This window comes from Ictidomys tridecemlineatus, chromosome 3 (genome assembly GCF_052094955.1).
Source record: "Ictidomys tridecemlineatus isolate mIctTri1 chromosome 3, mIctTri1.hap1, whole genome shotgun sequence".
NCBI classification, from domain to species: domain Eukaryota; kingdom Metazoa; phylum Chordata; class Mammalia; order Rodentia; family Sciuridae; genus Ictidomys; species Ictidomys tridecemlineatus.
In genome coordinates this window covers 25,720,808-25,842,703 of record NC_135479.1, presented here as the reverse complement: position 1 = coordinate 25,842,703, position 121,896 = coordinate 25,720,808, and the positions used below count along the sequence as shown (strand labels likewise).

The window sequence follows — 121,896 nt, the reverse complement described above, 5'->3', positions numbered from 1 at the left end:
TTCTAGGACTTTTGCTTTTTCTTAGATTCTGTATTTTTTGAGCTCATGATGTTGATCCTACAGACCTAAGTTAATGTTTTTCTAATCAGCCCAATTTTTTATTCAACTGTGGAGTTTTTAAACATTGTAATAGAGATTTCACCTGCGAAAAGCTATAAGGCCTTTACTATTGTGTTATGTGTGCACACTTGTGTTATATGTTGTATGTGCATATGTCCATATATCATGTACATGATATGAAAATTGGCCGATATATAAGGAGCACTCATAAAATTAAAAATGGGTTCAAATACCTTTAATTCACATGATTTAAAAGAGTTCAACTTAAATTGGATAAACAGATGAAAATAAATATGACTTTTTTTTTAAAGAGAGAGTGAGAGAGAGAGAGAATTTTTTTAATATTTATTTTTTAGTATTTGGCAGACACAACATCTTTGTATGTTGTGCTGAGGATCGAACCCAGGCCGCATGCATGCCAGGCGAGCACACTACCGCTTGAGCCACATCCCCAGCCTGATAAATGTGTCTTTAAAATAAAACTTAACTCACAAGTTTCTTTAGGTGGTCAAAAAATTAATAAAATGTTGATGTCTATAAAATGTCTAATATCCCTTGGTTCTAGAAATTTTCTTCAATAAGGAAGAAATGGCTGATGCTGTTCAATATACTTGTCTGGTATTTTGGTAAAGTAAGTTAAGTAGATTTGACATGGGATTACTCATATTTATCAATAATTTTGTTTGTTAGACATCTGATTAATTCACAAGGTTAAAATGCTAACTGTTAAATATACCATCAAGTACTCTTAATTCCTTAAATTCCATTGGGTAACATTATTGATGTTTTTATAAATTTGTAAATGAAAAAAAAAGAGGGGGAGTTTAAAGTTGCTTTGTCATCACTAAAAAAGGTTTTACTAAAAATTTAAAGCCCCCAAAGGCATAATTCTATATACTTAAACATTGTGTTTTCATGAAATGGTAAGCAGATGTAATTCTGTATACAAAGGATAATTGAAGATTTCTATATGCAAAGGTCCAAAAGTTTCAACTGTTCCAATTAAAAGTAATGTAAACAACATGAAGTATTTCTTTTTATTAAAATGAAATAATTTGTCTAAATTCAAAAATTTACAAGGATTGTTTCATATTGTGAGCAAAACGAGGGATGACAGAAAAGAGAGATTAAAAGTTCTATATGAGTTGGTTTTATATATATATGTAAAACAATCAGTCAAGGCTATTTAATGTTTATCCTTAAGGTCAAATGTTAATATACTGATATAAACCAAAGTTTAATCTATATGTTAAAAAGACAAGGATTTCTTAAAACATTGAATTACCCATAACATTGTGTTTATTAAGTCTTATTTTTTTGAGCAAGTAATCTTAAATGAGTTAAGGATTATACAATTATGATTAAACAACAACTGTTACTTTAAAATATTATAATGTTATTTCCTCAAGAGCTAAACTTAATATAAAAATATCAATGTAATTATGGTGCTATTACTATTATTTGTGTACTAAATATGTTCATATCTTCCAGGTATACAAATCTTTAAGGTAGAAGCTTTAAAATAACATTATATCAAGCTGGTGTTCTCCAAACTAAAGTTGTATAGTAATTTTGGGCTTATAAGTATAATAAACTTTTTTGGAGATTTATTTATACCATTTAATGTTCTATAACTGGACCTGTTATCAATAAGATATAAAGTTTTTATGTTACTTTTTACACTGGGGTAAAATTTAAATGTATTTTTAATTTAATGAGAGCCTAATCTATGTAAAGGTTAATATTATAAAACCCAAACATTTTGCAACTTTTCCATAAAAGTTTAAAAGCTGCCAGCCTTTCTGTAATTCATGTTTTAAATGTAATATCATATTGTGTTAGCTAATATTCATATTACCTTGAAAAATATATATGTAAACTTTATAAATGATATTTGAGAAACAAAAATCAGCTTCAGAACTAGAACACCTTACTTAAGATTTATAAAGAGCCCTGCCTTACCGGAGATAAGTCTCTATGCCTCCCATCTTACTACATGTCAGAATGACTCCACAGCAAGCCAGACTTCAGTTCATTTAAAGTTGTATTCAGAAGATTAATTTTTGTTGTTAAGATTACTAGGATCAGGGGCTGGGGATGTGGCTCAAGCGTTAGTGCGCTGGTCTGGCATGCGTGCGGCCCGGGTTCGATCCTCAGCACCACATACCAACAAAGATGTTGTGTCCGCCGAGAACTAAAAAAAAAAAAAAAAAAGATTACTAGGATCTCAAACAGGGGTTTTGTCAGAGTCCAGCTCCAACAGGGGGTCTCAGGAGATGGTGGGGAGTCAGCGAAAGGGGGGTAGAGAAACAACACAGACACCAAAGTGAAGGTGCTGATCCCAATCTTTACTTGTGAAGTTGATCATATATACTTTTCATTTTGGCAGGCTCACAGTACTTTGTGGTTACAAAACAGGAATCATTATTCAAAGAAACAAAATATTACATAGCTACAATTAGAATAGAAGAATGTATCTTGGCTTATGCATAAGCAAGCATTTGTACTTTCAGTTCAAGTTTTGCTTTGAGCTGTTTCTGTTTAGTTAACTTTTAATAATAGTTAGAAATGTCCCAACTATTGGCCTATACCTTGACTATTCTTTCTTGACTTACTGACTGGAACCGGTGCCATGGTTATGGCAAGTGGTTAACTTGTTATTAATTTTAATCAAACAAGAGTAAGAGCACAAACCATTGTGCACAGGAACAAGAACAAGTTGCCCAGTACTGAGCACTAATCTGTCTTCTTAACATTAATTCTTCTTCTCTAGATTTTAATTTAATTTCTCAAAAACTTCCTTGACACGAATACAGGGAGTTTTTCATTAGACATTAACAATTTACGCTCCACAGCTGAATCATTGCATTTAGAGCAAACAGATCTATTCTTAGAAGTAGTTGCATTAATTGGGAAAGTCATGTTTTTTTCTTCATACTTAATGGTCATATGAGAAGTCGCAACTATACTTATTAAAGGAATACAAAAACAAACCAGCCCATTCCCAGAAACATACTGCGCTCCTCCAGAGGATGGACGCCTTGCGCCATCCACCTCAGTAGGGCCTTGCCATTGCCTGAGTCAGGGGAGGGGCGCAGCAGGGTTTAATATAACTCAATCAAAGTTCAAGGTAGTTGGTACATAAAATAAATATGTTTTTACTCTTGTTAATTTTATTTTGTATTTTCCTTATAAACAGTCTAAATGTTGCCTGTTAATGTTTTACAGAGGTATTGATTCAAGAACACACAACCTGGGTTACTTTAAGATAATAAGCCATCACTTAAAGGACAGATAGGATAGTATAGACTCCAATTAATAAAAAGGGATAAATGACTGTAAGGTTATAGACATTAAAATTAAAGCCCAGTATTCTTAATTTAAGACTGGTGAGATTGACTTGCTAGATATTTAAGATCAAGACAAAATTAAAGTTAAATTAAAAGGGGCCAAGAACCAATATTTGGCTCTTGCCTTCTGAGTCAGTCTAAAACCCAGGGAACAGGGAACTTCTCTAAAGAGCTTTGCAACTCTAGGCCACATAACCTCCCAATAAGGGAGATTCATGAGACCACTGGAGAACAGAAAGCCAATGGAGGTACTTACCATGAAGAGGAGGGTTATTGAAGAAGGGAGACATCCCTGGTGCTTCCAAGGGAAGCCACATGGTCAGCAAGACCTGGACCCATCCTAGCGTAAATGGCACTAGCAGAACTAAAAAACTGCTCTCAAGTTCCCCCAAGAGAGACTCTCATGGAAACTTAGCTGACTCTTAATAATAGATAGAAACAAAAGTCAGTTTGACTTGCTTCATCTTAAACACCTAAGGAAAAAAAACCAGTTTAAACCAAAACATAGCCACTCCTGGCATTTAAAGATAAATAATAATAGTTAAATATAACTTAAGATATAAACTTATGTTATTCCCCCAAATAAGTTAAGACTGGAGGCTTCAAAGAAAGATTCTTATGAATGCCTGATAACTTTCAAAAGAAACTATCAAGAGGAACTGCCAGAGTCAGAAGTTTTTAGTTAATTTAAGGCCTACAGATATTCCTAACCTACACAGGTAGGCTTGGTGTTTGCTAGTATGATTATCCAGCCCTAAGTAACAGAAATAAAGGGTTCTCTACTAGACACAGAGGTCATACCAGCAAAAATTTTACAAGATCAGATGACATTGAGTAGCTTAACTACATCTCATGGGGATGGACATGTGCAACATTAAAAGTTAAATGTTGTGTTTACATTCCTGATAACTTTAAAGATGTTAAAGATTTACATTCCTATATAAAGACCATGTCCACTCTGGCCTTATTATGAGGACAGCTTCTCAGTCTTCACACCTCCTGGTGAGAAATTATTAACTTCTGTTGTCTTCATGATATTCATTGACATGTTCCAGAGGTGGAAATATTTGTTCAGTACTCATGTTTTTTGTTTCTCTTTCATAGAAGCACTCATCTGCATAAGACTTACAACCTGTTCTTCCCCATCCAGACTTCAATCTGACCGGAACTCCAAAGCTGTTTGCCCCACCCCACATTGCCCCCCTCGGCTCTGAAGAAGCCAGAATAATCATTGCCCCTTTTTCTTACAACAATGAAGCCAGAAATAGATAGATGGTCAATATAGATAGGTAAATAGAGTCAGGTCAGTTCAGGGAGGCCAGTTTGGGGTGAGTCCAGGAAGTTGGAGACTGTTATCTGAGGGATTAAAATTCCTTCAGATCTCTTCCTCTACCCTATCAAAGTTTTGAAAGGGACACATAAGATAAGGGGAGAATGATGAACCCAGCCTAATTCTATCTTAAGATTGGGAGCCATCTCATCACAAAGTCATGAAAAGTTAATTCGTTTTACTATAGATTACTGTGATTTCTAAAGTTGCCTACAATGCCTGCCTGTGCCTTGAACTCATCCGTGCCTGGTTTTACCTGACCCTCACTGAAACCTCAGCAGCACCTCATAAATTCTGGTTTTGGGATCTAAATTTACTCCCTAACTTGAAATGTCGAACCATTTAGATCATTAACCTACTACCTGCCTTTGTATTATGCTTGTCAAAATCCTGTTATCTGTGAGTTCTCAATACACACCCCCCCCTTTGCAACTTTTTGTGCTATAAAACTGTGCTCCTAGAGAGCTGGGGTACTGTTCTCTAACCCAAGGATTTCAGGAAAGACAGTCCTGGCTAGAATTATAAGCTTGTTTTAATTTGATTTAAAATTGGAATCAATGGTCTTTTCTTTGCATCTTTTCTTTGCATTTGTGGTTTAACACAAACTGAAGTTTGGAGTGGGAAAAGCATCTCATTCATTCATTCAACAGACACCTGAACGAGTAATTCCCATGCATAGGTGGCTCAGACTCCAGGGATACAAAGATGATTAAGACAGTCTCTGCCCTCACAGCCCACTATGGACAAACACAAAGTGTACTAAAGTATATGGAGAATTATAGCTAATATTCATTGGTATTTTTGAAGAAACAATTGTCATGAGCTTTACTCATTCAATCCTCCTCAAAGGCTCTCAGCTAGATACTTTTTTTTTCATAGAAATCACATAATTTATTCTATTGTATAAAAAAAAGTCATCCTTATGTAACAAAATGTCTTCTTAGAAGAAGGAATATATTATTTCTGGTCATAAATAACCAGCAAATACCTGTTGGCAACTCAATAAACCAAAACTTGTGTTTTCCACCAGTGAGAACAGACCTGCTCAGATCTATTTACAAGATAGTACAGTACTGAACACAAAAATTGAGGTATTTGGTTCTTCTAGGATTAGACGCTGACATCTGTGAAGGCAGACCGCCTATGGGAAAATAAATAAGGTATATTCTCTTACATATATGTCATCGGGAATGGTAATACTGGTAGGTATGTCAAGCATCAAATTTCTAGAAAAAACGAAGGCAAGCAAAAAGAAAGCAGCTCACATATGGGTCCTTTATCTTCTGCCCCGTTTTGTCAGAGGGACTTGATGTACCATTGTATATTGGTCCGCAAAGCGCTGAATTCACCATGGCAACTGCTCAGAACCCAGGAGAACTTGGGTGAAATTAAATAAATAAGGACCAGCACCCACAAGCCCATCTCTGGAGTTACTGCCTCTCTTCTGGAGGAAGAGCCTGCAGTCCTGGTGGGCTGGAAGCTCCTCACCTCCAGGGCCTTTCAGCAGCTGAGGGAGGTGGTGATGGGGCTCTGAAGGTAGCTGAGGGCACTGTTCGTGGAGTGGACGGGGATGGAGACAGGGAAGTTGAAGATGGTGGTGGTGGAGGTGCCTCGTCCAGCACAGCCATGGCAGGGATCCCGGCCTCTGCCGAGCAGTGCAGGGCCAGCACCTGGGACTCGAACTGCAGCAGTTGGCTCATGAAGCTGAAATTGGGGGAAATGATGCTTCGCCTCTGCTTCACACTCAAAGGCCTCATCCAGCTTCACCCGGTTAGTCCTCATGAGGTAAGCGAGGCAGATGGTGGCTGACCGGGAAATGCAGGCCTGGCAGTGGACAAACACCCTTCCCTCTGCATTCTTGATGGAATCTATGAAGTCAATGGCTTCATTGAACCAGGATCTGATTCCGCCTTGTGATTGTCCTCCACAGGAATGCTGTTGTACTGGTAGTGGCCCTCAAAGTAGTTGGGGCAATTGGCCGAAACGTTGATCAGGGCAGTGATGCCCAAGGCATGTCCTTGCGGAAGCATGGTAGGCACTGCCCAGGTACAAGAAGGGCAGGATCTCCACTAGGCCACCTGGGTCGTAAAGTGGGGTGCTGCAGGAACTGCATCCAGATTCTGCCCTGTCAGGGACACTAGTACTCAGGGGAAGGCTGAGCCCCATGGGGGTCGACTGTTTGCTACAGAGCTCCGGACAGGAAGCTGGAAAACCTTCATACCCTCCTTTGAAGAAGAAAACTTGCACAGCCCACGCCTCGCTACAGAGCGCTCCAGCGGCCAGGGCCAGAGCCAGGGTGCTGTCGCGCATGGCGCCGTCCAGGGCGACGCTGCGTTCGTCCAGCAGAACCACCGCGTGGTAGGCGCCGGCCAGCAGGCGGCCGTGAAGCTCGGTGTTGGGCACGATGTGCTCCAGGCCCATGGCGCCCTTGGCACGGCTGTACGATGGTGCTAAAGCAGACGTTGACAGAGCCGGCGAAGTGGCCCGCATTGAACGCGAGGAAGGAGCTGCAGTCCAGCAGCAGCAGTCCCGTAGCAGCGCCCGCAGGTCTCCGGCATCCAGCGTGCCCACCTCCATGACCATGGCCGGCCCCAGCGCCCCCAGCGTGCCTGGTCCTCGCTGCTCTTTGTCCTCGGAAGTCAAGGGCAGGGCGGCGGCTTTCGAGGAAAAGCACGACCCTGGGTCTCTGCTCTCGGACCCAGCAAGGGGTGCTAGCGGGACTCCGGACCTCTCTTGCTCACTGCCACCCCGTCTGACCTGGGCCGCCCGCATGGCTCACATTTCCCATAGATTCACAGATAAGACAGAGTACAACCATTATATAAGGTTTCATAAATAGCAGGTGGCAGAGCCAGGATTCATACTCAGTTGGTTTAGTGCCAGAGGTTCCACTTAGACGTATTGTTGTGGGACAAATGAGGCAAGGCACCAAAGATAGCAGGAAACAGTTTTATTTGGCTGCAGCCAGGTTCAGAGGGTACAGCCTTTGCTGTAACCAATCAATCCCCTGAACCCCGAGTTCAGGGAGTTTTAGAGTTTTATATCTAGCATGTAAGGAGAGGGGCTCAGAAGTTCACAGTCTGCAGAAGTTCACATAAAAGCAGCTTTTTCTCTCACTGTTCTGGGCAAGTTAACTCTTCAAGGACAACACCTGAGAAGGGGAGAGCCTCTTCTCCCCTTTCTTTCTTCCCCCTGCCAGCTGTTACCATGGAGCCCATTTGTAACTTATCTTAAAAATGTAGACATCTCTGTGAAGCCCAGCTCAAGGCTAGAGGCCTTGTTTGCTCATTTCTTCAAAGTATATACTGGATACGTTTGTGAAAACTAGTAAGAGGGTGTCTAGCACCTGGAGTGCTGGTATTTTTTCAACAAGTGGCCAAGTAAACAGGGTGACATGAAAATAGGAAATTTAACTACAATGGACTCTTGCTGACTGTCCTAAAATCAGCCATGGTGAAGAGGGCTTTTCTGTGGAGAAAGGGGGTGCCATTTCAATATGAAGCTTTAATAGTACTCTGATAATAAGGTTGCACACCTTTGGCAGTACCAGAGCCCTAAGGAGGGACAGTGGTCAGGGGAGGTTTCCTGAAGGACTAAGAGTTAGCTATTGCTGGAGAAGGAAAAGCCTGGAAGCCACTTAGGAGGAAATGTGCCCAGCATCCAGTCCAGGCAGGGATAGGAGTTTGCAGGGCAGGCCCGATCCAGCTTAGAAACGACAGTGGTTCATATCCCAGAGGCAGCTGGAGGTCTGGAGTGTTTTAAGCAAAGAAGAGACTTGGTCAGATTTCCATAAAAACCATCCCAGGAGCTGGGTGAGGGTGGATGGAAGCTACAGAGACAAGGGCAGAGGCAGTGGGGGGCGAGGGGGAGGAAGAAAAATCCAGGAAGTCCATGGTTATTTGGGGTTAAGAAAACAGTGAGCAATTTTGGAGAACACCCAGTTTCTGCTCCTAATCCAGCGGGTGGGGGTGCTCTGATGAGGTCAGTTTGGGTTGCGAACCCAGGTCTTGCTACTTCCAGGAGCATGGCCTTCCTACTTCCAGGAGCATGGCCTTTCGCTGCCTGTCCGCAGGCCATCAGGGAACCGGACTGCCACGTCTGGCTACCGAAATGCTCTGGCTGAGGCGGCGCCGTGCACGGTCCTGGGCACCAGGGGGCGCGCCCGTACTCGCTCGGGCCGCTCTGGCCCAACTCTTCTCAGTGGCCGCGGAAGGTGACGTGGACACGGAAGTGGTCGTCGTCGCAGCTGCACCGGTGGGAGCTGGGCGCGGGGATCGTAGTGCGTCCGGCCAGCGGACGGGCGGCGGTGGTCTCGCAGCGGCGGAGGGCGCAGTCGTGGTCCGTTGGGTGCGCCTCTGCTGAACAACGAGCGACCTTTCAGCCTCTCTCCTGCCCGTCGAAGCCCCGCAGTCGGGGCCAGCTCAGCCGGCGTCATCATGACCAAGGCCGGTAGCAAGGGCGGGAACCTTCGCGACAAGCTGGACGGCAACGAACTGGACCTAAGCCTCAGCGATCTGAATGAGGTCCCGGTGAAGGAGCTGGTCAGTATAGCCCCACAAGGCCCTGGAGCCCACTATGCTTGGCGCTGGCCTCTGCGTGGGCCGCCTTCTTTCTCAAGCCTCAGTTTCCCATCTTTAAAACGAAGTGGTGGGGGAATGCTAAGTGCTCGGTGGGTTGCTGCGTCCTGCCCCAGCGTTTCTGGGATGTACACGTGTCACTTTGGCGCTGTTCCAGAAGATAGGGAGGATTTGCCTGTCCGACCCTGGGCATTTTCAGGGCCAAGAGTGAATCTGTCTCCCTTTTGGGGACTTTCACAGCGCCCAGTTACGTGCAGGACCCCCGGTAGGAGCGGCCACGGGGTTGCTGGATGTATTTCAGAATGAATGAATGAATGAGTCGGTCCGGGAAAGCAGGCCTCCTGATAGACCTGGGTGTGGCCCAGAACCCAGCTTTTCTAGGAAGCTGGCCATCCCAGCTGGCTACTCCAGCCTCGAGGCAGCCTTCCTTGAAGAAGGTGAAGTCTCCTTGCTTGACTCTCAAGGTTTCATCCCACCTGCGTTGAACCTGACAGGAATCCCTGCCGACTACCCACCCCACCCTAAGCTAAGGCCTGGGGCCCCAAGGAACACATCTAGTTGCCATTGTAGAGCTGGGTCCCATGTCCTCTGCTTTTCTAAACCACCAGATCCCTATCCCCACCACTACCCCTCTGGCCTGCCTCACTTGGGATGGCCTACACTCTCCTTCCTTTCTTCCTTTACAAATTACATTTGCCCTTGACCTTTGGCCCAGTCTTCCCTTTACTGTGGCTTTTGGTGTGATGACTAGAATGGGATTCTCAGTTCATAACCCAGCTCCATTGCCTAATAGCTGAGTGCCCTTGGCAAGTTGGTTAACCTTTATGTCTAAATTTCCTCATTTATAAAATGGTACTAATAGTTTCCATCTCATATACTTTTTATGAGGATTAAATTGTAATGTAAAATGCATGGAAGGTAGCATGTGCTGATAGATGGAACTGTTATTGAGGTGTTTTTCTCCCTGTAGTATCCAAAACTTTTTTGGGTGGTCATACTTCATTTTGAGGACTTTTGACAGAAAAGTCAAGGTTGGCCCAAGGTCTTTAATTAAATGTTCACTTCGTTTCCCACCCCAAGATGATGGTCAACATTGTTTTAGTCTGGCCTTAGGCTGAAACGACTTAGTCCAATGGTCACTGCACATTATCTCCAGGGGGGAAAAATCTGGACACTGGAAAAATTGAGGTGGACTGTGAGGGCCTCCTTTCACTCTGCCTTCACTCTGGCATACCTGTTCCTTCAGCCACAAGTTGGCCATCACATATGGGATATTCAGTGCCTTCTTTGAGGAAGGCCCTGAATTGGGGAATATGTAAATTGCAGAGATTTATAAGACATAGTCCCTCCCCCAAAACCTAGTAAGGGGAGTGATAGAGAAGAATTTTAAAGTGTTATGGAGAATTTCTAAGAATTGAAGTTTTCCTTTCTTGGAAGTTCCACAGCTAAATCCCTCCTCTTTGTATTCTTCCCTAGATCTTGGTTGACTGGCTCATTTTTTTCTTTTATCCCCAGGAACATGATACTTTAGTAATTTTTTTTTTTTAAGGCCTTTCTTAATCGTGGGAACTTTCTTTGGAAAATGAACAGATGTCACTGAGTCGTTCCAGGTGTTGGTTTGACATGTTTTTCTTTATCTCTTCTAGGCTGCACTTCCAAAGGCCACCATACTGGATCTGTCCTGCAATAAACTGAGTAGTCTACCGGTAAGATTGGCAAGCAACCATGACTTCTGGAGCCTGGATGCATTGCCTTCCTGTTGCTGGGGGTGGGAGGGTCATAAGATATAATTTCAGGATTGGCCTACAGGCAGGCTCCAGCTAATCTGGGTATGTTGGGGAGGAGATGGATGGAGTGGCTTGTCTCAGAGGGAAGGGAATTGAGGTACAGGCCTTATTCTAGCAGTGGGGAAGTCAGGCCACAGAAAACAACATCGACAGGATGCTGGCTGGTCACTTACAGGGCTCATCTTCTTTCTTGCTTTATTCCTTTGAAAAGTAATTTACCTCCCTATTGCACAGAGGAGGCTAGAGACCATTTTGTTAGTTGCTCTGCATTGCAGAGAGAAAGTACTAATAGTTTACCAGTCCCTCCATGCATCTTGATGAGACACAAAGCAGAATGTGATTTTATAAGACTACCTTATCATTATCCTCCTAAAGACTTGAATTACTTCATATTTGCTTTTTTTATTGTTGTTGTTGTTGGGCACATCCATTTTGTGTCAAAACCTTTTGATTTTGCTTGCATCACTTTTCCCAGTTCTCCCTTTGCTCCCTTGCACCTGGGCAGGTGCTAGATTCCTTCAGCCCCTTCAGCCTCTGCTGGGTAATGACTCCCTCCTCCATAGCACTGCTCCTGCAGTCAGGCCTGTGTTTGCTATCACTGCTGCCTCTTCCACCCTTCTCTCTGGCCATGCCACTCCTTGTTTTATCCCAGGGTAGATTCCCACTGGGTTTGGCTTAGGGATCAAATTCAGAAGTTGGCAGTTTCTTCTTTGGATCATTAGTCCAGTTCTCTCTTGGCATTCTCCTGAGCCTCTTACTGTCTATAGCATCTTTTCACAGCTCATCAAAACTGTTTCTAACAGTTCAGGAAGCATCTGAGGTCCCACTTCTTCCAGGAAGTATTGTTTCTAATTAAAGAAGGGTAGCAATTCCTTGCAGCTTCACACCTGCTGTACACATTGCCAGAATCATTCGGCGCCCCCAAGTGCACTCTTCAGTCTGACTGTTTTGTTGTCTGTCCCAACAATTTCCATTTTGCTTGGCAGTGCAGATCCCCTGGCATTTACAAGTCCCCAGAGAGCATGAGTAGTGCCTCATTAGCCAGCTAGTGCCATCACTTTCAGATGGGTTCTGGGCAAAGGTTGAATGTGGGGATGTTTTGGCATTTGCTGAAGAAGAGCTGGGTTATAGGCTGGGTGGGCCCTAGCCAGTCAGCCAGCTATTCCAGGAACACTCATTGAGCACCTGTGCAAAGTTCTAGGTGCTGCAAGTAACAAGACTGAGATTGAGTACTCAAGGTTTAAACACTGTGTTTTGAGAGATCCTATGAAAGGTGAAGATAGGGTGCTGTGGGAGGACAGAAAGGTTCCTTATCACTGTAGTAGCAGTGTGGAAGATGAGCAGGAAGGAGAACAGAGGAGGAAGGGATGTACACATTTTTTTGCTAGATGGTACTACGCTGTCTTACGCTCGTGCTTCAGTCACGACCACTAGCAATGGCAGGTTTTCTCTCCATGTTCATGCTAGGAGGAAATAGCTGGTAAGAGGTAGAGCTGGGATTTATGCCTAGGTGCTTCTAACTTCGGGACTCCCTGGTGTGAGCCCCAGGCTTAAGTGGTCTCTCTCTGGTCCTAGTCGGATTTCTGTGGCCTCACACACCTGGTGAAGTTGGACCTCAGTAAGAACAAGCTGCAGCAGCTGCCAGCTGATTTTGGCCGTCTGGTCAACCTCCAGCACCTGGATCTCCTCAACAACAGGCTGGTCACCCTGCCTGTCAGCTTTGCTCAGCTCAAGGTAAGAATCCACACACCATGGTTTCACAGCCAGGCATGGCCAGGCCCAGGGACTGATTGTACATGACCCTGAGAAAGGTAGTCAAAAATATTACCTTGCTGGCCTGAGATGGCATCCCTGGGGGTGGAACACAGAGGAGCTTCCTTCTTGCCCACTCTTCTACCTAGAGGGACAGTGTGTGAACTCAGGCTTAGCCTGCCTCTTTACCTATCTCTTTAGAACCTGAAGTGGCTGGACCTGAAGGACAACCCCTTGGACCCTGTCCTGGCCAAAGTGGCCGGTGACTGCTTGGATGAGAAGCAGTGTAAGCAGTGTGCAAACAAGGTGAGCACGGGGCTCCTGGGTGTCTCCTTCCCATGTTCCCGTAGGACCTTCCTCGCCCTCTTGTTTTTTTTTTCTTCCAGGGCACTGATAGCTGTTGACTAAAGTGCTAAGGTCTCAGTGGAATTAGTCTGTTAAACCCTGGGGAGATTTGTTTCTATGTTTACCTTACAAGTACTAGAATACCACCATCTTCTACTTTATGCAGTACTTCCTTTTCTAAGAAACCAGGGCCTGGGCTGGGGATGCAGCTCAGTGGTAGAGTGCTTGCTTAGCATGTGCAAGGCCCTGGGGGTCATCCCAGCAAAAAACAAATTAAAAACCCAGTAAATCAAATGAGTAAATGAGGAAAACAAACCAAAAATCTGCATTAGAACACTATGTTGACATTAGTTTTAATGGGAAAATAGGGATAGGGGCTATATAACCCTTTTGAGGCACAGTTATTGTGTGAGTTTTAATAAAGGTATTCAGATTTATAAATTTAGGGCTGTGGATACAACTGAGTGGTAGAGTGCTTGCCTAGCATGCTCAAGGACCTTTTAATGCTCAGCAGTTGGGGAGGGGAATTATAAATCTATACCTATAAACAGAAAAGTCCAGTGCAGACATGGCATTTGATTATAATTGGGGTCATCTGATAGAGGAGTGAAGACCCACAGGCTTCTCACTAGGCAAACTTTGCCCTTGGCCAGTAACTATGACAATGTGCTGCCCTCCCTGCTCATTAAGAACAGTATTTTGTGGAGCACAATCACATACCTGTAACCCCAACAACTCCGGAGGCTCAGGCAGGAGGACTGCAAGATCGAGGCCAGCCTCAGCAATTTAACAATACCCTGTCTCAAAAAATAAAAGAACTGGTGATGTAGCTCAGTGGTAAAGTGCCTATGGGTTCAGTCCCTAGTACTATAAAGAAATAAAGAGAACAAGGTGCTTTAGAAGTGATGTAAATTCTAAAAACTGACAGCAGCTACCACTGATTCTTCCTTGGTCCTAGATGCTTTGTGTATGTCATTTCATAGTCTTCCTAACTCTAGGAAGTAGATATTGCTTCCATTTCTGTGCATACACTGTCATTTAGCTCTTCATTCAGCAGATATGTTGGATCATATTAAATTGCTATTTCACAGTTTGTGGCTTACAAAAGTAGTTTTTATTGAGTGCAAAGGTCTTTTCTGCTCACACATCCCTTTCAGACATGACCAGGAAGCACCATGCATTGTGGATATGGTCACTGAAGCCACAGTTTCTGGCACTTTGGCTCCAGAGCTGCAGCACACCTGTAAGCATTGTAGAGGAGTGGGTTGGGCCAGTCAGAATGATGTTGCTGGTCTCTAGGACAAAATCTGTCCTCTGGGAGCTCATAATCTCCATCGGAGCAGTCTCTCCCATTTTTGAACTACCTGTGTTTTCAGATAATTAACTCCTGACAGCAGTACTTGTAAAAAGGTAAAAAGGGACGTCTCTTAGCCAGATCAACTGGGTAATCGTGCATTTGTTTAGTATTCAGATTTTGTATTCAGACAGAAGCTTTGATGCCCTTACCATCATGCTTGCCCTTCTCCAGACCTGCACCTCTTTGCTGAACAGCCATTTTTATCAACTCGGCTGTCTTGGGAGAGGTGTCAGGTATCAAATGCCTCCAGTTACCTACACTCTGTGCTAACCACATGGGATACCTATGGACAGTATAGTTGCAATCTTACGACTGAGACAGGTTGCAAGGAATTACAGGGAGAGGGTTCCTGAAGTAGGTAAAGACAGGGGAGGGTTAGGAAAGTATATTGGAGGGAATGCTGTTCCTGCTGGTCAGGGAGTTTCTGAGAGGATCATATGAAATCATGCACTTGAGAGTGATTGTAGATGGCAGAACTGTCTGTAGATAATAGTCAATATTTTGTTCCAAAATTTTTTCCTGGCAGCTTTAGTGAACTGGGTTTATATGATTCTTCTACTGAGGTTGGTGTAATGACTTAGGATGCAGAAATGGGATTAAGTCATCTAGTTCTGCATTGCTGCCAGGGCCCCTGTGATCTGGGATCCTGAAAAAAAAAACCAGTCTTTTTTGAAACTTCCTGAGGAGACATGCACTTTGAACGCTACTACTTGGAGTAGTTCAGAGCCCTCCTTTCCTCTGACAGGTGCTACAGCACATGAAGGCTGTGCAGGCGGATCAGGAGCGAGAGAGGCAGCGGCGGCTGGAAGTGGAACGAGGTAGGTGGCTGTCCCCCATCTGGTCATCTTCCAGTCCTTAACCCAGCCAGTTGAGTCTTATGCTTCAGGTGCTGTGCTAAAGAGCGAGTGCTGATGGACAGTGTGGTGGTAGATGGTGTCATCTTTATCTGATGACTCTCTCCAGTCCTGGCTTCTCCACTGAGCTCCATCCTTATTCTTAGAGGGTTAAAAGGCATCTCAGAAAAAATAATTTGAGAAAAGGTATCTCAGATATGGCTGAAGCAGACCCGTTTACTTTTAGCCCTTTCCCAGTCTTCCCCCTAAACAAGAAGTCACTACCTTTGTAGTTATTCAAACCTGAAATAGGAAAGATGGATCCCTTTCTTTTGTTATCAAATCTAGTTTGTCAGCAAGTCCTCTTGTGACACTTTCTCTACCTTCAGCACTACCTCTGAAAGAGGACGTGAATGTGCCATATCCGTTAAACTCACCCTCACATGGCAGCCTGGGATATCTTTTTATTTTTGTTCTTATTTGTTTAAACATTTTGTGTGGTGCTGGGGATTGAACCCAGGGCCTTGTGCATACTAGGCAGTGCTCTAACCTAGAGCTATACCTCCAGCTCTTGGGGGGATCTTTTTAAATAAGCAGTGCTAATGTACCCTCTAATGACATTCCATTGAATTTAGAATGAAGTCCAAATTCAGGTGTTGGGACCCACAGGCCACCTTGGCCTAATGTTGCCTGCCACGAAGTGCCATTAACTTAGCCACTGGGGCCTCTTCTGTTGCTTGGATGCACTAACTATGGCCTTGCCTTAGGGGCTTTGCTTGGTTCCTTTCCTTAAGCTGGCTCCTGGTTTGCTTCCTGTGATCCCTCATGTCTGATCCAGTGTTGCTGTAGGTCAGCCTCAAACCTTGCCAGAGCACCCAAACTCAAGTAGCCATCCTACTTGCCACCCCTCCCCCACCTCTTCTGTTGACCTGGTGGCACATCTCTGTTTTTACTGTGTTCACTTATGGATCGTGTGTCTCTGTCTGTGCAGGTGCTAGAATCTACCCTGCCTTCTCCACTGATGCACCTCAAGTACTCAGAACGGTGCCTGGCATGTAGTGTGTTCTGCTGACTGGCTGACTTTTGGTCCCCTTACCAAGGACTACATGGTTATACAGAAGAGGTGCCTGCAGTACTGATTACAGGCAGTCCCTGAACTCATAATGCCCAAGTAATAGTGTCCCTTCTCCATGCACAGCCACCATGGCAGACAAGCCCATGTTCACTCTGACCCCCTCTGGTTTGCTTCTCGATGGTGCATATTCTCTTGAAGCTAGCTGTAGTGGGTTCTTGGCATTCTTGGTGCTCAGCCAGAATGTGGAGCTGGTGTGGCTGTAGAGAAGCAGTGGAAAGCTCTCGTACTTACAGTACTGCTGTTCAGCTACATTATGATTCAGATAGGCTTTAAAGTCCTAAAAGGACATTTAACTACCATTTTGTGGCATTCGGGCTTTGGAAAAAATGTATTTTAGGCTTCCAAATAACTGATTTGGAAATGCAGTCTTATAACCCAGTAATTTGGAAGTTGAGTGCTACATGTAAGCATACTTGAGCTGTTAAGCAAATGGAACATAGATTCCCAAGTTGGTAGATAACTGATAAATCATTTGTCACTTTAGAAAAACATTGCTGTTAGCTGTAACTCTAAATGTGAGTGATCATGGTCTTCTTACTTGCCCTCCTCCCCATGCTACATTGATTTCTAAAGTGTGGGAAGATAGCAGTCCTATAGGAGCAACCCTTTCATTGTTCCTTCTCCTCATGGCTAAGTTCTAGGAGGTTGTTGATTGCTCTGCCATTTGCTTTTTTTTTGAGGCTGGGCTCAAGTGACCCTTCTGCCTCAGCCTCCTATGTGCTGAGATCACAGGGTGCACCACCAGGCCTGACTTGCTCTGCCTTCTGAAGTAGTACCTAATTCTAGAGGAATGCAGACCTGTCACCTGTGCTTGTCTTAGTTCCCTTTGTTATTTCACTCCAATCTCTCCTGCCTGTAGACAGGGTATCCCTTAATAATCCCTTCAGGAAGCCCTGAGAGAGATTTTTAGCAAGAGCTTACTTCCTAGAGAGTAGAATGATGGCTGGTTCCTTTTTCTATTTCTGGAGGGTTTTGTTTCATTGTTTTTGCTGCAGTGCGGTGACGGAGCCTAGAGCCTCACATGTGCTCATAAGCAAGTGCTTTATCACTGAGCTACATCCCCAGTCCTTCTTTTTCTATTTCTTATGTGACCCATGGCATAAAGCAAAAGGCAGCTGAATTCTCGCTTTTAATTACTGAGGAAAGCAGGCTGCTGGAGGGTTGGTGGGAGAGGAGTCATGTTTGGGTATATTTTGTTGTAGAGGCAGAGAAGAAGCGGGAGGCCAAACAGCGAGCTAAGGAAGCTCAGGAGCGGGAACTGCGGAAGCGCGAAAAGGCAGAAGAAAAGGAGCGTCGGCGAAAGGAGTATGATGCCCTCAAAGCTTCCAAGCGGGAGCAGGAGAAGAAGCCCAAAAAGGAAGCAAATCAAGCCCCCAGTAAGTTTGCTGTCTGGGCAAAGTGGTAGCCTAGGGCAGACATGTGCATGTTTTCAGGCATGAATGAGTGAGCAAGCTCACAGACCAGTTACATAAACTACAGTCATACCTGGGAGTAGTGTGGGTGTCTGAAGAGTGTGGCCACGGGGAATAGAGGAGACTCTGGGGGAGCTGGTGCTGGCTGGCTCGTTTCCCAATGCCACATATGGGTGTGTCAGTCAGTTGTGTCCTAGAGCACCTTGGAGCAGGGAGTCTCACTTTCTCTAGGGCTGACATCCTAAAGTCTATTTTTTATTTTTTCTAATTATAAATAATATGTGTTCATTGCAGAGATTTAGAAATGATATAATCTCAGAAAACAGCAGTCACCTATGATACATTCCCAGTAGTAATTGCTATTTACAAGTGATATATTGTTTTACTTTTTAGGTTTTTCATACGTGTATTATATAATGATGACATTCACAGTATTAGTAAATCTGGACTCTGTTCCCAAACGGGCAGTAGTCTATCCCTGCTGAACACCCTCTGATAAGCCCTTCCTGCTCCCAAGGGGCTTCGACCATCTTCATGTTACTAAGGAGAGTGTAGGAACCTGGGGACTGAGCTACAGGAGTCATGCAGAATGAGTTCCAGTTTCCAGGCTAGTCCCTTGAGATCCCAGGGATGAGACATTTATGTTATGGTCTCTGTGTAGCAGAGTCTTGAAGAGCTCTAATATCCATAAGACATCTTTCTCCTCAGGTCTCGAGGAGTGGCTGAGTGATCTATCTGCAGGGAGACTTGCATAGACTATAGACAGTGGGTCTCCTCAAACTAACAGAACTTCATTTTATCTCTTATGACTATCTCTCCAGAATCTAAATCTGGCTCCCGTCCCCGCAAGCCACCACCCCGGAAACACACTCGTTCCTGGGTTGTGCTGAAGCTGCTGCTGCCTCTGCTGCTGCTGTGTGTGGCTGGTGGGCTGGTTGCGTGTCGGGTGACAGCACTGCAGCAGCAACCCCTGTGCACCAGTGTGAACACCATCTACGACAATGCTGTGCAGGGTCTGCGCCGCCATGAGATCCTCCAGTGGGTCCTGCAGACCGACTCCCAGCAGTGAGCTTGTCCTCCGTACCTGCTGCCTCCCGGCCTTGGAGCTCGGATTCCTGTGGAATTGGCTTCTGCTGGACACAACCTTTTTAGCGTCAGACCTACCTGCCATCATCAAATGGCTGCCAGTTGGTACTTGAGACCTCCCCTTTGTAGGACTTCTTGTTGTTCCTTAGTCAGGATTCCCTGGTGGAATGAGAAGAAATGGGAGGTGGGGAGGGATAGTTACCTGCATGCCTAAAGGAATAGGCTTGGGGGTGGGGAGAGAGAAAACAGCCTTTTTTAGTTATTGTACTAAGCTGTGTAAAGGCAAGGCTTGTTTCTACTAAATGGTCAGCTGTCACTACATTTATACTTTTGTATGTCACAAACCCTTTCTTTCATTCCTCCCTGGGTAGCCCAGGCAGATCAGGAGGCAGTGTGTTATTGGGGACTAGGGGACCACCACATTCAGTAAATCCAGTCAAAACTGGGGAGGGGGTACCTATTTCCTAAAAAAAAAAAAAAAATTCTGAGACATTCAACATTTTAGTGACCATCAAAACCTCTGGCTATGAAAGGGACTTCACAACCCTCAGCCCCATGTAACGCTTGTAGGCAGAGGAACTGAGGCCTTCCATAACTTGCCCAGTCTCCCAGATAGTGTAAGGTAGAACTAGACTCCCACTCTGGTATTCTTTCTTTCCTTGACATCATTTGGCCTCCTTTGTAAAGTTCAGAGAGAACAGAACTCACACCAGAATTCTGTCTCAGGCAAGGTGTAGACACTTCACAGTAGACAGAGTCATGACTCTATTCATGCCATCAGGGTCTTGGGCAGCTCCCGTGGAGTCCTGCCCTAACTTAAATAGCTTCCAGAAAATGGCAGCAGGCCCGCTCCTTGCCTCAGGTTCAGAGCATTAACTCCCTGAGTGCCAGGAAATGAGGAGGTGGATCTCTGCAAGGCTGCATTGTCTGTGACAGCTCCATTAGCACTAGGTGTGATTAAATACCTCAGAGGCAACCTGAACACTCAGCTTCATAGACACTGAGGCTCAGAATTGTCTGATTCTAGACCTATAACAGAAGGGAAGGAATGAATGTAAACTGTAGGAAATGAAGGGAAACAAGTAGCAACAACGGAGCTGAAAAGTGGTGCATAAAACTAAAGACTAGCACAAACTAGGGCAGTACCGTCCATTCTCTTGGCTGCTAAATTAAGCATTTTCTTGCCTATGCTTCATCTTTTCACAACAGCTGGATGAAGGGATCAGAAGGACCATGTCTTGGTGCTTATTCACTGAAAACCTAATTGCAAGCTCCTTGCCTCTTCCCATAGGGAGTAAGAACCTGCTATAGTTTAGAGACAGGGCAGAGTCCAGCTTTTTAGCCCTAGTGGCCCTTCCAGGGTAGTTCTATCACTCATGATTGTCTTGGAACTGGAAGAAAGGACTTTGCTCTCTCCTCCCCCAAGGTAGCTGTGCCACGCAGGTCCACACCTTACTCAGAATCACTACACATTCCTTAGTCTTCCTCCAAGCTCCAGAGCCATTGGTATAAAATGCTTTATTGAAACTTAACACATAATACATAACAATGAGATTATGAAAATACAGAAGTCAGCCTAGTTATCATAGTTCCTTTGGCTGGTTGAGGCAGCTCAGTGGCTGAGCCAACCTGCAGGCAAGCGTTCACTCCGACTTTGAGATTTGATGCTGATTCTTTTGGATTTCTACAATTATTAAATCCATGTCTGAGTGGTCTGTCTTTGTTCTTTTGTGTTTTGAGGGCTGGTTGGGGCAGGGGTAACAGCTGTTTTTGCTGGGAGAAGAGCAGAACCAAATGTCTTGGCCTTCTGCCCTGAGTTCACAGGGAATACGACAAGTAAGGAGAGACTGGGCCACCCCCTGGCTAGGCCTCAGAAGGTGCTTCCAGTTAGGTTCTAAGGTTGAGGAGGTAGAAATCAGCATTTTATCCTTGTCCCTGTGGACTAGCATCAGTCAGCACTATCTAAAGTGAGATCTGGCTGCAAACTGGTCATCTGAAGGTAGACACGCCTAGACACCTCTGGCCCAATACGGCGGGAGGTGGATGTCACTCCTTCCCCGCGGCGCACCTGTATGTTTGCCAGCAAATTCTGGCGTTCTTGCTCCGAAAAACACCGCCGATAAGCCTGAAAGCAGTAAATGATCTCTTAATGCTGTACCATCCCCAGCTGTCCTCCATCCATGAGCAAAAGGGTGGCAGGCTTGGTCTGGGGAATGATAACCCAGGGTCCCTCTGGGTCAGCATGAACTGAGCCAACCCACACTGCTGACAAACAGCATCTTTGGGTGTCCTCAACAGGGCTGTTCATGGAAGTCATCTCGGGGGCCCTCTGAGGCCAAAGCAGGTTAGGTGACCCTAGAGCAGCATACCTCTACCAGGAGCCTTGGGGAGGGATAGGCATCCACAATAGCACTGGCCATTTCCAGGCTGACTCGGTTCAGCTGCTGAATCTGTCTTCTCCAGACTAGTGCCAGTCCCCTGCCAGTGCGGTCTACCTTCACCCCTCCAGCCCAGTCGCTCTCCAGGCAGAAGGAGAAGCTGTTTTCATCTCGGAGTGTCCTGCAGATAACACAGCTGGGAAGCTGAGCTGCTCATTAGTCCTACACTTGTCCCTTCAAATAAGGCCTGAAAAGCACTCTGTCCAGTGACCTGGAGGTGGATACAGTGTCATATCTGGCCAGTTTGAGCCTTCGATGATTTGAGCAATTACTTCATTTCCAAGCACAGTGTTAGTTAAAAAACTATAACTAGTCCCTTTCATTACTATAGAAGGTACCAGATTCTTCTGCTTGTAAGCTAAAGGAGAATATTTTATTTATTGGTCCTGGGGACTGAACCCAGGGGCACTTTATCACTGAGCCACATTCCCAGCCCTATTTTTTTATTTTTGATGGTGCTGGGAATTGAACCCAGAGCCTTGTGCATGTGAGGCAAGCACTCTACCAACTGAGCTATATCCCTAGCCCCTCTCTTTATTTTTTGAGATAGGGTCTTGCTAAGTTGCTGAGGCTGCCTCAAACTTGTAATCTTCCTGCCTCAGGCTTCTGAGTTTTTGCTAGGGAAAACTAGCATGGCTGCAAGAATTATCCTCAAAGGCAAGTTCCTACATGGAGGCAGCAGGCTTTTCTGGGGACACTCACTTGAAGGGTGCCTCAGCCACGGCCTTTGTGAATGTGCAGGCGAAGTCAGCCAGTTCTTTCCAGCTCTGCACAATCCGAACCTGGGCTTCGGTATGTAGCTGCAGATCCACCAACGCCTAGAAACCCCAAGAAAATGATGGACTGGAAGGGCAGAGAGAGACTAGTTGGAAGTGGTTCTCCCACTGTTCACAGAGACTGCACCCCAGCCTCTTAGCTCCTTATTTGATCCCTTCTCTCCTACTCAGGCCAGTGTAGAAAGCAGTGTCTAGTGGGTAGTTTATTCTCTAGCAAACTGGATTACATGACTAGTGAACACCCCCATGAACAGGAAGTTCTTACCTCTTCCACTTCTACCCTGGACACCACAGGCCCTGTGCTGGGCTCTTGTCTCTGCTGCTTCTCCTTGGCCTGTTTACTTGACGCTCCCTGTTTCCTTCTCCTTGGAGGGTTCTGAGCCCTGGAGCAGGGGAGCAAAGTAAAGGACAGCACCTCCAGACTGCACGCAGGCAGAGGGGTGTAAGAAGAGTAGACCAGGACATCCCACAGGGCTTCCAGGGACATCATCTTGCAGTGATTTATAGATGGAGTGAAGAAACTCACCCTTGTTGGCCCAAGAGCTGCCTCATTTAACACTAAGTCTCCAGGGAAAATCCAAACCTGAAGCATTTCTCCTGATCCACAATCACCAACGATACAGCTTTCCCTGCTGTCCTTGCTGTGACGTCAGTTACAAAACCTTGAAGTGTGTCCTTCCCTTTTCCGGCACTGCCTGAACTTTCCTGTGTGAAGGGGCATAAGGTACATTAACATTCCCACCTGGTAAGAGGGCTGCTCTGTTCCATGCCTCAGTCCCACTCCTCTGGCCCTACCCACCTGCTTAAAGTTGCAGATCATGGACATAAAAGCTTCTGCCAGGAGTAACACAAGGACTGTCTGCTCCTCCACCCAGTCCTCTTCATCCTGCCAAAGGGCCCAGAACACAAGACAGAGAGGGAGGTCAGCAGGTGTGGGGCCCCATGAGAGACCCAGGTCTTCCAGGTGAATGAATTCCCTGCCCCTTGTGCTGTTTCCTTCTCCCCTCACTCCCCCCTTTTTTGTGGTTCTTGGGATTGAACCCATGTTAGGAAAGCGCTCTACCACTGAGCTACATTCCCAGTTCTTTTATTATTTTATTTTGAGACAAGGTCTCACTTAGTTACCCAGGGTGAACTAGAACTTGTGATACTCCTGCCTTAGCCTCTCAACCTCCCAAGCAGCTGAGATTATAAGTATGTGCCACTGTGCCCAGCTTCCTTTTCAACCCCCCCCACAACCGAGTACTGAGGATTAAATTCAGAAGGCTTTATTATGAGCCACATCCCCAGCCCTCTATTAATTTATTTTAGTTTTGGTTTTGGGTACTGGGGATTAAACCCTAGGCATGCCCCCACCTTTTTTTCAGTACTGGGTATCAAACTCAGGGCTTTAGACATGCTAGCAAGTGCTCTGCCACTGAGTTATATCCTTCACAGGGTCGCTTTACTGCTGAGCCACATTCCCATCCTCTTTATTTTTTACTTTGAGGATAGAGTCTGACTAAGTTGCTTAGGGCCTTGCTAAGTTGCTGAAGCCATCCTCCTACCTTAGCCTCTCATATTGCTGAGATTACAGGTATGAACACTCCACACCCAGCTTATTTTTTATTTTGAGGCAGGGTTTTGCTAAGTTGTCAAGGCAGGAGGATCACACTTGCAATCCTCCTGCCTCACCCTCTAAGTAGCTGGTATTACAACCATGTGCTACCACACCCAAACTTTTTCTTCTTGACTGAAGTCAAGGTGGCAAGGAACAATACTAGTGATCCTGTTCCTCCCTAGCCCTCAATTCTTTAACCTTGGTGCACTGCACTTCTGAAACACTGAATAAGAAAGGAAGCACTGGGGTGCAGCTCAGTGGATCATAACCTGCCCTACAAAAAGAAAAAAGAAAGCAAATTCCAAAAAAGAAGTAGAAGAGGAGGAGGAGGAGGAGGAGGAGGGGAAGGAGGAGGAGAAGGAGGAGGAGGAGGAAGAAGCGGGGAAATTGGCACATTTAAAGGGGCTGAGAAGCAACTGCCAATTTTTTGTGTGCATTCTGAATGGGGGAACAGAGGAAACAAATAAACTACTGCACTTTGAAGGTAGAGGCTAAGAGTTGAATGGCCCTTATAAACACAGGTTGTGGGTGAAAAAAAATCACAAGAGGAACCTCTGTGAGAATAACTCTTCTTCATAATAGCAAGGACGTAGTCAAAGCCGAGGCTGCTTCAGGGCCAACAATCCAACAGCAAAACAGTATAACGGAGAGACTGCGAGACTGCAGAGCAGGAATTTTGCAGAAAGGTTTCTGATTGGGTCCCTAAAAGCAAAAGCAAGACCCCTCAGATGGCAAAATGTAGATGGCAGTAACTCTGGGTTCTAGTTCTGGCTGTGGTTCTGAACTAGGCTTTTAAATTCTCTGAGCCTGTTTCCCAACCTGGGGTGTGCAGAAAATTCCTACTTTATAGGATAACTGAGACTGAAACAAAAAGAGAGGATACGGGAGTGCCTAGAAAGGATAAAGTGCTAGACAAATACAAGGGTTTGCTAATACCTTCAAATAAAAAGCATGGGTTATTGTTCTCAATTACTGAGAAAGTTACGAGATCCAGAAAGAGAAGGGGAAAAAAAATCTTGTTTTGTCTCTAAACTCTTGAAAATGATGGGTGGAGGACTGGGATGCACATACTCAGACATGAGGCATGACAGGTAAAGTATAGTAACCTAGGGATCCTCAGTGGGGAGGGACATACACTGAAGTCTACAAAATGCTGGTGCTGGGTAATCCGAATTCCCACAACAGGAGGACTAAAGTGATGTAACAGTGTCCTCATTTTACACATGAGGTCATTGAGGCACAAAAATATGTGTAATCCAAATAACTTACCCAGAGTAGCAGCAATAAAACCAGGAAGTTGGGATTCAAAGACAGGCCCCTTTCCCAAAGCCCAGTTAGAGAATTAAGAATCCTATGTGGATTATCTTCCCTTGCCCCACTCTGCCTAAGGAGGTGATCTCTACAGACACCACAAGGTCCTCGTGTTCACAGGCTCCCAGGAGGGAACCCAAATAGGGGACTGGAAAGGAAGAAGAGTGTGAAATCAGGGTATTTCTTTCCCTGGTTCCCTCCCAGTGGAGTCCTTTGGCATTTGCTACACTTCTTCACGAGAGGACATAAGTTTCTCTGAAGGTGGCCTTCTCTCTATTTCTCTTGAGGGTTTTCTTGGGATAAGTATTGGGGATTGAACTTAGGGGCACTTTACGACTGAGCTACATCTCCAGTCACTTTCCCCCCCCCCCCAATAGAGTCTAAGTTGCATAAGCCCTTGCTAAGTTGCTGAGGCTGGCCTTGAACTTGAGATCCGCTTGTCTCAGCCTCCCTAGTTGCTGGGATAATAGGCATGCACCACCTCACCTGGCTTTATGTCTTCAAAATTCTGCTAACCACTTTCTCCTCTCAACCCTCAGGCTCAGGGATTGTAACTGCTATGCCAGTGCCTCTAAACCAGAGCGATTTTTCCCACAAAGGACATTTTCTAATTGTTACAACTGGGAGGGGTGTTATTGGCATCTAGTGGGTGGAGGCCAAGGATGCTGCTAAAAATTCTTCAGTGTACAGCCCCCACCCTACAGAGAATTATCAGATCTAAAATGTCAACCTTACTGAGGTGGAGAAGCCAGGAATTATGCTAGCAAGACCCTGAGCTGCTGTGCTGTCCCTTGTAGTTTCCTTGTTCCCTGCCCACGCCTTGGGAAGCGATCTCTTTATTAAATCCTCCTTAAATTATCCCAAACTGAGTATGCCATCTGCTTTCCTGCAGCAGCCCTAAATGATATATACCCTTTAAAATAAAAGCATTATTTACCCTGTAATCCTAAAAGGTAGAAGGGGAGAAGAGCCATTAGCCAGAAGACCCCTACCTCAGCCAGTCCTGCCCGTCTCCTCCAAGTGATACTGCAAGGCACAGCCTGTGCTTCAATTGCACAGCAGCACTCCATGGACTGCAGAGCTCCCAGGAGCTGGCCCCCACCTTCCATCTGTAAAAGCACTGCAACAGATGGGAAAGAGCCTATCAGTGGGTGGTCCTGAAAGCAGACAATTCAGCTCAGGGTAAAGACAGATGCTAGGAGAACCTGGATCCAGCACCACAACCATGTGCTTTAAGCATTCCTCTGGCCTCTGGGCTTTCAGCCTGTTGACCAGCGTTGCCTTCTTCTTTCTTTCCTGTTGTCTTGGGATGCTTTCCTTCTGGCCTGCTTTTTCCTGCAGCTGGCATCTCTGCAAGTCTCTTCTTGGAACATTCTTCCTGTGCTTGGTTCTCTTCTGGGGCGGGGGGACATCAGAATTTGTTTTGGTTACTTCCAGGCTATTGTTCTGAACAAGGTGGGTAAACTGGTAGGCTGGAAGCTGAATGCGTGGATTGTCTAAGACAGGGTCCTGGTTATCTAGTACACTCCTCTCTAAGGTAACATGGAGGGGAACATCAGGGATCTTTGAAAAGGGCTGTTTTTTCCAGTCACTTGATGCTTCTTCATTATTTTGATGATTTAAAACACTTTTAACTAGGGAGCTGGAGTCCTCAGAGTTCAACTGCTTGTAGGTCAAAAACTTACACTTAAGCCTCTCAGCTAGGGGAACAAATTCCTCTTCGCCCTCACTTCCACTACTTAGTACTCCGACTGGTTTTATTTGTGTGAGAGTTTCATCAGTGTCTGAGACAGGTGGTGGATCTTTCAATCCTGGTGACAAAGGACAGGAGGCCTCAGAATCTGAGGAGTCAATCACTACAATCTTCTCTGCCCTTTGAGGCTGCCTCCTCTCTGTTGAAGATGGTTCCTTCTTCAGAAAGGAAAACGTTGGCAACTCCTCGGAATCACTCTCACTGGATTCTAATGACTTCATTACAGCCGCCACCAATATGTGCTTTCAAATTAATTGCCTAAAAGGAAAAGACATAAATGGTAGTGTCAATTCAGTTCACTAGACATGTTCTTATCACCAAGCTTCATGAAAATAAATGAGCCAGGTATGGAGGCTGAGGCAGGAGGATTGCAAGTTGGAGGACAGTCATGGCAATTTAGCAAGACCCTGTCTCAAAAGAAAAAAAAGGTTGAGCTTGTAGGTCAGTGGTAGAGTCCACCCTGAATTCAATTCCAAGAGGGAGGGAGGGAGGGAGGGAGGGAGGGAGGGAGGGAGGGAGGAAGGAAGGAAGGAAGGAAGGAAGGAAGGAAGGAAGGAAGGAAGGAAGGGAAAAGAAAAAATTTCAGTTTAGGGGGAGTAGCTCAGTCGTAGGGTGCTTGCTTAGTATGCACAAGGCCCTGGTTTTCATGCCCAGCATTGCAAAAATAAATAAAATGCACACTTTAGTGGTTTTCATACATTCAATGTTATGTAACCATCACCACTATCTAATTCCAGAATATTTTTATCACCGCAAAAAGAAATTTTACAGCCATTAAGAAGCCATCACCTTAGCCAAGTGTGGTGTGAATACCTATATCTCCAGCAACTTTGGGAGGATGAAACTAGAGGATCCCAAGTTGAGGCAGGCATGAGCAGAGAGACCTCACCTCAAAATTAAATAAAAAAGCTGGGTACAGCACTAGTCTACATGTGCATACCCCTGGTTCAATCTCTAGTAAAGCAAAAAAAGTCACTGCCTTGACAACCAAAAATGCTTCTATAAATTTGCCTATTCTGGATATTTCCTACAAATGGAATCATACAATATGTGGCCTTTTATGATTTCTTCTTTCACTTAGCTTCATGTAATATTCCACTGTATGACTATGCCACCTTTTGTTTATCCATTCATCCCTCGATTTAATTCCTTTCCTTTTATTTACTATCATGAATAATGTTATTGTGAACATTCACATACAAAGTTTGTGTGGGTTTATTTTCACAATTCTCTTGTGTATATACTTAGGACTGGAACTGCTGGGTCATATGCAAGAATCATTCTTAGAACAAATACTGTAATACTGTAATCTTCCTGGGTCTCAATTTTCTTTTTCAGTATAATATGGCTTGAAAGAATTAAATGAAATAATGCATTTACCACGCTTAGCATCATCTAGCATTTTTTTGTTTTTACTATGTAAATTTAATATTACTAGGGAGGGGTCCTGGGTCTCAATTCTCCTGCCAAATGACGGAGTGGGACAGGCGGACCCCTGTGGGTCACGCTCCTCACTGCGGCGGCCGGCGGACCGCTGCAGAACTCCCCGCACGCCCCGGCCACCAACCCCTCTGTAGTCGTGCCCAAGCCCGCAGCCTTCACCGCGGAAAGTCCGCGGCCCGCAGAGCTCACCTGCAACTTCCCCCGCCACTCTTTCAACTGGCACGTATAACCCGGAAATAAACCTCCCGGTAGCGGAAGCAGATTTCCAAGACCGGAAGCGAGTGTGAGGCAATCATGGCGTCGGCGCTTCTGGCGCTGAGGACGCGGGCAACTAGTAAGTGGGGTGCCGTAGTCTTTTCGGGGCGAACCGGGAGGGAGGCCGGGAGTTGGAAACTGCCCCCGCGGGTGGCCTTGGATGCATTGGGGGCGTGCGAGGGTTGAGGGGGGGGGTGCTGCCACTGATCACGTGACAGGTCTTGGGCGCTCCTGTGCGGGGAGGGGCGGGGAAGCACGTGTCCTTCCTCTATCTGGAACCCAGAGAGAGGACTTCCTTGGCGGTTACTGACGCAGGCACACCGCTTCCCCTCTCTTGGTTTGTGTGGATCCTTTTTTCCATGGAAAGGACTGAGTCCAAACAAAGTTAATCCATTTGTTCAACAGATTTAGGTCGTTTTCTGTGCCAGACACATATTTTCAGAAGAAAACCTGAAGACATGGCCTCTAGCCGCTGGGCAGTTCTTGCTAGTAGATGGATCAGTAAGCATATATCAGTAAAATAGTTGATTTTTACAAGTGCCATGAAGAAAGAGAGTATGTGCATCCTCTTTTAGATTGAATTCTCAGGAAAGTGCTCTAAGGAAACCTCTGAGGTTTAGACCTAAAGAACAAAAGGAGGCGGGGCAAGGTTGCACAGGCCTGTAATCCTAGGGAGGCTGAGGCTGACCAGTCCTTTCCAGGCCAGCCTTAGCAACTTACTAAGACCCTATCTACAAATAAAAAGGGATGGCCCTTACTATCTCATTTCTCCTTACCAACTCCTTACCAAATCAAACTTAGGATTCTCCTGCCTCAGGCCCTTCAGTTGCTGGGATCACAGGCCTGCACAACTCTCCCTGGCTTTTCTGTTAATTCTTATCCGTGCTCCTTTGTTCCAGCTAGTTTCTGTTCTCATGAAAACTTCAGAAAGCTAGGCTTCCAAAATGCTTAATAAAGAGGCTGCAGACACTCAAAAAACTTCCTTACAGATGTTTGCATAGTACTCAAACCATGACTGAGTCTGGAGATCTAAAAGCTAGGACTGCTGTTCCTAGGTTTGTTGTACAGCAAGAGGCTTCCATGGTTAGTATGAGTTTGAATTCATTGTCCTTTTTAAAATAAATGCCCTACCTTCTTGGCCTTGCATTTGTTCTTATTTAAAATAAATGCCTTTGAGCACTTTAGGATGAGGTCAGATTAACTTCTTACATTGTATTGATCTTGGTTGGACTTCTGTTTGATGTACTTTGGAAAGAAAGGGAACAACTTGCTAAAGTGTCCAGAAGCCTGTGGAAGCCACGCTCCACCAATTGCGCTTTTTGTATGCAAGTATCTGGTTGCAGTGGGTGAATGGATAGCTTCAAAAGGGTGGGGAAGCTGCAGCTGAGGCCGCTCTGGGTGTCCTGTTGTTGGCCTGTCTGGGTTGGCTGTGCTTCTCCATGGGGTGTGAGGGTGAGTGAGGCTCTGAAACAGGCAGTGCTGTGGTGTCCTCTTGCCGGCTTTTTTGGTTTCTTCAATAGGACTGAATGTGCCAGGATCCAGAGCATGTGATTTTTTTTTTCCCATTTATATTTTCCTATTCTCCCCACATCTGTACACCCCTCTTCCTAGCAAGTACATGCACACACATACACTCCTATGCCCCTACCTCAGGCAGCACTTAATCTCCAGACAGTATAAGAAATGAATGGTCCCCTGCTATGGGAGAAGGCCAAAGGACTTCCAGAAATTCCTTGAAATCTAACACTTAGCATTTCTGTTCCCCTCACACATCTTTCTTATTTCCCCTGTCACCTCTTAGCTTAGCAAATGGGCCATGGAGGCAGAGAAAGATCTAACAGTGTTTCTGTTTTCTCTGTAGTTACAGCCCTGTTGAGCCCTCCTTCAGCTATAACTCTTGCTGTCAGAAATGCATCCAAGAAGACGGGTGGTAGCTCCAAAAACCTTGGTGGAAAGTCACGAGGCAAACATTATGGCATCAAGAAAATGGAAGGTGAGAATATGTTTTAGCTTCCATACTTCAGTTTAGGGCTGAAGTATCTTGAAGACGAGTAAGTGTGAACTTTAGCTATGAAACTAGAGTGAAGAGGATGCTGGGTAGGGGATTGGGCACTGCTTGGACCATTTGGCAGTTGTTTCTGTTGAGGGACATGCTTAGAGGTTGGTGTGCAGCACTTGGGCCAGCCAACATGTTTTCCTAGAGGTTTGCTGTGCTGTCATATCACTGGGGCTGAGAGCACACTTGTGGACTTCTCTTCTAGGTCACTATGTTCATGCTGGCAACATCCTTGGGACTCAGCGCCAATTTCGCTGGCACCCAGGTGCCCACGTGAGTTGCTTGGGGGCCCTCCCCTTTTTTCTGGGACCACCTTTCTGTCCCTAAATACAGTAATGATAACAGTTACATTTATTGGATGCTTACCATATGCTAAGCATTGTGCTTATTCCTGACCTTACTATCTCATTTCTCCTTACCAAATCCCTGTCAAGTGGGATCCATCCTCATTTCACAGGTGAAATGCCAGAAACTTAAGAGAGTGGCAGGGCCCAAGTAACAGTGTTGTCTAACATTAGATGATTGCACATCCTATGTTTCATTTTCTTTTCAGTGGGAAATAGGAGTGGGTTATATAATTTGATACGTGGGGCAACTGCAGCTACCTGAGCACTGAGAAGCAATAAGCTTAAGCTATAGTAATGCAAAGATTGAAGTTTTAAATGTTTTTAAAAGTTACATGTTTTTAAAAGTTCTTAATAATGTACAATTCTAAGCCAGGCATCATGGTACACATCTATAATCTCAGCTACTCAGGAGGCTCAGCAGGGAGGTCACAAGTATGAGGGTAGCTGGGGCAACTTAGGGGAGACCTGTCTCAAAATTAGAAAAAGGGCTAGAGATTTAGCTCAGTGATGAATACTCCTGGGTTCAATCTCCAGTACCAAAAATAATCTTTTTTAATAATATTGCACATATTAAGAAAGTAGACATTTCCCTTTTTATGACTGAAAGGAGCTTTTAGAATTAAATTCAGATTTAAAATCAAATTCAGTAAATTATTTTTCTTCTATTAAAAAGTAATGATGGTGGCTGGGATTGTGGCTCAGTGGTAGAGTGCTAGCCTAGCATGAACGAGGCACCAGGTTCGAGCCTCAGCACCACATAAGTGTAAAATAAAGATGTCTACACTTAAGAATAAATATTTAAAAAAAAAATTTGAATAAGAGCTGGGGTTGTGGATCAGTGGCAGAGCGCTTGCCTAGCATCTGTGAGGCACCGGATTGGATTCTCAGCACCATCTATAAATAGATAAAATAAAGGTCTGTTGACAACCAAAAAAATATTAAAAGAAAAAAACTTGAATAAAACAACAACAAGCAGTGTAGTGAATAGGGAGTCTGCCTACCCGTGTTTGCCTTGATGTTACGTTAGCCTAACATTTTGGTTCTCCTTTCCAGTCCTCAGTTCTTAGAGGGTAATAGCCTTGTAAGTTCAGATATTTTCTTTGATTTTTTTTTTGAGTCTTAGTAAATTAAGTTCAATTTATTCATTTTTCATGATTTCTAAGATTTTTCTTTGCATAAACCTGCTATGTGGTTGAAAGGTAGCTTGAATTTAGTAAAAACAATTTACTGTGTGTGTCAGAAATTAGATCCATATCAGGCAGGGATTCCAATTTCAGCAGGTTGGGCTTAGTTCATGAGATAGAAGAGTTCTTTGTTAAGACAGAACTATACTGTACCCTTCACATTATTTTAAGTGATAATTTAGTCCCCCCTCCCCCCGCCTTTTTTTTAAATCATCTACCCTTCCTCAGTTTAGTTTCCTTTGTAATTAAGCTTCCCACCTCTTTGTTGTGGGTAGGAGGTTTTTGTTGGTTTGTTTTCTAGTACTGGGGAGCAGTGATAGCCAAATGTTCCACATTCAGCCATACCCCCAGCTCATTTATTGCTAACTTTAATAGACACAGAAAGGCTGATAGTAATCTGTAATTATTTCAGAGATGCTTATTTGAATGTGAATTGATTTCAAATGCTGTAGCTTTATTTTTTAGAATTTAAAAGACATTGGATATGTGGCTAGAGAACTCTTGGAACTTGCTAAAATAACAGTGGTAAGAGCTAACAAGTTTTCGAGTTCATAGCATTCTAAGCTCTCTGTGACCATGAACTCATTTAGTCCTTAAGATGACTTATAAAGTAGTTAGTATTATACTGAGACACAGTAAAATAAATTGCCAAGGATCTTAGTGCTTAGTAGTTGTCATATGAAAAATGGGACTGAGAATAGTACGTAATTCACAAGGTCAAGATTAAATGAGTTGATATAGATGTATACATATCTGTGTGTATGTGTATGTATACATATATTTGTGTATGTCATTAAACACCAGTTTGATGTACATTTTCATTTATATAAAGTTCAGGCTCTATCATAAATATAGATTGCCAGGCATGGTGCTACACATCTGTAATCCCAGCGGCTTGGGAGGCTGAGGCAGGATTGTGAGTTCAAAGCCAGCCTCAGCAAAAGTGAGGTGCTGAGCAACTCAATGAGACCCTGTCTCTAAATAAAATATGAAATAGGGCTGGGGATATGCTCAGTGGTGGAGTACCCCTCAGTTCAATCCCTGGTACCAAAAATAAAATAAGGGCTGGGGATGTGGCTCAAGTGGTAGTATTTTAAAGTCTAAATAAAGTATTTTTTAAAAGTATTTTAAAGTCTAAATAAAGCACGTTTGTAGGGACAATGATTTGAGGCATTTTCCCGGGTCTAGTTTTGGGACCATTCAGTGTGGCTTCCAACCATCGTTCTGACACAGCAGCCAACAGATTTGGCTGTTATAATTTTCTTTTTCCTCTCTGTTATGGAGCAGAAGGCAAAAAAGTACTAAGCAGTGGGAAGGGAAATATGGAGTTCTCTAAACCTCACCATTCAGCCCCAGGACCTGAATCTTGGGGGGAGGTCTATGTGGAGGCTCTAGGATGTACCACCTGGCTCTTGATCCAACTAACCAGGTCTGTGTGTTGCAGGTGGGGCTGGGGAAGAGGAAGTACCTGTATGCCCTGGAGGAGGGGATAGTCCACTACACTAAAGAAGTCTACGTACCCAATCCCAATAACTTGGAGGCAGTAGATTTGGTCACCAGACTGCCCAAAGGTGCTGTGCTCTACAAGACTTTTGTCCACGTTGTTCCTGCAAAGCCTGAGGGCACCTTCAAACTTGTAGACATGCTTTGAAGTCCTGGTTGAGGCCTTGGAACAGAGACTGGAGCCCAGGTGACAGGAGAAGGTGATATCAGAAGTCAAGTATTAGGGTCACAACAGGGCCTCTAAGGAAGAGGTCTGTTGGAAGTTGACTGTAGGAGACTCGGATGACTGTCGGGATACCTTTTGGAAGACCTTTCCTGGGCCTAAATAAAGCCTGCTGGAATCACGAATCTGTGCTGTTTGGGGACAAACTTAGATGAAGCTGCTTACTGCTTTGTTGGTTCTTACCCGTGTTCTCTTGTGCACACTAAAGGGAGAAAGCAGGAAGGAATCCTGTCAGAGTGAGGAAATGAAAAGGGGGGTTTTGTTTTGAGGAGAGGGTTACACTGGCACCATTTCCCAGAGGAAAAGAAAGAGGAGAGCTTGGTATCCCAGCTGCTTTCCCTGTGTATTCCCTAAAAGTCCAGGTGCTGGGTGCTGGGAGGGAGAGAGGTCAATAGAGGAAGCAACACAGTTGTATTCTCTCTTAAAGCCACATGCAAAGGAGCAGGCTTTAGCCCCAGAGATGGCTACACAGTAGGCCCCTGCCTCTCTGAGGCCAGAGCAGAGTCCAACCAGGGATGGCAGGAGATTCAGTCAGGCCCCATCTGACCTGGAATATCAATGTCCTTCCAGTGATGAGGCAGGTAGGTGACGAGTGACTTCTTCCTGCTTACCACAATAGCTAGACATAGTAAACCCACATTCTTCTCTGGTTCTTAATTTATCTCAAACCATATAGCAGCAAACAATCTGGCTTTGGGAATACTTACTGAGGACCCAGAGCAGGCTGGGGGCAGGCATTCACTGTCAACCCAACCAAACACTTAAAAGGCCTGGCAGGGCGATTACAGCCAGGGAGGGTAGCCATTCCTGGCTGTTGGCGGTAGGTGGGGTTGGCTGCAGTCCCAGAAAGGAGTGGCTTCTTTCTGAGGACTCTCCTTTGCATATAGGCATGGGCTCCAATTATTTGGGGGCAGAGAATTCTTCCTTTTCTGAAGTTTCACCTTGAACTTGTTACCTTGTTCTCTCAGGACATAACCCTGGATTCCCCACTTCCTGTAGATCCTAGGCAAATGTGACCTGGGGTTTGTGGGGGTCCACTTTGGCATTTTTCCATATGAAGTACCAGAAAGGCCCAGTAGAGCTAGTTCTTAGGCAAAGGAGATTGGTGGGGACTGTCTCTGCAGGCACAATGCTATGTCTTCAAGGTCCCTGAAGAAATAGGAAGGGGCAAGATGGGGTCACTCCCTTCTACAGTGATGTTTCCCTGAGCAAGGCAGGTGGCTGCGTCTTGGGATGGGTGAGCAGAACCACAGTTGGGTAGTAGTGCAGATAGTGGCAGAGCCTCATAACTTGGTGGCAGTTGAGTGATGGAAGAGTGGCTGTATACTTACCCTTTTTTTGGACTGCTGCTTTTGCGTTCTCTCCCCCACAACAGGTCCCTCCTGGAAATAAGTTGGATCCTAGAGCTGTTGGCTCTTTTGAAAACCTCTTTGCAGGGATCTGGTAGGCCTGCCTTGGCTAAGGTTTGTCATCTTTCCCTATATACAAAGGGAAGTGGAGCCTCCAATCAAATTCTAGCTCCTTCACTAGTGGCCCTTTCTTTGTTCCAACCCAAGGGTCTCTAACGAGGCATTGTGTATGAAAGAGTCTCTAACGAGGCATTGTGTATGAAAGAGTGATACTGGAAAATCGGTTCTCGCGGCACTAGGCTAGGAGGACTGAATGTCCACCTCTGCAGGCTCAGAGCCCAAAGTGTGCTGTCAGCTGGTGAGTCTGCTGCTGCCAGTCCTGTTGAACATTCTACTTGGGCAAGTGAACCAGCTGCCACAGGGTCCACAGTGGCTCCTGGGGAACCTCACACAGCATACCTCATCTCCTTGGGGATAACACTGTGACCAAGAAAAAGCAACGGAGCCAGAAAGACATGTCACCCTTATCCAGCTTCTGCCTGGATCCCCCTAAGACTAGGAGTCCCACATTCCCTCCTCCCCAAGAAACCTCTAGGCTTCATCTCATTCTTTCCTTCCCTTGCATTCTTCATAGTCTCCTTAAAAAACCAGGCTCCTTGCTGGCTTCAAGAACCAGCATACCCATCTTCCACCACTCCCAGATGGTAGCCCCAAAGTTCCTCCCTCCCCTGCATACCTCAGGACTCCTGTTCCTTCACAGGGGCATGCCATGGTGCTGAGGTAGAGATGGAGACAGTAAAGCTTGAGTCACGAAGGACAACTCGAGGTGAAAAATCAAGATTTAGGATCATTGTGCAAGAGAGTAGAGTCCAAATGCACTGTCTTGCCCCGGTTCCCTTCCCCCCCCCCCCCATCCTTTAGACCTCTCTGCCAAGTCCCAGGCCACAACTCAGACTCTCAGCATTTCTGAGATGCATAAAGAGATTCCATTTCTTTTGGGCCACTGGTTTATTCTCACAACCTGACAGCTACCTCTGGTGAGCTTTGGAGGGAGACCTCATCCTCCTGTCCCCAGCTCTTCATCCTGGATCTGATGCAGAGGTGGGGGCTGAAGCTCAAGATTGCCTTTGCTTTCTATATAGATGCCATATGGTTCCCTTGTCCCTGACTGCTGATGTTGCCACTTGCCCCTTGGGCCCCTGGGCTTTCCCTGGAAACTGGGGAGCTGAGTGAAGACACTGAGGTTTCCCTGCAGAGTTTAACAATGGCCAGTATGTTATTAACTCTTTCCATACTATTGCCCTGACCTAGAACCTAGGCTGGAGGAGGATGCATTCAGAGAAGAGAGCCCAAAGGCCCCTCCCTACTGAATAACTGCTTCCCCTGAGCAGGAGCCCTCTTGCCAGAATTGGGGAGGCAAGGGCTTGCTGGGGAAGAGTGCTTACATATTGGCTGGGATAATAAAAGAAGAGAAAGGAGCAGAGGACCTGGCAGCACTGGGGGTGGCACTGGTACAATAGCAGGATGGCAGGAGGAATACCAAGGACAAAACTACCCTCCCCAGAGGCTCAATCAGGGACAGCCTGGGACTGACTGTGGCCCATTTCCTCCCTGGGTTAGAATCCCACTCCAGAAGCTGGTGTGGGAATGACCTGCTTAACACACAGGGCAGACTGGGGTGCAGGCAGCTTCCTTTCTGCTGCTGCATCAACTCTCTGGGCAGGAGAGCACAATGGCTTTGTCCTATGTCTCCCTTCAGCCCAGGGAAGCAGTGCCATGTGTAAGGGAGACTTTTCAGAGGGACACATTTAGGGAGGAGGAACAGATAACCTTAGAAACAGTGGGTCTGAGGAGGCAGGAGAGAACCCAAGAGCCTGAACTCAACCTGTGGTACTCAGCCCTCTCCTATCAGACTGTGGCACTGTAGAACTTGACACTGATGGAAAGAGACAGTGACTCATAGTGTCTCCATACAGCATTCTTCCCAGGTGGTTTTGGGAGGAAATTACAGGGAATCTATTGATGGGGCTGGGCTTCTGGTCTATAGTTAGGGGCTCAGAGTACATCTGCTCCAACCCTATGACTTGGAATGGCAGTAGGTACTGATCATGGCCTTGACTATGGCTAGGAAGCTGTTGTCCATGGTGTGGACACAGAAGCAGTGGCATGGAGTGCCAGGAAAGGGCATCAGCCCTGAGGGTGGCCACCAGGACCACTGGTCCTCCCCCGAATCAGAGGGTCAAGAGGATCAAGCCCTTCAGAGCCCTGGTACCTGTGAGCACCTCTCCAGGTTTTCCACCCCTCTGCCTTCTTTTAGGAATACTAGGCCATGACCTGGTGTCCTGTAGATGGCATTCCCTCTGTATGCCTTGAAGCCATGAGTGCATCTCTATCACTTCAGGAGAAGGGGTTGGTGGGAAAGGACTCGGCTTCTGCTGAACCTGACAGCCAGGCAGGGGAGCTCCAGTTTGCCAAGGTTCTGCTCTCAGATGTCCTTTCAGTCTGACTCTGCCTATCTCTACTTCTTATTGGCCTACATAACTGGGTTCTGGATGCCAATTGGCTGTCTTCTGGTCTGGGCTCCCACCTCTAATGGAACTGTGGATTCCATGGTTACCTTGGAAACTGGGCTTGTACCACAGTACACAAAGGCCTCTCTGCTGGGGTTCTTCCTCTTTCCAGAGCAAATATTGTGAGCTCTGGGGACTTGGCCTGACTGAGCTTCCAAGGCTGAGCTAACTCTCCCTACTAAAAGACTAGGGATTCTGGCATAGAAGCTGCTCTCAAACTTGCCTCAGTGATGTGAACAAAGGAAGGGAGGCTAAGAGGGCCTCCACTTTCAAGCCTACCTTCTAAGCCTGTTGGGAAGAGTCCTAGACTCTGGTCCTGGGTCCTACAGAGCTTCTACTTCACTAAAGCCAAGACAAGGCAGCCAGAGCAACGGGGCTGGGACTAGACTTTCCTCGTTCTTCTGCCTGCCTGCAAATGAGCATCACTGGCGAGCAGTGACAACCATTGTTGGACTGTCAGACCAGTTAAACCAGGTTCATGATCTATTGGGCTAAACAAGAATGCAAATACAGAATGTTTGCAGCAGATGAGAGCAATGTGGAACTAAGACCTGGTGTGACATGGTGGGAGTGGCAGGGGCTGACACACAGTGCATGAGCCACCCAAACTAAGACAACAATGGTTTGAGAACTGTTGTGCTAGGCAGCCCTGGTTAACTGTGGGCTGCCTAGCACAACAGTGGGCCAGCAGTTCAACTGTTTTGGTTTGGCCTGTGTTTAATATGCTGAACCCAGATAGTAATTTTTCTGTTTAATGGCCTAAGAGTTGGGTTGGAGATATAGCTGAGAAATAGAACACTTGCCTCGAATGCACAAGGTCCTGGGTACCAACCCCAGAGCCAAAAAACCCTTCAGAGTGATCTTGAGGACTAGAGTACAGCTTCAGATATTCACTAAAACCCAGTGATCTTGAGGACTAGAGTACAGCTTCAGATATTCACTAAAATAGGAGTAAAACACAATTATATTCACCTCTGTACCTGAACATCATGAACTGTATGCTCTTGCTGTTCGCCCCTTCTGGTTATCTGTCTAGTCAAGCCTTCAAGAGAGAGCATAGTTATTTCAGTGGCTAAAGCTTTCTACCTCCTTCTGAAGTCTGCTGCCACCACTGGATGACAAGCTTTGGGCTTGTCATTTCACAGTTCTGAATCTGTTTCCTGATAGGCCCCAGGAAGGTAATAAAAGTGCCTGACTTTAGGGGTTGGGAGGATTAAATGAGAACTGCATGCAGTCAGCCCAGTGGCTGAACAACCCACTCTGGTGCTGTTTTTAGTGGTCAGGAGCGCCCTCTCCTGGCAACTAGGAAAATGACATGGGGCAGCCTGGACGGAATTGAACCCTTTAACATACCAAGCTGAGCTGAGACCAGTGTGATCAGCAGTGGTGATTTTGGGTCTAGAAACTTCACTCTTGCTCCTCACATTACAGGTGTGAAGGACACTGAGCCCTTGCTAATGACAGGAGGGGAGTCAGAGGTGGGGAAGGGGCTTAAGAAAGGGAAAGGAATAGACAAACCTTTTTTTTGAGGTGGGGTACAGGGGCTTGAACTCAGGGGCACTAGACCACTGAGCCACATCCCCAGCCCTATTTTGTATTTAATTTAAAGACATAGTTTCACTGAGTTGCTTAGCACCTCGCTGTTGCCAAGGCTGGCTTTGAACTTGCAGTCCTCCTGCCTCAGCCTTCCACCGCATACAGCTAGACAAACCTTTCTAGGATCCTTTCAGGTCCCAGGTCAGAGGCCAGGAAACCCAAGTCTTACTCCCAGCTTTAAGGGACAAACTCCAGCATGACCATTAAGCCAAGGCTGGGATTGCGTCTGTTCTTGAGGGTGCCCCACGAAACAGAACAATGAGGGCTTCCAGGATGGGCCCAGGTGACACTGAAGGCCGAAAAGCCAACATCTGCTGCAGCCTGATGAGGTGGAAGTGCTGGATCAGGGCTCTCAAGAAGGAAGCTCCCCTCATGCTGGCCTGCTGAGTGGCAATGAGGAAGTCTCTGAGCCTCCCAGGGCCATTGACCTCTCAGAAAAAGAAAGGGTTGCACTGGAGGAGTTTTTGCATCCTTCTGGCTGGGATGGATTTGAAGCTGTTCCTGCTCTGGGGGGCCGAGATTTCTGCCTTCTCAGGGCCATTAAAATAGCAGCTAAGACTCCTAAAAGAGGGTGGCCCTGGGAATAGCGATGGATCCCCGACATGCAGGAGGAAAAACACGAGGCTGCTTAGAGAGATAGAGATATATTTCTTCTGTTGCATATTTCAGACTTCACACCGAGCTTCAGGCACAATGCGACTCTGGGTTCTTCTGAGCCCCTGACAGGCTTCCCACACTGCTAATGAGGCTCACTGCCCCAGGGCACACCCGGGAGTACCTGGGAAACTGTAATGGTCTCAGTAGGCCCTGATGCCCTGCCTTTCCCATCAAGGGGCAGGGTGTGCTAGAAAGTCCTAGAGCCAGACTCCCTCACTGCTCTAGGGTCCCCTGGCTACCAGGGGAGAGGCTGTCCCTCTAGAGCCCAGCTCCACGGTGGCTCCTGAACTCCTGTTCTCTGGGCCTCAGAGCTGGCAGGGTACCTATACCCTTGCAGGGCCTCAGCCATGAGCACCACAGCCCAGGCTGGGGGACCCAGCCCTGGAGAGCGAAGCAGACACAGCCTCTCCAGAGCAGTAGCAGATGGGCCCAAAAGGCCCCGCTCCCCCCAGCCATGGCCCACTTCCTGGGGCTGCTCTGAGCCCTATTGCACATCTTTTATTTCTAGTTCCTCCCCCATACACACCCATTTTAAATAAAAATAACAAACAAACTAGAGAGGAGGGGGAGGAAGAGTTGGGTTCGGAATGCTGCTGGAGCCCTTCTCCGTTCCTGTCAACCCTCTGGTCCCTAGCAGAGACATTAGCCCACCTTGGCTGCCGTCTGTGCAGGCTCTGGATGGCTGATGTGGTGTACCCCCGGGGGGCCTCTGGTTCCTGCCTGTGGGAGGGGATAGCCCTCCATTGTCTGTAAGGTGCAATTCCCGGGTTCTCCGGGTGTGCTGGCTGGGGCCCTGCTACCTGAGTCGCCCGTCTGATTTGACAGGCCCCAGCTCTGATTTGGGGTCTGGGGACAGAGAGCTCCAGCTGGTCAGTCTGCAGAGATCCAGGGAGGGGCACGCAGAGGGGCCCATGGCACACAGTCCTGCCACAGACCAGAAGCGGCTCAGTTCCCCATCTGTCCAGGCCTCCAGAGCAGGCCCTGTAAGCTCTGCGCGCCGCCGGGCGGCCTCCTCCACAGGCTCTGGCTGAGGCAGGTTCAGGATGCCGCTCAGGCCCTGGAAACTCTGCTCCAAGTATTCATTGTGGGGTGGTCCCGCGTGCAGCCAGAGGGCATCATCTGGAGGTGCAGGGCAGGCAATAAGTATGAGGTCAGTCCCAGGAGTCAGGTCTGAGTAGCCCAGTTCCCATCCCAGCCCTGCCATTGAATCTAAAATCTGGTGGAGTAACATTGAACCAATCCAAGGAACTTTCTGTGTCTATAAAATTGTAAGTTATATGAAACCAAGGATGTACTCCCTGAATTCTCAACTGTTTCATTAAGTCAAACAGAGGATTCAAGGCACTTTAGAAAATAAGGTAACAACCTGGTTTGTGTCACTCACATCCCTTCTTGATCATTGTCAGTGGCTCCTGGAGCCCTTGGAAACCCATTAGATCCTCCCTGTGGGCCCAGTTGCCTGGCCAGCTGGCCTTCCAATCTCCTACTTTCCCTGAACTCTCTGTCCCCTCATCAGATACCTGCCAGCTTTGTTCCTCCCACTTACATACAGCATGCTCTGCCTTTGTTCTGGAGACCCAGCCCCAGTCCCCACCAGCAGAGCTGCCTCTATTCCTTCTTCTATTTCCTTCACCAGACTGAGTTCCAGGAGGGCTGCAGATGTGGCTCACTTGCCCTAGATCTCCCCAACCCCCAGTGTCCCCCGCCACCCTCAACCTGGGTTAACCTTTCTTGTGAGAAGATGTGGAGAGGGAAGGAAATATCTAGCTTGAGCACCCAGTGCATACCCCCAGCTGTTACCCAGTACTCGTCCCTGGTATCTCCAGCTCCTTGCAGGAAGCTGCCCAGCCTCTGCTGCTGTTCATCTGCTTCCTTAGCCTCAGCCAAGTCAGGGGAGAGCCACGTGACTCTGCTCACTCAGTCACGCAGTAGACTGAGATGACCAGTCAGAATTGCGGTCCCAAGATCATGGAACTTGGGGACCCAGAGGCCCTGATCAGGCTCTGCTGCTCTGCAAGGCCATGTATGAAGAAGCTGATCTCAGAGAGACTAGGACAGGGGACAAGCTACCCCCAAAGGATAGAGGAAGCATCCTGTATTCTTCCAATGATTCCCCTTTTTAAACTTGAGTTTAATAATATGTGTCCCAGGTACCCAGGAGGTCTGATAGTTGCACTACCCTTCTTCACATGTGAACAGACTGAGGCTCAAGAAGGCCAAGTAATTTCTAAGGTCCAATGAAAGCAGCAGAGGCCTGTTCCCAACCTAAGTCTGATTGACCTTAAAGCTCCCCTTTCCCCTATACCACACCGTAGGGCCCTGCATGCTAAGGGATAGAAGATCAAGGTCCCAACCTCCTCCCTTCCCTTATCTTAAGGATGGGGTCAGCTCTGATGGTCACCTTCTTGAAGTCATCTCCCTGGAAAATCCTATTCTGTCTTTGGGTCATCATTTAGGCACTAGATCCTTACCTTTCCTGAGAGGTAGTTTGCGGTTGAAGGTCAAGGGCAGCACGAGGAAGTGGGTCTCACCCAGAGGTTCCCAGAACTGAAGCAGTCGAACGGTCCAGGCTCCTGGCCGCAGGGGCCGGCTCAGTGGAGGCTTGTACTGTGTGACCTCAGTCTCCGCATCTACCGTGATGTCATATGATGTGGCCACTACGTAGGTTGGGTCAATCCAGACCACAGTGGCTGTGAGATTGGGGCCCCGGGCCCAGCGCTGCATGGCCACAGGCTCATCCAGTGGTCCCAGCAACCCCCCAAAATTCCGGAAAAGACGCTCTTTGGGGTCCCATTCAGTGCCAACCTGTAGGGAGGGAGGAGGTGGGTAGGAGCCTGGAGGAAATGTCCTTCTCTCTTCTTTTTTTTTTTTTTTTTTTTTTTTTTAAATATTTACTTTTTTTTAGTTCTCGGCGGACACAACATCTTTGTTGGTATGTGATGCTGAGGATCGAACCCGGGCCACACGCATGCCAGGCGAGTGCGCTACCGCTTGAGCCACATCCCCAGCCCTCCTTCTCTCTTCTGCTGCTGCTCTTACTGTGTAACCTCAGGCCAGTCACTGTTTCTGGGCCTCAATTTCCCCGTATGAAAAATAAAAGGGTAGACTTGGAGATTTTTTTTTTTTTTTTTTTTTTTTTTTTTTTGTGGTGCTGGGATTGAACCCAGGGCCTTGTACATGCGAAGTAAGCATTCTACTAACTGAACTATATCCCCAGCCCTTAGGAGAATCTTAATCTCTTCAGCTCTGAGATTCATTCTAGGCTTTCATTCTGAACTGCTCTACAGTGGTGGGGCCATAGGCAGACCATCCCACAGAAGGTAACCAGGAAAGAGAATGAGGCGGCACCCAAAAGCTCAACGGGAATATCCTCATACCCCTAGAAGGATCCTTGAAGTGTAGAAGGACTGGGCTTGTGTTACGATGGAATGACAATCCCTCCCTACTCACTACATGTCCTATGTCCCCATCTGGGAGAGATCCTCAGAGTGTACATGCAGGGTGACATAGGCATGCCTGAGTGGGACATCACCAAGGCTGCCATTACTGGGAAAGAAGATTCCAGTGAACTCAGCTCATGAAGGCCCGATAGAGAATCTGTCCCTCTCTCCCCACTCCCTGTGTTTTGCTAGGGGTCAAAAGAAACCAAGGGGGAGGACATGTCCCACCTCCAAACTCTGGAGCCGGCTGGCCTGATCACTGCGCCCCAACAGCTTCAGCGACCCCTGGGGCATCAGCCACATCTCAAGCGTCTCTGCTGGCCCTTGGACTGAGGGCTGCACCGTCTGCGTCACCAGGTAGCCCTGGAAATGGTCGTCATAGAAATACAGGTGCACGCTGGACGGCAAACCCCTGGGCTCAAACCTAAGGTTCCAGCAGGGAGAAAGGGAGATGCCATCAGCACACCTGACTCAGTCTGGAGTCCCAAGGAGGGAGCACTGGGGAGTCCCATCCCCAGGCACTTCCTTTGCCCCAAATCTCACAACCCATAGCACCTATGTGCCTGGCTCTTGCCTTCTTTATCATTATTTTTTCTTGCATTTTCCCTTGCCTTAGACTGCGGACTTGCTGTGGGCAGGGAGTGTCTTTCCGATTTGCCTCCCAGAGGGCACCACACCCTGAGGTATGTCAGAAGGGGGTCTCACCTGCACAGTGAGGTGGCCTGTGGAGGTGCGGCAGTGGCAGCATGGCGCAGGCTGAGGCGGGTGAAGGCGGTGTAAGCAGTGAGCATGACATCGCTGAGCCCGCCAGGGCCATCAGCCACGTCATAGGTGTTCTCCCAGTAGGCTTTGAGGGCTGGCGTGCCAGCGGGGTAGCTGCCATACAGGTGGAAGTCCAAGATTTCCAGGACCTCCTGGTTCACAGTCGACTCAAACTTCCGGGCGAAGAAAGTGGGTCTGGAGACTTGCTGGAGAGGGAGAGGCAAGGAGAGTGAAGGGCTCTGGGACCCACAGTAGGGCAGAAGCCGGCCCCTCTCAGCACTACCTAGCAATCAGCCTCTCCAGGCTTTTTCTGCTACTGCTGTGGGCCCAGACCCCAGGGCTGCTCCCAGTGGAAGCCCATACTGCCTTTCTGACCTGGAAGGCTCCTGGGGAAAAGCTGGGTGAAGGCCTAGCAAGGCAGCCTCTCAGGCCATGGCAAGCACCTGCAGCCGTAGGAAGTCCTGTGGCTTGAAGTCGTTGGGGGAGCAGCCGCACCAGTCCACGATGTGCTTGTACTGGCACTTGCAGCCCAGCTTGCGGTTCCAGTTGGTGACCCGCAGGTTGTTGTCCACGAGGCTCTCACAGGCTGGGCTGTTCTCCAGCACCGTGTGGAAGAAGGACTGCAGGTGGTAGGGGTGTGGAAGATGAGCTATGGGTAGCCCAACCCACACCCTCTCTGGCCGGCCCAGGCACCCACCTCAGCTGGGAGCAGCGTGTATGTGTAGAACTGGCGTAGCTGGGCCACAAGTGGGTCATCCGTGTACACCACATACTCCACAAAGCTGCGTGTCAGCACAAACCAGTCGGAGCCACCATCCACCACGATGCCTGAAGGGATCTGCCGCTCACCCAGGCGCCACATGTGCGAGTCACACTCGTGGAAGAGCCGGTCCAGGCCCTGTTTCTTGATGAACCTGGGGGTAGCAAAAGGACCATGGCGAGGGATCCACAGAGTGGGGCCAGGCCTTCTCATCTACCCAGCAAACAGCACTCCTCCGTCTGTGATTGGTCTGGAGATTCTGGAACCCAAGGCTGGGATCACTAAGTCCCCCTGTGTGGGAAGGGTTGTGAGAAGACACTAGGGCCTCCTTCCACACCTCCCTCACCTGGAGTTGTCCCGGCCATGTGACTTGAGGAAATTCTTGCCCCGGTTCTTGGATAGGAATGCTACCAGCTCCTCATTGGTCCTGGTGAGAGAATGGGGTGTGAGCGGTGGTTGCTCAGCCACTGGCCCGAGCAGACTTCCTCCAGCACTTTCCCTTGGACCTTTCTCTCTTGCTGAGATCTCTCTGGCCATGAGCCTTATCCCTCCCTGGCTAATTCTCTATGGTGGTAGGCACGTGGGGTCCCAAGAAAGATCACATCATCCTCCCTCCCTTGCTAGATGTACCCAGGTACAGACTCTGGCTCCTCCTTTTCCCCTTCTCTTATCATTCCCAATCCTCAGATCACCTTTACCAGCTCCTCCTCTAATACATGGCTAGGACCAAGGGGCCAAGAGGGTCATGTATGGATCCCAGAATGAGGCTCAAGGGAGGAGGAGCCCATCAGGGCCCTCCAACCCTGACTGCCCAGCTGGGGCCCCCTCCCACCCAGAGGTTCAGAGCCCCATCCCCACACCTGGTTGGGTAGTCAGTGGCGCTGAGGTTGATGAAGAAGTCCCAGGCCCAACCAGGTACCTCTAGCAGGTCCCGCATGCTCCGCAGGTACATCCTCAGAAGGCTGGCCCCACCCCAGATGGTGACCATGCGCCAGGGTGTCACCCGTACATTTTCATACCGCTGGGCCAGCTCCACCACCTCCCGGTGCAGGTAGTTGGAACGCTGGGGAAGAGGGGGTACTCAGCTGGGGGCTACTCAGCTGGGCCCTAGGGTTACAATTCCCCAACTCCACCCCAGGGGAGAGCACAAATAACATGGAGTAGAGAAAGCAAAGGACAGGGCTCTAGTTCCTAAAGGGTTGTGCCACCTGCTGCTGGACACGTCCCCATTCTGAGCTTCAGTCTCCCTATCTCTTGGCAGCCAAGTCAGAGACCCTGTCTATTTGTGATCTTTGTAGTTTCTGCTCTGCTCACTCCAGACACCCTTGGTCTTTCCTGCCCCCAGTACCTTGTCCACATGGATATAAAAGAAGTGCTGTTCATGGTAGACGGCCTTGAGGAGACGCTTCAGCTGGCGGATGGCGCGGCCATGAACCACCAACATGTAGGCGATGCGTACTGGGGGGCCATCCACGGGCTGGGCCCGAATCTCTTCCCACTGGATGCCAGGACTCATCTTCCCTGAGAGTAGAAAACAGATGCATCTTTGAGGTCCACACAAGGTCACAGGGTACGGGTAAAATACCTTTCAATGGAAGAAGCCCACATTTGGAGCCCTGGGTCCCAGCTCCCTTTCTGCCACTTAATACATTTAACAAAAGCTTGGGCAAGGAGATTGGGCCCTCTGGGAAATAAGGGTGAAGATCTGAGCCAAGCTACGTCCCCATCCATGCCTAGGAAGGATCAGAGTGCCCTGTCCCTTACCAGCCAGCTGGCAATGCCGCGGCACAGCCTTGGGCATAAGGCTCCCGGCCTGGTGCAGGCACACCACGTTGGCGATCTCCTGCTGGCACTGCTTGGTGCTGGCCCGGGCCAGTGCCGACAGCGCATCCTTGCCCACGATCTCGCACTTAGGGGTAAAGCCATTGTCTGTGGGCTGGGGGGCACCCTCCACACTCCCTGTGTCTCCATGTGGTGGGAAGCCGGCAGCCCCTACCAGCGCCTCCCCAGCTGCTGCCCCACTCAGGTTCTGGCGTCCTGGGGCCTCTGGGGGTGGGGCAGGGGGGACCCGGCGACTGGCTCTGTGCCTGCTGGTTACTGCCCGTACCACCTTGGCCACGGGCAAGCCTGGGCTCTCAGCACGGCCCCGCCAGCGCCCATGCCTTCTGCCCGCGCTGCCCCGCCGCCCCGCTGAGCTGTCTGTATCCTTGGAGCCCTCGCCAGGGTCCAGTGGTCGTGGCTTCCTCTGCCTTCCTTTCTGTAAAAGATATGCAGAAAGAGGTCACTAGGACAGTCACTCGCCTACTCTGCCTCCTTGAGCTCTACCTTGGCAGGGGCACCCTCAGACTTAGGAGCTCCTGCTCACCCTTTCTCTAGAGAAGTCCTGCGCTCCCGAATTTGGCACAAGGTCTGCCTGTAGGTGGTAAGGCCCTGAGCCACCACCACACTTGGTCCCTGGCTGGAAAGGTGAGGCTGAGCTGGTTACTCCCACCGCTGACTCGCAGCAGGTTCTCCCGAAGGAAACAAGCCCTCCACGAGCCTGCCGCACCCCTGCTTCCTGGCTCTAAGTGCTTCCTCTAAGTGCCTGCTTCCTCGACTCCAACCCAGGCACTTCCCCCATGGCCTGGTCAGCTTGAACCAACCTCCTCTCCAGTCCCATCTCCCCTTCCCTGGCTGGCAGCCATCACACTTGCCCTAGAGCGGGATACACTGAGCTCTGAGGCCCTGGATGTCCCTGTAGCAGACCGTGGACCCCTTGAGGGGAGCCAAGGCAGCCCCATTTCCCGAGTCCAGTGGAGTAGCTGACACACAGAGGCATCTGGCTGGTGTCTTGAGACATGGAAGTGACAGAGGAAAGAGAGGTCCCGAGTCCCCAGAGCTCTGAGCTCAGCTCTGCCCTCTCACCAACAGCCGCTCAGTCTCCCTGAGCACCTGCCCTCAGCCATGAGTGAGGGCAAGAGAGAGAAAGCATGGAGAAGGCAGCTTGAGAGGGTGTCTCTACCACTGTCCCATTCCCCTCCTGCACCCCGTGGGAGCCCTCTCTCACGGCCCCTCTCCTCCAGCCCTGCAAGAGCTCAGTCCTTTTCTCACGTGGCCTGTGGGCAGCACACCTCAGTGGGGCAAGCTCTTCCCTTGGCTTCCAGGAGACCCTCCTGGGCCTTCCCACACCTCAACAGTCTCTCAGCTCCCAAAGGGAACCCTGGGGCCTGTCCCCAGCCTAGCGCCTTCATTTCTCAGTGATCTCACTCAGTCTCAGTGTCTAAACTTCATCCACACTCCCAGAATTCTTTCTCTCTGAGGCATTTAAATAGCAGCTTCTCTGTCATCTCTCTTGGGAGCATAAAGACCCCTGACCCACCGGTCCGAGGGGGAGCCCCTGTTCTTCCTCCCAACCTGCCCCTCCTTCAGCCTTCCTCTCCACCTCAGTTAATGACAACCCCATCCTTAAGTGGCTGAGGCCAAACACACTGGAGTCAACTTTGATTCCTCTCTCCCTCACACCCAATCTATCAGCAAGTCCTGTTGGAGCTGTCTTGAAGATACATGCAGAATCTGACTCTTTCTTAGGACTTTCTCCGTCGCCCTCTGCCTGGATTCCCGGTCTCCTGGACCTGCTCTTGTTCTGCCTCAAGTCTCTAGGGCTCCGGCTAGAACTTCAGTTCCATCTCACCATCCTGCTGCTGGAAACAGCCAGTGGCCTCCCCTGGTGGGGTCTGGCAGCCCTGCCCTCTGACCTCTTCTCCTATGACCCCTTCTGCTTCACTCTCATCCTGTCACAAGGGCCTCCTCACATCCCTTCATTCCACCTTCCCACTCACTGCACCCAGGACCTCAGCCCCTCCCACAGCTTGCTCCTCACCTCCTTCAACTGTGCATGAGTGGCCTCCTCTCCAGGAGCCCCCCACCATTGTATGCAAAATACTGGCCCTCCCATCCTCTGCTTTATTTTCTCCACAGCACTTGATACCCTTCATCATCCTGCCATTTATTTATATTGTGTGTTTTAGGGCTATTTGCTAGTTTGTTCCTAGAGCCCAAGAGTGTCTGGTGATCACAGGCATTCAGTAAGCACCAGCCGAATGAATAGATGTTAATGGTCTTGGTTTTAGTCTTGGCTTAGGTGCATTTATAAATGTGCCGTTATTTTCATTTTAGTTATTGGAAGGGGAGAAGAAAACAGTTAAATGTGAAGTCAAGAGAGGCCCAAGACCCTCAGACATCTTAGACAGCAGTTGGCTGGCCTCTCCCTGCCCCCCACTTCCCTAGGATCTTCATTCTCTCCCCTATCTGAGCACAGCAAGAACCTAACAGCCACCTTCAGGCCAGAGCCCCTCTCCTATACCCTGGCACCCAGGCCCTCTGTGCCTAGCACTGAGCCAGCCCTCTGATGACTTAAGAGGTTCCCAATGAGAGCTGGGGAGGCTCCCCATCTAAGAGAAACCAGAGTGGAGGCAGCTGATCCTGTTCAGTACCCCCATCGGGAAGGGCACCCTGGGCTGGGCAGCCTTCTAGAAAGGTGAGCCTGGCTACACAGCAGGCAGAGAAAGACATTCCCAAGCTTCGGTGGGTAGATATGGCAGAGAGGTGTGGGTTCCCCGGGTGGAAGCCAGTATCAGCGAGTCAGGAAGCTGGTCAGGAGGGCAGGGCACAGGGCACAGGGCCAGGCTGGCTGCGGTGGGAGACAGGATATGAGAGGAGGCAGGCATGTTGGTGCCCTGCACTGCAGCAGGGAGCTGGCTGACCCTGAGAAGGACAATCCCAGAGGAGGCTAGGGGACCAGGAGGCAGCGGTGAAGAATGAGAGAAGCCTTAGTCGATAGCCCCTGCCCTGTCCTCTCCCAGGTAAGTCCATGTGAGCATCAGCAGAGCCTCAGGTTGTGAGGCCTTGCAAGGCCCCCCTCTGATTACTAAGGATGGGGATTGGTCCTCAAGCCTGGATGCATATTGGCTTCAAAGGCCCCCTGTTCCCCACTGAAGAGGCACTTAAAGTCCTTGGCCAGTTCCTGGCTCTGAGAATCCCCGGAATCCTTCTCTGAGCCATGGAGACAGTGAACATAGAAATGCTCACCCCACACCCCACCTCCCTGGACTTCTCAGACTGCATTTAAAGTAAGTGGTGATAAAACAAGTGGTGAGAATGTTTGTGAAGGCTTTGAAAACTATCAAGTGGCTCTTTGGAGTCTAGTGATCATCCCAGGTAGCCACTCCAGCCCTCCCACAGACAGCAGAGTGCACATCTTAAAAGCACATTGGATCCCGGGTGGCGCTCTCCTGCTGCACTTAGAACAAAACCCCAGGCCCTTCTGTGGCCCCTTCAGCCATGCAGTACAGATTCATTTTCAGCGAAAGTGCCACACCCTCCTGTCCATTCCTCAAGAGCACCCAGCTCAGCCCACTCCCAGGGCCTTCTGCCCAAACTCTCCTGCCCACCTCTTCCTGCAGAAAGCCTTTCCAACCTCCCGATCTAAACCAGCCTCCTTGTTAGTCTGGTGACTAACCTTTTCACTGTCTGTCTTTCTCTGTAGACTCTGCCCATGAGGGCCAGGGCTCACCTAGTCTTTATTTCTATCTCTCCATATTAGCACAGTGCCTGGTGTGAATAGAACATAATAAATGTTTGTTGACTGAATGACTGAACTCCTGTCCCCTAGGTGCAGTGCTGAGATAATAAGTGTTACATTACTGACAGCTTATCATGTGCCAGGAACTCCTACAAATGCTCACAGGCATCATTTCACTTTGTCTGTATAAACCCAACAAGGGAGGTGCTACTATTACCCAGTCTTGAGGGGGTACTGAGGAGGATATGGAAAGAGGAGCGGTGATTCACTGGTGGTGTGCTCAGCAGCAGAGCTGGAACAGGATGGTGAAGAGGGCAGTCCCACTTCAGCAGCCGCCTTCCCGAGCACTGGGCTATGCTGCCTGGCAACCCCCAAGTCTGGTGAGGTAGCTGCTGAGGGGTTCAAGCATCAGTGGCTGCCTGATGCTCAACATTAGCTCACTGAGGATCTCTTTCCATTCAGCCCAGGATTCCTCTGTCAGTTTCCTCCAATTTCCAAGCTGGAAGAAGGGGTGAGGCTGGGGTATCCCAACCTCTCCACTGAGCCAATTCTCCATGCCAAGCTATAAACAGGGAAGCAAGGTCCTCAGATCATCCAGAGACTCACAAGCGAATGCAGCACGGGGCCATTTGCTTCTGAGAAGGCTTGGGTGCTTTGACATCTCTCTCCCCAGAGTGGTCACCAGTTTCTGCTCACATATTTCAGGGTCAGGGGCTCTCTACCTCTGTTGGTAGCTGGTCCATCTTAAAGTCTTATCTGTCCCAAAAGACTTCTTATACTAGGCCTGAAACTCTCTTCTCCTCTTCCTCCTACACCCTGGTCCACACAAAACAAGCTCATTCCCTCAGAAGTCACAGAGCTAGCCTCCCCAGTCCCCACCCTCAACTCTTTATGGAGTAATGGTCTCATGTAACTGTTCCTGCTCCCCTCCCCATTCCAGCTTCTGGTTCTCCCCCCAAAACAAGAGAGATCAGCTCTTCTCCAATCTCCACACCAGGCCTTCCAGACTGTCGAGGTGCAGGAAGTCAAAGTGGACACGGGGGTTCCCGTGGCCTTCAATTCCCAGGTAGAGAAGCCCAAGAGGGTAGGCAAGCACAGCCTCTGACCAGAGCCCTGGAGGGACCAGAAGTGGAGGCAGGGGCAGGGAACTCCTAACTTGTAGCCACAGCTTAAGAGTATGGCTCACCCTCTATGCCCTTTCAGTTCCAATTTTACTGGACCCTCTGAACCACCCTGGGGAGGATGCGACTTGGCCCTCAGCTGAAAACACATCAAACAAGAATGAGGAAGACTCTTAGATCAGGGAATCTGGGTGCTGCTGAACAAGCTGCTGTCATCCCTATCCCCTTAGAGCCACAGGGGGTCTCTCCCAGATTCCTTAATGTCCTGAAGCCAGCTCAACTTTTCCCTCCCAAACCCCTGGCTGAGAAGCCAAACTGGGGGACTCTCCAGCTTTTTCCCTCAGGGTCACTCCCTGTTCTCTTAGTTCGGGTACACACTTCGTCACACAGGCCGTAATTCCACTCCAAAGCTCCACTTTCCTATCTGTCGCTGCCTCTCAAGCGCAGCTGGGCAAAGATGCCTGGGGTCCCTCCGCCCCACTCCTCCACCCACGGCGTGCACACCCCCGCCCCCTCCCAACTTCAGAAAGTTTGGCCTGGGGCTCCCCACCTCGTAGCAGGCTCCAACCCAGCCCCGCCTCCCAGCCCTGCTCCCCGCGCCTGACCTTCACCGCTCCCGCGGCAGGAGACCACCCCACCATGACCCACTCCTCCGCCCCAGCCCCCAGTCCGCCCGCGGCCCGGGCCTCTGGGTCACCCACCACGCCGAAGCACAGCCCGTCAGGCCCGCCTGGGAAAGGGGAGTCAGGAGCCGGACGTCTGGCTCCTGGAGGCCTCCAGCTGCCCACACGCACGCTGCCGGAGCCCCACTTGCTGGCCGGGGCCGCCCGCAGCCCGCTAGGACCCCGCGCGCCCCCGCGCCCGGCCTGCCCGCCCGCCTGGCCGCTGGAGCACCTCGCTTGGCTCGTCCTCCTCCAGGCCGCTGAAGCTCCACACTACCAGGCCCTGCAGCAGCAGGATGGCCAGCGCGGTGGCGATCGCCAGCTTGTAGCGCCGCACCAGCTTCTGCACCCGCGCGCTCGCCACCATCTTCCTGCCCGGGACGCGGGGCGCGCGCCCAGCCCTGCAACCCCGCCGCGGGCGCGCGCAAGGACGCGGGGCCGAGCCCTCCTGCTGGCCTAGGGAGGTGGGCCGGGCGCGAGCCTGGGCGGGGCCAAGGGCGGGGCCCGGAGGGCCGCGCCTCGCAGGCTGGGGCGGGGCCTGGGCCGCAGAGCCTCCCTCCCGGACGGCTGCGGGCTTGGAGCTGCGAGCTGGCTGTCGCCCCGCCTCCCACGCCGAGTCTGCATCCAGCGTGCCTTCCTCGGTGTGTGCCCCAGCCAGTGGTCACCTCTCCCTGGACAGCAGACCTATTGTACGGAGGGTCTGCGGCCCGACCGCTCGCCTGCCTGGTGTTGCGGGGCGTGGGGGAGCTCGGCTCTGCCGGCGGTAAGCTCTCCACCCCAGGGTCCCAGTAAATGCTACAGCTCCCAGAAGAACCAGTTGGGAGTGGTGGTGTGAGTGCCACAAGGCCCCGCTTCAAACCTTCAGGCTGTAACCTAGGACAAAGTCTAACCCGTTGACTGGCTCCGGGCCCTTCAAGAAAACATCCTTTACTCTCTTCTCCCTTATCCTAAGCAGCTTCTGGCCTTTCTCCCCTACCTCATCCTAAGCACCCTGAACTGTTTTCCTCCTCTTTCATCCTAAGCATTTCGGATCTCTTCTGGAGTTCTGATTCTTAGATCTTAGCTTGCATCAGAGTCACCTGTAGGACTTGATAAAACAGATACTATCACTGGTCCTCACCCCCGGATTTTCTGCTTTGGTAAATCACGGATGGAGCCTGAGAATTAGAATTTTCAACAGGTTCCAGGCGATGCTGATGTGGCAGGTCTGGGACCACACTTGGAGAACCACTAGACCTTGGCATATGCTGTTCTCTCTGCCAAGTCCTACCAGCTGTTCCCCCGCCCCCGTCAATGGCATCTTTGCTTGTGCTCACTGTCCAGTGGAGCACTATCACATCTGGTCGCCTTTTCTCTGGGATCATTCCTTATTCATCTTCGAATCCTTACCACCACATAGGACACCCAGCAACGCTCAAGAAATGCTGGGATCCGGGAGTGATGAGATCCCAACTATTGAGGCAGGAGGATCAACAGTCTGCCTCAGTGAGAATTTAAATTACAAAAAGGGCTGGGATGTAGCTCAGTGGTACAGCACCCCCTGCGTTCAATTCTGTACTGAGAGGGAAAAAAAAGTTGGGGAAAAAAGCAGAGGAACCCTAGCTACCTAGCTGACCTCAACATTTCTCCGGAGTCTGTTCAAACATGGCATTGGCAGGGACTGAACATATACAGTCTCTCCTGAGCCTGGCAGGATGGCGGAGAGAGGGAAGAGGGGGAGAGGTAAAACAGTGTCCCCCAAAGTAAGGTGAATAGAGATGGCAAAACCAAGAAGGAAAATATAAAATGAAGCTTTAAGAACCACTACAGAGGGCTGGGGATGTGGCTCAGGCGGTAGCACTGCCTGGCATGCGTTCGGTGGGGTTCGATCCTCAGCACCACATACCAACAAAGATGTTGTGTCCGCCGAGAACTAGAAATAAATATTTTAAAAAATTTTTTTTCTCTCCTCTCACTCTCAAAAAAAAAAAAAAACACTCCAGAGAGGGGTGGAAAGAGGAAACAAAAAAAAAAAAAAAAGAAAGAAAGAAAGAAAAATTCAAGTCTAAAAAGTTTGAAGTTAATGGTAGCGCTGTTAGGAAGGTGCCAGGAGATACCTTGGAGAAAGAATTCTAAACTGGGATGAGCACAGGACAGGCAGTCATTTGAGGCACTTCAATAAGGCTTTCTCTAATCCTCTCCTGCTTTGACATTGGAATTCGGTCCATTCTTCAGCGTTAGTTAAATGGAAGAATTATAAACAATGTTTCAGATGACAGTTTGGCTACTTAAGAGAACCTCCACTTCAAGGATTTGGGAAAACATCAGTTGACATGCCAACAATTGATATGTTAATTAAATATCGATCTTCCTTGCTCATTAAATCAGGCCCCCTAAGGACTTCTACCTGCCAGTACTCCCCCCCCACCCATGGAAAAAGCTTTCTTTCCCTCTGATTTTATAAATACTATATACTCACATAACATTTAAACAAAAACAAAAATAAAAAAGGAAAAAAGTTAAAGTTACTTGAAGTCCACCCGCAAGATAATTATCATTAACATAATGGGGACTATCCTCTCTCCATTTTTTTATGTGTACATAATTTGGGTGGGGGTACCAGGAATTGAACTCCGGGGCACTTGACCTCTGAGCCACATCTGCAGCCCTGTTTTGTATTTTACCTTGTTTTTACGTTTGTTTTCTTTTCTTTTTTTTTTTTTTTTTTTTGGTATTGACGGGTTCTTACTGAGTTGCTTAGGGCCTTGCTTTTGCTGAGGCTAGCTTTGAACTTGCAATCCTTTTGCTGAGGCTGGCTTTGAACTTGCAATCCTCCTGTCTTAGCCTCCTGAGCTGCTGGGATTACAGGCCTGAGCCAGGACACCCGGCTTGTACATAATTTTGAATGGCTGGGATCTCATCATTCATGGTGTTTAGTTCAGAGCACTCTACCACTGAGCTACATTCCCAGCCCTTTTTATTGATTAATTAATTAATATTTATTTTGAGACAAGATCTTGGCTAAATTGCTGAAGCTGGCCTCAAATTTGCAATCCTTCTGTCTTAGCCTCCCTCCCGAGTAGCTGGGTTTATATGTGTAGGCCACCATGCCCAAGTGACTTGTGCCTGGTTAACTCATTCTTTTTAATGACTGCATAATATTCTATTCCTTCCTTGAATTGGCATTCACTAGGTTTCCAGGCTCTTGCCACAAAACTGCAATAAATATACTTCTAGGCTTAAGCCTATGACTGAGGCTTTTATTTCTATGGCAGAATTTCCCAGGAATACTGTTACTGGGGAAAAGGAAATTTTAAATTTTAACAGATATTGCCAAATTTGTTCCTGAAAAATTTGTTCCTGTGGAGAGTCACATTTCCAGCAACAATGAGGATATGAGGGTATTGTTTTCTTGCATCCTTCCAGCAGCAGGTGTTACTCTGTTTTTAATTTTTGCTAATCTGATAGGTGAGAAGTGACCTCATTTTTTTTTTTTTAATTTGCACTTCTCTGCTGGGCGCTGGCCATTAAATTGCTTTATGTACTGTTTGCATTTGCTGTTTTTCTAGTTATGCCTCTTCATGTTCTCCCCAAATTAAATTTATTGCTATTTATTGTTTGTCTTTTTCTTATGAATTTTTAGAGTTTTTGTCCACTTAACATGTAAAGTTACCCTCAATTTACCATTGCACTTTGGCTTTTTAAGGACAATTTAAAGCTTTTTTTTTTTTTTTTTTGTAATCAAATATATTTCTAGCTGGGCACAGCAAACACCAATTTTAGTATTTGAAAATACCAAAATCCCAGCTACTGAGGTAGGACGATTGCAAGTTCAAGGACAGCCTGGGCAACTTAGCTGAGATCCTGTCTCAAAGTAAAAAATAAAAAGGGCTGGGGATGTAGCTCGGTGGCAGAGCATCCCTGGATTCAAATTCTCAGTATTGGGGGTGGGGGGAAGGTTCTTCTTTTCTTTTAGGGCTTCTCATTTTCCACTTTGGTTTACTAGATCTCTTTAGTCTTTGATGATGCTTATGGTCTTATATGTTCTCCTACTATTTTTCTTTCTTTCTTTTAATTTTTTTTTTTTTTTGCATTTAAGTCTTTAATCTGGATTTTTAAAAAAATATGATACAAAATAGGTGTGCCAGGGACTTTTTTAGCATATGCACTTCAATAAAACATCAGTCTCTACTTAGGGTGGTTTTTTTGAGGTGGGGTACTGGGAAGTGAATCCAAGGGTGGTCTACCACTGAGCTACATCCTCAGTCCCTTTCATTTTTTATTTTGAGACAGGGTCTCTCTTGCTAAATTGCCCAGGTTAGCCTTAAACTTGGCCTCAATGGCTGGAATTCCAGGTGTGAGCCACGGCACCTGGTTATCTGTCTAGATTTTACTATTTGTAAAACAAATTTGTTATTGAGATATAGCCTTCATAGATTGATCTAGATTGGACTGTATAAAATGAAAGGTTGATTGTCCCCTCGGTCCCCTTTTCTCTTTAGTTCTCCCAATAAATTTCACTGTGCTTTATTCTTTTATGGTGGAAAGTCTTGAAAATACCAAAAGGTTTCTGGGAACAGCAGAATGGGAAGGCATCCTGGAGTCGTAAGCAGGTTGCTGGTGTGAGGTCCCCTTTCCCATGTGAGGGAGTTGTCCCTGCTGTCCTCGTTGGCAGAGCTATTTGAGGAGGTGTGGGTGCTGAATGTTTTCCACGGTCAGAATTTAAACTTGGCTCAGCACCAGGGGGCACAGGGGCCCCCTGCAGGAAAGGCTCCAGGCTCTGTCTTTCTGCTCATCTGTCCAGTTCCCTTGGGTTGACACATCACAAGGCTGTCCACAGCCCCGAGACTGGCTTCACCCTAGGATGAAGTTCACCTAGTTCCCTTTTGGTCACATTCTGCCAGCTCACCCAGAACCCATCTCTGGTTCTATGGATCCCTGCTTGTCAGAAAGTTCTGACATCTCTCGAAAGCATCATATGGGTTGTTCCAATGTGACCTCTTGAGAGGGTGAATTATTTAAAAAATATTTTCCACATATTAGAATGACTTTTGCATCTTTATAGTAAAATATGATTTACTCACAGTAGATTTTAAAATTTTATTTATTTATTTGGTTCTGGAATTGAACCCAGGGCCTAGTGCATGCTGAGTAGTGCCCTACCACTGAATTATACCCCACTCCTGATTCTTGTGATGGTATTGGATTTACTGGTATTTTACTTAGTTTTTTTTTTTTTAATTTCTTAATATTTATTTTTTAGTTCTCGGCGGACACAACATCTTTGTTGGCATGTGGTGCTGAGGATTGAACCCGGGCCGCATGCATGCCAGGCGAGCGCGCTACCGCTTGAGCCACATCCCCAGCCCCTTTACTTAGTTTTTTTACATCTATGTTTATAAAGGAGATATACCAGAGAATGCAGACTGGTGACTTGGGACTGATAATATTTGGCAGGGTTTGGGAGGATTTGATTCCGAGTTCCTGAGTAAGGGGTACATAGTCTCCGTTGTCTGCAGCTCCCGCCTCCTTGGCATTGCACACCCAATCACCTGTACCCATTTGTGTCACTCTGGTCCTTACAAACACTTGACTTTGCAACCCCTACTATATGGTTTTCTTTGCTCATTTAAAAAGAATCTGTGGTAGATTTGGGTACCCAAGCGGCACTCGTTCACCACACAAGTGGAAGAGCATTCCTTCTTTATTCTTTTTCTTTTTCCTTTTTTAGTGCTGAGCCCACGGCCTCGCGCATGCTAACTACACGTTCCCACGAAGCTGTGTGGCCAGCCCCTGTTTTTGAAACAGACACTGCTGTTCCTCAAGCATTTGAAAAGGCTTGTCAGCAAAAGCATCTACCCCAGGAGCTCCTTGGGGAGCTCATTCTCTTGTAATTTCTATTTCTTTTTTCCTCTCCTGGTTATTGGCCTATTCGGAATTTTGTGTTTCTGTTTTGGCTCAACAGTGTTAATTTATGAATGTTTTTCTGGAGAAAAAAATTTAAACGCTCCATCTCTCTTATTTTTCCTCTGCAGTTATTTCACTTGTAATGTGTGCCAACAGTATGAATTGTCCCCAGAAATGAAAGGGTCACATCTCTTTCATCTTTCCATTTAGGCCAGCTGAGAATCCACGTGTGTCAGCTTTCTTTTTGGTCCTCTGAGTCGCCTGTCTGCCTGCCTCTGTTTCTCCGAGTTGTCTAAACTGCCTGTGACAGGCACATATAAGGGGTGTAAACAGAAGAGCTCTGGGATGGAGTGTTCTCAGCAAGTCCCCTTCCTGTCTCATAGGGCCATGGCAGGAAGCTGGTCCTTAATTAGAAGCTACCAGGATGGGCTTTCACTGGTCTGGCCCACAGCTCTGAGCAGCCCACTAACCCCAGACAAGATGCCCATGACTTGGACTCCCAGGGGTGCCGTCTGTGCCTGGGTCCTCACTCCTAGACTCTGGCAGCTAGCATGTTCCCACTGTGAGAAGCAGACACTCCCTCACCCTGCGATTTAAACATTAATAAGAAGGAGGTCACACGTGTATGCTTTGACACACCCTCCAAATACCTAACAAATACCTAACAAATAGGCATTCATAGGACAAAGACAAGTTACAAATCTGGATAAACATCTCAGGGACAAGAGAGAGAACTGGTAAAGCAAAGTATGGAGAAGAGCCAAAGCCGAGGGCCTGTGGGGGAAGGGGGGCTGAAACATTTTCAGAGAATGGAGGACAGAACCAGACTCTGCCCAGCCAAGGACTGGAGCCAGGCCACCACACTTTTGAAAGGAGCCTGGGAAAAAAAGAACAAAAAGAAAAGCAGCTGAGCAGATCTCAGGGGCTGTGGCCAAAACAAAAGCATATGGGCCCAGGGAAGCTGGAGAGCAGGGTCAAGCCGTCCTCTAACTCTGTGACTGAATCTGCACGTCCTCCAGTGTGAGGGAAGAGCACCAATTCCAAGGCCCTCAGAAGACAAGTTCTGGACCAGGATACACTGGATGCAGCCTCCAAACTAAATCCCCCAGATGTAAAAGGGGAGAGAGAGAGAGAGAGAGAGAGAGAGAGAGAGAGAGAGAGAGAGAGAGAGAGAAAACCCACAAAGAAAAACAAAAACTCCCAGCCATAATGAGCCTATAAACCAAAATTCCAAAGCACTTCAAGAAACCAAATGCTAAAAATAGCCGCCAACCAATTCAACAACTGAAATATGAGCTCACTCTCGTCATTTTTGGATTCATAGGGTAAAAAACATACCCAGAGATAAATGAAGAAATCATTTTACAAAGAGGAAAATTTTCAAAATTTAATTTGATTTTTTTTTTTTGGTAGTACTGGAGATTGAATTCAGTGGTGCTCTACCACCGAGCTACATCCCCATTCCTTTCTAATTTTTTTTTCTTGAGACAGGTCTGATTAAGTTGCTGAGAATGGCCTTGAGCTTGTGATCTTCCTTCCTCAGTCTTCTGAGCCTGGGTGGCATTACAGACATGAGCCACTGCACCTGGCTAAGAGATTGTGAAACAAATGCAGATTAAAAATAAGATAAGAATATAGACATGAAAATAAAATCATGAATCTCAGAAATTAAATATAATCATTAAAAAGAAAAAAAAACCTAAAAGGCCAGGCAGGCATGGTGGTGCACCCCTGTAATCCCAGCAGTTTGGGAGTCTGAGGCAGAAGGATCAAGATTTCATAGCCAGCCTCAGCAAAAGCAAGGTGCTAAGCAACTCAGTGAACCCTAAATAAAATACCAAACAGGACTGGGGATGTGACTCAGTGGTCGAGTGTCCTTGAGTTCAATCCCTGGTACCCACCAAAAATAATTTTTTAAAAAAAATCTAAAAGATGGAATGAATTTTATACTGGAAATAGTTGAAGATAAAATTAGTGAACTGGAAAATAATTCTAAATAGATCTACATGGTATCTCTGCAGAGAGATAAAGAGAAGTAAGAGAACATTTTCAAGAGTAGGAGAATAAATTAAAATACTCCAATATATTTCATAATTTTTTCAGAAGAAGAAAATGGCAGGGAAATAATATTGAAGACATGATAGTGGAAAATATTCTAGAATTGAAGGGAAATATTAGTAACATACAATTGGTTTTTTTAAACCCAGTCTGATGCTCTGTATTTTATTAAGTGTGTTTAATTAATTTACTTTTATTGATTTCGAAGATGTATTCAAACTTTCTTTTTTAAAAAACTATAATTCTATATTTTCTCAAATGGGTCTGTGGGAGACAGGCTTTGAAATACCAAGAGGTAGAGTGCCCCCTGGCTTCTGCAGAAGGATGTGCATGGCTTATTTGAACTTCAGCAGGCTACAGGCTAGCAGGGAACTGAAACTGGTTCAGGAATAAGCAGGAACTGCACCTGTTTTCCTTAGTAAGGAGGTGGTTTGCTAGTGGACCTTTCCTGAGAGGGTAGATTGGGGAGGAGGATTTAGGGTTAGGCCCTCTGAGGCCCTCTGAGTTTCCCATAGGTCAAGGCAGCATTTCACATTGGACTTGAGTTTTAAGCCTCCCACACATTGTGCTGTTTTCTTTTTAGTGCTAAATAGACTGGTTTTTGCTATAATCTTCCTCAACATTTTAGAAGACAAATTGCCAGACACAGTGGCCCATATCTCTAATCCCAGCAATTAAGAGGATCACAAGTTTGAGGCCAGCCTCAACAATTTAGCAAGGCCCTAAGAAACTCAGTGAGACTCTGCCTCAAAATAAAAAATAAAAAAGGGCTGGAGATAAAGCTCAGTGTTAAAGTGTTCCTGGGTTTAATCCCCAACACCAAATAACAATACTAACAACGACAGTAATTTAGAAGGCAAGAATTAGAATTCTTTTTTCTAATTCTACAGTGTTTATCTTAAGGCTTTTCAGATATTTGTGATATGAAATTCAGTGATCACAGACCATATAGAACTATAATTTAATTTAATAGGTATAAACCTGCTGTGGAAAATTTTTCCCCATTCTCTCTCTCTCTCTCTCTCTCTCTCTCTCTCTCTCTCTCTCTCTCTCGTATCAGGGATTAAAAGGGGCCACTTTACTACTGAGTCACATCCCCAGTCCTTTTTTATTTTTTATTTTGACAGAGTCCCAATAAGTTGCTTAGGTCCTTGCTAAGTTGCTAAGGTTAGCCTTGAGCTTCTGATCATCCTGCCTCAGCCTCTCCTGCCACTGGGATTACAGTCATGCTCCACTGTACCTGGCTCATTCCTGCTTTTTCAAATTTCATTTGGGACTATAAACTTCATTGTTTTTCTTTATAACATAGCTAACCTCTTTTAAATGAACAGATACTATTTTGGATCATCAATTCTGAAACAATTTTAAGAATACAATTTTTTAGAGTGATACATGTATAGTAATGTATTTAATACCCTTTACCAAGTAAGTTTAAAAATTGGATTAAAAATTGTATATATAAGATCCGGGAGCGGTGGCACATGCCTGTCATCCCAGTGACTCTGGAGGCTGAGGAAGGAAGATCACGAGTTCAAAGCCAGCCTCAGCAAAAGCGAGGTGCTAAGCAACTCAGTGAGATCCTGTCTCTAAATAATTCTGATTCTCCCGCCCTCCATGTCCTAGCACACATCCTCAATGATGGATTTCCAAGAGTGAGGAAAAATAGGGCTGGGGATGTGGCTCAGTGGTCGAGTGCCTGAGTTCAATCCCCAGTACCAAAAAAAAAAAAAAAAAAAAAAAAAAAATTATATATATAGGGCAACAATTCAGTTCAAAATGTTTCAGAATAGCAAGTGATCTCCCCTAACTTTCCCTCTGCTCCTCCACTTAGAATAACCTGCCTTGACCGTTTACTTTGTTCCTTCCACATTTTTCTCTCTGCTCATGTAAATATGTAAATCCTTTAATAAGGCCCCTGCCTAGGTTTTAAAGGAACAGGATCATGTAGAAATTCTCCAGTTTATGGCTGGTTGTGCATGCTTGTAATCCCAGAGGCTCTGGAGGCCTAGGCAAGAGGATTATAGGTTCAAAGCCAATTTCAGCAACTTAGCGAGGTCCTAAGCAAGTCAGTGAGACCTTATCTCTAAATAAAATATAAAAGGGGGCTGGGGAGGGCTGAGGTTGCAGCTCAGTGATAGAGTGCTTGTCCAGCATGTGTGAGGCACTGGGTTCGATTCTCAGCACCACATATAAATGAATAAATAAAAAATAAAGGTCCATCATCAACTAAAAAAAATATTTAAAAAAAAAGGACTGGGGATGTGGCCCTATGTTCAATTCCTGGTACAAAAAAAAAAAAAAAAAAAAAAGAAAAGAAAAGAAAAGAAATTCTCCAGCTACGTACATTTTTTATCACCATTTTATCAGGGACGTCCCTCTAAGTTAATACATACATAGATGATATCCTAAAAATATAGCTAGATGATATTTATTACTTTAGTATGTAGCTACACTATGATTTATTAAAACATGAACCTGTTTATTGTACATTTATGTCATTGCTAGACTTTGTTAGTATTGCACATTTATATCACTGCACTTATTACTGTAAGAGGCATTGTAGTTTGTATAGCCTGAACTACTGGTGTCTTTTTTTTTTTTTTTTTTCTGGTATGATGGATTTCCAAGAGTGAGACAGGTATGTACATTTCAATTTTCAAAGATATTCCCAGAAGATTACAAAAAAGTGCTAGCAATTTACATTCTTTAGAGACTACATGAAGACTTTCCTGCTATTAAACCTCTAAGCAGGTACTTCAAGTTGGATTTTTTCTTGTTCTTGAGTTTCCGTGCCTGATTCTCCCGCCCCCCACGTCCTAGCACACATCCTCAAGTGATTTATTCAAGAAGAGTCCTCAGAGGGATTAATTTTTAAATAACTTTGATACCTGGAGTTTTCTGGTTGCCTCCATATGTGAATGACAATATGGTTTTTCCTTAGGTTTTTCTAGATTGGTGTATTTTATAGCCCACCCAATTTAATGGATTGTGACTGCATTTTAAAGACATCGAGTGGCATAGATAAGAATAGAAAATAAAGTACATTGGATACAGTAAGGATAATGACTATTTTATGAATGCCTAAAGCTCCAAGTTAGAGGGAGGTTTAATTTTCTTTTTATATCTTTTATTCCGTTTAAGAAAAAATATAAATATGTTACAAAGTAAAATGTATTTCTAATGATGAGATAAAAATAAATTGATTCTTCTTTGGATGTTGCAAAAATTCTGGGATCATTTTAATTTAGGATTTTTGTTATTTTTTTTTCCCATTAATCTGTGAGATCCTTATTTATTATTCCTCCCCCTGATTTAGACTGTTTTTAAAATGACGAAAGAAATATTTATAAATGATATTTTAAAAAGAGAGAGAGGAAAGCTGAGTGTGGTGGCACATGCCTGTAATCCCAGCATCTCGGGAGGCTGAGGCAGGAAGATTCAAAGCCAGTCTCAGCAATATAGCAAGGCCCTAAGCAAGTCAGTGAGACCCTCTTTCTAAATAAAATATAAAAATGTCGAGCTGGTGATGAGGCTCAGTGGTTGAGCTTCCTCGACTCAATACCTTATATCAAAACAAACACCCAAGCTGGGCATAGTGGCACACAAGTCAAAACCCCATGTACTAGGGAAGATGAAGGAGAAGCATTGTAAATTCAAGGTCAGCCTGGGCAATTCTGTTTCAAAAAATTTTAAAAGGCTGCTGGTATAGCTTGGTTGTAGAGCACTTGCCTGGCATGTGTAAAGCCCTGGGTTCGGTCCTCGGCACCACACACCCAAACACACACTCAAAGAACAAAAGATACAAAGAGGTAAAAAACTCTCTTTCTACCTCAATTTCCCCTTCCAAAGGGTTGTGTGTGTGTGTGTGTGCGTTTTCCAAATTTTTCTTAACTTTTTTTTTTTTTTTTGCAGTTCTAGGAATCAAGCCTAGGGCCTTCCACATGCCAGCAAACATTCTACTTACAACTGAGCTCCAACCCAGCCCTTTCTTAACTTTTTTTTTTTTTTTTTTGTACTAGGGATTGAACTCAGGGGCACTCAACCACTGAGCCACATCCCAGCCCTATTTTGTATTTTATTTAGAGACAGGGTCTCACTAAGTTGCTTAGTGCCTCGCTTTTTTCTGAGGCTGGCTTTGAACTCTCATCCTCCTGCCTCGGCCTCCTGAGCTGCTGGGATGACAGGCGTGCTCCACCGTGCCTGGCTCCTTTCTTAACTTTTTAACTTTGAGAATTCCATCCCAGCACGTCTAAGTGTGACCCACCCCACCTTTTTCATTAACCTTGCTTGGACGTCAGGACATATCTCAATTTCCCACTGAGTTCTTTCTTTATACCCCCAAAGTCTTCTCCTTCCATTTCTTTGATCACTGCTTTCCTCACCTCTGTTTTGCCCTCTCTGAAATTCCTATTGTTCCTGCCACACCTCCGGTGTCTGAGCGTCGGCCTCCCTTCTTTTCATCTTTTTCTCATTTTCCCCTTGCCCAGGTTAATCGTCCCTTCTCCGGTGTCTCCTCTGCTATTTCCAGCCTACATCCTGGTTTTGTAACCCGGCTATTGTGGTTGTGACTTCTTGCTCTATTTCCTGTTCTCAGATGTCTCCCTCCTTTTTGTGATCTTTTTTCATTTTTAGGTCTTTTCCAAAGCCCGCAGAATCTTGTTGATAACTTGAATAAAATATGAATACTTTAAAATATTTTTAAATACTTAAAAAAATTGTGATTCAGAAAAACTATATTTCCCCCCACTCCCCAGAGAGGCAGCTTCCTTAAAACCTTCAGGACGTTTACTTTTGGAGGCAGAGTCTGTCCCAGGTGTGAGCTTTGCTTGGCCTCCCCATCACAGGGAAGGCCTGAGCCTGCCAGAGAGCTACTGGGGTAGCATCCTTTCTCCCTGTGTGTGTGTGTTTGGGGGGGTGAGAATAGGTGTAGGGGTGTCAACTTAAGTCACAGAAACAGTCAAGGCCCACTCCGCAGAGGACTGCCTGATGTGATGGTGGACATGGCTCAGCCCCTTCTCAGGGTGTGTATTGGGCTGCTCTTTGCCTGCAATAGATGCCTTGGCTCTGCAGGAGGCGGTGTGTCAGGGCTGGTTTAAAGTCTGTCTAATTCGGGTGTGAACCACTGGGGAGCCCATTCCATTAAGGCGCAAAAGCCACACGCTCTGATTCCCTGCATCAGTGACAAACCTGACAGTGTGATCTCCAGCTGCCTAGTTCAGGTGACCTGTTTCTCACCTGACCCTGCCTCCAGGAGGGCCAGAGAAGATACCATTTGTTGCCTGTCTAACTTCAAGGCAAGAAGGAACTTAGCTAGTTCAGCAGGATGGTGGTCAGAGTACTTGCCCAAAGCTTTCTCAGATGCAGAGGGAAGGAATCACAGAAGACTGGCAGGAAGATTGGCAGCAAGCGTGAGCCTCTCAGATGGCACACAGCCTGGCAGGAGCGGGAGAAAGCCAGAGAAGAGCAGAGTAGCCACTGCTGGGAGTTTGAGAACCACCTCCACAGATGAATTTTTAGAAAAGGAAAAAAAAATGGAATCATTATTTTTAAATTCTCAAGAAAGCATTACAAGTGCCAGTGAGTTAATAAAAATTTAAGGGGACTTCCTGATAAGCTGGAGACATGACTTTCTGAGCCATCAGCCACTTCTTGGAGCTTCTTGGGATGGTCTGTAAACTTCAGTGATGCTGAGACGGGGGAAGGTCAGGGGTGCATCCTGCCCTCATCATCCCGTGGGCCAGACTGGCCTCCAGCCCCTGCCAGCAGAGTGAGTGAGAGGCCCCTACCTCGGTGATGGGCATCTTCTGCTGTGTTCTGAACACACAGCGCTGCCCCTTGGAGGTGGCTTGCCTTCTCCTCACGGTGCCTTCTGCTTGCTCCACAGGGACAGTCTGGCCATTCCTCGTTTTCTTGGTGTCTAGCTAGTTGCCAGGGTTGTTGTGTAAGTCTTCCTTTTTTTTTTTTAATTGTTTTTAGATGTCGATGAACCTTTATTGTATTCATTTATTTATATGCGGTACTGAGAATCGAACCCAGTGCCTCACACATGTAAGCCACAAGCCCAGCCCCTAAGTCTTCCCTTTTTAACTGGTGGCCATTTCAGGAGGGTTTTGTTGGAACAGAAAGTGGAGTCAGAGACGGAGAATAAGCCCAGTCTTTGCTACCCATGGACCAGGTATCCCCAGACACATGTTTTTCGCTTATTTGCCATTATTATGTCTACTTGAACTTCAGAAAGCAAGAAAACTCAACGATTTCCTATTCTTAATCCATGTTCCATGCTTTTGGATCCTTGTTCTCTGATTATTGTGACTCCTGCTGAGTTCAGGCCCTGAGGGCAGCAACTTCTTTAAGAAAACAGTGCTGTGTTAGAGCAGCTTACAAGACCTCCGAATAAGACCTCCGAATAAGACCTCTGAAGCTCCTGCTGCCTGTGGCCCTGGGTACACCGGCCCCATCTTCCAAATACAGCTCAAGGTCCCCTCCTCCTGGGCCCTGTCCTCCCTCAGGCTGAGCTGACCCTGTGTGCCCCCTACACTACCTGTGCTCTGCCTGTCTCCTTCAGAGGGTCCCCGTATTGAGCACGTGTTCCGCTCTTGGTGTGTTCTGATTTTAAAACTTTGATTTCTGGTCGTGAAACACAGTCTGCAACACTAAATCCCTTCCCAGTTCACCGAACTAGGTTTGTGTGCTGAAGAGACAGTGCCGGGGGCTGGACCCGTGTCTGGAGGAAGAGTTGTGGGGGGAAGGGGTTGGAGACCTGGAGGGCTAGAGCTGGACAAAGGGCCTTTGGAAAAGTGAGCAGAGTTGCGGTGCACTCTTGAATTCTCCTTTGTGCTCAGGGGATTCTTATTCTGAGCAAAACCCCAGGAGAAAGGGAGCCCCCCTCATCCTTCCTGGGGAAGACCCTTGAGTCACTGAGCAGCCTGTGTCCCCAGATGAAGTACATTGTCTGCTTCCAAACGTTGAGGAGGTCAAGTGTGTGCAGAACTGGATCTCGGTGTATAGGCTTTGTAGTTTTCCAAAGGGACTTTCATCGTCTCAATAGTGGGTGGCTGTGGCTATGACCACGTGTGTGTGTGTGTGTCTTTTGCTGGCACACTCACAGATCAATATGGCTGAGTAGGCACACCGGCCTGACCCTGTTTTCACTTTGACTAAAACGTAATCCTCCTAGGTTTGGAAGGGTTTAACTGAGTTCAGGGAATTCTGGCTGGGTAGACTGGGGCAAGGGCCACATCCCTATTGACCCTTGAATGTGCCAACAGTTCCACCAACAAGCATGCTGGGAGGATCTGGATCTCATCAGGAAACACCAGAGCCTGGGAGGAGGATCCAAAGCTGGGAGGAGGGTAAAACTCCTCTCTGGGTTTGGTAGTTGTTGGACCAGGGCTGGAATGTCCTCAGGTGGGGAGGATGTTCCACATGCAGCCAGTGGATTTCAACTGCGTACACACTGTGTGCCGGGTGCCATTGTGATATAGGATACAGCAGTGAAGAGTACAGAACTGAATGAAGAGCAAGAGAGGCCAGTGTGACTGGGATCACCAACAAAAATAACACGAGCCATTCCGATAGTGGCAGGTGCCATGAGGATAGAGGGGCAGGCTGAGGTGGCAGAGACGGGCTGCTGAGGTGGCAGACGGGCTCCGAGGCTCTTGTAGGTAGTGTGTCAGAGAAGGCCTCCTGGAGCAGCGCTGTGACAGGAAGGAGGAACCAGAGACGCCAGCAGAACAGAGGTCCTGGCAGGCAGTTGTCCCAGGACGAGCACAGGTCCTGCGGGGGAAGGCAGCAGGGCCAGAGGGGCTGTGGGTGGATGAGCAGGGGCCATGAGGAGGAGCTGCCCCCCATGTGTGCACACCCGGGGTCCGGGGTGTCGGCAGCCCTAAGGATGGGCCAGGGTTTGTGGAGAGTCAGTGGAAGCATCTGTCTTCCTCTTTCTTTCTCTCTCCTCAAACCTTCAGTCATCTCCAGAAGTTGGGACCTGGTCTACCGTCATGGTAAACTGCAGGAAGGGTCTGAGCCAGCGCCAAGGATAAGACAGTCACCTGCAGGAGGTGGAAAGGGGGTGACAGAGTGGGCAGCGGATGGACAGGGAGAGCCAAGCAGTGGTAGGAGCAGAAGGCTGGGTGAGGCAGTCAGGGGCACAAGACTGACATGAGGGGACATGACATCATCCCCTGAGTCTCAGGAGCACTTGGAAAGTTTGGACTTTCTGTGATTGAGTGGAACTCACACTAGAGCCGGGGTGTGGCTAGAGACAGTGTCCTCATGTAGCTGGGTCTCCCGGCTGAGCCCAGACGGTTGAACTGGAATGGGGACCTTGTGGGTTCTAGATCTGAAATGGTTCATCCAAGGCCTAGGGCTTTTGCAGTGAATAATAAGGCATGAAGGTTTCTTTTATCTAACTTTTTTTTAATATTTATTTTTTAGTTGTAGTTGGACAACAACCTTTATTTTGTTTGTTTTTATGTGGTGCTAGGCGAGTGCTCTACCGCTGAGCCCCAACCCTAGCTCCTTAACTTTTTTTTTAATCATGCTACAAAACTATTATGTGCTAGGCACTATGGTGGGCACACAGGATATAGTGGTGGGCTGGAATGTAGCCCAGTGGTAAAGCACTTGCTTACCGTGCCTAAGGCCTGGGTTTCATCCCCAGCACCTCAAAAAGAAAAAAAAAAGAAAAATCCCCTGACTTCATGGAGCCTACATTAGTGTGTGCATGTGTATGCATATGCGTGAGCCTGTGTGTGCACGCGCACACACACACACACACACACACACACACACCCCACACACACACTACCAAGAAGGAAATCCAGGAGAAGGATGTGAGGAGGAGAAGGGAGGGAAGGTCCTGGTGTCTCCCAGCCCAGCCTGGACACTAGATGTAGAACCTTCAGGGACATACGTGGTACCTGAAGTTGAAGGATACTGGAGACTCGGGACACTCCTGCCCCTCCCAGTCCAGGTGATGGGGTGGGGTAGAGCTGCGGAATGACACCTGTTCCTCTGCTCCTCCTCCTCCAGGTCTCCACAGCAGTATTCATGGCCTCCCTCAGGTGCCACCAACAGGGACAAGCTGACCCTTGCCATGGCATCAAGAAAAGACTTGGGCATGACCAGTTGCAGAATCGATAGCGGTGCTAGGCCTCTCCCTGAGGGGCAGGTGGGCAGGAGCTGCCTGGGAAGGAGGCTCAGGCAGGGAGGCCGGCCGTGGACACCGGGAGGCCTTGTACAGAGATGGGGGCGGGTGGCAAAGCGCTGAGGGGCTATGGGCTTTGTGGTTTGGGCACTGATGATGATACAGCTTGGTTTTGACCCACAAGCTGTTGAGACCGGGGCCAGTGTGACTGGGAGCTATGGGCGCCTCTTCCAACCAACCTTCTTTAAACCCTTATTAAGAGGAAATGGAGAGAAACAGATGTTCTGTTAATAAAAACTGTCTGTATATTAAAAATGAGGGATTTATTGCATGTATTTTTTACAGGCTCTTTTCTGAACCAGACAGCTTATTGGGAGGCATATCAAACTACTTAATTATTAGACAACAAAATAAATCTCTCCTTCTGGGAAAGGAGATTTCCCTTGTGTGCTTTGGTTTCCTAATTTCAGCTGACTGCAGCTGCCGACCTCAGGGAGCACGGAGGAGAGTCCCTGGCTGGGCTGAGGTTGGTGCTACACTTATAGCTGAGCTCTCTGATTGACATGTGAGCCGTGAAAACACCCAGCAGAGGTCCTGTGGGGTTGCTGAGGAGTATTTAAAAATTTCCAGCTGAGGGCCTCATGCATTCTGGCGTGAGTCGGGTAGTTTACGTAGTTAGGTTTGGAAGCACAGGTGGAGACTGCGGTTACCTGGCATCATCCTGTCATGAATCCCAGAGCTCCCCAGGCAGCGGTCATGTGGGTCTACCTCTCAGCTGGCTCTGGGTTCTACTCAGAAGCACCTAGAACTGGTCTCAGCTAGAGGTAAGTGTAAGCCTCACTTCTGAAAGAGTGGGAAGGTAAGGTAAGGTGTGACAAATACCTGAGATAAGCAACTTAAGAGGAGGCAAGATTCATTTTGGCTCACAGTTTCAGCCCTGTCACCTTGGGCACATGATGAGGCAGAACATCAGGTTGAGGAACACCGGGCAGGGCAGAGCTGTTGACCTCATGGCGACTGGGAAGCACAGAAAGAGACAGAAGAGGGCTGGGGTTGTGGCTCAGCGGTAGAGCGCTCGTCTAGCACATGCAAGGCCCTGGGTTCGATCCTCAGCACCACATTAAAAATAAATAAATAAAGGTATGGTGTTCAACTACAACTGAAAAGAGAGAGAGACAGAAGAAGGGGCAGGGGTCTCAATACCCCTTTCAAGGACATAATCCCCAATGATGTACTTCCTCCAATGAGGCTCTTCCTCCTAAAGTTTCTACCAACTTCTAATAGCACCCTAAATGGGAAGTAAGTCTTCAACACACAAGCCTTTGGGGAATGTTCCAGATCCAAGCTGAAACATGAAGTCTTATCACTAGACAAACAATCCTGTAGCTGGAGCTTTCAAAATGGTGGAGAAACCTTTACCCTTTTGTCCACTGAACCCAACTCAACGGGCATAAGAAATCCCTCCTTTCTGGCTCTTTGTTCTCTCCCCTCTCCTCTATATTCCTACCCTAGCCCAGCCCCCAGGCCATTTTACCCATTTGCTTTTCTGTTCCAGGGTCTTAGCCTAACGGTTCTGTTTTTTTCTGTCATTGGAAGTGGAGGTGATAGGTGTGTGACGGGAGGGTTTTAGTTCCCCCTGAGTGGAGCATTAGCCAGGCAAACCATTCTTTCTTTTATTAAAATGGATCGTTTCTCTTTTTTGTTGTTGTTGATGTTGTTTTATACTTTTATTTTGTTTATTCATTCTTATGTGGTGCTGAGGATCAAACCCAGGGCCTCACATGTGCGATGCAAGCTCTCTGCCCCTGAGCCCCAGCCCCAGCTGGGGATTATTTCTTGAAGCACAACTTCATCAGACTGCTCTGCTCACAAAGCCTCTGTCACTGATCTTCATCTTATCCACACACTTTCTTCTTGATCCCAGGTTGACTTGGAGCCCACGGGTCGGGGAGGGGCAGGAGCACTTCCTTGCAGGGTGGGAAGAAATCCTGCTTAGCGGAGCCTGGAGGACAATGCTTGCCTTGGAGGTAATGAGCATCCTCTTCTGCAAGTGTTCCGATGGAGGCTGGTTAGTTTGAGTTACTTTTTCGGTGAGAGACTAAACCAAATGATCTCTCAACTCCATCTAGCAATAAGGACCTAAGGACATTTTTCTTGGCTACTAGTCATTGAATTTGTTATTGTCCTGGACATCTGCGGTTTCCGTCTCCTGACACGCTTTATCCCATCTGTCAAAACTTTCTCTATTACTCTCTGGTCTGGGTGAGATTAGTTTCTCTCCAGCTCCTGGGTGGTCCTTCTTGATCACATTAACATGAGATTCCAAATTGACCCATCTGGGCCCACTCTTATGGGTCCAGCCACACATCTTGCCCCAGACTTTTCCCCCGCTAACTTTCTAAGGTGTCTCTAGGCTCCTGAATGAACAGCCAAGCCATCAACAACAACCCCCCTGTCCATGCACATTCCTCCCTCCGACCACTTTCTTCACATGAGGTGGATGGCCGCTGTGTCATGTGAAGCTGTGCCCATGGTGGATTTCTCCTCCCTGTTCTGCCAGAGCCATCCCGAGTGTAGCTTAGAGCAGCAGAAGCTCCCTGGTGGCTCTCATCCATGCACCCAGCCAACTCACCCAGGAGCCAAACTTATCCTAAGGCGGCTATAGATAGCTGTGACCTAAGTGGGAGGCATGATTTGACATTGGACACCAGCTTGCACAGCTCTTTATAACCTGCTGGCCCTGCTTGGTCCAGTCTTGGAGGTACAACTATACCTGGGTCCTGCCCTGCTGTTGGGCCTGCCTGGCATTATGGCTTCGTGCCTCTGACACAGCTAGCTCACAGGGGCAGCCCTGGCTACCTGGTCACTCAATGTCCCGTGGTCAGACGCTGAGATGGTTAATCTTATGTGGCAACTGGACTTGGCTAAGGGATGCCCAGAGAGCTGGTAAACGTGATTTTGGGGTATGTCTGTGAAGGTGTTTCTGGAAGGAGTAGATTGAAGCAGTAGACTGCGTAAAGAAGACCAGCCTCTCCAGGGTGGGTGGGCACCCTCCAGTTTGTTGAGAGCCCAAAGAAGGCAAAGGTGGAGGAAAGGAAAACGCTCTCTCTCTCTCTTCTTGAGTTTGGAAAAGACAGAGCCCTCAAGCCCCTCTGACTTCTGGGGATCTGCCTCCCCTGTGCCTCTCTTCCATTCATTTCCCATTCCAGTCCATCCCCAGTGTCTGAACGGCGGTCCCACTTCGGCATGTCATTGGCTATTGGTGTCCTGCCTTCTAGCTTCTGGCCCCAACTATCTAAGTCTGAGTCCTGAGAACAGATTCTGTGATGGAGACTTATATGCAGGATGTTTATATGCAGAAATAATATCCTTAAATGAGGGAACGAAGCAGGACTGAGCATGCAGACCCATGGACCTGCAATGCAGTCACACCAGGAGACTCACAAGATCCTGCAGGGAGATTTGGAGCGGAAGTCGCCCTTCAGAGTTATCTCAGATTCAGCCCATAGGACTAGGCCTTTGACTCCATAAACTGGCCAATCTTTGGGAGGCCACGTAACAGAGGATAGTATAAGGATGACAGTAATGAAACCAAACATTGATGAACATGAAAGGTGCTGGGAGGACTGTGCTGTGAGCCATCAACAGCCAGGTCTCCCCATAGCCGGGTGCTGTGGTCCCAAGAGAGAGAGGGAGTTGCACATATTAGTATCCACTGCCCTGAAGATGAGCTTGACTCAGCAGAAGGCAGAGCCGAAGGGCAGAAAGATATGGGGTCCTTGGTGAGATCCTTTCAACTGCTGGATGAATCCTCGCCTGCAGCCACATTTCAATTAGACTTTTAAGTATGCAGGTGAATTTTCCTCCTTGTTTAAGTCCTCTGTGTTGGACTTTATCATTTTCAACATAAAGACTATCCATGAATCTAAGTACACAGATTAATGGTTTTATTGCTTTTTGAAAAGAAGATTCAAATTGTAAATTGGAAAATGTATCGGTAAAAAGGTCTCTGTGCAAATTAATGATTGTTTTCTTGGTCTATGGCGCTACTAGAATATGGAGCAGGAATCACTCATGAAAATATTTACCAGCTTATACTGCAGGATAATTGGTGCTTGTTTGAGCACTTCATTAATATTTAATTTTATATCATTTCTTGAACTAATTTATTGGCATATTTTCAGCTTTCCGCTGAGAGCTGTAACATAAATCACATTAAAAATAAATAGCACAAGAGCTTTTTCTATTTCTTTTCTGACCTATCATTTAAAGATAATTTTCTGTGACATGGAGTTCTAAATGTAATATCGAAGATAAGACTTGCTTAATGCCTGCTTCAGCCACCGACAGGAAATATAATGTGATTTTAATTATATTTATGTCTTCGGCTTTTTGTTATTAACTCCTGTGAAGTGTACCAGTTCATAAAGTATTTTCAGCCATCCGTGGAAAAGCAGGCTTGCTCAGACAAGTACTTGAAGTCAAAATGAAACTACAGAATCAAGTCGATCAGATGAAGCAGGAGTTTCCTTGTGGGAATTGGGGCAGGTCCTGCCTGTCCAAGTGGCAAGGACCTCAGTTCTTCAATGGGTCAGTGTCCAGGGGGCCCCTGCAGGGCTAGGGAACACCTTGCTTTGCATTCTTTTGGACCAAAGGTGCCCACTCCCACTCCCACAATCCTGGGGGAGTGCTGTCAATCACAGGGCCCTCCCAGCTTCTGCTACAGGGAGGACTTGTGACTCAGGCTGAGCTGGATCCTAGCATCTGTTTTCCTGTTCCGACAGTTGCTGCCTCCCTCTCAATTACTTGAATTTGCGGAGTCACAGCTGCTCCCTGAAGCCAGGAAGAGCGGAACCCACAAATTCCCTGGTGGCTCAGCCCACTCTCAGCAGCGCGGCTTGGCAGGGCCATCTTCGGGGCCTTTCTGCCTTCCAGGGCTCACTGTGCTGGTTTCTAAATGTGCCCCCACCATCTGGTGGATGATTCACGCCCGGCTGGATACAAAGTCGGGGCTCAATTTGGGTCCTTTGGACTTGAATTCATTCCAAAATCAAAGGTGTCAGGCTTGGTGGCCTTAAAATTCTGGAATCATTTTAGGAAATGAGGACAATACTTGCCCTTGTACAATCTCTTGATCTGTCTCTCATTTTCATAAAAATGTGAAGAAGGCTCTGAGAGACCCCTGGTGTGATTCCTTCCCCATCTGGGATTGTGTCTCTCTGGACCAGAGACTGGGCACCTCTGGGCAGCTTCCACTCACATTCTTTCCCCCTCCTGGACAGGCTGGCCACAGATGGAGGACTTCCTTCCTCCCTGCTTTACTATTTTTTACCGGGGTTGGAGGTGTACCAGGGATTGAACTTAGAGACTCTTGACCACTGAGCCACATCCCCAGCCCTACTTTGTATTTTATTTAGAGACAGGGTCTCACCGAGTTGCTTAGTGCCTCATTTTTGCTGAGGCTGGCTTTGAACTCGAGATCCTCCTGCCTCAGTCTCCTGAGCCGCTGGGATTAAGGCTTGCACCACCTCCCCTGGCCCAGCTTTGCTTTTATACCCCTTGTTACCCACCCCCTGACACCAGCTCCCACACCTCCATCTCAGGGACACCCCCTCACCCCGCCACCCCCACTTCCTCCCCTGTGATCCCGTCTCTCCCATTCGCCGGGTGCTTCTGAAGCACAGGAAGCCACAGCAGCCAGGAGAGAGCTCTTTTTCCTTTCTAATCAGTCTTCGTGGCGGTTCTTGAGCAGGGGTGATGGGACTTCCCGCAGACAGTCTGGGGACATTTTTGGTTGTCATGACTAGTGGTGGTGTGGCAGGGGCTCCAGGCAGCTAGTGGATAGAGGCCAGGGAAGCCGCTCCGGTCAGTTTCCTCCAGCCTGGCCAAGCACAGCCGGTCCCATGAGGTTGTGAAACTCTCAGTCAACATAATATCACTTTGGACTTTAGACTTACTTAATCCTTAGTTGGCCTTTTATTTGTTCCAAGGGAGCGAGTGGGAGACCTCCCTGAGTCTTGCTCATTGTGAAAGGGGCTTTGTTAGCCCCAGCCCCAGACCTCTCCCTCCCTCCCCCTCATGGCAGGAGGTGTGAATTGTCTGAGCTTCCAGGGAGAAGCCAGGCGCACCCCGTCAGGCCCCTGTTCTTGGGAGCCAGATGCCCACAGGAAGCCCACATTCAGCTTCGCGCCTCTGGGCCCTGGGTCTGAAGTGGCAGGCTCCGCCCTGGCCGAGGAGAGCTGTTGTCCAGGGCTGCCTGTGGCTGGGGGTCTCTCAGCCTGGCTCTGGGGTACTGCGTTAGAAATAGGTCGTCACTGTTTGGCCAAGCCCTGTCGTCTTCCAGTGGAGGTGGCAAGAAAGCTCACGCTTAGACCCTCCCCTGCCTGACTTCTTTGCCAGCCTCTTATCTGGTTCAGAACTGGAGGAGACAGTCCTAAGTATAATTCATGGGGACCCTTGACCCCAGTGGTCACCTTCCTCTCTGCCTCAGGCCAATGCAGGCAAACACCCAATGGGGACCTGGATTAGGTGTAGGTGGTTAGTGTGAGGAGATTCTTCAAATTGATGAGAGAAAACTCCCCATGGTTGGGTTTGGGTGGAAAAAGCCATGTGTGGGCCCCTGCGTCTCAGCCTAGGTGGGGGTGAACACGGGCTCAGGGGACTGGCCTGGCTGACCTCGCTTTGCTGGCCATATTCTGAGGCAGGCTCTCCTCTTGGGGCAGCTCTGGATGGCAACCAGACTCTATTGACAGCTCAAGTGCCACAGAAAAGCAGGAGGCTTGCTCTGTGGATTCCAGCAGTACTCTGGTGCTCTGGCCTGGGACATGACTGTCTCCTGAACCAAAGCTGCTCAGAACCCAGAGCGTCTCCTCACTCACGGCCCCAACGCCCACGGAGAAGGGACACCACACCTCACTGTCTGCAGTAGCATGACTTGGCTAAGACAGACGAGCGTGTGTTTCTCTACTCCTCTGGGACTGTCCTAAATAAGCAAATGGTTTTCGCTGTTCATTATAGGAACTTCCAGAAAGTTCTGTCCCCTTTTCAAAGAAAAGTATTGACAGTCTGTGCCCTAGGATTCTCAAGTCCTAGTGTAAGGGTAAAATTTCTAAGCTGATTCTAAGCCGTAGAGCCTGAGTTAAAGTGTAAAAGACCGGGCATTGTAAAGTTTCTAAACTGCAAGGCCTGGGTTAAAAAGTAAAAGACTAGATATTGTTAAACTTCCTCTGCTAACCCCCAAACCTGTAATCCCTGTAGCTGTTAGGACAATACTGGAACTGCCCAGTAAATATTTCCACTGACTCCCTGGTTGTCTAATAACCTGGGACTCTGTGTAGTTTGGCACGTAGTTATTTAGGCCCTAAAACCAATCAGTTTGAATGTGTACCCCGCTTAGAAGTGACCAATCACCCCTGCCCAATCTGTTCCCACCAATGAATGTACTAATCATGTCTCAGAATTGTTGTTCAATTTTCCCACGCCTCATGATGATTTGTTCTGATGTATGCAAAGCCCCCTGCCCTCCCCAAAAAGTGTACTTAAGCACTGCTTGACCTCTGCTCGGGACTCTGGGCTGTTTTCCCTTCCTGAGTGAGCCTAGAACCTCAGCGCACTGAATTAAGATCCTCTTCAATAAAAATCCCTCCTGCTTATTGCATGAAGCTGGTCTCTTGTAGTCTCGCCGGACCCTTACACTAGGCTTATTCCTTCCACCAATCCTGGGCTGTTGTATTGTGACTCTCGCTCATTCTTTAGCAAACCAGCCCTTCCCCTCCCCCAAAAAACCTGCTTTAAAGCAAACTTTCAATTCTTCACCATCCTGACCTTATCCTACTCCTCTGAGACACTGCCAACCTGGGCAAGATGGGGACCCAGGGAAGCCACAGCCAAGCTTCCTCTTATCAGTAGATTTTATTGCTAATAAAGCCAGCTTTTGACACTGAGATGGCAGATTTGTCTCCCAGGGGGATAGGGCAGAAGTCAGTGATTTTCTGTCCTTCATCTTCTTCCTTGAGCTTTAGCCCTGGACAATAAGAATGCGGCTGGGTGTCAGGAACTGCTTCCTGGGAGCAGAGGCAGGGATGGAGTCGGTCTGAGGAGGTTTATTGGGGACAACACCCAAGTAAGGGACAGGCAGCAGCGGCGGGGGGTGGGGGGCGTGGGGCAGGGGCAAGGTGAGGTGTCAGGTCTCCCTTTGGGCTTTGTTAAAGGATTAACTTAGGCAAGTCAAAATGTCCATGAGTTTATGTGAGCATTCCAGGGTTCACAAACCAGGCCACATCAGACAGAAAGTGGCCCGGTGCCTCATGGAGCAGGCAGATGCAGGAAGTTTTTATAAAGTATTAGTGGAAGAAAGACAAAGAAAATATTTGATCCCTCAAAGTGGAAAGTCCCTAATTCAAAGTTAGTTGGTAGTTCCTGATTAGCTAAGTTTATATTTATGTTGAGTTGGGTTTGGGTTTGCTTCCATGGAAACCCAAGGCAGTAGAGCCATCTCATCCTCTCTCCCAATTAATTTTTATTTTTTTTTTAAGTACTGGAGATTGAACAAAAGGGCTGCTTAACCACTGAACCGCCCACCAGCCCTTTTTATTTTTATTCTGAGATAGGGTCTTACTAACTTGCCCAGGCTGGCCTCAAACTTGCGATCCTCCTTCCTAAGTACCCTGAGTCTCTGGGATCAGAGGCTTGGGCTACCACACCTGGTTCCAATTAATTATTTTAACAGCTGAAAAGGTCCCTCCTTCAAACCCCACACCTTATCAGTCCCTGGATGCAGCGGGATGGGGCATGAAGTGTCGGGTGAGCTCAGGGGTGAGGCAGCTCCCTGGGAGGGATGATAACAGCCTGCAGTTTGGACAAATCCTTGCTAGAAGGGTTTCAGATAGCACATCTAGTCCCACCACTGAGCAGAAAGCAAGTGTCTTTAACACAGAGTAATGTTTATTTATCTAGGAGATTCAACCCAGGGACACTCTACCACTGAGCTACGTTGTAGCCCTTTTCTTTTTTTTTTTTTTTTTTTTGAGACAGAGTCTCACTACTTTGGCCAGTCTGTCCTCAAACTTGCAATTCTTCTGCCTCAGCCTCCACATTGCTGGGATTATAGGCATGTGCCACCATGCTGCCACCATTTTTAGCAAAGGGACAAGACAAAGGAAAAAGCCTAGGAGGAGTCCCTAGGGATGGCAAAGTGTGGGAAGGCAAATATAGGGCGGGCGTGCGTGCGTGCATGCATGCATGTGTGTGTTTCCCGTCGTCCCCCTCCCCCTTTACTAGGGATTGAACTCAGGGGAGCTCTACCATTGAGCCACATGCCCAGCCTTTTTTATTGTTGTTGTTTTTTTATTTTGAGACAGGGACAGGGTCTCACTAAGGTGCTGAGGCTGGCCTTGAACTTGGGATCCTCCTGCTTCAGCCTCCTGAGTGGCTGGGGTTATAGGACTATGCCACTGTGGCTGGCAATAAATGGCAGGTAAAGGCTATTTAATGAAGCTTGCTGGGTGAGATTCCTCTGGTGTTGATAAAGGGTCTAAAGTTGTCTCTGGTCTTCAACTTCTGTCCTTCCTGGTAGAGAGGGGAGGAGGGTCCCTTAGTAAATAAATGTATGACCTACTTTTCAGTACGTGGGGGAAGGAAGACAGCTCTTCTTGTGCAAGCATACCTTTTTATTGTGCCTTGTAGCTATCATGGTTTTTACAAATTGAAGGTTGGTGGCTGTCTATGAACAAGAGTATGGGTGCCATTTTTCCAAAAGCATGTGCTTGCTTCATGTCTCTGTGTCACATTTTGGGATTCTCACAATGTTCAGGTTTTTTATTATTATTATTATTATTGCTATTTTTATTGCCATATTTGTCACGCAGATCTGTGATCAGTGACCTTTGATATGATCGTAATTACTTTGGACTGCCAAGACCTGTGCCCACATGGGGCAGCAGAGCTGTGGTGGACAGGTTGTTATGTTGTGACTGCTCCACCTCCGGGCTGCCCCACCTTCTCTCTCCCGCTGGGCTGGAGGCAGACACAACAGTCCTGAAATGAGGTCAGCAAATAACTTTACAGTGGCCTCTAAGAGCTCAAGTGAAAGGAAGGATTGAAGTCTCTCACTTTAGAGGGACGGCTAGAAGTGACTAAGCTGATAGAGAAAGGCAGGTGGAGAGTCAAGGCAGGTCCAACCGAGGCCTCTTGTGCCAGTTAGCCAAGTCGGGGAGGCAGAGAAGTGTTTTTATTATTTTTAATTTTTTTCTTTTGTAGTTGTGTATGGACAGAATGCCTTTATTTTATTTGTTTATTTTTATGCAGTACTGAACATGCAACCCAGTGCCTCACACATGCTAGGCAAGCGCTCTGCCACTGAGCTACAGCCCCAGCCCTGCGGAGAAATTTTGAAAGAAATTAAAAGGGCTACTCCAATAAATACAGAGGATAAACATGCGGAACAGTTTTGTTGCTGATATGGAGAAAGTTTTAATGGTCTGGATGGAAGATCAAACCAGCCACGCACGGCATTCCCTCAGCCTAATCCAGAGCAAGGCCCTAACTCGCTTCAGTTCTGTGAAGACTGAGGTGAGGAAGCAGCAGAGGAAAAGTTTGAAGCTGGCAGAGGTTGGTCATGAGGCTTAAGGAAAGGATTTGTCCCTGTGGAGAATGTACAGAGCAAAGAGGCAAATACTGATGGAGGAACTGCAGCAAGGTGCCCACAAAACCTAGCTCAGATCTGTGATGAAGGATGGATGCACTGAACAAGTTTCTCTCTCTCTCTCTCTCTCTCTCTCTCTCTCTCTCTCTCTCTCTCTTTCCTTTGGTATCAGGGATTGAATCCAGAGGCACTTATCCACTGAGCCACATCCCCAGCCCTTTAAAAAAATATTTTATTTAGAGACAGGGTCTCGCTGAGTTGCTTACGGCCTCGCTATGTTGCTAAGGCTGGCTTTGAACTCATGATCCTCCTGCCTCTGGATCCTCTGGGATTACAGGCATGTGCCACCATGCCCAATTCTTTTTTCATATTTTTATTGGTGCATTATAGTTGTGCATAATGATGGGATTCATCATTACATATCCATATATGAGCGCAATATAGCAATATAATCTGATCAAATCATTCCCTGGTATCGACAATGGATTTTCCACATAGACTAGACAGCCTTATACTGGAAGAAGCTGTCGTGTAGGACTTTCACAGCCAGAGAGAAGTCAGTTTCTGGCTTCAAAGCTTCAAAGGGCAGGCTCTTGATAGGGACTAATGCAGGTGGTGACTGAAAGATGAAGCCCATGTTCCTTGGCCATTCTGAAAATCCTAGGGCCCTTAAGAGTCACACTAAATTTCATGGCAGCAGCAGATCTAAAAATGACCATCTCCCAAGTCAACAAGTGAATTACAACTCTGGACAGAGAACACATGGGATGTAGCCTTTGAATCACCTCTTTAAAAACAGCATTTCCCCTGATGGGCAGAATCACAGCCTCTAGGACAGGAGTCTCTGTGTTTCTCCTTTGCTACCAAAGCAATAAAACAACTACTACTACTACTACTACTACTACTTCTTCTTCTTCTTCTTCTTCTTCTTCTTCTTCTTCTTCTTCTTCTTCTTCTTCTTCTTCCTCTCTCTCTCTCTCTCTCTCTCTCTCTCTCTCTCTATATATATATATATATATATATATATATATATATATATATATATAGACAGTGGCTTCTTGAAATGGAATCTATGACTGGTGAAGATACTGTGGACGCTGTTGAAACCACAAAAGGCTTAGAATATTCCAGAAACTCAGTGGAGAAAGCAGCAGCCGTTGGAGAAGATGGACTCTACTTTGTAAAGACACTTTGCTGTGGGTAAGATCCTATCCAACAGCATGGCTTGCTGCAGAGAAACCTTTGGTGAAAGGAAGAGCCAACAGATGAGATGAACTGCATAGCTGTCTCATTTTAAGAATCTGCAACAGCCACCCCAACCAACAACAGGATCCGTCAGCACCATGGACATCAAGGGAAGACTCTCTCCACCAGCAGAAAGATTTCAATTCACTAAAGGCTCAGATGATCATTAGCATTTTGTAAAGCAATAAAATATTTTAAAATTAGGTATATATATTGTTTTCTTAGACATTAATGCTACTACACACTTCATAGATGATAGTATAGCCATAAATATGAATGTTATATGCACCAGGAAATAAAAAAAAATCTTGTGGCTTAATTTATCACATATTTGCTTTGTTTCTAGAACCAAACCATAATATCTCCCAGGTTATGTCTGTATCAGCACTTTTTTTTCACCCCAGGAAGTCACACATGCTGGGCAAGTGTTCTACCACTGAGCTACATCCTCAGTCTGCTTCTTCTCAACTGTCTTCGGCTCAATTGCTCTCATGCCAAAGAAGCACATGGGGGAGGCATACTCTAGCCTCCTACATACACCCCCCTAAAAGAAGGATTGGCGTTTCCATTCTTTTTCAGAGTTAGACCTCTTCATGACTAACTTGTGACTTGAAGGGTTGGAGAAAGGATGAGTGGTCGGGGGGCTTACCTCGGTTTTCAGTTGTTGGGGGAAGAAGTGAGCTGGCAGGATGGAGGGGCAGTTAACTGTGTCTTCGTGGCAAAAGGCCCTTGGGTCAAAACCTCCCCTTGGTGACAACAAACTGTCCCCGCTTCAGCAGACCCTCCCCACAAGACAACTTCACCACCCCACTGTGCAACTTAAGAGAGAGTAGGTAAGGGAACCGTGCCTTGGATAGGACAAGGTATGAAAGGAGAGAGGGGAGGTGGAAACCTGGAGAGAGACGCAGCCCTCCTAGATTAAGGGGGAACCTTCAGACAATGAGGGATAAAAGGCATCGCCATCTCATCAAGATCAAGGAGCCCTTTGGAGACTGATGCTAAGCCAGCTCCGCCAGACACACCGCAAGAGGCCCAGACTCCACAAGAGGCGGCCTTGTGCAGGGCCAGTTCTGAGTCCTGTCCTCGTTATGCTATTTAAATCTCCTCTGCTGCTTAGGCTGGTTTGAATTGGGCTTTCTTGAAGCTGGCAGAGGTTGGTCATGAGGCTTCCCACCAAGAGCGACACCTATACGTGGATGAGCTGAATGCAACCCGTCCAGGACCCCTGAGCTGGGGCTGTGGGAGGTGACTTCTCAGCCAACATCTGGACAAACCTCTCTTCGATTCCCCAAGGGCCGGCCACCTCAAAGGGAGGAGCTGGGCATTTCCTGGCCTCCTTTTTTGAGGTCGTCAGTTTGGAACAATTTGACTGGCTTTCTAGAATGTGTATGTGCCTGGGGTGGACCTGTGGTAGGGGGGAGAGACTTCTATTTTATGAAAATAAAATAAATCTAAAAATCTTCCTTTTAAAAATCTATTAATAGGTGGAACACAGGAGATTTTTAGGGCAGTGAACTGTTCTATTACAGTGTCATGGTGGATACACGTCACTATACATTTGTCAAGACCCACAGGGTATACAAAGAGAAAACGAACCCTAATGTAAACTACTGGTGTTAGTTAATAATAATGCATCAATATTAACTCTATTATAACACATATACCATGCTAAGGTGGGCAGTTATTAGGGGAAACCCACATATGCGGCAGGTGAGGAGGCATGGGGGACTCATTGGACTTGCCACAATGTTTTTATAAATCTAAAATCCACTCTAAAAAACAAAGCCTATTAATTGATTAAACCAACCCAAAAAAATTAATGCAAGATTGTATTTCTAGGGCTGGGGCTGTGGCTCAGTGGTAGGGCACTTGCCTAGCATGTGTGAGGCACTGGGTTCGATCCTCAGCACCACATAAAAATGAATAAATAAAATAAAGGTATTGTGTCCATCTACAAATAAAAATATATTTTTAAAAATTGTATTTCTATTCTCTTTTAATTAAAAATTATAGTGCACAACTTACGAGTGTATTTTCTGCAAAGAAAACCACTCAACACACAGAAAAAAGAGACGCCGTCTGGTCATGCTTCAGATCAGCTGTAACTACACAAACTGTCACTGACCCAGATCCCCGGACTCACTAAGAATCTTGCAAAGTTTGCATTGTTCTCATTTTAACAGTTTCAACCATTCAATTATTCATCTTAGAAAAATACCAGAGCCTTGGATAAATAAGCTACATGGAGAGCTCTGAAAGACTAAGTCACCTTCAGGTTTCCCATCTCTGGGCACCCTCCTCCCCTGAGGACAGAATTCTTTGCCAAATAAGTCTTCATTCCAACTTGGAAGAGAGGTTTAGAAATACACAGGCACAGACACACACGGAGGCTTCCTGAAAATATACAGCTCATCACTTAATGAGCCTGAGATGCTCCCTACTGTCCCCAGGTCCCTTCCCTTATGCTACTTGTCTCCAGTCCATGTTCCAGGGCCCCTTCCTCCAGACAGACAGCAGGGTCCTCCTGCAAGTGGAGGTAGCCTCTCTTCCTTTTCCTTTTTTTTTTTTTTTTTTTTTTTTTAGGTGAATGTCTATGCCTCTTGCAGCCTGGATTGGCAACTTGCCCTGTGCCCTCCTTAGGGACAGCCTCTTGCTGCCAGCTGCCACACAGCCCTGTTTGCATGTAACATTTTGTTCTTAACAGCCATCATTTCGGTGTTTCCCCCACACCGTCCATATGTGGCTAGCCAGCTCCCTGCTAGTCATCCACGGCCCACACAGTTCTGCTGCTACTAGAAGAGTCTCTCCCAACCCTGCACCGGGGTAGAGGAGAGTGTGGCCTTTGGAACAGTGGCATCCCTGCCTCCCCACGAGGCTCTTCTTGTTTGGAGTCAAAGGCTCAACTGTCATGTGCTTCGTCCCCAGAGATGCCAGACATTGAGGTCCCGACCCTGCCTCCCATGTGCCCACTTCAGGCCCTCAGATCCCACACAGGACCACTGAGCATCAGGGGCTGCATCGTGGGCTGCAGAGGCAGGCCACCTGGGTACGATTCCTAGATCCTTGCAGTTATAGCCTAGTGATCTGGGCAATCTCTCTGGGCCTCCTGGTCTCCCTGGAAAGTGGGTATCAGAGTCACACCTGGAACCTCCGGCTGCATAGAAGGGAAACGCTTGCTCTGCACAAAGCCTGGCTCCTGCTTCAAGCTATAGTCTAGTCACTATACTCTGAATGGTCCCCAGGGGGCAGTGAGGGACTCCTCTCCCAAGTCCCCTGCTGAGCTAAGGACTGCCTTAGCAGGTCCCAGCTGTCCCTTCCCTGAGGTTAACGTGCTGCTGCCCCAGCAGCTGCAGTTCACAGCTATTTTGAGCAGCCCCTGCCCACAGCAGGATGGAGCAGCCAGCCTCCAGAGGGGTGGCCCGTGGACTTGGCCCGCTCCACCTGAAACAGCTGCTGTGTTGCTCTCAGGGTGTGCAGGCGTGCGGAGGGGCATGGTGGCCACGGTTTAGGGGCTGCCTGGCCCTGTCCTTGATGGCAACTGAGCCTCCTTTGGGGTCTCTTCACAGATATGTGCCTTCTGTCTAGACGCCCCTTCCATGTGCAGAGCCTAATAAAGCATCTTTCTAAGGGTTCTTTCAGAACCTGGAAAAAGGTAGGCTCTGCCAGTTTGTCCGTCACAAGTCCCGAGTGTTAATACTTTCTTGACCCACTGGAGCACCAGGGGGACCAGGGCGGGCCAAGAGCACCACGCCCTGCCTGCGTGCCCCGCGGCTCCCTGTGCCTGGCCCACCACCTACCTGGCGCCCCCCCCCCCCCCCCCCCCCCCCCCCCCCCCCGGTCAGTTGCCGGTTTCTGTTGAGGCATCCGCTTACTCTTCCTTCTCATCCAAATTCCGCAGACGGGGGCCCTTGCTCAGTCCCCTGCTCTTATAAAACCTCTGGAATTTTCCATGCATAAAGCCACAGAGAGACCCCAAAAGAAAGACTAAGTGACTTGAATATATCAAAATGGAAAACTTCTGAAAGTTAAAGATATAACAATGTTAAAGCCGAACCACAATCTAGAGGAAAGATTGGCTGTCAGTAAAAGAGAGCATCAGTGAAGAGTGGCAGGGCTACCTTTCTTGCGGGGCTGGGGAATGGAACCGAAAGTCGGTGTAGGATTTGATTAAGAAGTCTCGAGCTGGGCACAGTGGTGCACGCCTATAATCCCAGCGGCTCTGGAGTGGTCCAGAGCCGCTGGGATTATAGTGGAGGCTGAGGCAGGAGGATCGAGAGTTCAAAGCCAGCCTCAGCAACTTAGTGCGGCATTAAGCAACTCAGTGAGACCCTGTCTCTAAATAAAATACAAAATAGGGCTGGGGATGTGGCTCAGTGGTTGAGTGCCCCTGAGTTGAATTCCCAGTACCACCCCCCCCCAAAAAAAAAAGAAGTCTCGAATGTGCACAAGGCCACTCACAGGAGCATGTGGGAAGACTCCAGGCAGGGTCTGTGAGGAGCCAGGTGGCAGAGCTTGGTACATGGAAAGCCTGAGAGAATGCTTGGCATAGCTGGGCCACAGAGAGCAAGGGCACAAGGCCAGGAGGTGAGAGTGAGGACATCGGCAGCGGTCAGACCACTCCAGGCCTCCTAGGCCTTTTTGGTTTTATTTTTGGACTTCATTCTGAAAGCCACAGGAACCCATAGTTGGACTTTGTTTTCTTTCTTTTTAAATTTTTTTTTTCTTTTTGGCACCAGGGATCAAACCCAGAGATGCTTAACCACCGAGCCACATCCCCAGCCTTTTAAAAAGATTTTTATTTAGAGACAGGGTCTTGCTGAGTAATTTAAGGCTCCACTAAATTGCTAAGGCTGGCTCTGAACTTGCGATCCTCCTGCCTCAGCCTCTGGAGCCGCTGGGGTTATAGGCATGTGTCATGGCATCCTGTGTGGTTGGATTTTAAACAGGATTTGCCTTTTGGAAAGCTCTCTGGGCTGGTAAATAGAGAGTGGCTGAGTTGGGTAAGAACCAACGCAGAGAGTCTTGATCCTACATACCAATGGCCATCCTATGAGGTCAGCCGAGAGATGGCAATGATGCGGAGTAGGGGGTGGCACTGTCAAGTAGGAAGTAACTTATAAGAGACTTGGTGACCCTGGAGTCCAGGGCAAAGCTTGAGCAGGGCCAGGGGGACAGGTTTCCTATGGGGTGGGAATGGAATTCAGTTTTGCAGGTTGTAAGCTTGAGAAGCATATTGCTGGTTCTCGGTCTATGTTAAGTAAATGACTAAATCCCTCTATACACCATGTCTCTGCTGGTATTTGGAAAGAAACGATGACACGTGGGGGTGTTAGAAGCTGGAGCAGGCAAGAGAATCTACAGTATCAGCCATGTCACCAACTGGCAGCTGCCATAGAGGAATTATTATTGTGTGCCAGGCCCTGGAATAAGCTTCTCCTGACACCCTAACCAGAAAACCCCCAGCACTATGGCATTGTAGAGATATAATGTCCCAGAGAGGCCTTCAACACTCCAGCAGCTCTGAATCAGAATTTGACACACACAATAAACCTGCTCATTCCATTCTGTCAATAAGCATTTATTGAAGCATCTACTATGTGCTGGGCCCTGTACTCAGTGCTAGGCTTAAAGAAGTACCCAACCCAAGGATACACACATCCTACTTTGGTGCAACATTGAGTCTGGTGGATGAGAATGGCATAAACAAATGCTTATCTGAACAAGAACTCAATGCATTTGTGATTAAGGTTGCCAAAGGAAAAAATACAGGGTACTAGGGAAATAAACACCAAGGAGACCTATCCTAGGGTGCAGACAGGGAAGGTCTCCTGGGGGCTGACATGTTGGGCTGAGCCTAAAGGTAGATGGTAGGATGGAGGGAGGCAACCGAGGAAGAGGGGTAGAAGTCCTGAGGGTGCCGAGTGGCCCAAGGGGCTGCAGTTGAGAGGGTCTGAGGGATGGGCCATGAGCAGAGCCTGGAGGCCTCCTAGAGGACTTGGAGGAGGGGTCGGAATGTGCAGGCCTTGTAGGTCCTGTAAAGCTTTGGCCTCTTAGTCAAAATGAAGTGGGAGGACTCTGCTCAATTTGGTGAGGTGTGATTTGTGTGTCCCTGGGAGGAGTTAATACAGTGATTGTGTGATCATTGAACAATTGTTTGATCACTGATTCCTCTTTGAGTCCCATGTTCCTTTCAGAGCCATCTCCCATAGATGTAGCCACTAAGAGGGTGCCAGGGATGCTCGCCGCCCGGTCACCCTTAAGGAGTCCCCTCCCACCCCTCCCACATAGGACTGGTCTGTGAGCCCAGGGAGTACGGCGATAATGACTGCGTGTCACTATGGGAAGGTTAGAAAGGCTCTGGCCTCTCTCTGTCTTGAATCACTTGCACTGGGGGCAGCCAGCCTTGTCACGAGGACACTTGGGAAGCTTCTGGAAAAGAACGGAGGCCTCCAGCCAACAGCCAGGAGTGAGTTCAGAATGAGTTCTCAGACTTCCGAGACCACAGTCCATTCAAAGGCCTGATCATGCCATCCTGGGAGGCCCAGCCACCCACCTGAGCTGCTCCCTGGGGGGTGCCAACCCTCAGAAACTCTGTGAGGTAATACATATTGTGGGATTTTTTTTGGGGGGGAACGTTCTTTTTTTTTGTGGTTGAGGTCTTGCTATGTGACCCAGGCTGGTCTTGAACTCCTGAACTCAAAAGATCCTCCTGCCTCAGCCACCTGAGTAGCTGGCACCACAGGTTATGCCACTATGCTCAGCTAAAGCCATCTTCAGGTGCCCCCCTGGCAGAGCAGGCAGGCAGCATGTTAACAATGAGTCCTTCACATGATCCAACACACACACACACACACACACACACACACACACACACACGGATCACCTCGGTCATAGTGCCGAGACAGAGTCAGAAGGTTTGTGGGGGGAGGCTGAGATCCTGCGTTTCTAACAAGTTCCCAGGTGCCCCCAAGGAGGCTGCTGCGAGGACTACGCTAGGTCTGGAACACAGCACCAGACCTCAGTGCTCTGGGCCCAGATCCTGACTTTATCTTAGGATGTGGCTCAGTCTTGGAAGTTCTTCTGCAGGGCAGCTGGAGCTACTTCTGTAAAAGTCCCCTCCTGTGTTCCTGATCTTTTCCAGACACTGAAAGGCACCTGCAAAGCAGCTTTTCATGCTGCTCCACCTGCCTCTTCAAGACGGGGAACACTGACCTCTCCTGAGCTGGCCCTGGTCTCCCTGGCTGAGCCCTTGCTGTTGTCATTTCTCAGTCTGTGTCCCTGCAGTACCCCTTACCCCCAGGCAGTGGCAGCAGAGGACCAGGAGTCCCAGAGGATGGCCGACCACTTAGTGACAGGCACTTTTAAGTGTTTTTAACGCCCTTTAAATGGGCGGCAAGACAAGTTGTGCCAGTTGTTTGTTTAGGGTTTAGACTCCAGCTCCCCACCCAGACCAAGCATTATGCTATGTGGGGGAACTGGGGTTTGAAAATAGGTCAGAAACCATCAAAGACCTTACCTGGCACCTGAGCTCACCTTCTAGGGCTAAATTTGGAGTTGGAAGGCCATGAAGGTCAACGGAAGGCTGCTGGGCATTTGGGCCCAGGAGAGAGGCAGAGGCCATGGCCTGCACTGGTCTGAGATCACACTGTGACTGGGGACTGCAAGCTTATCTTTCACCCTGTGCTCACCACCTGTGTGGCAATAGGTTCAGTGAGGCTGGCTCAGTGGCCACTGTCCCTCAGCTTAAGTGGCAGAGCTCTGCCTCAAGGCCCGAAAGCTTTCTCTACACCTCTCTGCCACCCCTGGGTGACATGATCTCACTTTGAGCCCAGCTGCCCTGTTCTCATTTATAGAGAGGAGGGTTTGTTAGTTTGGTTTTGTGAGATGAACTCATCGGAGTGTATGTATTAAAGTGACCTGGGGTCACGGGTGGGTTTATGCTGAACCACATTAAAGGTTGAGGACAACGGAAAACTCGGCCATTCATGGAGACTGAGAGAAACTGGTCAGAGCCTGTTTGTCTTCTGAGAGTTTCCTCTACTCTAGAGGCACCTCGATCCCCCACTTGCACTTGTCTCCTGCTGTCCCTTTGCCTGGAAGGCACTTCCTCTGTCCTGAGGGATCCTTTCCTTACTGCCTTCAAGCATTTGCTCAAGAGACTTTTCAGAGGCCCTTGGCCTCCGGGTTTCCTTACATTCCCTGGGCTCTGGGGACCTCCCCTCTTTGCCCTGTTTTTTTTTTCCCCTAGTGCTCCCTGCCTTCTAACATACTATATGATTTGTTTATTATACTTATTGACTTATTGCTGTGCTTACTATACGGGTATTTTTTTAAATTTTATTTTTAGATACCAGGGATTGAACCCAGGAACACTTAACCATGGAGCTACATCCCCAACTCTTTTTTATTTTGAGACAGAGTCTCACTGAGTTGTTTAGGGCTTCGCTAAGTTGCTGAGGCTGGCTTTGAACTTGAGAGCCCTTGCCTCAGCCTCCCGAGTTGCTGGAATTACAGGTGTGTGCCACCACACCTGGCTGTACTGTTATTATTATGATGACATTTATTATCCTCAACATAGGCCCTGCAAAGACACCGGTTTTCATCTGTATGTTCACTGCAGTATCCACAGATCCTGCAACAATGACTGCCACACAGTAGGAATTCAACAATGAATGAATGAATTCGAGTCACCCTGATGGTTACATGTCAAACATATACTGGACCCACAAGGGAACTATCAGCCCACAGACAAGTGAAGTATATGGGAAATTCACATGGGACATGCCTCTAACATATGAAGGACACATGACCAACCATGGCAGGCACTGGACCAAAACATGGCAGAATGTCATGACAGGGTGACATGTGTCTACTCAAGCAACATACAAGTGGACACATGTAGATCAGATAGCAGGCAGTGGCAGAGCCACTATGGTAACACAAGAGCTGAGCATGCTTGCTGATGCTGGACAGACCCAGGCAGGGCAGGTGAGGAGCCTAAGACAGGGATACCTGTCACAGCTCTCAGGACACAGGACCTCCTGAGACGTTTCATTACAATGCAGAGGTATCTTTATATGATGTCCATAGCAAACAACTTCTGCTTTCCTTAGTCTAGCTAAAAGTCTGTGTTTTTTTTTTAACCACTGTTTCTTTGACTTTTTTTTTTTTTTTTTTGTGGTGCTGGGGACCGAACCCAGGGCCTTGTGCATGTGACGCAAACACTGCCAGCTGAGCTGTATCCGCAGCTCCTTTTTTGATCTTTTCTATTGTTTTTGTGTCTCCATTTCATTTAATTTTGCTTCAATCCTGACTATTTCCTTCCTTCTCTAACTTGTAGCCTTCATTTTTTTTTTCTTTTCCTAGCACCTTGATGTGTAAGGTCAAGCTGCTTATTTAAGAGCTTTCTTCTTTTGGGATGTAGGCATTTACTGCTGCATAAACTACAACTTATGTAGAAGTAAACTGCTTTTCCACACCCCAGCACTACAGGGAGTCAGCCTGTCCAGGCTAAGGAAATTCAGCTTCCAAACTCTTTTCCTCAAGGAGGTAAAACATTCCGCTCTTAGAGACGAAGAACTGTGGGTTTTCAGGAATGGGTTTGTCTAGAAGGAGGAAGAAAGAGCACCAGGCAGGGACTTCCCTGTCGGCTTGCTGCAGGGACCCAAAGCCAGCAAGCGGGGTCCTACCTTTGCAGCCAGAACTGGGAAGCCCCCCAGTGGAGTGTGAGCTGGAGCCGTCCCTGAGCCCTGGGCATCTAGCACAGGGGGCCCGCTGAAGCTGGAACTGAGAAAGAGCTAAACAAGAGGGAATGTGGTTAGGAATGGCTGTTGGCCATCCACACTGTGTCCAGGGGCTCAGCCACCTAGGAAGAGGCACTGGCTCAGGATGTCCTGGAGGAACTTGGCTGAGACAGATTACTATTACTGAGGAATTTCAAGGGACCACAAAGTGTTCTTAAAATTAAGCCCCTTGCTTCTTGTGGCTTATTCTTAGGCCTCTCCCGTCATTGAGACTTGCAGAAGCCCCTGTGCCGTCTTGGTGTTTCCCAGGTAAAGGAACCACTCCAATGGCAAATGGACCGGACGACATCTGTCCTGAACTTGCGAGGGTAATTCTGACCTCAAGGACTCTGTGTTTCTGTCAGGTCAGACGTCCGAGTTCAGACTACGGGAAACAGAGAAATCATAGTGTGGATCAGGTTCGTGTGGGAGGTGGAGGCACATCCCTTGCTATTTAAGAGGTTTTGCTGGGCTTTGTGAATTGCATTTGTTGACCCAGAATCAGGCAGAATTGCTCGGGGAGAGACGATCATCTGCTGGTTTGGGAAAAGCACCCCTGGTGAACACATTTGTTGGCCTCATCAGAACGGAAAGTCTCAGGTTTAAAGAGTTAAAATACTTTTCAGAGGGGGCTGCAAGCTGCAGTGTGGGGCCCTCCAGGACACACAGGATAAGAAGAGAAACCCAGCTGTAGGCAGGGCCCCCAGGGTCACCGATGGAGGCGGAACAGCCTGTTTTCTGAGATATAACACTCTGGGAATTCTGCTGGTGGGATTTCAGGCTGTCCCAGGGACCTCTGAAGGGCCACTGACTATGGAAGCCTCAGAGGACTATAGAAGACAAGGGGTTGGGAAATGCCAGTGATTGTGGCTTCTTGGGCCCCCTGGGTTCCTGGGATGGTGGTTAAAGGATTCTGTCTGTTTGGGGTGGAGATCTGGTAATCCTCAGGGATAATAGCTCAAAGGGGGCTCACTAAGTCCCATGTCCCTTGGCCACCTCTTTGAAATCCCCACAAGATCACTTCACGGGGCTGAAACTCTGCCTATCATAAGCCAGGTTGCCAAGGACCTGACTAAGGCACTGCGGTTCTGGAGAAGTTCTTGCCTGACTACAGATCCCATCTTGCTACACGCTTCCTGTCCAGGCTGTTAGGTCACCTACTTGGCAGGCCACTCTGTTATCCCCATATATTATCACATTATGCCTCAACTCCTGAAAACCTGTCAGGGCCCATCACCCCCCTCTGTTATCCAGAACCTTCGAGAAGGGTCAACAGTGCTGGATGGGGAGCTGGAGGAGGGCTGTGTCTAGTGTCAGGTGAGTGGGGGCTGCCAAGGAGCCGCACAGCCATGTAGCAAGGGCACCCGGCCTCTCCTGAAAGCCATCTTAATTTCTATTAAAAATCAGGGTGACCTCAGAGGCCTGGAAAACGTGGGCACCCACCAGCATCAGACACTTGACTGTGTCTCTGATCTCTTTTTTAGCCTTGGTGATGAGGATATTTATTGACTCAGTTTAATCTGAATCCTGCATAAGAGTTTTGCAGAAAGGCCCAGGCCTCCTTTGCTCCTGCCTTGCTGTGTGAGAGGTTGCCCACACGTGGAGCGCGGCGCCTGTTGGTTCTCACCTCTCACGGGCTGACTTTGTTCTTTCTATTCTCAGTTTCCTGCGCCAGCCCCCGAGATACCCAGGTCTCCAGTTCTGTTTCGGTGATGGTTTTCTATTTTCGTCTTTCTCTTTTGTTTTGTGGATAGGAGGAGGCCTGGTTGAATTTCCCTCCAACTGGGGACTTTGGAAATCTCCAGCAGGCTCTGCAAGTATCACATGGCACCCCGGGAAAAGCAGCTGAGCAGAAACAAGTGAGAGACCCCGCTGGGACACTTGCCATTGAAGTCACTGACCGTGGCCTTAAGGAGGTTCCGGCCTTCCTCAGAGTCTGTTTCCTCATCTGGAAAGTGAGGAGGGATGGTCTGGGAGGATACTCTGAGCTCCGTGGGTTACAAGTAACAATATAGCTTGAGTGAAATGGGGGCTGTATTAGCTTTTGGTTGCCAAAGAAGGGTGGAGGAGCCAGGCTACAGCAAGGCAGCTGAACCTCAGGAATAAGTCGAACCGGGCCGTGGTTAGGCCGTCAGGACTCTGTCCCCAGCCTCACTTTCCTGGGAATGTTGGCTGTGTTCCTTCTCACTCAGCCAGGTTTCCTTGTGTAGCCACTAACCTGGCTGCAGATGGCTGCAGGTGGCTCCAGAGTCTTCATTTGACTGCTCCACTCTCCGGGCAACCTGGAGATTGGACAGATTCCAAGGGCTGCAAAACTCAGAGGAGCTCATGGAAGGGCTCTGACGGGACCAGAGTAGATCAATGCTCCCCCCGACCTCTGAAGAGCAATCAACTGTGGCCAGGGAGGGATTTGAAAATGGGATTTTATAGTGAAATACTTTTTTTTTTTTCTTTTTGCAATGGACAACACAATTGCTCTCAGCCCCCACAGATTGAGGGTGGGGACAATCCCAAGACTAACCAAGAGCCCAGATTTCTGGCAACAATGTGTGCAGTGTGACAGGTTTGAATCCAATTGTCCAAAGTTCTGCCATGGCTGTGTCAGAACCCCACACTGTCGCCTTGACATGCCAAAGTTCTGCCATCCTTCATGATATAAAAAGGTTGACAGGAAAACTCAAGCAAATTTTGAGTCAAGTGTTGGTGAAATATCAATTGAATTCAATATGGTGCAGCTAGATGACCAAGAAACTAACGTCTCTTAGGCTGAAGTCCCTCTCCTCTTGTCTCGTCATCTCTGGTGTGACCAGGCGCTACACACTCAGCTATAGGAAGGCCGACCTCAGGTGAGGAGGAGGGAAAAGCCAGCCGTCTTCGTATTCGTCACTGTACTCAGTGGCTGCGAACTCCCTCCCTGCTCCCAAATTACTGTAGTTTAAATAAACTGCAACCCATAAAAAGCCATAAATTGGGCCTTTTATTGGGCACTAGGAGAATGACCTACATTTGATCTAATGACATTTGCCACTATAAAAAGCTCTTGAACCTAGAAGCAGGAAGCTGATTTTTCAAAAACTTTTAATTTTGAAGTCCATATAGAGCCACAGGAAGTTGCAAAGATGAAACAAAGAGGTCTCAAGTTTCTTTTGCCCTAGTTTCTCCCAAGGCCAATGGTTACATTTTATATCAAAATCAGGAAATTGGCCCGGGTGCAATGCATGTGTATAGTTCTGTTATTTTATGACATTCAGACAGTGGTGTAACTACCACAGCTACTGAGATGCAAAGCTACTCCATCACCATGAAGATCCCCCAGGGAGAGCCCTGAGTAGATCCGCCTGCTCCCCTCCCGTGTCCACTGCTACTGCGTCTCCATCTCCAACATTTTGAGGAGACTGAGTTCTAAATCCAACTTCTGACCCTCCCAGCTCTGTGACCTTGGACCAATGACTTCTTTTTGGTCCATCTGTAATGAGACAAGACTGAATGACATCAGCATTTCTCTTGAATTTCCATGAGATGATGTAATCTCAAAATTCCCCAGTGATTCTGAGAGGGAAAATGGGATTTTATAGTGAAATACTTTTTTTTTTTCAATGCTGGGGATCAAATCCAGGACTTTGTGCATGTTTGGTAAGGTTAGGTAAGCACTCTACCTCTGAGCCACAACCCCAGCTCATATGGTGAAATAAAATGGGAAATTGTTGCTTTAAATAATGAGAAGGTGGCTTTTTTTTTTTCTTCTATGAATTCTTAGCCCTTTAATAAATGCAGGTGAATTCTGACCTATGTGAGATATCTATTTTCCAAATATGTTTGAACATAGAATGTTATTCTGGCTCCCTTAAAAAAGAATCTTCTAGAACTAGCTTTTTAGGGAAAATATTTTTCAGATGATCTCTCAGGTCCCATAAGAATGTCTAGGGAAGCCGGGCACAGTGGCTTGGAAGGCTGAGACAGGAGGATTGTGAGTTCAAAGCCACCCTCAGCAAAAGCGACACACTAAGCAACTCAGTGAGACCCTGTCTCTAAATAAAATACGAAATAGGGCTGGGGATGTGGCTTAGTGTTTGAGTGCCTGAGTTCAATTCCCCGTACCACCTCCCCCCAAAAAAGAATCCTCTGTAGTGAATGTAATTGTGTTCCCCCCAAAAGATACGTCTGCCTGGAACCTCAAAACTCAGAAGGAGACCTTATTTGAAACAAAGTCTTTGTGGATGTGATTTACATAAGCATCTCAAGATGAGATCGTCTTGGATTAGGATGATCCCTAATCCAATGAAGAGTGTCCTTACTGGATGGGAAAGTAGAACACACCGACTGTGAATTTGTAGGCAGAGATGGGAGGGCACCCACAAGCCCAGGGACCAAGGATGGTCAGCAGCCATCAGAAGGACAGAGCATAGGATGGATTTCCTAGAGTCTCCAGAAGGAAGCAACTACCAACACCTTGATTTCAGACTTCTGGCCTCCAGGACTGTGAGAGAATAGATTTCTGTTGTTTTAAACCTCTCAGTTAGAGGTTGTCACAGCAGCTCTAGGAAATGAATTCTCTGTTAAGAATTTTGAGAATTTTGGCTGGGCACAGTGGCACATGCCTGTAATCCCTAGGACTCGGGAAGCCAAGGCAGAAGGACCACAGTTGGAAGCCAGCTTCAGCAATTTAGCAAGATCCTCTCTCAAAAATAAATAAATAAATAAATAAATATAGGGCTGGGGCTCGGTGGTTAAGCACCTCTGGGTTCAATTTCTTGTTAAAGAAAAAAAGAGAGAGAAAGAAAGAAAGGAAGGAAGGAGAGAGGGAGGGAAAGAGGGAATTGGGGTGATTCTGAAGCAAAGCAGGGTCTCAGATTCTCATGAGCATCAGGCTGCTTCTTTTTTTTTTTTTAATATTTTTTAGGTGTAGATGGACACAACACAATGCCTTTATTTTTATGTGGTACTGAGGATCGAACCCGGGTCCCACCCGTGCTAGGGGAGCGCTCTACCGCTGAGCCACAATCCCAGCCCCTCAAGCTGCTTCTTGCCTCAGGACCTCTGCACATGCCAGCCCCTCTGCTGAGTGTCCTTTTCGGCTTTCTTTGCATGTCAACCTACTTCTCACTCTTAAGGAATGAGCTCAATGTCTCTTCCTCCAAAACCATGCCTGACCCCCTTACCTAAAGCAGCACCCTGCCTGCCTGCAGTAGTTCTCTGTATCCCATGTGAATTTTCTTCCCAGCACTTAGCATAGGGTATAACCACAGACTCACTCGTTGGATTATTTGATCGGCATATGTTTTGCACAAGGGCAGGAACAGCATCTGTTTGCCGTGCCTCCTGCACCCAGGCCTTGGAATAGAGCCTGGCACATGGGAAGGGCTCACTAAGTATTTATTGGGATAAAAGAGAGGGAGGGGGGCTGGAAAAAAGAGAGAAAGAAAGAACATAGACAGTCCTCAGGCTTCCAAGGAGAGGTGTGGGGTAGTTTAGTATATCTCTCTAGAGTTCAAGGTGGAAATCTCGACTCAAGATAAAGACCCGGGATTCATCAGAGAATAGATGTGAATGAATGACCCTGAGGACAAGACCAAAGATAGAGCCCCTGGGTCCGTCTTCACTCAGAGATGGCAGAGGAGGAGGAGGAAAGGCTGAGAAGGAGCCGCCTTCGTGTAGGAGGAGGGTCAAGTGCAGCCAGAGAGGTCTGGAAAAGAAGGGTTTTCAAGAAGAGGGTAGTGGCCAAGTCTGTCAAATGCCAACGAGAGGTGAGGCCGGGGAACCCTTGGTCACTGATGATCTGGACGGGAGCCGTGTCAGGGCTGATGGGGGCAGCAGGAAAAGCACATGGGGAGGGAGGACGTGCAGTAAACAGATGGGGGAGGGGTGACCGACCACAGGGGTGGACCAGAGAATTCACTCTCATTCCCTAGGAAGTGGCCAGCCACCCACCCGGGCAGCCAGGCATCGGCTCACTGTTTCTCTCATTCAGTCCACACCCAGTGCCCATCGTGACCCTGCACAGGTTAGGCACGGGGGCCTCGTGTCTGGCAGTTGTCCAGGCATCACTGGGCACCCTGAGTCACAAAGGTGTCCTACATGCCACGTGTCTGAGCCCTTCTAACCTCTTCCTCCACATCAGGGCTGGGAATAGAGTATTTGCCATCTATCAAAGCTCACAAGGTAAGTCTTCACCAACCTCTAAGGCTGCCTCTAAGCAAAGCCCAGTAAACAAACCTCTTACATTTACAGAAGCAAAGGCTGGCTTATTGCAAAACAAAACGAAACAATGCTCAAGTACACAAAATCACAAGCTCCTCTTAAAATGGCCCACCTCCAACCCATTCCAACTTATTCCATGGTGTCAACAGCTGTTCAGTGTGATGCGTGGGTGGGTTCATGTCCTTCTAGAGCTTGTCAAAGAAAATAAAATGCACATTTATATAATTTTAAAGTATAATGATGGTGTATACGTATAAGGCTACTGTTATGTGACTTGCCTTTTCTCTGTAACGATGAATGATGGCCACTGTGTCAGCTCAGGGCTGTGGAGCCCCTCGGTAAAGGCCACGTGGTGCTCACGGTGAGGACGCACTTGGCTTATTTAACGTTGGTAACATTGACAATCTTTTCATCTCCACCTCCCTAGAGCCACAATGTGGTGACAGACATCTCTATGAGGATTTCTCATAATGAGCAGTTCTGAAGGCTGGTTTCTAGAAGTGAAATTGTTAGGTCACGTGCATTTCACCTGCTCCTGGGTGGCCAGGCCTAAGTGCCTCACACACAGTAGGGGCTTTGGATTTATCTGTGGCATGAGAGTGTCAGACAGCTGCCTGGAGAGGTCTCATTTCTTTCATTCCCACCAACAGTGACCAGGGGAGCCCGAGAGGCAGTCACCCTGGGTTTCAGGACAGACTGTCTTCTTCAGGGCACTTGGATGTCACTGAGAAGGAGAAATTAAAGGCCCTATGCCATCTTTGATGACAGGAGGGTGGCATCCAGGCTGAGGGTAACCGCCTTCAGGATTCCAAAGTCCATAGCTCAAACTCTTCCTCCAGGGGTGGGTGCTTACCAGTGAGAGCAAATGCCAGCTCTGAGACGTCTCTAGTTGGAGCTGGCCACACATGGACACACAGCACCCACATATGTGCTTCCTGCCCCTTCAGCTAGCCCCTGGGGTTGCAGGGAGACTCCACCTACTGTGAGCTCATTCCCCGCTGCCACGACTAGGCTGTCTTATCAGCAAATACTCTTCTCCCTTCGGGCCGTGTCCACCAGGTAATCCCACCTAGACACCCTATCCCTGACATCTTTGGGGATGCCTGTGCCATCTCCAAGCCCTGGTCCTGCCACCTGCCTGGGTCTGGATGCCATGTTGGGAGAACCCCTGTCGGCACACTAGAGCTAATTCTACCTCCATTTCTCCTAGGAGCTATGGCCAGTCTTGATGCTATGCTCTGCACCTGGAGAGGAGGGCAGGGTACAGGGCAAAGGTTGGGTGGAGGCGCCTGGCACCGAGATCTCCCTCACTTTGCACCACCTAGGCGCAGCTCCAAGCTCCAGGCTTTGCTGCAGACCCCATGGAACTAAGCCCAGGGAAGCTCCTCTACACTACAGGGGAGAATCTTCCTCTTAGGGCTCAGACTCTGAGGTGGGCTGAGCTTCAGTGCCCAGAGTTCACACAGGAATGGAAAAGCACAGCAGGATCTGCCAACTCCTCTCCAGAAGATTCCAGGATGGGCTCATCAAGGACTCCAGGGGCTCCTGTCCACCGATGACCAGCCCCACGCATTCGCCTCTGCTGGCCTCCTCAGCACCCCACCTTCTCCCAGTAGTCTGTTTCCAAGCTTCAGGCTTTCCCCGGGTTCTCACCAACACACAGCGAGGCAGTCCCACATTTCCCAGGGGAAGCAGAGCGAGGATGGGATGGGGAAGTCACACAGCGGTCACCCCAGCCCATTTCCAGCTCTTTAGCACCCAGAGACCTCAAGGAACTGGAGGTCTGAGCTTGTCCAGCATGGATGGATCGTCTTCCCAGGCTGACAGTCAATGAACTCATGGAGGGTCATCATCGGATCTGTCATTGGATTTTGGTGCTGCGTCCCTCTCCCCCCACCCCCTAGTTGTATCAGAGCCCACCCTCTGCCCACCTCCTCACACAGCCAGAGGCAGATTCTGGTCACAGTCAGCTAAAATTTAATGACCACATGTGTTTGGAGCATGTGTTGGGGGTGGGTACAATGCGGTCTTCTCCATTCAGGTGGAGTTCAAGGTGGCTCAGAGCTCACCCCGTGCAACCTCCCCGGGATACAGAAGTGTCTCCATGGTATCAGAGCTAGCTGTCCAGTCATGATCTGTGTGTCTCCAGTGACAGCTCTGCCTCTAGTCTGCAGAGCAGCCTAGTCCACTGCAGGGACCTCAGCTGTGGATATTTTCCTCCTGGCAGCCTCTAACTTGGAAGAGGGGATACTGTGGCTCCACCCAGCCCTTAGGATAAGAGGCAGATGGAGAGGAACGAGGGCAGAAAAAGCAATAAGTTAAATCCAAGAAGAACCAGAGATGTGGCAAGATGGATGGGGATGTTCCAGGAGTCCCCGAAGTCTCTGGCTTTCTCGAGAAGATGGAGGAGGGGCTCAGAAGGCTGGGTTGTCAATGCCCCTCCGCACCCCAGCATACTCTTCAGGGCTGAAGCTGTAGGGAGGGGGCGGCTCTGTGGGAGGCAGGACCAGGGCCGGCTTCAGAATAACCTACAGGGAAAAGAGGGCCCTGTGTCTTAGGACCTGGACCTGGCCATCACCACCCCCATGCGGGCGAAGGCCTATTCACTGGCCCAGGGGAGGGGGGTGCAATTATGATATCAGAACCCTCTCCAGGGTTGAAGGGCTGGGATAACTAGAGGCCCAATCCTGTCTCTGTAACAATCTGGACAATTGTGAGGGACAGCTAGCCCAGGAGCAAGTCAGGGGTTGAGATAGAGAGACCCACCTCGCTGTAGGGTGGTGGGGGCTCAGAGGTCGGTGCCATGGCCCTCTCTTGCGGGGAAATGGAGGGTGGGCCTGGGAGCCCTTGGTGATCCTCTGCAGGCTCCCTCTCCAGCTCCCTGCATTTGCTACAGAAGCGCTTAGCCAGGCCACAGATGCACACGAGGGGCAGCATGACGAGGAAGATGATGATGAAGATCCTAGGGTGGGGGACCGCCAACATCACCCTGAGTGCAGGTCACCCCACCACACTCCCCTCCCAGGCCCACCCAAGCCCCACAGCAGGATGTCCAGTACTGTCCTGGGTGGACCAGGTCCCTCCATGGATAGTACCAGAGATCCTGGGCTCACCTCAAGGGGCCGGAGAAGATTGTCATCTCCTGGCAGCAGTTGTAACCACAGCATCTGTGTCCTTGGGTGCAGGTGCTGCTCAGGGACAGAGAAATGATCAGTGGAGAGGCAGAAGGACCCGGGCCTCCCCAAACACCCATACACTGGAGGCTCAAGCCCCCTCGGTGGGGTAGGGGTCAGGCCCCACTCTGGGCTGAGTGGCAGGGCCTGGTTTCCAGGAGCCTCTCATGAAGGCCTTGTCGTCCTGCTCTGAATTACTCCTTGCTGGGCCTTACTTTTCCCCGCTCTAAAGTGGGGGAGTGAATACCCCGCAGCCTCCCCGGGCAGCTGCAGCATCTCTCACTGACCCAGGCGATGCAGACAGACAGGCAAAGCCCAGTGTCCCGGAGCTAACTCAAGAGGGAAGAGCAGACCCTCCATAGCACCCATGGGGTGTAAGGTAGGTGGGGAAAGAGGCTTCTGGAACATTCGATGCTGACTTGATGGAAACATTCTGCCCAGACACCCTAGCCCCAGCTCCTCCTCACTGTGCTCAGGCTCCTTGAGGTTTATATATTAGTGTCAGCAAAGACAGTTTGCCCACCACCCTCCAGGACTTGGGACTGCAGTGGGAGGGCTTGGGATTAAGCTGCTGACCTGCCCACAAGCACGGAGCTCCCCAGGGTTGGCTGGTGGAGGGAAGGAGGGAAGATCTCTCTCCCTCTCTGGAGAGGGAGGGAGATGGTTTCGGAGTAGAGTGGGAGGTGAGGATAATGGATGAGCTGTCTGCCTCCCCACCCAGGAAGGTCAGGCAGGGCATTATTTGGGTTGTCCCTCCCTTCCCTTCCCCAGATTAGAAGTTCTAACCAAAGGCCCAGACTTACAAGAAGATATTACATTTGGGTGCCTCCTGTGGAAGAAAAAAGAGGCAGAGGTCAGGACTCATACACTGAGGGACGAGGGTCTCCAATCAGATGTTGCTCAGGTGTGTCACAGCCAGCAAATCCCCAGTGGACTCAGCCCCATCTTCCCTCTACCATGTCCCCAGGTCATGACTTGGAGGTCAGCTGATCCCTGGCCAACAGACTGTCCTTCCCCTTCCCAGCAGCCCCCGGCGCATGCATTCATCCCAAGTCTGGAAGCTCACTCCTCCTGATCACTCCTCCGGTTCTGTGCCCACAAGATCTGTGGTCCAGGGACCAGCAACTTTCCTCATTCCTGCCCTGCCCAAGTCACTCAGGACACTACAGGCAGGACGACTCTTGCTATCATGCAAATCAGATCACCTACCAACCTTGCTCTTCAGTGGCTCCTTGGGGTACAGACCCCAGTGAGCAGCCTTAGCCCCTCCCCCTCTGCTGTCCCCGGTCCCCTTTCTTCCCCTTGCGAACACACCTTTTACCCCGCCAGAGTCTCCATTCATCCTTCAGATCCCTGCCCAGGTTAAGATGAGGAGAGAGAATCCATGAGAGTGGCCAGGAGGCCTCCAGCCTTCTTTCCTCTCCCTGCCTCCTTCCTCTTGGGCACCCACTCTCCACATCCCTTGTCAACGCCCATCATACTAGACATTTGACCTTTCCTTGTTCATTGTCTGCCCAGGAGAATGGGAATTCCACCTGGGCAGGGATTTCTGTCTGTTTTTATCACTGCTGAAAAACCCGGTATCAAGACATTTGCAGAATGAATGAATGAATGATCATTCAGTGATTACCTGGTTTCATTTAATTCAATGCTGTCTGCTCCCAGACTCTGGGGGAGGGATACAGGTAGGGGACAAAGGAAATGAGATTATCCATTCCCTGTCCTAGCTACCTGGAACAAACAACCAGGGCTCAGGAACAGAAAGCCAGTTTTTGCTATTTTAATGGTTTTAAATAAAGTGTTTATCTTTACACTTTATTTAAAATCATTAAAATAGCAGCCAGGCACAGTGGCACACATCTGTAATTCCAGTTACTCAGGAGGCTGAGGCAGGAGGATCATAAGTTTGAGGACAGCTGAGATAATTTAGTGAGACCCTGTCTTTAAAAATAATAATGATAAATAAAAATAAAAAGACTGGGGATGCAGCTCAGTGGCAGAGTACATGCCCCGCATGTATGAATCCCTGGGTTCAATCCCCAGCACCACAGAGTAATAATGATAAAAATAGCATTTCATGTGCTAATCACAACCATAAAGATAAGAGTACCAAATGATATTCTTATCTCAGTCTCAGGTTAAGAATCTTTGCATAAGCTCTGTCCTTTAGTGAGGTCCAGAGGAGGAAGGAAACTGCAGAGGTCAGAGACACCCAGAGAGGGTGTCTCCCGAATCACACAACACACCGGGGTGACTTATAGAACTGAAAGCAAACCACGGGATCCAGGCACTCAGCCATGCCTCTTGCCTCTCAGATCCCATATCCTGTCCTTCCTCTCTCCCTGGGGACCCCAACTGAGAAGTGATGGGAAATTAACAGGTTTAATAAATTACTCCCAGTTTCCTTTTGGGAGGGGGAGGAGACCTTCTCAGGGATTCTCTCTCCTCATCTTAACCAGCAGGCCATTGGTCTGGGGTGGTTCAGAGCCTGAGTTTTACAAAGTATCAAGGCAATGTGGAGCAGCCCCAGCTTTCTCTGCATGGGAGCTGTTAACAGCGCCTGCCTCTGGGGCTGTTGAGGGCGTTAAGAGGATGCTCAACTCAGTGCTGCCATGCTGATCATCCACGGAGGCAGAAGGAATACCACCTTCTTACCCTGGGGAGCAAGCTCCAGACTTCCCTCAGATTCTCCAACAGAAGGAAGTTAAAAATGCCTCTTCTAGTCCCATGTCACTTGGCAGAGTTATCGGCCATCCCAGGACAGCATACCCATCTCCTGTCGTTGGTAGAGCTCAGATCCCCCGCCCAGGGATTCCTCAGATCCCACCTGGGGCAAGACTGCTTCTCTTTAAAAATCAGGGGTTTCAGAAGTCACCCCAGCTTTGGGTCAGGCAGCCAGGCCAAATGCTGCAACAGGCTGGAATTCTATCCCCACCCCTAGAAGAGGTGAGGGAACCTCCTCTCCTCTAAGGCACAGAGGAACACAGTCCCAGAGAGGTCTGAGACATCCCCAAGGTCAACCAGCCTTGAAGGAACAAGCTGGGGAGACACCTGGCCCAGCGTCTAGACCTCACGCCCAGCTTTCTGACGCAGACAGGGAAAGAGTTGGAAGGACAAGAAAGCTAATATGGGGGTCAAAGTTCCACTCAGAGGCCCAAGGTGTCAGAGGGGTGGAAGCAGATGTGGTCCCACTACACACTATCCCCAAAAGTACAGGAGCCTAGGTTTTCCCAGGGCCTCTCTTTGTGCCCCCACCTCCATTTCTAGGGAAAAAAAAGAAAAAAGAAAAAAGAAAAAAAAAAAAAGGAAGTTGCTAATTGCGTGTGTTCACAAGGAAGTCCTGACAATGGGAGATGGTGACCAGGCTCCAGAGGCATGCCCCTGCCCAATAGGGTAGGGCCCGAAAAGCTCCACAGGCTTACCTCCCAGGCGATCGCGCGGTGGGGGCCAGCCAGCAGGCTAAGAAGCAAGGTGGGCGCTAGGCTTGGGACCCAGGCGTCCGACATCCTAGCACCGAAGTCGCTGAGCTTCCGTGTGTAGCGGGAGGAGGGCAGAGGCGGGGCCGCGACCTCTCCCACTTTTCTCCACCTATGGGGCCCCGCCTCGGAATGGGGGCGGAGCTGATGCACCTGGGCTGGATCAGTCTTGGGGCAGAGAGCCGGGAAGGGAGAGACGTGGAGGGGCGGCGGGAGAAGTCTTGCTAGGGTTTGGGGAATCGCAAGGTAGAAAAGATTCATTGATTAAAGGAAAAAGTCGTGGGGTCAGTTCAAGACTGCTTAGGTATCACAGGATTTAGGCTACCCTCTAAATCCTGTGTCCCTGAATCCTAGAACTAAGGAAGTGGTTCTGTGCCTGTCAGGGAATGGGAGAGGGGATGCAGGCAGGGGGAGTAGGGCCCTGGAAGCTTCTTCTCCTCTGGACTCCCAGGGGGACAGAGGTTTAAGGAAAGGGAGGAGAAGGCTTGGAGTGAATCGTGTGTGTGTTAGGTGTTGGGTGCAAGATTCACCCCATTGTATTTCAAGAAAGGAGGGGGTAAGAGAGGGCGGCCTGGTGGATTTCAAAGTGACCTGAGATTCTGATTCAGACCCAGAACACAGCATTGGTGCATTGAAGTTCCCGGGCCCTTGAAGTCTGTGGCAGGTGTACATTTCCTCTTTGCGTAAAGGCGAAATTAAGGTCCTGTGGTTAAAGACATTCCCACCGGGTCCATGACCCGGACAGAGGAAGAGGGATGAGCGGGGGCGCGGGCAAGCAGGCCCATCGGGATTCCTAAAAGACCAGGCCGTTGCGGAACGCGAGCGAGCGGCGGGATTCCGACCTCTGGACGGCCACCGCTCGCGGCCCTCCAGGCTCGCGGTGCGGACGAAGTCTGGCCGCCAGGTGGCAGCATCGCCCAGCGCGGATCCCGGGAGCCCGAGGCGCGCAGACTGGACGTGGGGCTGGGCGGTGGGGCTGGGACCTGGCGCCCTCCTTGCTGTCCCCACCGAGCTGGCAGGGTGGCCGGTGGGGACGAGGGACGAGAAGTGAGGCCACCCGACTGGAGGTGTAAAAATAAGCGGGCGACCCCGGACAGGGCGGAGTGGAGCGGTGGTGGGCCCTGGGGAAAGAGGAGGGTCGCCCTGCGAGGCGCAGGACTAAGGCACCGCACCTCTCCAATGGGACCTCGCCCCTCAGTAGCATCTTGGTTCCTTAGGACAGCAGTCCTCCTTGCCTGTCCCTTCCGCTTTTCTCTGCCTCTTGCCTGTTTCTTCCTCTCTCCTGAGCTTACTATCTGTCCCATTGAACTTCTTTGTATCTTCCTTCCCTTTTTCCCCAGCCTGTGATTTCCTGTCTTGGCTCCCCCCTCCTCATCTTTGTGTGCACCCAGTTTCTCCCGATTTCTGTGGATCCCAGTTGTTTCCCGTCCGTTTCTGATGTTACTCTATTGGTCTCAGTGGAGGTGTCTGTTTTTCTGTTTCCATTTCCCATGACGGCGTTTGACCACCAGTCTACTGTCCGTTTCCCCCCCATATCTATCATCTCTCTCTCTCTCTCTGACGTATCTCCCTCTGTCTCTCTGTCTCTGTTTCTCACTTCCCTCTGACCTTTTTCACTCCTTAGAATAAAATCTTCCCCCAAAACCGGGTGCCTGTGCCTGTGGCACACTGGAGAGGCTGAGCCAGGAAGATCACAAGTTCCAGGATAGCTTAGGCAACTTAGTGACACCCTGTTTCAAAATGTGATTGAATAAAAGGGCTGGGATGTAGCTCAGAGGTAGAGTGCTACTGGGTTCAATCACCCATGCACAAGCAAACAAACAAAAAATGGAATCTTTTAGTCTCCTGAGACAAGTTCAAAAGGGACCTGGCCCCAGAAATTCCTCCTCTATTTAAAGTCTCCAATCTAAAGTGACTAGGAGCTTGGTGAATGGGCTGGGCTGGGTGGGAGCGAGCACCTCTCACCTCTTCCCCTGCTGTTGGCAGTAGACCCAGACTGCCTCCCTTCCTAAGGGGACCTAGTCCTGAGAGTGCTGGAACCTTCTCCCAACACCACCCACATTTCCACCGCTTTAGTGAAATTGTTGCTCACTTGGGCTTCTGCCCCTGTCCCTGCACAGTCCCACTAGACCAGCACCCCTTTCCCCTCCCTGCCACCCTGCCCAGGCCTGGAGCCTTACAGAGGTGTGGGTCTTAGGGAAGAGAAGAATGGCTGAGCTTGAGGGAGGAAGGTGTCCTGAGAAGGGCCTGGTGGGAGACTGGGAGGGCTGGAGAGGTGAAGGAACAAGGCAGGCACCAGTGCCCCAAGGAAGGGCAGGAGGAGGGGAGCCTGACATCACTCCCCTTCTGGGTCCCTGCATCCACCTGACCTGCATCTAGGATTCCTAGAAAAAGGATGCCTAATTAAATTTGAACTTCAGATAAACTTCAAGTGATTTTCTTTTAGTATAAGTATATTCCGCCAGGTGTGGTGGTGCACACCTGCAATCCCAGCAGCTCTGGAGGCTGAGGCGGAAGGATCGCCAGTTCAAAGCCAGCCTCAGCAAAAGCGAGGTGCTAAGCAACTCAGTGGGACTCTGTCTCTAAATAAAATACAAAATGGGACTGGGGATGGGTCTCAGTGATTGAGTGCCCTTGAGTTCAATCCCTAGCACCCCCCCCCAATAAATATATCCCATGCAACACTTGGGGATGGACTTATACTAAAATCTATTTGTTGTTTATCTGAAATTCAAAGTTAAATAGGTGTCCAGCATTTTTATTTGTTAAATTGGACAGCCCTATCCTTCCCAGTGGAAAAAGCGAGGTCCCTGGAACTTGCCCCATTGGATAGAGTCCAAAGGGTCCCCAGAACCTGCCTAGGGACCCCCAATTGTTTCCATGACACCAAACTTCCCCTCCACTTTCCTTCCTGCAGATGGGGAAGGGGCAAGGAGCCCAGAGGTGGGTGGTCCCAGGGCAGGTCAAGAGCACCAGGCCCTGGACAGCATTCACCATGGTTCCAGCATTCCTGGTGGATGAAGTCAGATGCGGGGTAGGGGTTCCATGGGGCCCCAGGCTGAGCAGAGAAGGGACTGTTCTTGTCTTGGGGTAGGAGGGTCCCGTGCAGGGACAGCACCCCTCTGTTCCACACTCAATCCCACACTGGAAGGGAAACCCGCGCCTGCGTGCATGGGTCTGCTCAGGCATGCTGGGACATGGGGGTGGGGTGACCCAGAGACCTCATGCAGTGGGTCCCTGTGGATTCCACACCAGATTCCATCTGGGGTTTCCCAAGAGCAGTAAAGTCAAAATATCTTCATATGCTCTTGCCTTCTCCCTGGCCCATTTATTAAAGAACAGACTGATTGTGCGTCCTCCAAGGGCCCAGCTGGAAGGGCCTGCGAGGTCAGCAGGCCCACCCACTCCCTTCTCAGAGAAGGCAACAAGAGCCCAGAGGAGCGGGAAGGCCAAGTCACACAGGACATGGGGGCTGAGTCAGAACCAGAACCACACAGGTCCTGGGACCCCACACCCAGCACAGGCAGACACACCTCCGCCTGCGGAGCTGCTTCTCCCTTGGAGGAAGCCCCACTGGGAGTTGGGGGTGGAAGCCATGCCCAGCCTGGCCCAGCCCAGCCAAGAGGAAAGAGCCAGACTGAGTTCGGTCCCACTGAGCACGCTCCCACTCCGCCAAACTGCGGGGGTCCATAATACCTGTAACAGCTAGTGGGACACTGGGTGGGCTCTCTGCCAAACTGGCAGAATGCTCTGCTGTAGCCTGGCTCTGCCTGTAGGGGCAGTATTGTGTCATGTGAGTATGCCACCTACTCTGGCATGCTGTGTGACCTTAGACATGAAACTTCCCTTCTCGGTGCCTCTCTAAACTGCTCTGCTAAAGTTGGGGCTAGGAGTTGTCTAAGAGTACCTCCCACACCACGTAGACTGTTGTGGGTATGATAGAGCTCCTCAGTGTCTGGCGTACAGTACAGACAAATGTTGGCTGATGTTTTTTGTTCCTGGTACAGAAAAGTGGCCAGGGGCTCTTCTCTCCGTTCCAACAAGAGGCAGAGTGAGATGCCCAGGAACTGAGAGTCTCGCCTCCCTCTCAGGGCCACCCGGGCTCTCTGGCACCCCTGCACATACCTGACTCGTGAGCCCCCTCTGCTAGTAGGTTAGAGAGGGCTGGGCTAGTGGGCACTTCAAAGGATGACCTGGTAGGACCACTCTTGGAAGTGGCCCTCGGGCTGGAGATCCGAGTGATTCTACTGTTCCTGGTGCACGCTCTCCTTTCTGCTCCCAGCCCTCTGAGCACGGTGCCCACCTCTACCCTCAGGCTGAGAGCTCTCAGGACAGACAGGAGACTGTGCCTGTCCCAGGTGTCCCCTCCCCTCATCCCCACTGCCATCACCCTCATGCTGCCTGGCTCATCAGCGACATTACGAGCACTTTCAATGAGGCCTGTAGGCTGGACTCCCTGTAGCCCCTGGTGAGACGTGACTTCTCCTGCTTCAAACCTTCAAGTCCCATCTCAGGAGACCATCAGAGTCCATGACCAGCCCTTCCAATGTGAGCTCCCTGCCCTCCTCCCCTGCTCTCCAGCCCCTCACCCTACCCTCTCTGCCTCTCTGCTGGCCTCTGCTGGGCAGTTTTGTCCACCTAGAACACTTCCTCATCCTCCTGTCTGAAACCCAGCAAATTCTTCAAGGCTCAGCCCAAATACCCTCTCCTCCAGAAAGCCTTCCGGGACTTGGATCTTCCTGCAAGAAGTGATGGCTCCCTCCCCCACTGCGCTTCTCCTCTCCCTGGGCCTTGGACAGCCCTTGGCCATTCTCCCTCAAAGATGTGTGGACCGTCCTAATGTCCCCACCAGGGTGCAGGGGCTGGCCAGCTCTGATTCAGCTTTCATTTCCCATGGTGCTTTGTTCCAAGTAAACACTGGTCCTGTTGTCACTGAATCGAAGCTGGTTAGGGGCCTCCCAGGTCAAGGGCCAGATCTTTCCAAGGAGAGAGGAAATTCATTTCCAAAGTCCCCGGTGAGGGACTCTCAGTTTGAAGGAGGCGTACAGATTGACTGGACTCCTCATCCCCACTGGAAACCCCCCTTGTCTGCTCCCGGCCCCCAAGGGTATGCTCACACTCATGCCCCCCCTCCCAGCAAGAGAGCCCCCGCGAGGCCGGGCAGCCCCTAAGGGTGCCACAAGGGATATTGGCTTAAGTCCACCCTCCAGGAGCAAGCAGTCAGCAGGGGGCTGCTCATGAGACTTCTTGGCCAGGGGACCATGGTCTCCATCTCCTTTCTAGCATTTCCTTGGAAATGGAAGCCCACCAGACTTCCTTCTTGGGGTGATGGGGGTGGGGTGGGGAATATGGCTTCTGGAGTTGACCCCAAGTCTGAGCCGCCAACCTGTGGGCCTGGAGGCTGGAGGGAGGGCATTACCACCTGACAGTTAGCAGTGCAGGCAGCTTATTATCCTGATGAGTGGGTTGGAGGGCCTACAGACGCTCACCTTCCCCAAGGCTTAGCAGAGACAAAGACTGCATTTGGGAACAATTATCCTTCCAAAGTGTAGGTTTCCGGGGACCAGGCCAGGGGTGGAGGGGGAAATACCTCCAGGAGATGGGGGGGGGTTCAGTAGGGATGGAGAGTGGGGTGGGGACAGTAGGGAAGGGGATCAGAGCTAAGGAGCAGCAGAGCCACCAAGACACAAGCAGGAGAGGCTGAACTGAAGCTAGGTCCAAGGTCTCAAGTGCTCCCAGTGTGCTCCCTCTGGCCCTGTTGTCCCCACGATTTCCCTGCCCCCTCCCCCTGTCCAGTCCTACTCCGGATCACACCCTCACTGTTTACTCTTCGAGATAGGACCCTGGAGCTAGAGAGAACAAAGAAATTTGGGGTCTCCTGTTTTCCAGCTCTGTTTTTATTGGCCCCTTGAAAGAGAGCTCTTCTGCACCCTGTTCTGAGTTTCTTGTCCGTCTCAGATCCAAACGGTACAGGAGCTCGTGGTGGCTGGGGACTCAGGGCAGCCTGTGTCTGGGGGCCAGGCAGATTGAAGGGAGGGCCTCTGAATGGTCTGGGGGCTCAGACAGCTAGATTGTGCCCTCGCAGGGGGCAGGGAGCAGGGACAGCCTGGGAGCATCCCTCCTGCAGCTCCAACAGCAAACAGTGAGGCCAGAAGGGGCGGGGAGAGGAGGCGGCGGAGACGCATTCTTCCTCAAATCCTGGCCACCCTAAGCAGCCACATCATCTGGCTCCCAGCTGAGGACACACTTGGCTCCAGTTATGGGCACGCACGCATGTGAGGGCGCGTGCACGTGAGTCCACGTCTGTGCGGGTGCGCACCTCAGCCCAGCTGCGGGAAGTGATGTGGTGCTCGCGCCCGGTCAGCCGGGGCTCCTTATCTGCAGGGGACTGCAGCGCTGGCTCCAGGACCCCTCTCCACAGCGGCCCTGTTAGCGCCTCCTCCTTCCCTTGTTAGCGCCTCGCATCCCCCTCCCTCCCCCTGGCCCTACTGCCCCCCAGAGAGGCCCCATGGCTTGCGGCCCAGTTCTCGCCTTGTGATTCCACTTCAGTGTCTATTTTTTGAAGCTCTGTTCTCGTCCCACCCCTGAGCCCCCTGCCCTCTCCGTTTCCCCCTTGTCCATGTGGATGGGGGCCTTTGCAGAGCAAAGGGGGTCACGTCAGTTTCCCCACCATTTAGCAGCACTCCTCTTCCAGGCTGGGGCTGAAAGAGTGGGGCGCAGGGACTCCCCCATCAACCTTCCCAGCCTGGGGGGGGTGGTCCGAGGGGGCTGAGGGAGGGGACACAAGTTTGGAAGGGAGCCCTGTATGGGGGCCAAAGCTAAGCAGCCACCTACACCGAAGTACTGAAGAGTGGGGTGAGGGGGCTGGGGCTGGGGTAAAAGTACCCTTCCTGCCCACCTCCTCCATGGCTGCTGTGCCCGGCCTGAGCCTGGCTTGTGGAGTGGGACAGGGTGGTCCTGTGCCCGGAGCCAGGTTGTCAGGCCTCCAGGACTGCAGGTTTCCTCTACTGAAGGGCCCCTTCCCTTTGGGCTTTGATGTGTCTGGAGGTTAGTGGAGGATGTTTGGCTTCAGGGCCACAAGCCAGGATAAACTCCTGCTGCCTGCTAAGCCAAACCGCTGCCTCCTCAGGGCCTGGCTCTCCAGCCCGCTGCCTCCCCCAGCTCTGGATCTGGCTCCTCCAGGGCCGGTGCTTCTGGTCCTGCCCATTGTGATGAGCACCCAGTGGCCGCTGTTAACTGCTACTGGGGACAGGTCTGTGGGCAATGGGTGTCCTAGCTTGGGGCTGGCCCTCCTGCCTGCCAGGTAACTAGGGACCTGCTCCAGGTGAGGATTGGGAACCAGATCCCCACTGTTCATCCGGGTGGGAGCAAGATCGCCTGTGGGGGAAGGGGTGTCCACGTGGAGCTTCTTGCACAGGCTGCAGCTCCTCCAGATGGGCCTGTTCCAGATGTGGGGATGACTCAGCCTGGAATGGGGAGGGTGGGCGGTCCCTGGGGGGATGTGAGGCCTGGAGCCACTGCCAGCTGCTGCTCTCCATCCTCTTGAGCTCCCAGCCCCTAGAAACCCCAGGATGGGTGAAGTGGCAGCTGCCTGGAGCTGCCCAAGGGTGCAGACTCCCAGTTTCCCATCGTGTTGCAGAGAATATGCAGAGACTGAGGCCTCAGGGAGAGAGGCTGGCTAGGAGAGAGAGGGTGAAGGTAGGGGTCAGCAAGCCAGAGAGGGGCAGGGACAGGAGGGGACGGGGAGAGACGGGAGGGGGAGGGGCAGGGGCAGGGAGAAGCCCAGGACTCAACTTTGAAGCACGGCACTGGGAGGCGATTGTAGGGGTGCAGAAGACTTGAGTTTGCGTGTGCATGTCAGTGTGCACACGGCCTCGTTGTTGGAGTATAGGTCACACGTGGGGAAGGGGAAGGGGCTGGGTTGGGGGTGTTGGGTGAGCATGGTGTGTCTGGCCTTGTGAGCTGAGTTTATGGGCTGGGTTTGGGGAGCTGCTATGTATTGGGGGTGTGCTGGGGGAGAATGTGGGGCCTGGTCCACACAGTCCACACGATAGAGGAATGAGGAGACAGTATCTGTAGTCACTGACTCTAGTGGGGCAAGGGGCTGTGGCAAAGTATGCCTAGTCACTTGTGCCCGTGGGTGCAGAGGGCAGACCTCTCCACCCCGGAAGTAGAGGGATCCAGGCCCATCAGGCCCTGGACTTCCTTTAGCCTGCCAGGTCATAGGGTCCTTGGGGATGTGACACCCAGACTCCTGGAGCTGCCGTGTCTCTCACAAGGCGCTGGGCTGGGTGATGCGTCTTGTGAGGCAGCTGAGCAGCCCCTCAGCTTGGGGCTGGTGCCCTATAAGCTGTAGTGTGTGGTGTGCTCTAGGCTGGGCATCTCTCTAACCAGCAGAGCTGCTGTCCCAGCCTCCTCTTTGGCCTCCAGGTAGGTCTGCTGGCAGAACTACCAGCCGCTCCCTGGAGAGGCCCACCTGTGCCAGCCGCCCAGGCCAGGGTAAACAGGGCACTAAGTGTCTGGGTGGTGCCTGCGGGCTGGGCACTGCTTCTTCACACCAGGCTGGGCTCCTGGCCGGGGCTGGGTTGCTTCCTCCAGCTAAATGACAGGGCTGATGCCCCAGGCCCATAAACAGTGTTTTCTGGGCAGGTGGGGGTCATGGGGGCCGTCCAGCAGACGGATAATCAAGTTTAATTGGGAGACGTGTCACTTCCTCCAGGGAGGGAGGGCTGCTGCGGCTGTCTCCCCACTTGCTGCAGGAGTCTCTGCCCCTCAGAGACGGCACATACCACACACACACACACACACACACACACACACACACACACACACTCACAGACTCTCACGTACACACACACACACACACTCCCATGATGCACACACTCGCACTCACACACTCACCCTCTCCCCAGTGTTCCTGGCCCACTTCTCTGCACACTTTGCTTGTGAGTGCACACACCGTGTCAGTGGTGGATTTGGGTGGCCTCCCTTGTGCTGTCCTGGTTCCCTCTTGTCAGAGGTTAAGCCCCATCCCCTAAAGCACCCGCAGGACTTGGGAAATTGAATGTGGACCCATCGTCCAGACACTGAGATGCCACCCCTCAGCCCCACCGGACCCCAGGCATCTCTGTCCTGTTGCTGGGATACAGACCAGGGAGCAGCTCCTGAGCTCTCCCAGCCTCCCTGCTCCCCTCCGCTGGGCACTTATTCCCTCTGGACAGGCTGCCTGGCACCTACCCCTCAGGGGAAGACAGGCAGATTGGGGCGCTAGGCCTGCTGGGGGAGAGGGGCCGTTGGGGGGAGAAATGAGGGGCCTCAGGCAGAAGCCAGGCTGCCTGAGACAGAGGATGGACAAGATGGTGGAGCCAGACAACTCCATGGGCTGGGGGGGTAGGGAGCAGGCACCCTGCCTGGCCTGGGCAAGAGGAAGATGGAGGACCAGGAGGAGACCCTGGGGCTGTCCACAGGCAGAGGCCCTACACCCCTCATAGGTGGCCCAGCTGAGAGCAGAGGAGGGTAGCCGAGGAGCCAGTGGGCAGCAGGCAGGGGGTCTAGGCTCACAGGTGCCACTCAGATAGAGGGGGGCTGCTGCCAGGCCAGGGGCTCAGGAAGCACCCCTCCCCTCCCCCACTCTGTCACTGTCCATCTCTGCTTCTCTCTGACTTTCCCTCTCTCCTTAGTTCCTCTCTCTCACTCCCGCTCTCTTCTCCTCTCTTTGTCTTCTCTTCCCTCCCCTTCTTCTACTCTCCAGGGCAGCAGGGGCCAGGTTCCCAAGATGGAAGGTGGTATTGTCCAGGGAGACCTTCACCCAAGTCCATGGTCTCAAAATAGACACATCACTTCCCTCTTTGTCCAAAGTCTCCCCCAGGACATCCCTGTGCCTGGGGACCTTGGAGCCAGAGCTTGCCCCACCTTGCCCAGTGGTGCGGGAGGAGACACAGGCAGATCTCTCTCCCCTTTCTCTCTCTCCCTCTCCCTCTCTCACTTGTCCTGGAGAATGAGTGCTAAGTGAGCCTGAGGTCTTAATCCCATCTCTGGGTGACTAGATGATTGGTGTCCCTGGGACAGTCAAAATCTACCCCATGACCTGTGTTAACAGTGCCCCAAAGTAGCCTGGTGCGGACCATCAATTCTGCCCTGGTCCCGGGAGACTCGGAGTGTGTCCAGCCTCCCCCACTCCCTGCAGCCCCCAGGAGAGCTCCGCAGCCTGCCAGGCCTCACCCAAGGACAACAGGCCAGACAACAAAGAGGGGAGCCGGAGCTGTATAAATAACCCCTTTGGGGGGAGGCCCCCATCTTTGGGAAGGGCGCGTCGGCTTGTTGGAGAGGCAGGAAGGAGAGCTGTGGTTGCCCCCAAGTAGCATGTAATTTAGGATTTATTTTGGGGCACTCTCTCCTCTCTGGGTGAGGTTGAGGTTAATTTAAGGGTTTAATGGGGTGGGGGGGTATATGGGAGGAGAAGGAAGCCCTCCCACTCCGTCCTGGTTGGGAAGCAGGGGGCAGGGATGGGTGGGTGGATTTCCAAGATCCCGCTCACCTCCAGGGTCCCTCCTGGTCCCCTCTGCCCCTCTCCTCCTTTAGCAGTAGGCAGAGGCTGGCAGTACCCGCCAAGGTTTGGGGGTTCCACTTGCAGGTCTCAGCCCTCTTCACACCACGAGGCGCCAGGAATGGCTGCTAGCCGAGGGATGTGGCTGTGGTGGGCTCTGCTGGGTGGCCAGCGGGTGGGGAAGCAGCCATTCCTGAGAGGCTTCCGAGATGCCTCAGCTCTTGGTGCAGATGTTCCACGTCTGTCCTTCCCGGGGCCGCGGCTGCTCCAGCTGATGGAGGAGGTGCAGGCTGCCCCAGAGAGCCTGAAGTCTGCAAGGGCCACAGGACACAGGCCCTGCCTTGAAACAGTGGCCCCATCATAATCCTAACTTGTGGCCTTTCTTTTCTTAAGACTCTGTGGTCTCTGTCTCCACCGGGAACTTGGAGTTCGTGTTAGGGATTTTTTTTTTTTTTTTCCTATTTCACATTATCTTCGGCACTTGCCTAGCACAGAATGGGAGCTCCAGAAATATTTCCCGATGGATGAATTGGGTCTGGGAGATGGTCTGGGAGACAGCACCAGCCGCCTCGGCCCTGGGGGTAGAGGAAGCAGTGGACAGTCTACCGCCCCGGGCCTCCAGGCCTGCATGATGGCATCTCTCGCCTTGCAGCCTGCCGCCCCTCTGGCCTCACCGTCAGGGTCCTCAGCTGCCCTGAGCTGGGGCTGCCTCCCAGATGTCGCCCTCCTCCCACCTCAGAGCCTTTCCTCACCGCACTCCATCCTCACTTCAGTGTCACGTGACCGCCAGCCCCTCCAGGCTCTCCGAAGTCCCCTCCACCATGAAGCCCTCCCAGCTCCCTCTGCTGGATCTCAGTGCCCACAGCTCCTTGGACATCCCCTCTCACTCTGTGGGGCCTGGACTCAAGGCTTCACCCTCCCATAAGCTATAAGACCCCGGGTGGCGGGGGTGGGGGGTGACTGGGCTTCCCTGGAGTCTGACCCTCATGGGGACTCCCTTGGAGGAAGGCGCTCGGGGGACTGGGTGGCAGCATGGCTCCTCTCTGCCCCAGCTTCCAGGAGCAGTGGGTGAGTCTGTGGCAAGGGGTTGTCGTTGGTGGGGGTGGGGGTGCGATTTTAGGAGCCATGGTGGGTGTGACACGTGTCCCTAGGAAAGCTATTGAGCCTTCTGAGAAGAGAGAAGGTGACCTGAGGGATGTTTAGGAACCGTGAAGGGTGGGGTAGAGGAGGACTGGGTGGAAAGGGAGGGGGGCTGGGGACAGAGGCAGTGTCTCCGTCACCAGGCCCCAGGTGGCCCCTCACCCCTGGGCTTTGACTCTGCGGCCAGGCCTCCTTGAAGAACCCCCTTGGGCGACTCTGGCTGTTTCTGTCTGGAGCTCTGCAGGCCCTGCCTTTCCCAGCTTTCCCCGGGGCCTGGGCCTAGTCCCTCCCTGTGCCTGCTCAAGGGCACCTCTGCATATCCAGCCACCCCATGGGCACGTCCACCTGGATGCCCTACAGGTGCAAGAATCCCTCCATGTTCCGTGGCCCCCTACCTTGGCCAGATATTCAAACAGGAAACCTGGGAGTCAGCCTTAGGCCCTCACCCTTTGTCAGTCGGTCACCAGGGCCGACAGCTTCTGGCTGTCACGTCTCCAATTGGGCCCCCTCTCCTTGCTGCCACAGCCCGGGCCTGGCCACCATCACTTCTCACGGGGTCCTTGGCAGGAGCCTCTTAGGCAGTCACCCCACCTCCATGCTGGCCGCCTTCCAGCCCACCCTCCACACCTTGTTTGGACTTCCTAAAACACTGCTCATGGCTCCTGCAGCTCCCGGGCCTGGCTGCTCCACTCTGGCCCACGCTCCTGTAAGGCTCCACGCTGCTTCTTATTCCCTTTCCTCTGAGCCTAACAGATTCTGTTCCTTGAGCCACAATGCTCTTCCTTCCTGGCTCTGCCTAGTCATCACACACCCTGGGAAGCCTTTCCTGTGTTCTCCAGACCCGAGCTGAGGTCCGGAGTCCCATTCCAGAAGCCGCTGTGGGCCCCATGTCCCCATCTCTGCCCTCCACGTGGTGATTGGCGCTTTGCTCGGTACATCTGGAAACTCTACCAGGGCCGAGGACATAAACCGGGCTACAGGGAGGCCTGGGGCAGCACTGGTGCCCCGGTGTTGTTTGTTGATGGAATATTCAGTCAAGGGACACTGGTAGGGCAAGAGAGAAGACCCCAGATGGCTTTCCCTGCTGGCTGAACTCTGCGGCCGTGGGGCGAGGGACAGTTCAGCATCTGGGGACAGAACGGGAAGCTGTGGTGGGTCCGGCGGGGCTGGTGGTCCTGGGGTGAGGGTCGAGGTTGGTCCTGTGGGAGTTGACCTCCCGGGCAACACAGAGAAGAACAGAGTCCAGCTCAGGGCCTCGAAGGCCTCTGCACCCCCTGGGGTGGTGCCCAGGCTGCCTGCCGGCTCCCAGGTAACCCCACGGCAGCCTGGGGTCAGAACGCAGGGCCCACAGACCCATGAGACCACCTCCCGCCTGGATCCAGGGCCATGCCAGAGAGAGGACACTGCTCCCTGGGGTCTTCAGGTGGCCCCAGTAGAGATCTTCTCTGAGAATCTGTTTCCAATCTTTTCGCACATGCGCTTCACTCCCTGCCCCTCATGAAGTCCTTGTAGGTTTTAATATCAAAATAACGCTCTCCTCACGCACCCCTGGGAAACAGCGGCCACCCTGGGAAACAGCGGCCACCCTGGGGAGACAGGCAAATGGTTAGGCTTGGGTTGTCCTGCTCCTCTTCCCAGGGCTCGGTCTACCTTCCTGCCCAGCCTGAGAGGGGCTTGGTCACCTAGGAAGTGGGCCAGTGGGACTGTCAGCCTGGTCTCAAGACAGAGGCCACCATTGAATGGTCCCACACGTGGAACCTCAGGGCCCAGGCCGGGTGCCTGGGAGCTGGGCTTCTCCCCAGGCCCTTCCTTGGACTGTGGAACAGCAGGCCTGGCGCCCCCCTGCCTGGCTCCTCCTGCCTGGGAGCAGGCTGGGGCTGGGGTCCCCGCAGCGCGGCCCCCTCCTAGGCTAGAGGAAAGGGTGAGCTCAGGCTCTGGCCCCAGCACAGCCCGCGGGTAGGAGACATAATTAAAATGCCAGAGGTTAGGAGGTGAAGTTACAATGGAAAGAATGAAGGCCCAGCGCTGCGCTGCGCTGCTTCTCCCACCCTGCTCCCGCTGCCAAGCCCACATTTGATTTTTATTTCAGGAGCCGCCAGCGCAGCACTTGGGAGGGAGCAGGGAAACCTCACTCCGCCTGCCCTGCCACGTCTGGAGCTGGGGCTGCGTGGGGGAGGGGCTCCTGGGACCCAGAGGAAGCGCCCAGGCCCCCCACCCCCACTCCAGGGCCCAACTTTCCTGGGGGGGGGGAATCTGGGACCCTGTGGGCAGGGAGTGGTCAAGGAATGGAGACTCAAAAAGAATGAAGGCTGTTCTTCACTATCCTGGGGTCGGGGTGTCTTTCCCTTTACTTCACTGTCTTGAGGTTGCAGGGAAGAAAAAAAAAACACCCAATCCAGCCTCTTTCCTGCCCCCTTGCTCTGCTGGGGACTCCCAGGGTCCCCTAACATGCCCATGTATATGAAAAGTGTTCTCACCCTGGTCTTGTTCACCATGATTCACTGTGTGACCCTGGGAAAGTCACTACCCGTCTCTGAACCCCAGTCTTCTTTATGAAATGCAAAGGTTTCAGTAGTTTCAAACTGAGTGCTGCAGAAGTGTCCGATCTTCCCCAGGTCATCCTCTCCTGGGCACATCTCTTATCTATTCCTTCTGGGGAAGGGAGAGGTGGGGGCAGCTGCAGGCCCATACTCCTGAAGAGAACGGAGCCCCCCCCCCGCCCCCCTCCTGCAGACGGGAGCTGCAGGGCCAACTCCCATTCTCGGGCTCTGGGCTTTCTCCTCAGCCATAATGCAGTCCAGATGGTCCCTCCATTGGAAAGCCGAGGCAGCAGATTCCAGGAGAAAGTGGTTGGGCTCCTCTCTCCATCCAGCTGGGGAGGGGGCCAGGCGAGGGGCCGGGGGAGCAGCGTGTGGAGCGAGGGCTAGCTCCACAGGAGGAGGCACCTCACTGCCAAATAAGGGGCTGGGGACAGCGGGAGAGACAGCAGGACTGAGCCATCGAGGCAGGGCCAGTCCAGGGACCTTTCCTGGGTCCCTCCAAGGCCTCTCCCTTATGGCTCAGGGGTTTGGGGGCCAGGCTCTGGGGTGAAGCAGTGAGGACCTTCTGAGTCTCTGGCCTTGGCAGGAAGGCCAGGCACACCTGGGTTCAGGTCTGCCCCGTCACTGAAAGGCAACCTTGGATGGGGCGCTTGACTTCTTGGGTCTCCGTTTCCTCTCCTGTAAAATGGGTCGACTAACCTGGGTTCTGAAGATGACATGGGAGGATGCAGAGAACGGTGTTCCCATGTCCTGGGGTGTTCAGGACATGCCCAGCGGGTGCCGGGGACCCTCTTGGCACACCGCTGGCCTCTCTGATGGGCAGAAGCCCTGCGTGGCCAGGGAGGTCTCAGGTGCTCACCTCCCTCTTACAGTAGCTTTCCAGGAGTTCCTTTGAGGACTCTCAGGGGACGTTAAGTCACCCTTTGGAGACTGTTCTGGGGACAAGCCCTGGAGAGGGAGGGTGCTGTGGGCTGGGGCTGAACCCTCCCTCTGTCCTGGACCAGCTCCTCCACCCCAGACCGGCCTGCAGAGCCACGTAGAAAGCAGCGGCGGGGGCTGGGCAGGGGGCTGAGCGGGGGAGAGGCTCTCCCCGGCCAGGCCCCGCCTCCCCGCCACGCTCACCCGCTCCACCTCGGCTGGACCAAGGGGGAGAGCTTCGATTTTTCCAGCACAAGTGCCAAGAGCAGGAGAACAAATCCAGCCCGAAGCTGCAGGTCCCCTGCCTGCTCCCCGTGGTGCGTGGAGGAGGAGGAGAGCGAGCCCCCTGCCCTGCTCCTACGCCTGTTCCCAGGCTCCAGGACCCCAGGGGCAACAAGGCTCAGCCAGGGAGGAGGAGGGAGGCTCGTCCCTGCCCCGCCCACAGCAGGAGCTGGAGTCTGGGCCCCGGGGCTTGTCATTCCGTCCCCAGGCCTGGAAAAGAACGAGTCCAGGAGGAGCCTCCGCACTGCCCACTCCAAGTCTCTGCGCTGGGGCCTCATTGTTAGAGGGCAAGGGACAGGGTTGGGTGGGGATGGAGTCACCTCTCCCAGGGAGATCCCTGGCTAGATACAGTGATGGGACCTCTGACCCTTCCAATTTAAAAAGCCCCTGGTCCTACCCAGCACCTCCCTCTCACTAAGCCCTCCCCCATAATTAGCTCACCCTCACAGGCCCTCCCCTCCACCCCTCCTTAGGAAGCTCCTCCCCTGACTGAATCCCAGCCCCCACTGTACCCCATTCCTTTCCCACTCCTATCATACCTGGACTGCCCCTCCGTGTAGTAACCGCCTTGTCCAGCCACTCCCAGGAAATAGAAGTGGCACGGGGAGGCAGGTAGTTTCCCACCCGTAATCCTATACCCTTGACCAGCAAGCCTGATCCCTTCCTCCCCTAACCCTGGGTGGTACTGGGAACATCACCCTGTCCAAAGCCCACACTCCTTCAGGCTCCGGGGCCCACCCTCCTCTGCCGTCCAGTATCCCTGTCTTCCTGTGTGACCACACCTCCACCTGGATGAACTTCCTTCCCACCTGCCCAGGAACACACACTAACACTAGTATCTCTCACCCCCGTCTTCCTGAACCGCCCAGGTCACCCACCCAGCTATCTTCTTCTCTTCCCACACACTTCTTGTAAGAGTGGTCTCTACTTCTGTCCCTTGCTCCACCTGCTCCAATCTGGCTTACCGTTGGGAGCCCAGGAAGAGCCATGTCCAAGAATAAGGGCAAACGGGAACTAGACCCGTTTCACTGCACCAAGGTGATTTACCTGCACCCTCTCGGGCTGCCAGAGGAAATTAAATTCTCGAAAGAAAAGAGATGACATCTACCAGAGCCTCTGGAAGCTGCCCCCCACACTGTCTACCACTCAATAAAAAATTGCCAGACAGCTCTCTTTCTCTTATTCCATCTCTTCTCTTTCTTCTCTCACCTTCTTTCTTCTCCTTCTCCTTGTCTGTCTCTTCTTCCTTCTTCTTCCTCCCTCTTTTCTTTTTTGGTAATAGGGATTGAATCCAAGGGTGCTCAACCACTGAGCAACACCCACAGCCTTTTTTTTTTAATGTTTTATTTAGAAACAAGGTCTCACTGAGTTGCTGAGGGCCTCACTAAGTTGCTGAGGCTTCCTTTGAACTTGCAATCCTCCTGCCTCAGCCTCCCCAGCTGCTGGGATTACAGGTGTGCCCCACCATGCCTGGCTTTCTCCCTGTTTTCTTCTCTTTTCTATTTCCTTTCCTTTCCTTTTTTTCTGTCCTTCTCTCCCTTTCTCTTCTCTTTTCTTCAAAAAACAATTTAGTTCAGAAGACTTGGGTGGAGCCAAGCAAGGTGGGGGTGTGCGGGGGTGGGGGGCAGAGATGCAGAAGTCCCGCACACAGTCTTGGAGCTCAGGTGAAGTGAGAGGGATGTTTCCGATGGGGACAGTCAGGGCACAGAGAGAGTGAGTCAAAGGAAAGAGTTCAAGCAGGTGGGAGCCCAGCATGGGGTATCAAAGCCCAAGCAAGGTAAGGAAGATAGATGTCCACTTGGGCCCCAGCTCAGCAAAGGTGACTTAAGAGAGGTGAAGAAGGCATCTGACAACAACAAGTGGAGTCCAACAGGGATTCAGGGGACAGCCCTGCAGGGATATGGCAGGACTTCCAAGACCTTGGTGTGGGAGATGGAGCCTGTTGAGGTGAGAAGGCTTCTATGTTGGGGAAGGATGGTGGGGATGTCCTGGGCAGGGTGCTAGAGACCTCAAGGGCTGAAGGCGAGTTCCAGGTCAGGACTGATGCATAGCTTGCTAGAGCCTGAGCAGATGAACAGGTATCCAAGGAACAAATGGGCCCAGCGCAGGTGCCAAAGCCCAAAAGAGCAGAGGAGGTATCCACATAGGGCAGAGACAGTGGGAATGAGGCATCCATTAAATAGAGTGAGACTGATCCAATAAGTATAAATGAGTTAGATTTTTCATTGTTGGTAGTCAGTGCTCTAAATAAGAAAAAGGAGGAAAAAAATTGTAAACCTTGTGGTATTCCCATCTGCTGTTCTAAACACCTGAATTGGAATTGGAGGTATTGATGATAATTTGTGATTGTAAAAACAGCCAGATATAGAAATAAAGATTGATGTAAATGTGTGTTAGTCATGTTATGTTTCTGTACATTTATGTATACATGTTCTTATATTTCCTAATTTCAGCCACAAGAGTACTTGGGAGCAT

At 49.5% G+C, this 121,896-nt stretch overlaps 5 protein-coding genes, 1 long non-coding RNA gene and 1 pseudogene across 6 annotated transcripts; 3 read left to right on the top strand and 4 right to left on the bottom strand.

The window, feature by feature from the left end:
* Positions 1 to 5,772: 5,772 nt before the first annotated feature.
* Positions 5,773 to 7,427, bottom strand: LOC144376068 (dual specificity protein phosphatase 1 pseudogene; annotated as a pseudogene).
* Positions 7,428 to 8,933: 1,506 nt separating this feature from the next.
* Lrrc59 (leucine rich repeat containing 59) lies at positions 8,934 to 20,739 on the top strand. Its single transcript, XM_005321667.4, has 7 exons — positions 8,934 to 9,281; positions 10,964 to 11,023; positions 12,680 to 12,838; positions 13,058 to 13,162; positions 15,304 to 15,376; positions 17,729 to 17,902; positions 18,760 to 20,739. Exons 1-7 carry the CDS (start codon positions 9,177 to 9,179, stop codon positions 19,005 to 19,007), a joined length of 924 nt encoding a protein of 307 aa, XP_005321724.1. The 5' UTR covers positions 8,934 to 9,176; the 3' UTR covers positions 19,008 to 20,739.
* On the bottom strand, positions 20,528 to 28,669 carry Eme1 (essential meiotic structure-specific endonuclease 1). The gene is made up of 9 exons (XM_005321669.5): positions 28,535 to 28,669; positions 26,355 to 27,160; positions 26,142 to 26,269; positions 23,038 to 23,124; positions 22,822 to 22,943; positions 22,504 to 22,621; positions 22,165 to 22,280; positions 21,394 to 21,583; positions 20,528 to 21,149 (listed from the first exon to the last, which is right to left on the bottom strand). Exons 2-9 carry the CDS (start codon positions 27,121 to 27,123, stop codon positions 20,973 to 20,975), a joined length of 1,707 nt encoding a protein of 568 aa, XP_005321726.2. The 5' UTR covers positions 27,124 to 27,160; positions 28,535 to 28,669; the 3' UTR covers positions 20,528 to 20,972.
* Positions 28,524 to 34,038, top strand: Mrpl27 (mitochondrial ribosomal protein L27). Its single transcript, XM_005321670.5, has 4 exons — positions 28,524 to 28,679; positions 30,462 to 30,593; positions 30,862 to 30,929; positions 33,632 to 34,038. The coding sequence occupies exons 1-4, from the start codon at positions 28,640 to 28,642 to the stop codon at positions 33,836 to 33,838; spliced, it is 447 nt and encodes a 148-aa protein (XP_005321727.1). The 5' UTR covers positions 28,524 to 28,639; the 3' UTR covers positions 33,839 to 34,038.
* A 6,018-nt stretch (positions 34,039 to 40,056) lies between these two features.
* On the bottom strand, positions 40,057 to 52,868 carry Xylt2 (xylosyltransferase 2). Its single transcript, XM_005321671.4, has 11 exons — positions 52,623 to 52,868; positions 46,812 to 47,304; positions 46,396 to 46,568; positions 45,908 to 46,110; positions 45,394 to 45,474; positions 44,985 to 45,201; positions 44,731 to 44,907; positions 44,231 to 44,493; positions 43,754 to 43,949; positions 42,557 to 42,890; positions 40,057 to 41,204 (listed from the first exon to the last, which is right to left on the bottom strand). The coding sequence occupies exons 1-11, from the start codon at positions 52,755 to 52,757 to the stop codon at positions 40,882 to 40,884; spliced, it is 2,595 nt and encodes an 864-aa protein (XP_005321728.2). The 5' UTR covers positions 52,758 to 52,868; the 3' UTR covers positions 40,057 to 40,881.
* A 51-nt stretch (positions 52,869 to 52,919) lies between these two features.
* Positions 52,920 to 81,569, top strand: LOC120884121 (uncharacterized). The gene is made up of 2 exons (XR_013436110.1): positions 52,920 to 53,153; positions 79,785 to 81,569. It is a non-coding gene; the product is annotated as an uncharacterized LOC120884121 (long non-coding RNA).
* A 17,737-nt stretch (positions 81,570 to 99,306) lies between these two features.
* On the bottom strand, positions 99,307 to 104,158 carry Tmem92 (transmembrane protein 92). Its single transcript, XM_005321943.4, has 5 exons — positions 103,942 to 104,158; positions 101,323 to 101,348; positions 100,460 to 100,534; positions 100,113 to 100,308; positions 99,307 to 99,874 (listed from the first exon to the last, which is right to left on the bottom strand). The coding sequence occupies exons 1-5, from the start codon at positions 104,023 to 104,025 to the stop codon at positions 99,761 to 99,763; spliced, it is 495 nt and encodes a 164-aa protein (XP_005322000.1). The 5' UTR covers positions 104,026 to 104,158; the 3' UTR covers positions 99,307 to 99,760.
* Between the last annotated feature and the right edge of the window lie 17,738 nt (positions 104,159 to 121,896).

What these genes read in the sequence shown, in the direction of transcription:
- Tmem92 (XM_005321943.4), bottom strand. Translation starts at nt 104,025, where the DNA reads ATGTCGGACGCCTGGGTCCCAAGCCTAGCGCCCACCTTGCTTCTTAGC. An exon ending in ATCTTCTCCGGCCCCTTGAG is followed by an intron (nt 100,309 to 100,459) that starts GTGAGCCCAGGA and finishes CCCCCACCCTAG; the next exon opens with GATCTTCATCATCATCTTCC. An exon ending in CCCCACCACCCTACAGCGAG is followed by an intron (nt 99,875 to 100,112) that starts GTGGGTCTCTCT and finishes TTTTCCCTGTAG; the next exon opens with GTTATTCTGAAGCCGGCCCT.
- Lrrc59 (XM_005321667.4), top strand. Translation starts at nt 9,177, where the DNA reads ATGACCAAGGCCGGTAGCAAGGGCGGGAACCTTCGCGACAAGCTGGAC. An exon ending in TCAGCTTTGCTCAGCTCAAG is followed by an intron (nt 12,839 to 13,057) that starts GTAAGAATCCAC and finishes CTATCTCTTTAG; the next exon opens with AACCTGAAGTGGCTGGACCT. An exon ending in GGAAGCAAATCAAGCCCCCA is followed by an intron (nt 17,903 to 18,759) that starts GTAAGTTTGCTG and finishes CTATCTCTCCAG; the next exon opens with AATCTAAATCTGGCTCCCGT.
- Mrpl27 (XM_005321670.5), top strand. Translation starts at nt 28,640, where the DNA reads ATGGCGTCGGCGCTTCTGGCGCTGAGGACGCGGGCAACTA. An exon ending in GCTGAGGACGCGGGCAACTA is followed by an intron (nt 28,680 to 30,461) that starts GTAAGTGGGGTG and finishes TTTTCTCTGTAG; the next exon opens with TTACAGCCCTGTTGAGCCCT. An exon ending in GCTGGCACCCAGGTGCCCAC is followed by an intron (nt 30,930 to 33,631) that starts GTGAGTTGCTTG and finishes TGTGTGTTGCAG; the next exon opens with GTGGGGCTGGGGAAGAGGAA.
- Eme1 (XM_005321669.5), bottom strand. Translation starts at nt 27,123, where the DNA reads ATGAAGTCATTAGAATCCAGTGAGAGTGATTCCGAGGAGTTGCCAACG. An exon ending in GACGGGCAGGACTGGCTGAG is followed by an intron (nt 23,125 to 26,141) that starts GTAGGGGTCTTC and finishes GCCCTTTGGCAG; the next exon opens with GATGAAGAGGACTGGGTGGA. An exon ending in CCCCAAGGCTCCTGGTAGAG is followed by an intron (nt 21,150 to 21,393) that starts GTATGCTGCTCT and finishes TACTGCTTTCAG; the next exon opens with GCTTATCGGCGGTGTTTTTC.
- Xylt2 (XM_005321671.4), bottom strand. Translation starts at nt 52,757, where the DNA reads ATGGTGGCGAGCGCGCGGGTGCAGAAGCTGGTGCGGCGCTACAAGCTG. An exon ending in ACACGCTGCTCCCAGCTGAG is followed by an intron (nt 44,908 to 44,984) that starts GTGGGTGCCTGG and finishes TACCACCTGCAG; the next exon opens with TCCTTCTTCCACACGGTGCT. An exon ending in CAAACTACCTCTCAGGAAAG is followed by an intron (nt 41,205 to 42,556) that starts GTAAGGATCTAG and finishes CTGCACCTCCAG; the next exon opens with ATGATGCCCTCTGGCTGCAC.